At 44.1% G+C, this 141,948-nt stretch overlaps 9 protein-coding genes and 2 non-coding genes across 20 annotated transcripts in view; 6 read left to right on the forward strand and 5 right to left on the reverse strand.

The window, feature by feature from the left end:
* The window catches only part of col5a2b (collagen, type V, alpha 2b), a 42,581-nt gene extending 40,774 nt beyond the window's left edge, over window positions 1-1,807 (reverse strand). Inside the window, exon 1 of the mRNA XM_048235534.1 lies at window positions 1,627-1,807. Within this exon, the coding sequence (XP_048091491.1) occupies window positions 1,627-1,717 (91 nt within the window). The 5' untranslated portion in view covers window positions 1,718-1,807. The remainder of the gene's footprint in view (window positions 1-1,626) is intronic.
* Window positions 1,808-6,654: 4,847 nt separating this feature from the next.
* On the forward strand, window positions 6,655-9,832 carry pjvk (pejvakin). 2 transcript variants are annotated; one of them, XM_048235254.1, is made up of 6 exons: window positions 6,655-6,865; window positions 7,341-7,536; window positions 7,717-7,858; window positions 8,108-8,225; window positions 8,823-8,966; window positions 9,404-9,832. In XM_048235254.1, exons 1-6 carry the CDS (start codon window positions 6,655-6,657, stop codon window positions 9,703-9,705), a joined length of 1,113 nt encoding a protein of 370 aa, XP_048091211.1. In that variant the 3' UTR covers window positions 9,706-9,832. The 2 variants fall into 2 exon arrangements, with proteins under 2 accessions (XP_048091211.1, XP_048091212.1); XM_048235255.1 differs by lacking the exon at window positions 8,823-8,966.
* Window positions 9,833-11,670: 1,838 nt separating this feature from the next.
* On the reverse strand, window positions 11,671-25,923 carry senp2 (SUMO specific peptidase 2). Of its 5 annotated transcripts, XR_007192519.1 has the most exons (18): window positions 25,589-25,921; window positions 24,874-24,932; window positions 24,596-24,708; window positions 24,415-24,499; window positions 24,020-24,107; window positions 23,219-23,336; window positions 20,267-20,373; window positions 20,074-20,159; window positions 19,726-19,783; window positions 18,837-18,918; window positions 17,728-17,904; window positions 17,355-17,486; window positions 16,258-16,470; window positions 15,306-15,385; window positions 14,756-14,840; window positions 13,322-13,417; window positions 12,736-13,021; window positions 11,671-12,611 (listed from the first exon to the last, which is right to left on the reverse strand). XR_007192519.1 is itself a non-coding variant. In XM_048235252.1 (17 exons), the coding sequence occupies exons 1-17, from the start codon at window positions 25,753-25,755 to the stop codon at window positions 12,959-12,961; spliced, it is 1,806 nt and encodes a 601-aa protein (XP_048091209.1). In that variant the 5' UTR covers window positions 25,756-25,922; the 3' UTR covers window positions 11,671-12,958. The 5 variants fall into 5 exon arrangements, 4 of the variants coding, with proteins under 4 accessions (XP_048091209.1, XP_048091206.1, XP_048091207.1 ...); XM_048235252.1 differs by having other exon boundaries at window positions 11,671-13,021; window positions 23,219-23,333; window positions 25,589-25,922; XM_048235249.1 differs by having other exon boundaries at window positions 11,671-13,021.
* A 477-nt stretch (window positions 25,924-26,400) lies between these two features.
* Window positions 26,401-28,523, forward strand: LOC125288980 (targeting protein for Xklp2-like). The gene is made up of 5 exons (XM_048235693.1): window positions 26,401-26,539; window positions 27,354-27,455; window positions 27,544-27,655; window positions 27,966-28,132; window positions 28,404-28,523. The coding sequence occupies exons 1-5, from the start codon at window positions 26,474-26,476 to the stop codon at window positions 28,521-28,523; spliced, it is 567 nt and encodes a 188-aa protein (XP_048091650.1). The 5' UTR covers window positions 26,401-26,473.
* zgc:112416 (uncharacterized protein LOC550509 homolog) lies at window positions 28,514-32,744 on the reverse strand. Its single transcript, XM_048235223.1, is given in 9 exon segments — window positions 28,514-29,377; window positions 29,927-30,096; window positions 30,395-30,540; window positions 30,967-31,081; window positions 31,349-31,484; window positions 31,486-31,544; window positions 31,968-32,041; window positions 32,366-32,423; window positions 32,595-32,744. Coding segments are annotated over 9 exon segments (831 nt in total). The 5' UTR covers window positions 32,649-32,744; the 3' UTR covers window positions 28,514-29,358.
* Window positions 32,745-34,237: 1,493 nt separating this feature from the next.
* On the forward strand, window positions 34,238-87,558 carry pcnt (pericentrin). The gene is given in 63 exon segments (XM_048235694.1): window positions 34,238-34,460; window positions 37,688-37,867; window positions 38,447-38,632; window positions 40,326-40,475; window positions 40,817-40,960; window positions 41,233-41,482; window positions 41,485-42,146; window positions 42,148-43,485; window positions 44,738-44,833; window positions 45,045-45,188; window positions 45,620-45,877; window positions 46,539-46,616; window positions 46,715-46,928; window positions 47,177-47,277; window positions 47,464-47,575; window positions 48,033-48,279; window positions 49,176-49,254; window positions 49,744-49,960; window positions 50,707-50,948; window positions 51,593-51,972; window positions 52,288-52,705; window positions 54,210-54,407; window positions 56,934-57,131; window positions 57,507-57,659; window positions 58,354-58,551; window positions 61,717-61,877; window positions 62,817-62,919; window positions 62,921-63,020; window positions 63,375-63,583; window positions 63,792-63,936; window positions 64,750-64,941; window positions 65,948-65,977; window positions 67,183-67,415; window positions 68,033-68,149; window positions 68,680-68,700; window positions 69,584-69,820; window positions 70,921-71,088; window positions 71,917-72,069; window positions 72,686-72,853; window positions 73,270-74,376; window positions 75,413-75,583; window positions 76,017-76,188; window positions 76,190-76,548; window positions 76,550-76,651; window positions 76,962-77,046; window positions 77,247-77,419; window positions 77,572-77,760; window positions 78,047-78,220; window positions 78,702-78,897; window positions 79,109-79,289; window positions 79,514-79,616; window positions 80,074-80,514; window positions 81,633-81,894; window positions 82,007-82,023; window positions 82,179-82,541; window positions 83,286-83,453; window positions 83,725-83,862; window positions 84,147-84,388; window positions 84,517-84,614; window positions 84,765-84,909; window positions 85,170-85,300; window positions 86,054-86,197; window positions 87,053-87,558. Coding segments are annotated over 63 exon segments (13,533 nt in total). The 5' UTR covers window positions 34,238-34,412; the 3' UTR covers window positions 87,097-87,558.
* A 1,574-nt stretch (window positions 87,559-89,132) lies between these two features.
* LOC125288539 (protein transport protein Sec16B-like) lies at window positions 89,133-94,247 on the forward strand. Of its 2 annotated transcripts, none has more exons than XM_048234989.1 (13): window positions 89,133-89,434; window positions 89,684-89,748; window positions 89,831-89,969; window positions 90,205-90,336; window positions 90,867-90,961; window positions 91,088-91,169; window positions 91,494-91,608; window positions 91,722-91,827; window positions 92,161-92,263; window positions 92,469-92,606; window positions 92,764-93,537; window positions 93,635-93,722; window positions 93,818-94,247. In XM_048234989.1, exons 1-12 carry the CDS (start codon window positions 89,207-89,209, stop codon window positions 93,695-93,697), a joined length of 2,040 nt encoding a protein of 679 aa, XP_048090946.1. In that variant the 5' UTR covers window positions 89,133-89,206; the 3' UTR covers window positions 93,698-93,722; window positions 93,818-94,247. The 2 variants fall into 2 exon arrangements, with proteins under 2 accessions (XP_048090946.1, XP_048090947.1); XM_048234990.1 differs by having other exon boundaries at window positions 89,411-89,434; window positions 89,808-89,969; window positions 93,818-94,246.
* Window positions 94,248-105,626: 11,379 nt separating this feature from the next.
* trnak-uuu lies at window positions 105,627-105,699 on the reverse strand. Its single transcript has one exon. It is a non-coding gene; the product is annotated as a tRNA-Lys (tRNA).
* Window positions 105,700-106,773: 1,074 nt separating this feature from the next.
* On the reverse strand, window positions 106,774-120,679 carry atg9a (ATG9 autophagy related 9 homolog A (S. cerevisiae)). 4 transcript variants are annotated; one of them, XM_048234913.1, is made up of 15 exons: window positions 120,411-120,679; window positions 119,235-119,452; window positions 118,770-118,813; window positions 118,493-118,557; window positions 118,205-118,354; window positions 117,716-117,857; window positions 116,293-117,041; window positions 114,601-114,754; window positions 112,855-113,034; window positions 112,368-112,604; window positions 111,504-111,745; window positions 110,864-110,981; window positions 109,733-109,937; window positions 109,260-109,402; window positions 106,774-108,941 (listed from the first exon to the last, which is right to left on the reverse strand). In XM_048234913.1, exons 2-15 carry the CDS (start codon window positions 119,335-119,337, stop codon window positions 108,933-108,935), a joined length of 2,541 nt encoding a protein of 846 aa, XP_048090870.1. In that variant the 5' UTR covers window positions 119,338-119,452; window positions 120,411-120,679; the 3' UTR covers window positions 106,774-108,932. The 4 variants fall into 4 exon arrangements, with proteins under 4 accessions (XP_048090870.1, XP_048090869.1, XP_048090871.1 ...); XM_048234912.1 differs by having other exon boundaries at window positions 119,235-119,433; window positions 120,411-120,678; XM_048234914.1 differs by lacking the exon at window positions 120,411-120,679 and adding an exon at window positions 119,985-120,228 and having other exon boundaries at window positions 119,235-119,433.
* Window positions 110,564-110,636, forward strand: trnak-uuu. The gene has a single exon. It is a non-coding gene; the product is annotated as a tRNA-Lys (tRNA).
* Window positions 120,680-141,498: 20,819 nt separating the features above from the next.
* Window positions 141,499-141,948, forward strand: part of myo10l1 (myosin X, like 1) — a 96,817-nt gene continuing 96,367 nt past the window's right edge. Inside the window, 1 exon segment of the mRNA XM_048234289.1 lies at window positions 141,499-141,882. Within this exon segment, the coding sequence (XP_048090246.1) occupies window positions 141,862-141,882 (21 nt within the window). The 5' untranslated portion in view covers window positions 141,499-141,861.

The raw sequence follows: 141,948 nt of genomic DNA on the forward strand, positions 1-141,948 counted from the left end.
TTTTAGTGAGCTACTCTGTCAGACACGAGAGTGTGAGAGGTGCCATACATACAGCATCAGTCAACCTGTGCAGAACAAGCAAGTCAGGGCAAATCAGGGTGGTCGTCGTGATGGAGGTGTGTGTGGGTGTGAGCGGGTAAGGTGGGTGGTAAAAGTATTTAATTAGACCAAACTAATCTGATAACGATGTATGCCGTCTGTGTGTGTGTGTGTGTGTGTGTGTGTGTGTGTGTGAGTATGTGTGTAAGAGGGCAACTATTTAATTACACCAACCTGATCTGAAAACGAGCCCAGTGCAATGAGTGCTGTGTGCTCTGTACTGTGTGTGTTTGTGTGTGTGTGTGTGTGTGTGTGTGTGTGTGTGTGTGTGTGTGTGTGTGTTCACTCTGTTTCATCTGTGGGTGTGCCCTTAGTCTTTTTCCTGGGCAGAACTCCGACCAAAATTGGTGGCCTCGTTCTTCCCGGGTGGATGAAAAACCCAGATGATTTCATACAAGGTCTCTCTGCCACCCTTTATTCTCTGAAAGCCTCATACTGAAATAGGCCATATCGCAGGGCAAGCAGACAGCCTGCCCCAGCCTAGCACGTAAATTCACACTGAGTTGATCACTTCCAAGTCTAAATGGCTTCAAACCAACAAAAAAAAAATACATTATTGTATGGATTTCAAATTATCTACAAATAATAAAAAAAGCTTTATGCATGCCATGAGTCAACTGGAGATGTGTGTGCCATGCCAAGAAACAAGAAAAAACATTAAACTCACATTGCTCAATGTTTACAATGAACTAAAATCTTATCCAGACTGGGATACCTATTACAAGCCTGCTTAGAATAGGGATATTTGTTATCTATATTTAGGCACACAAGGAGAGTGTGGTCCATCTTACAAGTGGGCCTGGTCCAGAGATCATCTGGACTCTATCTGTGGTCTGGAGAAAAATAGATGCTATCATTAAAAAGTAGCCTAAAGCGCCAAGTTAACTTGCAATGAATGGACATTACAGGAGTTAATACAAGACCGGGCCAGACATAGAGGCCCTGATCCCATGCTAATCTGAACATCTGATGAGACAAACACATGTATGGTGCAATCAGTGGACTCCAAAGCCCCATGCAGTCTCGTCTGTCCAGAGGATGTAGGCTAACGGACACGCCAAACATCCTGTATCTGCTCAGAGCACAGGACACTAACAGCTAATACATTTAGCATGTCACAGAGCCAAATGCATGGTAAAAGTATCAGGCTTAGAAAATAAAGTAAATCTAGTAGGCCTAAGTCTAGCAACAAAAGAAATTGATGTTAAATTGCTGATTATTTTTATAACAGAAAAACTAGCCTTCAATGCGCCATGAGAATGTTAGATTGTAGGTTGTGGGTTCATTGGATAGGAAAGCGGCTCAGCACTTACGCACCTGTAACGAAATATTTTCCTCAGGCCTGGCAAAAAGCGCACACCCAATGGGTAAATGTTTATATTATCAGAACTCAGTTGTTTCAATACCGTGCTGTCAATTGGTGTTCGCATGTGGTCTAAATTCCGAAATTAATACATCTGATTAGCATTACCCATTGTATCAAAACGAGAACCTGTGAACTTACATTAAAAAAGGTAGAGAACTTACCAGGTTTGGCATCTTGGCACGTCACAAATAATACCTGCGCCAAGGAAACGGCGAGCCAAAGACAGATCCTGTGGTGCTGTGAAACAGCCATTCTTTCAACAGGACACAGTCGCACTCCTCAGGGGCGCTCCGCGGGGGTGATAGATATCCCAGTCACACCTGCACCATACAGCCTCTAGAGTTTGCCCCTCTCTCCTAGGCGCGATATTGCCAGCCTTTGCCCTGACGGTGCTTGTATGAGGACTCAGCAGCAGTTCAAGTGCAGCGCACGGCACAGAGCGCAACCAGCCAACCTCCCCCGCCTCCCCCCGCAACTTTTTTCCTCTCTGTGACTATAGCATGCTCGAGGCGCCCGCTCACTGGCCGCAGCAAGTCAAAAATAGAAATAGCTGAGGAAAAACATGGCACTTTGCGCTAAATTTAATCTTAAAATATTTTGTAAAAACACCATATTGCTCTGCATTAAAAACAAATTAAACTATTTTAGCAACAAAATAATTCGTGTTATCTTATCAAAATGTCCCTTTTTTGTTTTGTTTTTGCTAACTTGGTCATAAAGTATATAGCTGAAACATTGATATCTGACACACTGCCTGGTCACATGGAGAACTATCATGGCTCTTTTGTTTTACTAACTGGGTGTTGAAAGACTTCAAGTGTCAAGTATCACCCAAAACCCTGAATCTCAGGCCAACATTGGTCAGGTGCCTCTCCCTAACTACCTTGTTTGAGACAGCCCAATGAGCCCATGACCGGGTAAGCGAAGCCTCACTGAAACAGTTACAGCTGCGCCAAAACGGGGTAAAAGCTTTTTGAAGGAAACCTGTTTTCTCTTTTGTACACTGAACATACACAATTGCCAGGTGAAGAGGGTGTTCACTGACTGTGAGGGTCTCACGTGCCTCTTCGCAGTGAAAGTAGGGAAAACAGATGTGCGCAAGGTGATAATAGCTGAAATGGAGGAGATTTATTGCCTGTGTTGCAGTGATCCCTGAAGTAAGCAGAGAGACTACACAAGTGAGGAAAGTCAGGGTATATAAAGAAGGAAATACACAAGACTGGCATGCTATTTGTAAATCCATGCACAGAAGTGTATTCCAAAATTGGCCCACTTTCTCCTCTGAACAAGTATTCTGAAACCATCTAGCATCCAAAAATAATTTATTCTGACAATCTGTGTATGTTATGATCATCAAATACATTTAAAACAACTTCTGTTTGTTGATTACAGAGCCACAGATATAGGTCAAGTTCAACCTCAACAAAGCATAATGATTACTGTGACCCCATTATCACTATTCTGAGGGTACAAGGAGGAAAAATACAGCCACAAGACACAATTGAAACAAATCTTAGGAACCATCCTGTGCTCGTTGACTGTTTTGTGGTGATGTACTAACATTATGAATGTTAAATGATGATCATCACAACCACTAGCCTACATAAAGGCCAATAACTGTACACCAATACTTAAATAGGTTTACATGGGTTATTGTCTATAACTGTGTTTTGTTTCCAATTCTCCAAATAGCTACTAAAAAAATTGATTTCTGATGGCAGTCACCCTCTGAAGTAGTGTACACGGACCACTGTAAAATCTTCAGGAATATGCTATGCAAAGCGCCTTTCATCCACAGTAGGAAGAAATTCCAGTGTTACACTTGATGTGTAGACAACAAAGAGGTGACTGTCAGAACACTGTCCAGGCTTTCACATTTCAGGCCCGTGCCTCTATAGCGACGTCACAGTAGCCACAGTTCCCAGTCTTTGTTTACCTACACCCCTGTCACGGGAAATGTTGGGTAAAACGTGTCACATCCTTTCTCCACCCTGTTTAGACTTCTGTCTAAATGGCAGCCAGGCAGGGTAATTACAGCGGAGCTGACATGACAAGGTTGTTTCTGAGGACTTCACAACCCGTAGTGCAATGGTAGTGTCGGCGTCCCTGCCAGTAACAGGTCCAGTGCTCGTGGGGACTGAAGGTTCGAGTCCAGCCTGAGGTCACTTCCTGAACCCGCTCCCCATCCATCTCTCTCCCTCACTCATATCTTGTCATCTCCTCATTATCCTGTCCAATAAAGACCAGAAATGGGGCAGGCATGACAGAGGAGGACAGCTAGCATTGCTTCGTAAACAACCAATGGCTATCCTGATGGGGATCTGTATTATATGACACTGACAATGACAAAAAAAAAGACCTTGAGAATTGGTTTGGTGTCAGCCAGGCTGGGGCTCAGACCCAATCAGAGGTGGAGTAGGCTTGAGTGTCTTCTGCTTCTAGTTCTCTTCCTAAAAGGTAAGTTTGCATCTATGAGTGGAATACATATGGAGAGTGTTTTTTTCCCTCTCTTTTTATGGCTGTTCACTGTGCCAAAGTACCACTGTGTCACTCAATCTCCCATGTCACAGCCGTAACAGATGTCGCAGCAGAGATACATTTGGGTCCTCCATGACATTTGATGTGATGTGTAATTGAGGCAGCAGATGCTGTAGTTTAGTGAGTCTCCCTGCCCTTCCCTCACTCACTCTCCCTGTCTCTTACTGTCCTATGTCAACCCTTCTTTCCTCTGAACTCCTTTCCTCTCAACACACATCTCTCTGTGTGGACTCTAAAAACCAAAGCTCAGAGAAACAACAACAAACAGGAGAATTATTTTCATCACTCCTTGCTCTTACACCCCCCCCACACACACACACACACACACACACACACACACACACACACTCACACACACACACACACACACACACACACACACACACACACACACACACACACACACACACACACACTCCACACACACACACACACACACACACACTCACACACACACACACACACACACACACCACTCACACACACACACACACACACACACACACACACACACACACACACACACACACACACACACACACACACACACACACACTCACACACACACACACACACACACACACACACACACACACACACACACACAAGTTTTCTCTCTCCCTTCTCAACAGCCACCTCTTCTGTACACAGATGACTCAACACGCTGTTTTGGGTGAGTTTCCTACATGCCTTGCTCTATCATCAAAAATTGCCTCTGTAAGTCAGTGACCCGCGCCGCGCGCCACTCCCCTGCCACAAAGGCCCACTGTAAACGCTGACGCGCCAGGTTTACATTCTCCCAAAACTGACTTCCCAAAATGTGTTTGCTGGATAAACTCCTCTCTTTTTTTCCCTGCCGCCGTAAGTTGTTTAAGGAGTGCTCGCTCGTTCAAACAAATCGCCCCTTTTTTCTCGCCATTCTCCACCCAGCCAGGGGAAATTACAGGCGATGGAGGCAACGTGAGGTCATGGGCATTAAGTATTCAGGAACGGCTCCTGAGAGGAGAGGTGGGTAGTTGAGGTGGATAGGACCACACCAATACGGCGCTTCTCTGCGACTGGGAGGCAGCATCACCACAAACGCCACAAGAAAAGCCCTTTGAAAGAGGGAGAAAAAGGAGGCTAGTGTGTCAGTAGGAGACATGAAAGGCCAATGGACATCAGAGAAGGAAAATATGTGTTGCTTTGATTCAGTCAGAACAGCCTTCATTTTTGAAAGCAAATTAATTTACAATGATTTATTTACACTGATTCATCTGTCCAAATCTTCCATCCAATAAGATATTTGTCGATGTAGCTTGAATGTTATTCTTCATTTTGTAAGTCGCTTTGGATATGGTATATAAGCATCTGCTAATTGAATAAATGTAAAATGTGCATGTATTTGGAGGACAAATGGCTCAAGGGAGGACTAAATAAGCTCAGGGCAATAGTGGGACATTGCGGTATACTGAAAAAGAATACCATAAAAAGGCTCAAATCTGAAATGTGTGTTAGAAATTGAATGAATTACAGTTAAACAAATAATAAAAAGAATCATACAATAATGAAAATGCCACAGCCAAAATTCTAACAAGCACAGAGATAGATATAGAACGGACAGGAGACAGCAGCAAGTGTACAGCTGAACAAATTATATAAAAATAGCATGTAGCCCAAATCAAGAAGAGCAGCCAGTGTGTGATCATAGCTTCATGTTGGTCTGACATTGACTCAAATCACCTTGGTTACCACAACTAATGGCACAGGCCCCATATAATGGAAATGTAAGAATGTTGGCCTGCCCACAGTCCAGTCAGCAGCAGAAATAGTGGGGACATTAGAATGACATTTATGGGCCATTCACCACTTTACTGTTCATGTAATAGAAGAGTTTAACTCCCCCAAGCACATATGAATCTCTTCCCTAGTACACACACACACACACACACAGATATGCACGTGCATGTACACACACACACACACACACACTCTCTCTCTCTCCTCCTCTCTCTGTCCCTCTTTCTCATACACTCTCCTCCTCTCTCTGTCTCTCTCTCTCTCTCTCACACACACACACACACACACGTAACCTTTCCATCACAGTACAAATGCCCTGCTCTGAGGAAGACAACCGAAGCGAGCCACCCAGAGAACAGATGTTCCAGATGTTCCAGTGAGGCTGAACCTACTGCGAGTGTCTGTTTCATGCAGCCTTGTATTACATGTAATATATCCTTACCTGGCCTCTTTACTGATTCTGGAGTGTTTAGCAAACAGTATAATAGGAATGTTATGTGTAGAATTGTATAATATTAAATGTGTCACTGCCAGTCATCAGACATCAGACTCTTGGATAAACCAAACAATGAATGAATAATCTATATTCAAACAAATGAAGCGCATTTATTTAGGGTGGTGTGGACTACTTGGCAGGGGGTGACTATCATCTTGACACACTGCATGTGACTGTGTGTTCCCTATCACCTTTCAGGAAGCTGTATTATTCATTGGGTCAGCTTTCGACTGGAAGGCTACAACCAAACACTCGTCCTCACTATCGCTAAAAAACTCGGCCATTGAGGATCCCCTGAGCTCGGAACATTTTTACAAACGGAGGAGCCATGTTTACCGGGCAGTCGGAATCCTAAGTCTCGCCTGCGGTCTTCACCATGTTCTCCGCGGCCACCAAGAACTTTGTGAAACAGGTGGGTGACACAGGAAGGCTGATTCCTGTGCCCAGTCTCAGCGAAGCTGACCGGTATCAGCCTCTCAGCCTGGTGACCAGGAAGAGGAAGAAGCACTTTTGGAAAAAAAACAAGTATGGCTCGACCCCATTCTCACTGAAAGACATACTTGTGGGAGAAAAGGAGATCACAGCTGGTAAGAAAAAAAAAATGCCTTGTGGAAGATTAGAGGGAGACAAAAACAAAATTGTAATAAAGTGGACATCAATAGCTCATAAGAACATAACAAGACAAGCTCACTAGACTGAAACCTTGTACTTTGACTTTGAGCTGAGAACCATTAAATATTGTCACCTGGTTACTTTCAGAATATTCCTTAATATTTGATAGTATCTAATATGTATTAAATAATTTATATTTAACCGTAAATAAACATCAATATGATTTGAAATTTAGAACAGAACAAATGCAGAACAGATGCTCTAATGAAGATAAATGTCTTGAAACTGAAAGAGTTCTTTTTGATTACACCACAAAAATGGTTGAAGATCCATCCATCCAGCTTTAGAAATCCCTCAGAATCATTTGTAGTTAAGGGGGTTAATTGCAATACACAAGACAGACACATCATGAGATCAGAGTTCAGAGAGGATGCTCTCGTGTCCTGTCAGGTGTGTCCTCCTACCAGCTCCTGAACTATGAGGACAAGTCTGATGTGGCCCTGAACGGCAGGTTGGGAAACCACCTGCTCAACGACGTGGGCTTCAACATCACTGGTTCCGACTCAGTGGCCGTTAAGGCCTCCTTTGGAGTAGTGACCAAACACGAGGTGGAGGTGCCCACTCTCCTCAGAGAGCTCAACTCAAGGTTTGTTTGGGTTTTTTAATCCCATTTGTATCACAGCAAGCTTTAATTGCATTAGGAGTAAGTAAACAAAGCTAGACACCCATGATGACAACTTTCAGAGCTGCCAAATTTTATTAAAATGTCTGGATTTTCCATTAGATTTGCATGTAAATGATGATTGTCTCACCTTCTCGCCTGCAGAAAGGTCGACCTTGACCACTGTCTCATCCGCCAATCAAAAGACAGTGGGAGAACTGTGCTGTGTGTCGTCATGGAGAGCATTCGCACCACGCGCCAGTGTTCTCTTACAGTTCACGCCGGCATGCGAGGAACCACAATGAGAGTAAGCACACAGACAGAATACACACACAAACAAACATATACTCACACAGATGGAGGAAGGGAGAGAGAGAGAGACAGAAAGAGAGGGACAGAGACAGAGAGAGAGAGAGAGAGAGAGAGAGAGAGAGAGAGAGAGGCACACACAAGCATGTACAACCATACATCTTTACAAAATCTACATAATCTCTACAAAATCTTCACCAGTGGAAAAACTTTCACAATCAAACCTATCTAAATGTTTTTCAAACAGTTTCAAATAGATGATGGACGAAATCCTAAAGGTCGTGATAAAGCCATTGTGATTCCAGCTCACACAACAATTGCATTTAGTGTCTTTGATCTGTATGTGCGACTTGATGGACGCCTTGGTGAGTATGCTAATAATTTTACTGCCAATAGAAATTGACAAGAGTGCTAAGGAAATGTATGTCTGTAAAATTATAGCATACACATTAAAAAATGATAGATAGCATACATTAGTCTTTCTGATAAGTGAACTTTTAAGGATATAGTTCACCTTAGCTTATTCTGTAAAAGAGCTGATGTGTAACAAAATCTGTGGGTCCCACAGAGCCAATATCCTTATAGACCCTTTCAACAATAAAAACAAAAACAATGCTTGAACGTTCTATTTGGGCCCCAATCTACTTCCTACATATGGAATGTTAAAAAGGAAGTCTTGTGGGGCCAACTATGATGCTGATAATGGAACTCTCTTGAAAGGGTCTATAGATCTCAATCACTGGTGTGTCACAGCTGACTCATGAAGTCTCTTATGGTAACTTATCATCCTGACTGAAGTTGCTGCAAGTCAGATCTCATTGCACTCCAAAGCATAAATTATATTGGTGTGTGTGTGTGTGTGTGTGTGTGTGTGTGTGTGTGTGTGTGTGTGTGTGTGTGTGTGTGGTCACACGTGGCTGTGCCTGTGTGTGTGTGTGTGTGTGTGTGTGTGTTGTGGTCAGACATCTGCGTAGCTCCAGAGTCCTGTGGGGGCTTTGAGCAGGGGCAGATTAGAGAGCAGCTGGGCGGTTTCATTGGCCGCTTCTCCTTTGGCCGCCTCAGGAGGTTCCTTTCCGGAATAGTCTACGGAAACCCATTCAGAGCAGGTGATCTACTAACATTTTGTTCTCATACATATTTACTCTCCCACTTCACCAGAAATGTGTGTTGGAGGAACTTGTAATAGTTTTTCTTGCTAACTTGTAATTTCTTACAAACTATTACCAGTCTTTTGAACCAAAAATGAAAAAACACAATTTCATTAACCAAAAGACTATAATCACTATTCTCCTTTTTTTAACACAATTTGAATTTGTTGAACTTTAAGAACAAAACGTTCCACACAAATTCAGTCATATATCACTGTCTGCACCAGTGATAATTTAAAAAGCCTTAGCATTGAATATCATTCACCGAAGACACTACAACTCAAACCCAACTAGCATAGAATTCTCCAGCTATATATACTAGGGGCCCTAATTTCATCGGCAGTCAATGAGCAAAATGTGTCCTGCATGAACTGAATCTATCATGTGGCCCATAGATGACAGGACATTTGAGGAGCTGACCCACTCAGACACGTTCCTGGACGACGTGGCCACGGATTACTACGAGAAGGCCGCCAGCATGACTGACCTGTCCACGGCTTACCTGCGCGAGAGCAACCACACCCGCGTCAACCTGCTCAATCATAACATCCCCAAGGGTGCCTGCGCCCTGTGCGGGATGGGCCAGCAGCGGCGCGAGACTGTCTACGGCTGCCTGGAGTGCACCAGCGGCGGGCAGAAGTACGTCCGGCTCCATGCTGTGCCGTGTTTCGACCTGTGGCACAAGACACTGCGTTGACAAAGGCCAGTGGAGTGGCAGCACTTCACTTCAGAAGGAAAAAAAGTTGGAGGAAGCGTTTGGGTTTTTTTTTTTTTACATTTTCTCGGCGGATGTTCTTGCCAAATTGAAAGGGTCTTATTATTGCTGTGGTGGTTGTGCCTGGATTTTTCCCATTTGTCCTGTTTAAGAATAACAATTTTGTAAGGCTATGCTGGATGTTTCACCAACCATCACCAATCTGTGGAGGTCTGTGGAGACCTACACATTGAATGTCTTCTTCAAGGCAGTTTTGGTTTTGGCTTTGAAATCAGTACATATTTTACTAAATGGTGTATCTTTTTTTACACATCCTGTAAAGAGACATTGCATATGTGTGAGTGTGTTTAAGCTTAAATTTGGCTTATGGCTTTGACAATGGCTTTTCATTGTCAGATTAGTGCTGGTAGGTCCTGGCAGAGTTTACTGGAGAGCACATGTAATGAAGTCCCTTTAGCTCCTCCCCAATCAACTGCCCTAGCCCATCTCCATGTCACCTGCGCAGCTCAGGCACAGCAGCTGTCATGGCCAACAGACTCAAATCACCCGTCTGAATTATTCAGGGTTATTAAAAATAAACAGGAGTATCAGGTGCTCCGGGAAATGCCTGGCCAGGAACATATGACTGACAAGCCCAGTTTACCTGGTTACCATACAACTGAAGCAGACAAGTTTTGGCCGCTGTTTGAATACTGGATACGATTTTTTTTTCTGTAAAGGAAGAAGTAAAGCTCTCATCAATCAGAGACTATTAGAGACTCACACATGCTTTTCCATCAGATAGAGCCAATGCTTACAGGTGAGAAAGATAAGTCTGCACCTGTTGACCAATGTCTTTTACTTGAAAACAAAACTTACCTCACATAATGACATCATCTTATGATAGTCAAGAGGCGGTTCTATGCAATTATGGTTCATTACAGCTTTCATTTAGAGTGCAGTGTTTCCAATGTTCTTTTTTCAAAGAGTGAAGCCTTGTACAGTGATTTACACCTCTCCACGGAAAGCAAAACACTGAAGATCTAGTTACAATTCGAGGTCCAGCAGAACACACTTACACTCAGCCAGGAAAGGCAAGTCCTTAATATTAACCTAGTCTGAGCTCAGCATGTATACTATTTTTGAACTTCTGAGGTCAGGCATCAGACAGGATGACCCTTCATCATTTCCTCAGTCAGACCACCAAAGTAGAATCTCACAAGAGACCACCAATCCAGTTCTTTACCTCTTCCTCCACCTTGTCCCTTGAATGGTCCAATGGTGCCCCCTGCTGGAGCAACACGGTCTAAACAAGAATAAGATGCCGTCATGAAAGAACAGCTCATTTAATTCAATCCAAAAACTATTTAAATAGTTTGCGAGGAGTTGTTGGGTGTGCTCAATTCTAAAACGTCTTAGCCTTCACTGTTTGTTTTAGTTGGGTGTTCTTTGGTGTCAACAAACGAAGAAAGGACAGAAGAAAAAATATCCAGACAAAGGCAGTCCTTAAAGTGTTTTTTTTTTAATGGGCATGTCCTGAATGGACAGATAAAATGTCCATGTAGTCAAATTGAAATTATCTCGAAGGACTTTATAACTAAGGCAAGGGTAAGAGGGGCAAGGAAAAACTCAAGACCCTTGGGCAAATCCTCAGCTCTTGGGGTCAGCTTTGGGTCCATCCAGATAAAGTTATAGGAACAATGAAAAGTGTGATTGTAGTCTAGCGTAGCCAGACTCAAATTCTTAACAGAATATGAGTCAGGTAACATAACATTTGTATTTAGTTATAGGGCATGTTTCAACTTATAAAGGGGAAAAACATGCCTCTGTGCTGAATTGGATAGACCCAAGGTTGGAGGGAAGAGGAAAGAACCAGAAGCAGGAAGGTTCAAAACACTTCAAATGACCATTGTACACAAGATGTACAAAAATGTTAAAGCATCAATAAAGACAGATGTGACCTTGCTGTGACCTTGCTTCGTCCAGTTCTTTATTACTTTATTACAAAAATAATGAGCAACAATCTGTACAGATCTACGCAAACACAGAAGACATACTGTGCATGTTGCACCATAAATACTTAAGATCAGCCTGTAGTGTAAAGTCTCACTGCTTTAAGTTCAGCTGCATTCTACATTCATTTTATCCTCTCATCTCTACACAGAAAAAGCACACACCAGAAGCTGATTATACTATTTACAAGCCAAAGTAGAAGTAGAAGTACAAGTACAAGTAGAAATGAGGAAACATAACGGAAATAAATAACGCTTTTCTGTCTTTAAATTAAGGGCATTTCTGGGAGGATTGCAAATATATGAGAGATGGCACACGTGACACGAGGAAGAAAAAAAAGTGTAAGATTTAATTTTAGAACTGCATGCAATCCTCTCCTATCAAGTTAAGTCTGACACATTTGCATTGAGGAGCCAAGACTTTTGTGATCAAATAAGAATGCACGTAAAAAACTTAATGAAGTTACATACAACTTTTCCATCTGACTCAAGTTTACTTACAAGGTAATTTACGTGAAATTAACGACATCCATGTCACACACAGACAGACGGACATACACACATACCATGCTGTGCCGAGCAGTAGAGAGCAGGTGCACAAACACACGCTAAAACACAGTTGATGATCTCTGCAGCCAGTGCCACAGTATGTGTGGTGGACAGATACAGATGAATTTAAGGCACTTCAGTCTAAAGACACGCATTATGGGATGACATGTACATTCAGTATGTCACTAAGGGGTGTTTAACACATTTTGATTGACACCACACACAGGCCTTACCAGAGACACACACACACACACACACATTTCTGCATCATCACAGCCAGGATACCTTATGTGGTGCACAGTCCTCTACGTCCACGTCAGTACCTATACAACCTCCTTCACTGCTTGACTGACCAAGACAAGAGACAGTAACAGGACACAGACCAGACAGCAAAGTTCATCGTTCCAGTTATTCACCACGCCATACGAGTGAAATAATACAATGAATGACTGGTTTTGTGACAAATACTTACTCTGCATTATAAGTTAATGACTCAAGCTGTGCGTCTACCTCTTCTAGGGTATGGAGCTTGTGTCAGGTTTTTTATCATGTCTACTACGTAGTGAATACAGAACCTAGTAGCGCTTTATAAATATTAAAACAATGGGAAGCTCAGGGAAGCAGGGAGGTTTAGTTGGTCCTGTTTTGGTTGAATGGGGCCTGAAGATGCCAAATGATCCTCTTCTGTCTTCCTTTTACAACAAGCGCTGGTTGAGAATCTCCCAGATCATCAGCTTTCTGAACAGCGGCATATGACACTAGGATAAAAGATGAAGACACGTCCAGTTTAGCATTATAAATAGACTATAAATAGACAGCTTTTAGTCAGACTGCCATCTATTACGCAAGTAAGCCACAGATTAATATCTGTGGCTGCAGCATAAAAACAGACCCCATCACTGATACAAAGGAGCTGCCGAGACAGAATTTTGCAAAGAAGACTGAGGTGAAATGTTTATCTATTATCAATTTTACTTCAGAAAAAAAATGTTGTATGGAATGCATGCAATGATGTGTGTACTACCCAATCAACAGAATTCTTTCAAGTGGTGATATACCTGTCTGAAGGTTAAAGGTCGTCCACGGGAAATGTAGTCAGCATATTTGCAGGCAAAGACTCCACAGTCACTGCCATTCTTTTGCTGAGGGATCTCCTACACACAGATACAAATCAATAGGTGGACATATTATGAAAATGTATTTTTTTTAATTGCATGTATTCGGGTATCCGAGTTGACTACCAATGCAAAACACGGAAATTTGCTTATGGGCTGCCTAGGTCTGGACACCTGATGTGATTCAGTGAGCGATTCAGATTGATGGTCAAAGTGACATCAAGTCTGGCAGCTTGTTGAATAAAACCACTTAAATTTTACATATCTGGACCAAGTCTCCACTCAGTACTGAAGAAAAAAAATGTTACAAAAGTTTCCTTTTATCCCACAAGCTTGGGACATGTTAGCAACATGTCAAAGCAAAGCCATTGCGCAAGGAATAGGCACAAAAACGGGCCTCTCTGAACAGATATTAAGACAGAGTTGAAAAGGGAGTTGTGGTTCTTCTTCTGTAGAAATTTTATTAAATAACATTTCAATAGCCTACCTTAGAACACAAGAGGATTGCAATATAATATATCTGTATTGTTTTATATCCTGACATAAAAAGAAAGAATACTGAATGTCTGATTTTTATGACAGCACACTTTATGCAGATTAGCCTAGGCCTACTATTTCTATTACAACTCTACCTCTTTAATTCAGCTGTCTGGTTGAAGCCTGGAAATATTGTAAACAAAGTAGCATAGTTGGCTAGCTTATCATAGTCTACTGATTGGACTGTTCAGTTTCCCCATGTGTGTTTAGGTTTCAATGTAGGCCTAATACAAGTTCTCCTTGGGACAGGCCCTTTTGGGAAACATTGGTATTGAGATGATTCGTCAACTTGAATGCAAGAGTTTTAAACAAATACATGCAGCATAATAATGATGCTAAGCGGATTTAATAGTAATTTAGCTAGTCGTCTTCTATGCGTCCTTTGGATTGTGTTGGCTGAGTCGCGGTGTCCATTGAGCGGGAGAGAGTGAGGCAAAGAGAGGGGGTTTACTTCTATACTGTTTGGAAAAGTTGAACACATAGTCTACAATGAAAGCAACAAGAGGTATGGAATTATGGACAACGTAGGCTACCGGTAAGTAAAGCAGGAGATGTATATGTTGCTTGTATGATGTATGTTGCCGTGTAAGCTGCAAAGCACTGCGTGAAACACCAGAAAGGGTGTGTCGCGGTTTTGCCTTTTCACACCGCGACACAGGTTCGTGGATATGAGTGTCGCGATTTCGGTTTCGAATCGCATACCGTTACAGCCCTAATGTTTATTATAGTTGTTTTTTTCTATGATCTGATGCAGTAGTAAGGCCAGGTGAGCTATGTACAATGTCCACCTTATCTTTGTGTGGTTTGCGTGGTTGTTTGTGGTTCTTTGTCATCACTTACAGAGGCCTTCAGACTGCTGAGAGTCCACTTGGTGACATCCAGATCTTTCCCCTTCTTCACGTTCATCTCCTCCTTCAGATACAGCCTGGGATGACACACATTCAGCTTCAGTTCATCTTCAGATCAGGGATTTCACCCAGGTTAAGCCTCATACACAAAGGCTTTATTTTTTTACGTTACGCACTATAGACCCTTTCTGCATAAACAAACATGTGAATAACTTTAAGAAAAAGTTTTAAAGTTAATTTTCAAAGTTCATTTTCATTTCAACGTGTCGACCGGAAACCCTCTAGGAACAGACTGGAAGAGTCTATAATTCCATTCCCCAAGGTATCACATGCACTCATTAATTTATGCATATTCCAGTAATGAAAACTAGATAGGGTAGCTGCAGAGTTGAGAGAGAGAGAGAGAGAGAGAGAGAGAGAGAGAGAGAGAGAGAGAGAGAGAGAGAGAGAGAGAGAGAAAGAGAGAGAAAGAAAGAAAGAAAAGAAAGAAAAAAAAGATAGAAAGAAAGAGAAAAAGAACTTGAGTGAAGAACTGAGCTTACAGTATCAGGTTGCAGATGTCATCATGCCTCTGGCCCATGGAGTCATAGGATTTCACACTTTTTGCCTTCAAGTCAACAACCTTCAGCAGAAAGAAGCAAGACAATTTATCAGCAACTCATTACCCACCACACAAACACTACTTCATTTTCATTCATTTAAAAGTGGATGCTATGACTAGCCTTCCCTTTAAGTCATCTTTACACAACAGAAAGTTGTTGACAACAGAGTTGGGTACCTTCCACATTTCAACCGATATCTTTATTGGTACTGGAATTTAGCCTCTCTCCTATGTGTATATGGAAAAAAAGGAAATCTAGCTGCACATATACAAATGTGCTACTTAGAACAATGCGGTGTTCTGGCTTATTTTCAAACTGGCACCTAGCCTGGTTAGCACGCAGACCTTCTCAGTTGTAATTTGGGAGTGGGTCTGGATAAAGGTTCATTGACTTACGACATCCAGCAGGGGCGTAACTAGCAGTGAAATTAAACTTAAATTGTTGCATTAAACTCTTACCAAATCATTTCAGAAGTGTAGCAATCTTGTAAACGAAGGTTTTAAATGCAGTTGTTTACTCAATTCCAAAAAAATAACACGTCCATGCTGGATTAGAGATTGAGTTTGCGTGCCCGTGTTTTAGGGACACTGGAAATGGGCTTCAATGGCCTCTTGGCCAGACGGACCTGCAGAGCAAATCCCAAATTTGCCAAAGGTTCGTACGGGTATTCCCCAGGCTAGCTGGCACCGGTTGATTTAACAGGAATAGGTAGTATTAATGTAGTATCAATGATATTCAGTCGGTACTATTAAGGGTATAAGGTTCAGCATCCAACTATAATTGACACCAGACATAAACATATAACAGGTAACCATCTGTAGATTCACTTTATGTGTCATTCGTGTGTGTGTGTGAGTGTGTGTGTGATCCAGCAGCTGACGATTGGACTCACAGTGAGAGACCAGTGCACTCCCAGGTGGAGTGGCACCAGGATGATGTTGTAGGTGAAGAGGTCCACTGCCTTGGTCCAGCGCCTGACGGCCGCATGGCCACCACCGTGCAGCTTGGGGAAGAAAAACGTATTGAAGGAGTAGACCTTCTGCCCACCCAGCCCCTTCTGCTCCTCACTGCGACTCATCACCAGGTTCAGGTAAAAGTTGATCACCTGAGGAGGGAAAGGGATTGGAAGGGGGAGGGAAAATGTAAGCGAGAGAAAAGAGATTGGTGGCATGCTGTTACATACGACTCATTAGTATCAAGCCCTTGAGTGCGCCTCTGCTTTTTCTACTGTAATACTCAACCTTTGGAGTTCACGCACCAGGCAAAACATTACAAACTTAAGGCGCAGCCGCCGATTCGCCATTGTACCATACAGACGTACAGCTCCTGTAAGACTACAGGGCTAACAACTCATTCATAACACTAGCTCCAAAACGTCATCAGACCAAAACAATTCAGATAAGCTTTGAAGTATTTATGGCCATTTACAACTTGCTTTTATAGTTCAGTCAATGTTGTGTTGAATTTTAATGACCAGGCCATAAATATGGTAGTGCTATAAGCACAGCACGCTCAGAAGTGAAGTTTTGATCAGCTGCTGGTTGAGCTGCTGTATATACACTTGTTCATTAGGCTGACGCTTTTATCCAAAGCGACTTACTATGTCAATTGACCTGTCGCTAAGCGCCACCCTTAGAACGCTGATGAGCCAATGACAGTCCAGCCTCAATGGGACTCGGACATCAGCTCGGAAAACTCCATAGGAAACAACAGGGAGCAGGCATAAAATGACAAATTAATGGTTATTTATGGAGTTTATTGACTCAAAAAACCTGAAGCCTTGCTCATGGGCACCACGGTGGCAGCCGGGAATTGAACCCACAACTTCTCTGGCTGCTGAATACTAACCCAGCTCCTCAGCCACTATGCTACCACTGCCTGCAGGGCATGGTGTGTGTGGCATAGCTCATTTTTGAGGTGTGTGGAGCTGGTTGAGGTGTGTGTATAGGCTCTGCAGGGCGGGGTGTGTGTGTGTGTGTGTGTGCGTACCTCATCGTTGAGCCAGGAGCCCTCCTGCAGGGTGGCCAGGTCTCTCTGGGTGATGCGCAGCTTGAATGCACTGCTAAGGACCAGGTTGGGGTCCCTCTGAGCCAGAGCAGCACTCACCTCCATCTGCATTTCCTGCCAGTCCACATACACACACACACATTCATTTTTGCCCAGAGGCCCCCTAAAACATACCTGCTGTAACACACAGCATATAAACCAATGACATTCGCTGTGAAGCTAAAGGTTTCTCAATAACAGCTACAGAAACAGAATAACATGGGGTTTTTTTTTCCTGAGCCCAGATTTCCTTCTAGAAGCATCCAAATCAGGGTATGCCCCCAAAATAACTGCCCGTCAGGAGAGTTGAGCTGACCTTGGAGAGGCGGGGGAGATCCTCATCAGCCAGCCGGGAGTCTGCCTGAGAGGCGGGCCGGCTCTGGAAACCAGGAGGAACAGGAACAGGCTGAAGTGCAGGTAGAGACGGCTCCTTGTCCTTCAGGTTGAGGCGAGCTGCCACCTCGGCAGACAGGTCCACATCCACTGGCTTGGTCTGTGAAGAAAGCCACAGACCACAGAAACAGGCATTTAGTACTGATTGAAGTTTAGCGCCAACTTTCCTCTAATTGTCTCCGGTAATCTGGTAACAGGACCAATATTTCATCTTAAAGCTGCAGTCGGAAAGATTTTTTTGATCATATTCACTGAAACCGACACTATGCTTCGACAGAACAACATAAATCAGCCGGTTTTAGAAAAAAAAAAAAACCTGCACTTCTACCTCTACCTAGAGCCTGTTATTTGTTGTGGGAGATCTGACTGTCAATCACAGTCTGGTGCGCACTGACAAGCACAAATTCGATGAGAGGGTGCTCGGTGGTAGTAGGGGAGGGGCATGAGAGTTGTAAATAGTGCTGGGCGGTATACCGGTTCACATTTTCGTTATGATATGAATTTTTAATATGCCACACCAGTGTATTTTGATTACACAACGTTTGGAACGCTGCGCCGCACAACAGTGTTTCAGACGGGACTTTTTTCACACGCACGCATGGTGCGACTGCGAGGCGTAGTGAGGGTAAACACAAAACACCTTAAGAACTTCTCAACGCGAGCGGCGGGAGAAACGCGACGCAACGGACCCACAATTCAGTGCGGCATTGGATGACGTGGGCCCATGTAAAGTGAATGGGATGCGTCTCCAGCACTGCAATGCACGCAGCTGTGTGTGGAGGCCGTTACGGAATTTTGAAAAATACCGTGATATACATTTTTGGTCATACCGCCCAGCACTAGTTGTAAACATTCAAAATTTTGAAGTCCCCTCAATCTGTCAGACTTGCCAACTGCAGCTTTAACCTATTCTGCAGGTCCTCTGCATTCTTTCAGGAACAACCTATATACTTCTTAAGACAGACAGACCTGTTCAGTTCTCTGACTCCTACTCCATATAATACAGACACTGAAGATATCAGATTCCCTTACCTTCCCCTTCCATGCTGACTGCTCCTCCACTCCTGTGCTTCTGCAATCTCCAACAGGCTTACTTAGACCCATATCCACAGTCCTGACATGGAAAACAAACAACAATTTACAGAAAAGCACATGTAGTTAAAACAGCTTTAGGGTCTAGAGGACAAAAAAAAATAATTGTTCAAGGCCTAAATAATGAAATGACCACAAAAGTATTAATGGTGTGAAGCAGTCAACCAACCACCAGCTCTATCACCGAACGAACGCTGTAGACCCTTTTGCCACCCTACAGTATATTACAATCTGACCTACATCTATATGATGCATTTAACTAAAACTGACTTTGTATTGGCCATACGTGCAAGGCAATGATATTGGACATCTTTTAATGTAATGGCAGAATAAATACAAAGTCTACGGACCCTAACAAGCACAGTTACTGTGCATTACTGTAACTATAGCTATTGTGTTGCATATGGGAACATTGGGCTGACTCAATATGAAGAGTTTGGTTCCAAAATGCTATATCCACCATTTTAATGAATTTGCATAAATCATTTTTTTTTTGCTTTCCAAGTAATTTCAATAGAACAGTAATTGGATATTGTTATTTGATATATCTTTACTCAATCAAAACAACAACTCCAATTTGATTGATATTACCTGAAATATACAATTAAATAGCACAACTTTTTAATGTTTTTAAAAAACGGAGATATAGCATTTTGGAACCAAACTCTTCCTTTCCAGTTAAGGGCTTGTGCACTGTGTTACATTAGCAAATTGTTTTTGACTAGTTATTAAATTAGCTTCAATTAGCCTTAACACTTTGGCCATCATTGATATTAGGGCCCCAAGTATGTAAGACAAACTGAACTTGTTCTACTGAACCTGTTCTTACCTGTCCTTGGTTTGTTTTCCAGACGATGGGTCCCTCCACATGGACACACTGGGGTTGGCTGGCGTGGGAGGGAGAGAGAGGACCATTTAGAATACATACAGGGTTAAAACAGAGTTGCCTTTCCATAAATCTTCACTGACAAAAATCACCATGGCGAGACAGACTAAAGTCTCCCTTATGTTACCATAGCAATTGCTTTAAGATGTTTTGAGGGTCAACACAGATAAGGATGAGAAAACAACTGAATGAAACTGATCAACAACTGATGGTAAAATATCTGGTCTGTGTCTGGCCCATGTCTGTCCCTGATCAGACCGTGTCTGAGGAGAGCAGACTCTCCACTCCTACCTCTGACAGGACCTCGCTTGGGGAGGCTCGTATCACAGGTTCTGCCAAAGACTGTCTGTTTGTGTCCATCCAGCGGAAGAGAAGTCCTTTTAACAACACAAAAGAAAGAATGCATTGTCAAATTATGTTCAAACCAAAGGCAAGGGTGCAACTGGACTACATGGCTGAATAGGAAGGGGTAGAGGGAGCTCACATCAAAGGTTTCATCTGGGCAAATGGGAGAGGCTTGCTTTTGCTGTACTTCTCCGACACCATCTCCACCAGTCTTAAGTACTGCTCCCGGTCACTTTCTTTCAGGGCCTGTAACACAAAGCAGTTAATACAGGAAAACATCTGACATCATCAACAACCACAAAGCATTCCAATACATACTCTGACACAATTTCTCTTGAAAGTCTAATTATTAAGACTTTACATTATCTCTTTAGTAATCATGGCATTTACAGCATAAACTGTAGTAATCAACTGGTATAACAAAATCTTTCCTAAGGTAATTATCTCACCTCTAACAGGGCTCTACAGTGCGCCCATTTCACTCGCACATGCGAGTAAAAATGATGCCGTGCGAGTGCAAAAAAATATTTAGGCGCACTGGTGCGAATGACTTCTAACCATGTCAATGTTTGTCTACAAAATACACCGCAACATCAAGAAACATTACTGGTGCAAACCATAGAATCCGTCGCCAAATGCAGCATAAAAACTACACCTCCATCAACGTTAGCAGTTTTCGCGTTGTGACCGCTAGTAATTAAACTTCTATCAAGTCAAAGGCTGGCAGAAAAAGCGGAAAAGTTAGACTAGCCAGCCAAGATGCAAAGATGGAAGAAATTAGTTCTTCTATCCACCGAATTCATTGGATAGAGTACCACAACAATACCACAACAACTCATCTGCAAACTTGACAAACTGGGACTCAGTACCTACCTCTGCAACTGGCTACTGGACTTCCTCTGTCAGAGGCCCCAAGCAGTGCGATGTTGGCAACAATACCTCAAGCAGCATCACACTGAGCACAGGGGCCCCAAGGCCTGGAGTGCTCAGTCCGCTGCTCTTCACCCTGCTGGCGCATGACTGCACTGCAACCTACAGCAACAATCACATAGTGAAAAATTTGCTGACGACACAACTCTGGTGGGTCTCATCACCAAGAGAGCGACGAGACTCAATACAGGTTGGAGGTCGACCATCTGACCCGCGTGGTGCAGGGACAACAACCTCCTGCTGAGCGTCAGCAAGACCAAAGAGATTGTTGTTGACTTCCGGAGAGGTCACACCCAACACCTGCCACTTACCATCCGGTGCTGTGGTGGAGAGGAAGCGAGCAGCACCAAATTCCTGGGGGTGCACATCAGTGAAGACCTCTCCTGGACCACCAACACTGCATCACTGGCTAAGAGAGCTCAGGCGCCGCCTGTACTTCCTCGCGAAACTCAGGCGAGCAAGTGCTCCACCAGCCATCATGACCACATTCTACCGGGCACCATTGAGCATCCTCTCCAGCTGTATCGCTGTGTGGGGGAAGCTGCACTGAATACAACAGGAAAAGCCCTGCAGCATAGTGAACACAGCTGGAAGGATCATTGGTGCTTCACTCCCCCTCCTGAAGGACATTTACACCACCCACCTCACCATAGAAGCGACCAAAATTGTGGTGATGCAAGTCACCCGGCTCACAATCTGTTTGATCTACTGCCCTCTGGGAAGAGGTACAGAAGCCTCGCGCTCCGCACTCTGAGACTCACCAACAGCTTCATACACCAAGCTGTAAGGATGCTGAACTCTCTCCTCCTCTCCCCCCTCCACCCTCAGCTACATAACATCCTGGACATTGGACCCACAATGGCCGCCTGCACTACTCCACCTGCACACTTGAACACTTGAACACTTGTACACTTTACAACTTGGTGTTGTTGTCCTGAAAACACAACACTTCTGCTGCTCTTACATAACTTGCACCACTATGCCACTTTCTTTATTACTTAGGTCAAACAGTATTTTATAGTATTTTACAGTATTTGCACTAGTATTTTATTGACTGTCTATGCACAATTTGGACAAAATTTTGCTGCTCTTATTTTTCATTATTATATGTGCCCTCTTATTTACTTATTTACTTACTTTTTTGTTTTACTTGAATGTTATGTTTGTCTGGGACTTAAAATTGGTCAAATATGTCTTGTCTTCACCGTGGGATAGTGAGAAACGTAATTTCGATCTCTTTGTATGTCTGGAACATGTGAAGAAATTGACAATAAAGCTGACTTTGACTTTGACTTTGACTTTGATAGAGGAGGAACAGGATGAGATTCTGAGAATGCAGTGAGAGAAGGAAAGGTAACCTAACATGCCTTTTAGCCCAGTTGACGTATTGGCTGCAATATGCAATATAGCTGTAGCGAACCCGGCACAAAAAGTAGCCTCCGTAATACTCCCATTTTATTCAAAGGTAGAACGCTACTGACAACTCCAGGCTTCCACACATGCTTGTTTGTTTACACCGAATACAAGCTGAAGTGCAAAACGAAAGTAGGCCTAACATTTGCCTACTGCCCCTATCAATGCAGATATTTCAAATAAAAACTAAAAGTATAAAACATATATCCTTGATTAGCCTATGTTGGGTTTTGTGGAAGAGAAAATTGACTGTTTTAGTAGTAGTATTAGGCAGTATGCAGTCAGATAGGTCATGGGCATATTTGGTTTAGCTATAGATGGATTCACAAATAAATAAATTAGCCTACATTTGGCAGGATACTTGATATACAAGCTAAATGCAAATATGGCAATGTATTATATTATTTTACATTAACAAAATGTAGGAAAATAGAACAGACTGAAAATAAAGTAGGCACTGATCTTTAAAATCCTGTTTCCTGTAGCCTAAATGTTGTCAGTCATTCTTAATATTCTCAATTGGTGCACTGGCATGTTTTGGGCACAGAACTGACTGTGCGCCCAAATTTTTGTCTGTGCACCTACATTTTTTAACTTGGGCGCACAAGTGCTCCTGAAAAAAAATGTTAGTGTAGAGCCCTGTCTAAGATTACCTACTATAAAATGCCAACTTTTTGTCAGATATTTCCTTGGGATACAAGACATGACTACAGATGTATGGAGTGCATCAATCTGACTCCAAACTCACCTCCTCCACAGCCAGGCAGGGCTTGTGAGGCCTGCCAGCCAGGTCTGAGGCAGGCATGAGCGGCAAGGATCGTCGCTGGGTCTTGTCCTGGGCTCCCCGAAACACCATTGCTCCACTACTGTGGAAGACAGAAGAGCCACTCAAATATACCGTAATTTCAAGACTATTACCTGAGGTTTATACAATGATTTTGCTCATTTTCTTCAGCTATGAGGTTAATACATGGGAGCGGGCTATACATGGGAATATATTCTTTTCTTCATTCTTCTTGATTCTAATTTGTATGAAACACTGTCCAGTAGTTTATACACAACGCTAATACACAGGACATTACTGTTAAAACAAAGGAGACACACACTGCACATATTGTTTAAACAATGCAGTTGGAAGAATGACAAAAGGATCTTCCACTGATGGATACATTATCAAAACCAGGTCCGATATCACTGTAAGCCTAAGAAGTTAAGGGATATTTCAGCACTGCTAAAGTAGACAGCTCCCCTTAAGAACTTCTTAAGAGCAGTGCACATGCCTTCACACTACGAGCATGTTTGAGAAACAGACGGAAAAAACAAACGAACATTAAGAAAATCAATCATAGAGAAGATGTGTAAGTGCTTAGATCCATCGCTATCAGGAAACCAGCCCCGGTCATCTTTACAGTAGGAAGGTGCATATACTTTGGAATTATAAATTCAAGCCCAGTTACCTCTCAGATTGTCAATTGCTATTTTTCAAATGTCAAAGAAAAAACGACAGTTGACCAAAATGAATAGAAGCATAATGGTTGCCACTACTTACTCTTGCTTTCTGTTCAGGGGCAAGGGGCTGTTGCCAAAGGCAGACACAGTCTTCTCTTGCCCAGTGCTGCCTCCCTCTCTCAGTTTGTCTGAAAAACACAACAAACGTGTCGGCATTTACCAAAATAGATCAGCTTGCGGAGTTTGAGCAACATAATCAAGCAATCCAAAACATGTTTTTAGAAATATATCATGAATACAGCTGTGACACAGGTTCAAAAACCTAAACAGCACAAATAAGTTCATGTATATGTATGCCAAATGTATACCGGTCGCTATATATGTACTGCATGTTACTGAGGAAAAAACTAAATTAATCAAGTTACTGCATGTGTGATGTCAGCGGCTCTTCTGTTTTGACACCACTGAGAAGAATGCTTGCAGGAAGACACTTACCCATTTTAACATTCCCATTCATGATCCACATGCTCAAGTTACTGTTTGGAATTTCATCTATTCCCGCCAGCGCAACGGGCTGCAGCTGCAAAAAAGACAACCATGTCAACAAACAAGCTTACTAACTGAGGATCCATTTATGATTTCAGTGCCACATTAGAAATGGAGGTCCAAATCATACCGGGGCTTTCTTATAGGAGCGGTGGTCATTTTGAAGGCTGGGTTTGGGGTGCCTCAGACGGAGAAAGCCAGCGACTCCAGCCAGGGTTTTCTTAACGGTGCTTAAAATTACATCTAAACACAAAGGAGGAAGCAAATTTGAGCCTTATTCCACTTCAAGAATTTAAAGATCAAATTATCAAATTAAATTTTTAGAAAAAAAAAACACACACACAGGTACTTCAACAACTAAGCTATGGATTAAATAACAATGTGATTAGACAAAGCTATGACACTTAATACCTCTTCTTGGTCTTTTGATCTCCACAGGCTCTGATGTGCCCTCGGGAGAGTGGACGCTGCAACATTGAAACATGAATTCATAGTAACAAAGAAAGATACAAAGTAGCAAACGATTTCCTCACATGGTTAAGTAACCATTCAGACATCACTACAAAATGAAATGAGTGTGCGGGTCATGTTCTGCCGACTGAAGAAGACTCAGAGTCAGCTCAGGCAAAGTTAACTAGTTAGACTACAACTTTAAGGAGTGATACAAAGAAACTAGCTCGTAGGTTTAGCAGCTACGTTAAGCCAAATTCATTATGGTCTAACTATGTTCTGTGATGCTACTAGCCTTTTGACGTTAGCTAATGATCGACAAATACCAGAATAAAGACCTTTTTGTGAAAACAGTTAGATTGTGTTATCCACAGTGATGTCTACGCACAAGCCTAGTCAAATTTGAATGATTTTGACTACTGTAGCTACAGTTAATGATATTTAGCATTCACGTGCTAACTTCTTCAACACTGAACCAAGTTTATCGTTACTATACCAACTAACGTTAATTGGCTCAATAGCTAACTAGCTAGCTAGCTAGCAGGCTAACGTAACGAAAGCTAACACACTACCCATGAGCTAACTGTCACAGGGCATACACCAGAGTAATAAATGATCCAATCTAAATAAATTATCATGTTGCCGTCTATGAAGCAAGTTTACAGACACCGACCTTTGATAATTGCGTTTCGCTGGCCTGTTATTATAATTATCCTGTCTTTGCTCGTCTGGGGTCCGCGCGGCTTCTGATACACCGCCGTTCTTAGGCCAGCTCCTTGATTTCCCTCCAGAAAAAGGCACGAAGAGCGATGATATTCCGTCAACTATCCATTCATACATCCCAGACAGCCAAAGATAAATGAACAACCTTTCGTTTGTCAGTGCCAGGTCTATTCGTGATCACAAAGGCTCCTTTACCTAGCACGAAAAATAGAACTACGACACGCCAACATGAACTCCAATGTGCTCAAGTGTTACGTCACAGGTTAGCTAATACGGGGAGCTCATGCTAGTAGCTAGAGCATTTCCAGGCGTGGGCGGTATTGCGCACCCTCATTGGTTAGTAAGTTGAAGTTGGCCTCAGACAACCCCGAAAATGCAAAAGGGCCTCAGTAGCTACACTGCAAATGGATGAGCCCCAGGTATTAACCATCCTCCAACGAACTGTAGCCTATCCTATGTCCATGTCCTGGCTTTTATGGTGAAAATTATGCATGAAGGCCTACTTATGCAGTTCCCAAAATACACAGTCCACATTTAGATTTAGATTTATTGACAGAAGTAGCCTAGAGATGTTCTTGTCAACAATTTTTAAATCTATGAGTTTAAAATGGCAAAGATACAAACACACCCACCTTCAGAGAGGTGTAGCCTACATTGGCAGCAGGCTTCAATCTATAAACCCCACCTTTTTGGTCTGCAGGTTAACACAGGTGAACTTGATGACAAAGTCATACCAATACCTTTTGCCACCCCCATTTTATAGGGTAGTTCCCTTCAGAGCTTAAAGGTTAGGATTCATATAACAAGCTGTAGCACATGCCTGAAAAAAACCTAGATGGAAATGGAGGTTTTCAATTTCCATGCTAGACCTCTTCCTGCCTCAATATTAACTGGGGTGGTGGTAAGTAGGCTCTCAGAAACAACCTTTAATTGACTCAACAAAGAGTTTTAGCTGCTTGGTGTAGCCTAATGTGACATCCTGTGATCCTGCAAATGCTGTTGTTGATGGTGTAGTTTGTATTAATCTTCAATTGGACTAGGAACAGTGGTGTAGTCTATGTGATATGCAGGACTTGTATATCCACTTAAAAAGCATCACCATCTCAGTATACCCAATTAAAGGCAAGGATACATAGTAACATTTGGGGTTGACCACAGTATACCCACTACAGCTAACTACATCACAGTATACCCACTACAGCTAACTACATCACAATATATCCACTACAGCTAACTACTAGACTACACCACTGACCAGGAAGTAAACCATCTCCCATTCCCATTTGCTTAAACAATTCTGTGGTCCATCAGGGCTCTTTACAGAACAGATCTTTGTTTTAAAGAGGGGAAAAAAAATCACTTGTGCTCAGTTTCCTACCAGAATGTGTGCTTTGGGTATTCTCAGCACAGTGCAACTGCAGTATTTATTTCTGTCATTTACAATATTAAGTGAAATCCTGGAAATGTTTGTTTAATTTTATGCAAATGGGTTTATCACATATTGTGTACAAAAGATGGATATTTTGAATAAGATATTACACACTATGGAGAAGATGGAATACTAGCAGGACTCTTGGGACTCTATATAAAGGGTGGGGGGGGTCTGTTTGGTTGTCCTAACCTGTGTGTGTGTGTGTGTTGTGTGTGTGTGTGTGTGTGTGTGTGTGTGTGTGTGTGTGTGTGTGTGTGTGTGTGTCTCTAACCTTTATTCCCAGGGTGTGCCAGTGAAGAGAGTTGTGACCCCTACCACACTTCAACCCTTCAAGCTGTTAGCTGATGAACGGGTGACTATTAAAGCTGAGCGTAGAAAGCAAAAGGTGAGTCCTTTTATGTGAATTCTGATTCTTAATATGGAGTTACTTTGGCATTTATTCACCAGTCACAAAACATTTGGCATGTGTTCAGATAAAAGAGGAGAAAAAGAGATGGATGGAGGCAGTCACCTTCAAAGCCAGACCAAACACTGTTACTCACAAAGAACCCTTCAGGCCTCGGAAGGAGAATCATGCCAGTCCAAGTAAGTAATTTGATCCTTTTGCAGTTCCAAGATGCTATGAGCTGAGTTCAGTTAACAGATTTTCGACACAATTTCCACCACACATGAATTTTATTAAGTGTCAATTGAACTGCCGAATACATTTTTGTAATGCGCTTCATGTTGTTTCTGAAAGTGTGACATTGTAAATATGCCCTCGAAGATGTTTATCCTTTTAAATAACAGTTGTGCCCACATTTTCTGACAGTGTCTGATAATCCTATTCAAGTCATTCATTCATCCCTTTTAGCAGTTATTGCTGGGTCTTAAATTAGTGTCATCCATTGTGTAGCTCCAGTGGGATTCAATTTACAAACTGAACAAAGGGCCAGAGAATGGCTGATGCTGGACCAGCTGAAGAGGTCCAGGGAAGCCCTCCGAGTGGTCATGGAGCAGGAAAGACTCTGGGAGCAGGAGCAAATGGAGAAAGTGGCCGTTGCCAAACTTCGCCGAGAACAGGTGACTTTTTTTTTTGTTTTTTTTTTTTTTTCTAGATTAGGATGCTCTTCAGCACAACAGGTGACCTATAGCAGTACTAGATTAGGAGGCTTTTGAGCACAACACTGTTTTCATCAGTGGCTGATGTCTCACTAGTGGTGAAGGCAGCATAGCTCGATATGCTTGTTTTACTGCTTGATGCTAGACCTACACTGCGTCCATCAATTTCCAGCATAAACCCTCATGTTAAGCAACATTATTTCTTTTCTTGAATATCCTCTGTGGCTGTTAGGTTCACAAAGCCCAAAGTATCAGGCGCTACAAACCACTGAAGCCAAAGGCTGAGATCCCTGTGACTATCCCTCAGTCTCCCCAGTTCTCTCACAGAATACTCTTTAGGAATAGATTTTAGCAATACAACAATGTATTTATTTATTGTACTTTGCATAGTTTATATAGAGTTTATTGTTTTTATTTTTTACCCAAGTGTGCATAAACCAGTGCTTTTCTTTTTAAATCAACCTAAGCTTCTAAGGGCACACCACATGGTTAAGTGGACTTTTTATTCAACAATGGACTGTCATCCAATGTTGACACTTGATTTAATTTAACAGTATTGGCTGCCTGTTGTATATTATGAATTTGTACATACAAAATAAAGAATATTTAATAAACACTGGATTATTTAACAAATGTATGTCTCGTGTGGGTTGCTGGAACACGTGAAAAAATGTGCATCATCCAATATCTTGGTTTAAGGTTTCTCTTGAGTCATCTTTAACTGCTTTCTATACACATATTGTTCTATCTGCACACATCAAGGCTTCATTCAAAGTTCAGGTGCATGTTGCATACAATATTCAGTCCTTATGCTCTCAGTCAATGTATAAAGTGTTTCAACGTATTCTCATAGTGAACTATATAACTGAATTATATATTAAATGATTTGTTAGTAATTAAAATAAATGTAGGATAATCAGCTATTGGCAATTGCCATTAAAGTGCTTTGTTATGCAGTCCTTTGGCATTCCTTCACTGAAGCTGCGAGATTCTGTAACCAGACGCATGGAGTTTGTGTGCAGTGTCAGTTCTCACCACATTACTCCTCCCATCTGTTTTAAAATCCCAAATGGCTCTCGGCAAAGTTCAGGGTGTGGGCAAGGTGACCTCACATGATTGGGAAACAAGTGGTGTATTTTTATGAAGAATGATCTTTGCCTGTGATCCATCATTCTGCCGGAAAAGGATTAGTTCCACCTCTGGCCACTGTTATGGGAAAACAAAAGGTGTCCAAAAAGAGGCAGAGAAACCATGTTAATTATCAATTATACGATATATTTTGATAATCCTCCCCATGATAAAAATTCAACCTCATATTGTCATATTGTGATTGATAGTGGTGATATTTGTACATACAGGGTCCAAAATTAGCTGCTGTTGGCAGGTTACTGGAAGAGGCCTTTGTTTTCATTGCATTTTAGACTTTAAGTATAGCTTGAAATGTGCGAAATGGCTTACATTAACTGTTTTTTCATTGATTTTACAGGAAAAAGTGTTACCGGTACATTGTGATTCATTATGTATCATTATCAGGATATGAGCTGGCCTATATGTGTTATGAGATTTTGGTCATATCACACGTCTTACAAAACAATACTTAACGACACCTTTTTTTTTATAGCTAAGACAGGCCAAAAGCCAGGATGAAAGTGCACAGTTTATGCTGATAAAATCTCATAAGAGGAAAGGCTAGAGGCTTGTAGCAAGATCAAGGTGAGTGGATCAGGTGTAGACCCAGATCTTTTTGCCCCTTACGTGTTTAAAGGTGGGAGTGATATTGGCCCCATCACGTGTTGCACTGAGGGTTGGTGTGCCCCTCCCTGGCTGCCCCATATTGGATAGGTAATGGGAGGCAGCTGGGGGCCAGATGGGCTGTAGTGATGGTGGTGGTGGATGGCACTGCCCTTTGCTTTGGGGTACATTTCCTGGGTAACAGCAAAGGGCAGAACTGGATGACACAATCTACAGACTACAAACTCTACAGAGTTGATACTTGCTCTAAAATGAGAAAAGTATACAAGCTTTCAGCTAGGTATTTGGTCAGTTAAAGGATAATTCTGGTATTTAGCACTTTGAGTCCCTTTTCTGGTTTGCTTGGGATGAACTAGAGTGGGAAATACCGGAATTATCCTTTAACTTGAAATAAAATGTGCAGTTGTGAGACAATAAAAAAAATAATTTCAAATGAGATGGTCATAACTGTTGAAAAAAAGAATGACTGACCACTACAGAGTGTGGGGTTGAGGGGGCACTATGACCAGCTCCCATTGGTGAGTTCAGAGCCATGGGAGGGAGGGCCTTCAGCATCATGTTCTGCATGATGATCTGGTGCATCTGGGCATTCTGCATCAGCATCATTTCCACCATGTCTGTGGAAGGACAGGCACGTCCACAGTGTTGAATTGTAATTGCAATTGTTGAATTGTAATTCTTGAATGATTATTCTAACGTGAAACACATGAATCTCACCACAGTAACTCACTCACTCATGCACAACGTCACACTGTGGATATTTTTTTATTATTTAGTTTATATAGTTTTTAGTAATTTATATTTCTTATCTTCTACTCTCTCTATTGTGCAGTGGAATTTTTTATATTTATATACTTCTTTTTCTGCTGTAAGTGCATGTTGTGTGTGATGTCTGTATGCTACTGAGTCCTTGAATTTCCCCCTGGGGATCAATAAAGTATCTATCTATCTCTATCTATCTATCTCTCTCTCTCTCTCTTTCTCTCTACTCACACACTCATGCACAGACGCACACACACACAGTTTATTATTATCACTTGTACCCTCTTTGATGCTGCCAGATTTGTATGGCGGTGCCAGCTGAGGCGGAGGTATCTGTGTGATGAGTGGCTGTTGCTGAGGCAACTGTTGAATTATGGTGGCTGGTTGTTGAGGGAGCTGGGGAGAGGAGAGTAGACACAAATGAGGTGGCAAGGTGTGGCTGGCACCACATTAACAGCTCTACTCAAAATGACTTTATAAACATCATAAACCTGTAGACCTCTCTGAGAGAGTGGTAATAAGTGTAATGAGCGTAATGGTACGCCATCTAAGTCTGTAACACCTTAGAAGGTCTTGGCTACTGAATGGCAACTGAGATAGGGTTATGAGAGTTACAGTATGAGCAGAGACAACGTGAAAGACAGATCTGCTCGGATTTGTTACCATCTGCTGTATGATTCGGGGGCAGCTGGGGTGGAGGTGGTGGGGGCAGCTGGTGGACAGGGGCAGGTGGAGGTGGAGGTGGCTGGTATATGTGAATCGGAGGAGGGTTTGCTGTTGGAAAGGGATCTGGGCGACGTTGCCTGTGACTCCCTCCCCATGTATGTGGTCTTCCAAGATCCTCCAGTAACTGTTGCTCCTGTGTGACACAAACAAACAGAAAATATTCAGACTTAGATTGTTATTATTCTACTTTCTGAATTTGCGTCTCGTAGTACTGTTCTAAAAAATACAAAACACAACCCATACAATGAGAACTTCTCTAATATATAACTCAGCAAACCAAACTCAAGCTCATGAGGGTGTAAATTCATGGAGATCACCAAGAAGCCCTGCTGTCCCTGATATCACAACTTGTTGTGACATGATGCAACATGCCTTGGGGTTCACTGTCTATGTTTTCTCTATTTTGATACGGCATGTCTGCTGGTGAATCATTTCTTGGCAACTCAGACCTGGTGAGTAAATATTATTACATACCACATACCTGAACAAGGTCCTATATATGATAAAAGATGGTCAGCATCAAATTATCTCAGGCTTATATAGATACTATACATACTCTGAGCCTCTGCAGTAAACTCCGCTTCCTTCTCAGGGCACTATGTAAGGCATCCGCTTGCCCATCATAACTTCCTGCAATGAAAGAAAGAATATGGTTAAGAAAGAGTATGACCCATATTTAGGCATCCTCTGAAATGTTCTCCCAATGCAATGCCCCTCTTCAACCAGCAGAGAGCGTAAAGACCTCATAGGAAAGAGTTATGCCTTTTATCTCAAATGAGGTACTGGAAAAAACTAAGCAGAAAGAAAATATAAATTCCTCTCCACTAGTTCCTGAAACAAGAGCTTGCCACTATACATTAAACATACACGAGTACTCAGTACTCAATATACAGTATATTGCCGTGAAAACTTGTAAGCCAAATAAATAGGTTATCAATTTATGGCACAACTTACTTGTGGAAATAGCTGAATCACCCCTCTCATCATAATTGTTCCTGTCATTCTCAAGTCTCTGTAGTGAATGATACATTAGTAAATATTGTCATTAGAAGCACAGACTCAGATGATTCATTCACATACAAATACACCAACGACACAATAGAATGAATCATTCTGTTTTGTGTAAGTGATTACCTCATGCAGTGCAAACGCTCAAAGCACATTGTCTCACTCAAACACTCACCTTCTCCAGCAGCTTCAGCTTCAGCCTTGTCATCTGGTCTACCATATCATTCATATTTGCAGGTTTAGAGAGGTAAGAAAAAATAAAAAAAGTGGTTTCTCCAAACAGAATTGAATCATAGGTTTAAATCCACCTTGGAATTATAGGTCAATATACTCCATTAAGTTTGTCAGATACAAATATATACCCTACTTCTCAGTTTTGTGTATAGCATAGGTTACTTCCTCACATCAATCACCTAGTTGCCAGAAACACTATAATGATCTTTGAGTAGGCCAAGCCCTCAAGTTGCTATGCAGCAGAGATCCCTATACACAACACTAACAGTTTACTTAACTGAAACACTTAAGGGTTTTGAAGAAGCTTGTAGGGCCTACAGCAATCACCATTTCTGTTCCAATGTCTTTTTAAAATGAGATGGCTTGATAACTGGTCTGCAATTGACTGGCGATGAATAAAGACAAATAAATTACATATAGGAATATTCTGATTTTCCTCTGTCCAACACATGTGCACCTTGCTATTAGATTAGATTAGATTGGATTCAACTTTATTGTCATTGTGCAGGGTACAAGTACAAAGCCAACGAAATGCAGTTTGTCTAGTGCAAAAAAAGCAGAAAAGTGCAATGTGATGTACAAAGTATAGACAGTTGGTGCATAGGCAGGACAAGAAATATAGTGCAGTGTAGACAGGAGTATGTAGTTGGTTTTACAGAAGGTGGTTTAGAGTATTATAAATTAGATATAAATATGTGCAGTGTATTAGCAGTTACTTTATAAGAGCAGAATAAATATGGCTATGAACAATGTATGAACAACATGTACAGATATGTGCAATGTAGCAGCAGTAACAATATAATAGTAGTAAGAATAATATAGATGCAGTGTATTAACAGAATATATTATGAGAAAAACAGAATAAATATGGATATTCAGTATGAACCTAGACAGATATGTACAGTATGTGCTATTGCCAGTGTGGTAACAGTACCATTGTAGTGCAGATACAACATTATAAGAGTATTAAGAATAAGTGTATGTGCAGGATGGATGATATGAAGAGCAGTAGAATAAGGCTATGTATAAGTGTAATTACATGTATAGTTGAATTAGTAGTACAACTAAACTTGTAGTTTTAATTTGAATAAAGGTGCTGTGATTGGTACATATTGATTTTATTGGGCCTAATTAGATCACTAAACAACAAGATCACTAAACTATTCATTTCAGTATAATGAATGTTCAGATGTTCAAACTGATGTAAGGCTTTTGGGCATTGGGCCATGCGGTTGGTCCAGTTAATTCACCCGGGCTACAGACACTCCTATTTCTATTGGTGAGGAACCTGATACAGCTGTATGGGTGTTGCTTTAGGAACCAATGAAGCTGGTGCAGATGAAAGTTGGCGTTTTGAAAACAGATTTTTAAGGCTGGGTCTAAAATTCTGTAAGAACAATAACTGGTTACAAAAAGTGTCTGTTGGTATTTGTATGTCAAATGCATGTTTCTTATAGGTTGACAATGTGTCAGTTACAATTCTTGGAGTGAGTGGGCGGGAGTTAAGTAAATTGACATTAAGCACAAATCTGACTGGCCACAAAGTTGATCATGCTGATTTTGATAGGTCTCATCCATTGGATCTAACCAATAAGGGGGGAGTTTAACCAAGTTCGCGGCCATGTTGAATTTCTTTCTGACAGTTATTCTGAGGATTCCTTTCCAACTTCAAGATTGGTAGCTAAGAAATAAGAGACCCCGTCAAATTGAGTGTTGCATCGAGAAGGAACCTCTCTTATGGTTTAATTTTATTCAGGAGATGGATAAAGATGAACGGAGGAGAAAAGTCGAAGCCGGGCGAGCAAAGGTTTGTAAACTTAAATGTTAGCTGGTGAAGTCATACTACCCCCCCCCCCTGCGGATACAATAGCGGTAACGTAAGCTAGCAACCTAGCTCTAGCTTGTAGACTAACGAGCTAAACTTAAGCTTGCCGCAGTATTAACCCACTAACGCTAGTTTTCCTGACCAGTGTTGTTTGACTGCCGTAGGGTTTTGTGCTACCTTGGCTTTGCCATTAATATAATATGCTGAGAGATCCTCTGCATAGCTACAATTTGTTTGTTATTACTAGCTAGATGGCCAACTGTCGCTAGCTTAGCCATCCTAGCACAATGTTGCCGCCGTTCCTAGTTAACGTTACCCGATGCACTGGTGTTGAGAAAAAGTTTTCTGAGTTGATTAACGTTAGTCAACAGTTCGGGGTATAACACACATTATAGCAGCTCATTTCAAATCCATCTATCAAGTTGGCTTGTCTCCCAAAGGTAGAAGATTACGTTATGTTGATCATAAAACATTGCCATCATATGTTATTTTACCTTGAACGTCAGAGTGCTGCAATACTAATCTACGTTGTCTGATTTGAATGGTGCTTAACTAACGTTATATCAATTTACAGAAGTAGACTAAGCTTTTGTTACTATAACCATATGTTTATTTTTTCTGATTTGGTACCCTATTGTATGTGTTTGAATGACAACATGACGAAGAGGTTGATATTGGGCATTGTACGGCTGTGGCATACACACAGTCCTTTTGTTTAGCTCTTTTACATCAAGTGCAATCAGCTGCTGTAGGCAATGCCCCTCTGCAGTGTGGACAAAGAGAAGATTTTCAGTTGATTCTATTTAGCAACATTTCATGCTGCCATAACGAGGCTATAATGTTATTTTAGAATATAGCCCACCAGACGTTAGCGATAGCTAACTTGCCTTAAGTTCATCGTGACACTGCGAAGCTGCTCAAGAATAGAAGTAACTTATGTCTGCCAAGGGGTGGACAGAAGGTGTTGAGGTGAACAGGATGGCCTTATGTCTGAGATCGTGCAGTGACCTGGTCAGTGCACTTTACACTCATTTGCTCTTGAAGCTAATGCAGACGCAGCACCAGGCTATCATACAGTGGCGAATTGTAGTGTTTACGTGTAGACAGCCGCGGAGCAGTTGGTAGTAGATATGTGAGGGTGGGAATCTGACACAGGCCTGTCTCCGGGTAGGACCAACCCATCTCGCAGGTGGCCGAGTTAAATTTAGGACATTGTAAGCATTTACGTCAATGCATGCCGTCAGCCAGCTCAGGGTAACTAACTGGTTGAAAGCACTCTCCCTATTGATGTTAGGATGTATACTAGTTGTACTTATAGCTGTTGAGACGTAACTGCTGATTTGTTTGTTTATTTTCATGTGAAGGCTGTCGTTTTGGTCTTTTGTTTAAATTTTCAAAACTCCCCTGCTTAAGGATAGTGCGTAGCTCATGGCCATGTTGTGAGAACCAAGTGAGTTTCGCTTCCATAGTTTAATCGTTTCTTGTTTGCTCCTGTAGATGGCAGACTAATGTCACGAAATGGAAACCGAATATGTTTCATGTAAACCTCGCAAGATTTTTTTTGCGTCAAATATTTCCAATCAATGTTTGCTACTTTGAATTTGTCTGGCATTCATCCCATAGGAAATGTAATTGTATAAAGACATGCTCACTTTGTGAACTGCAACTAAGGTCTTACAATTTTATGACTGCTGAATGGAATGCATGTATTTTATGGCATTTCAAACTCATTGTCCAATCATCAAATTGTTCAACTGACTAAGTGGTTGCCAGGGACTTGTTTAATCACTATGGAACCGCCAAGCTCAGCCTTATCCCACTGAACAAAGCCTATAGGTTAATGTTTTATAAATAAACAGATTATTTTGCTGTTGCACTGGTTGCTAGTCACTAGTAACTATGACAATCATCTTATATCTTTACAGACACTTTCCAATATTATAAAAGAGAACACTTGAAATCACCTATAAATACGTGTTATGATTATTGGAGACAAGCCGCAGCTCTTTTACACTCAGTGCTCCTGCCACGATCTGTTTTTGGGTTCAGACATGGCTTCAGGCTACTTCTGATATTTGCATCTCATGTGACATGACGGCGTGAAGAGAAGATGGGGGAGATGAGGGGTAGACTGATGCGTACACACACACACACACACACACATACACACACACTGAGCTGGAGAGCGTTGAATTGCCAATGCCATCCACATTTGTTGTCTTTCGGATTATTTTGCATGCAGAACTAGGTCACTATTAACCACGTTGGCCAAGCTGGTCTAAAGGGATAGCTCCGTCATGGATTTAATCAGGTGTGTGTGTGTGTGTGTGTGTAAGAGAGGGAAAGGGTGAGATGATGTAGAGGTTTGTATTGCTACATCACTAGTTAGACAAGCTCCTCCTTAATCTCCATATCCTCACAAGACAAGCTCCACCTCTGAATGACCTCATAAGTAAATTACATTTCTTTTTGTCTGACTGACATGTTGCAAATCTCAGTTTTCTGTCCCTGGGACAGGTGTTAATGCAGTGTCTTTCACAATATTCTGTATGTAGGATGTGGATGTAGCTCCTGTTGTGTGAAGTGTGGCTGATAAAAGGTTCGTGGGTGGGTGTGTGCGCATGTACTGTATGTGTGTGTGTGGCACTTCAGTGGGCTCCTTTTGAAGCGCAGTGATCTAGCGTAAGCAGCTTTAGAAGCCACACACACACACGAGGGGAGGTGTCTGTAGAGTGATGTGGGTGAACAGCAGCCAGCCGGCTTGCCTCTGAACTCAGGAAATTCCTTCTCTCGAGTGAGTCCATCCATGGGAGACCGGAGAGCCTGTACACTTAAAGCCAGGACTGGGATTCCAAGACGGGAAGAGTCAACTGAATTCCTCCTTTTTCTCCACTTTTTTCCTTCTTCCTTTTCTCAGTTTTCCTTTCGAAGGATGCTCATGGGGTACTGTGTACCACAGCATCCCTTCCCCATTTTGGTTGCCATGCCAATGGGACAGCTTTCCGGCTGAGATCAAACGTGATGAGGGCACTTTGTTTTCCCCCCCACCTCAGAGTGGCTGCGTGAATTTTGACCCTGGATGACACCTGTAGTTCACCCCCTCCCTCCGGTCTCCAATGGCCAATAGCTGTTAGCATGCTGCTGCTCAGCTCCTGTTACCTGATTCTCACCTACCTGTCCCTCTACCTGTCCCTCAACCTCTTCCACAGCTTGCTGACTATCGACAGCGTCGTGCGAAAGGTGACGGTGGGAGCACGCAGAAAAAGACGTCGAAGAGGAAGGGCTCGGCTGTCCAGAAGAATGACAACGGCACGGCGCAAGAGCGCCACCTAGAAGCAAGCCCGACGGACGAGCCTGACCATGGACAGGACTGCAGGACCACGTCTGAGGTTTGATAACAGTTTTTCATCATTTGTGTCTCTTAGTGAGGTTTTTGTAGTATTTTTGTGGCATTTTTTTTTAAAACCTCTGCTATAAAAATGTCACGCAATCCAGATGTGTATTTGTACATTTGGCATGTACATGACTGTCTTTGTTGTTAAATAGCTGTTGGTGAATAGGTGAAATGAATGCAATTGATACCGACCTTGGTAGTCGGTAGTTTGACAAAGTCTGATGTTATTCAGGGTGTTGTGAAAAGAAAAGTAAATCAGTGCAAAGAAACATTGCAGATAAATGTATCTGTCGATGCTTTGCTCCCAGTAGTTCTTGTAATGTGCATCACCCTCACTGCCCTGATTGTATGTTTGGTGCTTGGTTTGTTTGCGTGTGTGTGTGTGTGTGTGTGTGTGTGTGCGCGTGTGTGCCCCTTACTCATTCCATAGACAAGAAATGGGTCAGCTGCCATGTGAATGCTGGAGGGGGGAATGTTGTCATGGTAACACAACCAGCAATAACGTATGCTTCCGTACGTTTCCTTCCTGTGCGTGTGTGTCCCTTTCTTTTCCTTTTTATTCACAACCATTCAGCACTCTCCAATGTCCTCTGGTGTGGACCACAGCGACCAGGAGCTCCAGCAGTGTAGCAGGCTCACAGATCATGCAGATACCCAGGTGCAGAGCTCCCTTTTGGACATGGCCGCAGCTGACCAGCCTGAGGAAATGGAGGACGTGGGGCCAATGATTGTCCCTCACACAGGCAAAGAGCAGCTCAAGGTAGCCCCCTGCCCCCACACACACACACACACACACACACACACACACACACACACACACAAACTATAATCAATGGAACTGGCTACACCAGAGGTCATACCGGCATGCATATTCAAAATTAATAAGCACAGCGCAGAAGTAGCATTTCCCTACAAGCAAGTGGAGATGTTGATCGTCATACCCCAAAAACTAAGCTTGGCAATGTGTTTGTTTATATGGATTAATTTGGGTGTACAGTAATGGAGTGCATCTGAAGCCCCCAGGCAGCACTGTACTCATCCTTAGCTGTGATTGGAGTAATTCACTTGCCCTGTGCCTTTCCTTTCCTCTCTTGAATATGACATTATGAAACCCTTCATGCATCATCTCATTTAGTCGCCACTTGTGAATGCTGTGAGTCTGATTCACAGCACAACAAACCACAAATGGAGAAGGAAAAAATAGAAAAGCTCATGCAATAGCTTGGCACATACACCACATTTTTTATTTCTGCGCTTTATGACCACCTAAGATTTTAATCCTTTGTCTTTCAACTGTAATGTGTGTACCTGGCTTTACCTTCTAGAGAGCTAAGCTTGCCACATTATTTACACATCAGTGATAATGCAAACAGTGTCTCGATGTGAGTCTATGCCAGTATGACACTTTTTAAATCACTAATGTTGCACACGCACATCAATGAATGTTTGTTTGTTTGTGGAATTTGTTGTAAGAGTCATTTGTATTGATTGTCTTGTCTGTTGTGCTTGCAGCTGTACTGTTTGTCATTAGTTTGCTTTGTTAACTGTCGGGAAAGGCCTCTGGCAACTGTAATAGATTACGGAAATGGTATTGAATTTTGAAAGACCTTGTTCATGGAAATGGTTGTCAGTAAGATTGTTCGTGTGTGTGTGTGTGTGTGTGTGTGTCCCTGATGGTTTAATTAAATTAAACAACAGTGTCGGTATAGCATCAGTGTGGGGTCAGAATAAAATTGTTTTTTGAGTATCCATGCCAAGGTAGAGGTGAACATCTCTGTGCTGTGTGTTGGGCCAGTCATCTGTAGTATACTAGCCAATACCTGTGTGTATTCTCAGTGTACCTTTGCACTTATTGCTATATTTTGTCACCATGTACACTACCAGTCAAAAGTTTGGAGACAGATTTCCATTCCACTCCATTATAGACAGAATGCCAGCTGAGATCATTTGCCTTGCTTTTTAATCAGGGCAGCAGTTTTACATTAAGATTACATTAGATTATGTTTTGTGCTTAAATAATTGCAAAAGGGTTCTTGACTAATGTAGAAAGAAATGGCTGATCTTTGATGCAATATCTACATTGCCCATTATCAGCAACCATTCATCCAATGTTGCAAAGGCACATTCTGTTTACTAATCTGATTTGAATCTAATTTTAAAAGGAACATTGGAGAACCCTTTTGCAATTATGTAAGCACATAATGTAATTTGAAAACTGCTGCCCTGAGTAAAAAAAACAATGTAAATGATCTCCGCTGGTATTCTGTCTATAATGGAGTGGAATGGACATTTTTAAGTGTCTCCAAACTTTTGACTGGTAGTGTATATCCCAATTTTTGGGCCCTCCTACCTCCTGGTCTATAACCATTTTTGTTGTCTCCACTGCAGTTCATCCTAACAGAGAGCATATGAAACCGTCTGTAAGTGAACCTTTCTTGTGTGTGGCATTATAGCAATTACAGAGTGCTGTGGAGAAGAGGAATGAGATCATCTCTCAGCTCAGCACGAACCTGCAGGCGGCACTAGAGAGCCGAGACCAAGTGCAGAGGGAGGCACTGCAGCTCACGGATCAGATACAGGCCCTCCAGCAGCAACTGCAGCAGGTACTTTTTCAGTCCATCTCCCTCTCCCTCTCCCTCTCCCTCTCCCTCCCTTCCCACCTACACACTCGCACAGCTGCTGTACAGTCAGTGTTCCGTGGCCTGAAATATTGAACTTACATAATCATACGTCATTACCTGGTGTCAGGTAGAGCATTAGAAGTTCATTTCAGTTTCACACTCACACTGCCTTTTAGTTACTATTTTCAACATCCCCCTACGACGACATATGTGGACACAATGTGGTCCTTGATGTTAAAAAACGACCCACACTCTTGAAGTGGAGCCCTGCCCTGAAAAATCTGCGGTCCTCATCTTGGAACGCATGTCTTTCTCCCACTCAGACGAAAGAGTACCTGCGGAGCAAGAGCCAGGGGTGTGCTGAGCTCAGCCAGGCTCAGCAGCATGTTGGCCCGTTGCTGCAGAACCTTCAGGACCAGGGGTCCCATGTGGACTCTCTGCTGCAGCAGCTGCAAGAGTTGGAGCAGGTAGAGTTAGAACAAGCAAATATACAAATTATCATTTGATAATATATTATATGTGATCTAATTGACAGCAAACTTATTTTTGTGTTAAACATTTCACAGTTTACAGGAACTGACATGCACACGCATGTTTATTCTTGATATTTGCGTTTTTGATTGACAGTTGCCATCTTGATATATTTTTCAAAGCCATGTGATTATGAGCTATCAAAGTGTGTATTATTGATTCCTTGTGAATAAAAAAAAAAGCATTAAAAAACAAACTTACTTTGTAGAAAACCAAAGATCAGCAGTGCCTCCTGTCCCAGAAAGATTCAGTGATCTCAGATCTCCAACAGAAGTTGGGCATCATGGAGTCGGCCTTCCCCAACCTCCAGACCTCCGTCTCCCAAAGAGCCTCATCACCTCCCAGCCTCATAGACCTCCCTTGCTCCCCGTCAGCGAAGGGCCTCATTGCACTTAGTCCAGAGAAAAGCACCGATACTGACCGCACAGACCCTCTTATTGAAAGACTGCGCGCAGAGCTAGCAGGGAGAAGGACGCTAGCCGGCAGGCAAGGGACCGCGTCGAACACTTGCAGCAGCTCGTCGACCGGATGGAAAGCGATCGGAGCAGCATGGAAGCCCAACTGGCCGAGGTCCAAGCCGAGCTCAAGAGAGCCGAGTCCCACGCGCACGAGGCTCAGCAGTACAAGGCGGAGAAGGACGAGCTGAACCGCGAGATGGCCCGGCTGCACGGCCTGGTGGATGAGCTCCAGAACCGGCTGCGCGAGGAGGAGGAGGCTGCCCGCCTGCTGCGGTCAAAGCACGAGGCGGACATCTCGAACTATGACCTCCGCCTGCAGACGCTGCAGGAGGAGAGGGAAATGGACTTGACCCAGCTGGCCGAGACACATGAGGCAGCGATCAAACGGCTACAGGGCGAGCACGACGAAGAGGTCCAGCGCATCCAGAGGCTGCTCGAGCACGTCCAAGCCCATGACGCCCATCTCGACTTCTCCCCCCACCGCGGTGCCTCGGAGGACCTTAGCGAGCGCGTCAGCCAGGTCAAGGCCTCCAAGGAGCAGCAGAATCAAGACTTGGCTAGTGAAGGTGCGACTAGAGTAGTAGACTTCTGTTTGGACGCCTCGATTTCAGACGACCAGGAGCCCCTCATGGAAATGTACCTGGCTTCCGCCGGACCGCATAAACAGCTCCTGGGCTGAGGAGAGTATGGAGCAGCACAGCTTGCTGGAGACGTCTGCACAGTTTGAGCTGACCAGAGAAGTTGTGCACACGGAGGGCGAGTTTGGTTTGCTTAACCACACAGACAACGCTGCTGACCTCACCGAAGGGGCCTTGTCTTCACCAGATGAAGGGGGTTATCCACCGCCGGAGCAAGGCGAGTCGTTCGTCGACGAGGGCATGGACGAGGGCATGGACCTGGGCAAGGAGCTTCTCATTCAGCAGTGCCAGGAACTCACTGATCAGCTGGAGCAGAGCGAGCGGCAGCTGGAGATCCTCCAGGAGGAGGTGCGGAGGTCTGCCGAGGAGGTGGAGGAGGCGCGTGACCGCTGGAGCAAAGTGTCCGAGGAGCTGGAGGCGCTGCAGCAGGAGCTTGAGACGGAGAGGGAGGCGCGAGTCCGCTGCGAGGAAATCATCAGCCAGAAGGAACACGAGCAGGACAACCTCAAGAACAAGCTCAGTTTCCTGCAGAACCTTCAGCAGGAGCCGGAGCACCGGAGGAACAGAGCCAACGGGGCGCACCAGGAGGGTAACACCCTGCGCCTCACTGGTGACTACTTGATCAAGGAGCTGAAGGAGGAGATGGGTCAGCTGGTCGTCCAGTTAAAGCTCCAGGAGCAGCTGGTCAGGGACGTCCAGGACAAGAAGCTGGCTGGGGACTCGGTGAGCAGTGAGCTCCAGGCCGTCTTTGGCCGCCAGGTCTCAGTCGTGCAGGCTCATCGGGACCAGCTGCTGGCCCAGCTGGAGAGCCAACGTGAGAAAAACCTGGCCAACTCACTGCTCCTGGAGCAGAAGAACCTAGAGGTCGACTCCATGCACAAGGAGCTCCGGCAGCTCTCTGCCCAGGTGGACGAGAGAGGGGAGAAGCTTCAGGCCTTGGAGAAAGAGAGGACTGATCTGGAGAGCAAGCTCGTTTGCCTTAAACAGAACCTGACCAACGTCGAGGAGGCACAGAGTCATGCAGTCTTGGAGAAGGCCGGTCTCGAGAGGCGCATTCAAGCACTGGAGGAGCAGGTCCAGAGCATGGAGAGTGTTTTGGAGTCGGAGCTGGAGGACTTCCAGAACCAGCTGGAGGCCAAGGACGTGGAGCTGGAGAAGGCGGAGGAGGAGCGCATGGAGAAAGAGAAGGAGAAGAGTGCCTTGATGAAGGAGCTGGATGCCTTGAGTCAGACTTACGAGGAGCTGGAGAAACGGTACAGAGAGGAGGTGCAGGCTCTCCTGCAGAAGGAGGAGGGCGTGTGCACGCAACTCAAGAGCTGCCATGAAGAAGAAATGAAACATCTGAAGGAGAAACACCAGAAAGAGGTGAGATTCAAGGGACACGTGTAATTAAAGGGGAAATCCGATTTATTTATTTTGGATTTTTTTTTTTTTTTTTTTTTTGTATGTTAGGACCCTCATTATACTACCAAAGAAGTGTCCAGCTACTTTGAGCCTCATAAATGATTTAAGGCGAGACACGGCAGGTGAAAACATCGTTTTTTTCATGCACTGGTCAATTTTGAGATTTTGAGCTAGTATGTTACCTTAGCATGTATTCTATCACACTACTACAACAAAAAAGTCAGATTTACACATTTAGGTGTTTATTTCATTATATTGTGTCTACTTGCGCCTGTATATTTCTCCTAAATTCAGCAAAAGTTAGCATTCTAACCTTGCATGCACTCCCGCGAATCGTGGTCCAAAAACATATCATGTGTACTACCGTTGGAAAGCTCTGTTTTTCCTGTATCACGCTATGTGATCCATATATGGACACTTCCTTTGTATTAGCAACCAATCTTTAAAGTTCAAAGGCGAAGTCTAGGCTGAGAACGGAATCTCATTGGCTGTCTTTCAAGGCTGTTTTCTCAAAATGAGTTTCCTCTCACACTCTGAGCTCAAAAACTCCACTTCAGAAACACGTACATACACCAAACTTTCTAGACTTATGCCTAACTATATGTCGAAGATTTCTACAGAGGGGTTTGTTGATATATTATTCCTAGCCTGACTTACATGGCATTTTATGCCTAAAAAAATGGGAAAAAATCGATTTTTTTGGGGCTAGTGACATCATTTTCTTATTTTATAGGATAACAAAAGTAGATATTCATAAATCCCTCTGTAAATGTTTCCCCATCTAATATCTGAACACAATGAAAACATAATTTTGAACCTGGCTGTATCCAATGCTCAGTTTTCGTGCCTTAAAATGTATGCAAATTAGCACAATATGCACAATTATTAAACATGATTACTCAGTGATTTTGAAACTAGCATCCTTTTTCAAAACTTAAATTTTTTACATTTTTATATTGAATTTTAGATATAATCCAACAGAAATAAAATACATGCAAAAAATAATGCACATGACAAATCAAGACAAAAGAAGAGCATTGTTAAGGAGCTGAATGTAGCAAAATAATCATTATATTTTCTGTTGTATGTTTCATAATCGTTGGAAGTAATAATCATGATTTAATTGATTAATTCAATTAACTGCATAGCCCTAGTCAAATGTTTTTGATGAAGTGGTAATTACAGTTCCCATTTCTTTTTTTTTTTTTTTCAGATTGATGACTTAAATACAAAGCATGCTGAGAGACTGTCAGAGCAAAAGGCCAACATGGAAGAGGAGCAGAGAAGGCAAATCAGCATGGTCAAACAGGTGAGCAAACGAGGGAAGTCCACGGTCATCCTGTTAAACTGGCATCAGCTTTGGCCAAATTGATGTTGATCCATGATGAATTTGATGAAACGGCATCTGCTGTAGCCATATTCAGTGTTCTTGCTAGAAAGGCTCTTCACAATATCTATTTTCACAAAAAAAAGCCAAAGTTTTCACTTAAACTCCCAACCGAACCCTCTATCCTCCGTAGGTGAATGAGCGCGAACATCAGAGAGTGCTGGCGCAGCTGTCGGCCGAGCACAGGGAGACCCTGGAGAGTCTGAGGGAGGAGATTGGCGGGGAGCAGAGGGACAGCATGGAGGAGGCGCACCAGGCAGAGATGGCACAGGCACAGGTACTGGTACAGACATTAGCCATCAGGCAGAGATGCTACAGGTACAGACATCAGGCAGAGATGGCACAGGTACTGGTACAGACATCAGGCAGAGATGGCACAGGTACTGGTACAGACATCAGGCAGAGATGGCACAGGCACTGGTACAGACATCAGGCAGAGATGCTACAGGCACAGGTACTGGTACAGACATCAGGCAGGGAACAAGAGCTCTGGTTGCTCTTCCAGGATTGGCTTTCCTATCTTGGATCTTTTGAACAAGATATGATCAGAGTAATGGTATGCCATGTCTGCCAGAATTCAGACTGGGGCTAGGCCATGTAAGATTTGAAAATATAATTCATAGATAATGAATCTCTCTTCTCTCTCTCCCTCCCTCTTTCCCTCTTTCCCTCTCTCTCCCTCTCTCTCTCTCACCTTCCCTCTCCCAGACGCAGAAGAATCTGGAGCTGGAGGCCCTGCGTCTGAGCCTGAGCAACATGCATACGGCGCAGCTGGAGCTGTCCCAGGCCAACATGCAGAAGGAGCGCGAGGCGGCGCTGAGCGAGCTGCAGGCAGCGCTGCGCGACAAGTGGGCCCAGGAGAGCGCCATGCTGCAGACGCGCCAGCAGTTTGAGCTGGAGAGGCTCCGTCAGCAGGGCCAGCAACTGGAGGAGCGGCTCCAGCAGCAGCATCAGCACCACATGGGTGAGTCCAGGCAGGGACGTGTGTGTGTGTGTGTGTGTGTGTGTGTGTGTCTGGCGTGGTGATTGGAGAGGAGGCCTGTGAAAGGGTTCACTTGGCGTGATGGACTGAGAGTTGAAGTAACCACTGTAGTGTAGATGTGTACGCACATCTATAATAATTCTACAGGTGCTGGATGGTAGTAACAGCGAGTAAGAAGGAAGAAAAGCTATCTGCACACTTCCTCTAAAGCTCCCAGTTTAATGGTAGGTTACACAACGTTTCGACCACTCAGGTCTATGCCAGGTATAACCTACAGTGGGTACTAGTTAAAAATGTGCACTTCACTCACGAAAAACGTGAGCGTACCATTAAACTGGGAACTTTAGAGGCAGTGTTCGGATATCTTTTCTTCTTTGAATTGATCACGTCATGCACCTTCCACTAGGTTGAGGTCGGAGATGGGTAAGGGGCTGGGGAAGAAGGCATACATCTTGTGGTAGATAGTGGGGTGAATGGGGAGAATTGGCTACAGTCAACCATCTGTTCCAAAAACAGCATGGTTAGTTTGATTTGATTTGTGTTGGTCTAGTAGGATGCTTTTTCTAGAAGCTTTGTTTCAGCTACAACAAGTGAGAGGAATAACAGAGTTTTCATGTTCTTTGTTGGCGGCTCTCTTGTTTTCCAGATCTCAAGACTGAGTGGGAGAAGCGACTGTCAGAAGAGAAAGCTTCTGCAGAACAGCTGCTAGCCAGTAAAATACAGGTGTGTGCTTCTGTCCCATCTTGTAATGGACTGAGGCTTGTGTCACTTTGTAGATAAGCCACTTAGCAGTCTCTCCTCCTCCTCTTCTTTCTCATCAGGAGCTGAATGCTCAGTGGACCCAGGAGTCTGACAAGGCCCAAGCGGACCTCCAGGCCCGCGTGGACGAGGCCCAGAGGAACCTGAGTGAGAGCCAGGCTGCTCTTGCCGAGGCCCAGGACAGTCTGGAGGGTCTGCAGGCCTCCCAGGACCAGGAGGTCCAGAGACTGAATCAGGAGCTGAGTCAGGCCTGTGCTGACAGAGACTCTGCTACCCGTGAGTAGTCCATACCATATACTTAAGACTATAATATTCTATATATCAATACTATATTTATATTTTGCTTCTCAGGGAAGTTTATATTCAATGCTCCACGTCATTGTTAACTAGTACTCACTTGGTTGATGTAGTGGAATCAGAGGAGAAGTGAAGTGAATATGAAGATTAATGTATTTTCTGCAAAGTTCTTCCTCATGTGAATTCTCAGATATTGTGTGTGTGTGTGTGTGTGTGTGTGTGTGTAGGTGCTATAGAGGAGCTGGTGGCCAGTCATAAGGTGGTGTTACAGGAGGAGCAGGCTCGCTCCCAACAGTTAGAGGAGAGAGAGAAGCAGCTACTACAGGAGGTGAGCAAGTTTATTCCATGTTTATCTTAATATCCCATGATGTCAAATATTTGCTGTTAATTGGAAAGAGTAATACAACTGATATTCCGCCTTAACTGTACGGCAGCACCTGTAGATGAAAGTATCTACTTCAAAGGCTGAATGAAAGTGTTCTCACACCTGTGTGTGTGTGTGTGTGAGATTCAGGTGGAGAAGCTGCAGATGGAGCAGGCTGATCTTAAGGTCAGCTCTCAGCAGGAGGTGGCACAGCTGTGGTCTCAGCTGGAGGCCATGAGGTCCAGCCGCCTGGAGCTGGGAGGTGAGCAGTCTGGAGCAGCACTGCTCAACGGCGCTGGCCACCAGCATGGGTCACTCTGGCTGCAAAGGCATTCAGAGAAAACTTTGGGGGGGATTGTTGTAAAGATGCTTATGGGGAAAAAAAGAAAATGGTCATCCCCGCGTGGAACTGAGCCAGTCTAAGCCAGTTGCTGTTTATTTAAGCCTTTGAATAATACTTCATACTATTGCATCTGTATTTGCAATGATCCATATTATTAGTGTTGTAGGATATGACGATAAGTGTCTTTTTATTATTATTTATTATTATTTATTTTCTATGGAAACCGTAACCGTTTTTATCTCATCTCATCTCAGGACTTCTGTAATATTCAATTACATGAACTGAACTTTTTTCTCATTCTCCTTTTATTTATTTAATGTCTTTCCTCTCCTCTTTCTCTCTTCCTCCCTCCCTCCCTCCCTCTCTCCATTCCCAGAGCTGAAGGAACAGCTGATGGCACGGTCCTCGCGGGTGGACGATATTGAGCGTCTGAAGTCCGAGTTCACGCAGCAGCGGCGCGATCTGCAGGAGCAGAACGAGTCGGAGCTGGAGAACCTGCGCACCTACTTTGAGCAGCGCCTGCGGTCCAGCGAGGAGAGCCACCGTGAGGAGATCGCCCTCCTGCAGCTGCGCCTCATCGAGGGGGCCCTGGAGGAATCCGTCTTCAAGACCGGAGACTCCACGTAAGCTGGAATACATTGAAATAAATTGACATTTCAAACTGGAATATCTTTATAAACCTCTACTTACGCTCAACGCAATGGTTCTTTGACTAATTACTTAAACCTGAGGCTTTTATTTATTTATTTTGAACTAAGGCACAGTCAAGCTGAAGCTGTTTGGACATATTTGGTATAACACAAGGGTCTGGGGGTTTCTCCCCTGGGAATTGTACCGGTAGTTTTTGTGATCTCGCTGATAGACATACTGCATCATAGTAGCCTGTGGTGCAGTAAATGGAAGCTCTTAATAGCGCACACCATGAAAAAAAAAATATTGATGGAAAAAAACTGGACATGTTCTAATAACATCTGAGTAGTATTGCTTGTTTATTGTTAATCTGCGATGATGTGAGCGCTAGCCAGTGGAGGGCACTTAGCCCACCATACACCCGGACAATATTGTGCGCCTCCCTTAATTCTGAACGTGGAACGTGAACACTGCTATATCAGCAATTTGGATAGCGTGTGCTTTAGCCAGTTTGGTTTTGGTGAGACCAAAAATGTAAATGAATAAAGTGCAGAATCTGTACAAAAAAGTCTACTACTGAAAATGAATATGACCATAGTTGCCCAATACCAAACCTAAGGCAAGACAGACAAACTAATGCACTGAAATTCAATGGCATAAACTGCAATTATCTTATAAACCTTAAGTTTTAGGTTTGTGGAAGATATGTGTGAATTATTGTGGCAAATTCATTTAAATGCGGATGAGGCATTAATAACTTTACCTCAGTGTTGGCTAATGGTGGACCTCCAAGCCATCCTGCACTTGCGTTCATAGGACTGCTGCTGGGCTTGCTTGTGCATCCTGCTTTTGGAAGATGTTGGTAACTGGTCTTGATGTTGTCCCCCAGTTTCCTCTCAGAAGGGAGAGCAGATGAAGAGCAGGATGAGAGGATGGCAGAGATCACCCAGCAGCTGGAGAAAAACCAGGTAACAAACAAACAACTTTATCCTTCGTCCATCTTGCTATGCTTGCATCCTGTGTCCTGCTGTTCCTTGTTAAATGTGTGGATATGTGTTTTTTTTTTTTTTTTTTTTTTTTTTTTTTTTTTTTTTTTTTTTTCCATTTTCTGTTTTGTTTGCATTCTGTACAGCATTTTGGTCAATGTAAGCTGTGTATAAATGTGCTTTATAAATACATTTTACTTATTTACTTACCTTATCCAAAGCATGATTGTAGCACATGCAGGACCACAGAACCTCTCAAAAAAAAGTGTGTGTGTGTGTAAAGTACCGGTAAAACCAGTAATGTTTGTGAGCAAACAGCCCAGCCAATGCTGTTCAGCTTTGGAGCAGGAATGCGGCCATGCCACCCTTTTTTGAAAAATGCTCTCGTGTGTTTGTGTTCTGCGTGCGTGCGTGTGTGTGTGTGTGTGTGTGTGTGTGTGTGTGTGTGTGTGTGTGTGTGTGGTGTCTCAGGAGGAGCTGTTGTCCATGCGTGTGCAGCTGGAGGAGAAGTACGAGCGGGAGCTGGAGTTGCTGCGCTCCAGCATGGCTCTGGCCCACCGCGAGGAGCTGCTGCAGGTGCGCACGGACATCACCGACCGCTACTTCAGCGAGATCCAGGAGCTCAAGAACAAACACGCGCTGGAGCTGGAGCAGCTACGAGCACGCCTGTCCGAAAGCCACGTCAAAGGTGGGTGTGAGAGCGGGAGAGGGGACGAACCATACTCTATATCTATAGACTCTATACACTACACCGTTCTACAGAGTTTATCCTCTCCTACCATATATGTTCTCCTAGAGCTTTGTTGTTAAGATGGTGAATTTTGTGTTTAACTGCCAGTACTAAACTGGTGTCTCTTTAAATTATTAGGAATATTCAAAGTGAAACGTTAAAGGAGAATTCTGGGTATTTTTTTTTTTTTCCATTTCCATTTTCTCCATTTCTTGAGGTCACAAGATAAAAAAAAAAAAAAAAACCCATTGGTTCTACCTAGCTGGACTTGCTGCTTCTAGGCAGCTACAGTGCTACACTGGGGCATTAATCTTGGACTTTTTTTTTCCGTAACGACAGTACTCGGTGACCTCGAAACAGATCTTTGTTAATATTCAGTTAACAGAGAATTCCAGTGATTTTTCAGAGTTACTGAATATAAATGCAAGTGAATTTGTGCGTAAGATGCAGTGAGTGGAGTGTTTTAGAAAGTGGGAACTTGCTGGTTTCACCCCAGAATTACAGCATTCTTTTGGCAAGAGGCTTCTCATGGGTTAAAAAGTTTGTAAGTGTGTTTACTGATCCAAGAATGTAAGCATAAGTGAAATGTCAGCGCTCATCTTCATTTGGAATAGAAAACCGATAGAATATCTTGCCACATTTGTTTATCTTTATTGCACCATCACTCACCCTAACCTTTTGCTCTCTCTCTTTCCCTCCCTCAGAGATCACTCGCCTGCGTCTGCAGGCCGCTCAGGACGTGGCGCGTCAGGTGGAGGGGGAGCTGGCGGAGCGCGGCGGGGCCCAGGAGCAGGAGCACCAGGCGCGGCTGGCCCAGCTGCAGGCCGAGGCCCAGAGGCTGCTGGAGCTGGAGGCCCGCATCGCCCAGCTGACCCAGGAGCACGTGCGCGAGCTGGAGCGCGTCGCCACGCAGCACCAGGACGAGCTGCGCCAGGCGGAGCACAAAGTAAGTCGGCATTCTCATCATGCGTAATCCCCCTCTCCCTCTCTTTCTTACTTTCTTTCTTTTATTCATTCTTTCATTCTTTCTTTTTTCTTTCCCTCTCCTGTGTATGTTTATGTTTATGTCTTGCAGAGATTTGTGTGGATGTGGCAATGAAATATTGTATTCTATTCAAGATTTTCTGCGGTTCTGTTCTTCCTGTTAGCACAGAAACGGTGTTACTCTAATTCCCATTGTCATGAGTTGACGGTGCCTGTAGCTGAAGAGCTCTACTGTTTTGACTAGATGCTTTGTATGGTCACATGTGACCCAGAGCACAATGGTTCACTATTTATATCAATATCTTGAATTTGCATAAACAAACGTAGTTTAGACTGGTGCTGCTGCCACCTAAGGCTGAAGAATGTTATACGCTGAATTGCAAACTGTGTTGAGGTACTGTTGCTAGGAGCATCTCTGAACCTCATGATGAGTCATGACTTTGCATCTGAATGCCCTCTCTGTCCTTCCCCAATGTTCCCTTTCCCCTCACTCTCACTGCCCCCCCTCTCTTCTCCCACTCCTCCTCCTCCTGTTCCTCTTCCACTCCAAATGTCATCTTCTCCCACTTCCACGGCCTTCCTCCTCTACCCCCTCTCCCTCCTCAGCTGAAGGAAGGCTTTGCGGAGGAGCTACATGCCCGTCTCGAGGAGGCGCGTAGCGAGGAGCGCGAACGCCTCTCCCAGCAGGCCCAGGAGCAACAGAGAGTCCTGCGCGAGGAGCTCCAGGTCCAGTGGCAAGCCCGACTGGACGAGCAGCGCAGCATCCTCGAAGCCGAGCTGGACGGGGAGCGGCAGCGTCTGCGGGCACTGCATGCCAGCCTGGAGGCCGGCGACACCCCGCAGCTGCTCGCCCTCCGCCAGAGGCTGCAGGCGCAGCACGAGGGCGAGCTCCGCACCGCCCGCGCCACCATGGCCGCCGAGGTCAAGGAGCTCAACACCCTGCTGCTGGAACAGAGCCAAGCTCGCCTGACGGACGTTCACGACAGGTCAGCACCCAGGGGGCAGCAGGCAGGGTCATGAGAATTTACTGATGCCAGTGATTTCAGTCAGCTGAAGTCTGTGGCTGAACCTTGGATATGAATATGCTCCTGTGGGTGTGTGATGTAGTTCAGAAAAATAATCACAAATAAAGATTGTGATTTGTACACTTAAGTCCAGACCTTTTCTATCATATATTTTCATGTCTTTTCAAAATAGAGCAGATATTTGTGCTTGATTCTTGATATTTCTTGAAAATATAATTATTTTCCTTTTTAAACATCATGCTAATGCACTATCAAATCCAATCTTCCCCTCAACAGGTTCCAGGAAGAGAAGAGGGAGCTGGAGGAGAAGCTTGCCCAGGAGAGGGACTCCGCTCTGGGGGAGCTTCAACAGAAGCACCAGGCCGAGTTGGAGGCCCAGAAAGCTGAACTGGACAAACTCACAGCTCAGATTGAGCAAGTTCAGCAGGAGCGCCAGAACCTGACAGACAAGCACCAGTCGGAGCTCGAGTCCATATCCACCAATCACGAAGCGGCCTTGCAGGCTCTGGAGGCAGAGCTTGCGGCCAGGCACAGGGCGGAGTTTGAGAAGCTAGAGGCGGTCCTCCAGGAGGCTAACGAGGCACAGCTGGAGGCCAAGGAGGTGGAACTGGAGAGGCGACACCGGCGCGCCAACGAGGAACTGGAGGCCAAGATGCTGGCCAACATGGATACGCTTGAGAACACGTACCTGCAGGTAGGGCTCTGCCATGTTACGTTACATTACATTTGTCTGACGCATAGTAGGTTTAGCTGGGAGGACCAGCAGTTCAGCTTTTGAGAGGTTTAGCTAGAGGTGGTGTGCCTTCATCCATGTAGATATGTCTGAGAGGCAATCAAAGATCTGTGCCGAGACCAAGGGGTCATCAGGAGGAAAGGACAGATGGAGCTGTGTGTCGTCTGCATAGCAGTGGTATGAGAAGCCATGCGAACGGATAATCTGTCCCAGAGAGGTGGTGTAAATAGCAAAGAGAAGAGGGCCCAGCACTGAGCCCTGGGGGACCCCTGTGGTGAGATAGTGAGGTGTGGACAGCTGTCCGAGCCATGATGCGTTAAATGAGCGTCCTATGAGGTAGGATTCAAACCAGGAGAGAGCAGAGCCAGAAATACCCATGTTTGAGAGTATAGAGAGAAGGATGCGGTGATTAAACGTGTCAAAAGCAGCTGAAAAGGGGTTGGGGTTCCGTAGTACCACATTCAGGTCCAAGTGCCCACAGGGACCCATGTTCGAATCTGACCCACAGTCATTAACCAATCCCACTCCATCTCTCCCACTTGAATAAAGGCAAACCCCCAAAAATACTAATAAAGAAACATGAAAAGAGGAAATTGTGAATACTAATGCAAAGCTCGTAGCCCAAGTACATGACCACAGGTAGGCCTGCTTTTAAAAATAGGGGGGGGGGGGAACTAAAACGAAAGTGCGATTGTGAATTTAGCTCGGCTTAATAATATGTTGTCTTGGAAAGTTATTGCTTATTCACAAGTTATTTAATTTAGCATTATATTTTCCATGTGTCGATGATGGTTAGACATAACATTCTCAGGGAGCGCAGACCCTTCCAAAGCCAAATGTAGTTATTTGCAACAAATCTGAAAGTGGACCTAACAAAATATTTTGACTTGCTCAGTGATAGGTGTTTAATTTGTTTGTTTTCTGTGTAGCATATAGATCAGACTGACATAATGCACCTATTGCTGAGACCGGCCCCTTTAGTTGGAATATGTGATCATTGCAGCCTCAGTAGACACGAGAGGAGCAGAAAGACGAACATAACATGAGGGATGGATGTATTTCTTCACAAAAATTATATCAAATAATAATGGATTGAAAATAGGTACTAACTCGAGACATTTCTTCAAGGATGGCAGGTCTGAAAATATCTTCTCCATCAAGTTATTCAATTAGGCTAAACATGGCCTTAACTCAAAACAGTTGGTAGGCCTACTGTTAGGATTGTCATTTTAATATGTAAAAGTGTCAAATACAGCCATACTTAAATTCTGCTTACAGCGCGTTTATTATGATATGATAATATTCAATATGGCAGGTCTACCTATGTGCATGTAATCGGACGAACGACAGATGTGCGAATTCACAAACACAGAGACGTTTCTGTCATTAATAGATAGATTGATCTTGCTTGAAATAAACATGTTTTTTTTTTTTTCTCCCTCGAATGGTCCACCGGTACGTGCAGGAGATCCAGACGGTGCGTGAGGAGGGCGAGGCAGCGCTGGCAGAGTTCAGGGCGGAGCTGGAGGCGCAGCACAAGGCGGAGCTGAAGCAACTGGGGGCCGAGCAGCTGTCAATTACCGAGGAGCTGAGGAAAGAGCTGGCCAAGGCTCACCTCGACAAGTTCAACGCCATGGCCACCGAGCTCAACCAAGCCCATCAGGTGTGTGTGTGTGTTTTGTTTTTTAACAAGATATAATGACCTGGCATGAAAAGACTTCTTCTATCCATTCTTCTTTAGCATTTAAGGCACACTATATACATCAGATTGTTCTCTTCAGTTGAGTAATGTGATAAAGCTCAGTTGTGTTTTTGTCATTGCTGGCTGGATTTCAGCCTCTCCGAGCATTTTGTCCTCAGTCTTAAATGGCCCCCCATTATCCTCTGAACAATTTCTACCAGAATAAAAGGCTGACTTCTATAATGGACACAGCTGTGCTTGTGTGGGAGTGTGCGTGTGTGCGTGTGTGGGAGTGTGGGAGTGTGGGAGTGTGGGAGTGTGGGAGTGTGGGAGTGTGGGAGTGTGGGAGTGTGGGAGTGTGGGAGTGTGGGAGTGTGCGTGTGTGCGTTTGTGTGCGGTTAATGAGGACTGATGGGGAAAATGGTTGATGCTACGCAACATGGAACACACACACACAGCCATACCCCAACACACTGCCCTCTATGGACACCTGCTTGGAAAGAGTCACTCCCCCTGATAATTGTGTCTTGTTTTTGAATGTGTGTGAGAGAGGGAGAGAGAGACAGTGCGGTTAGTCAGTGATGTGTGAATTTGCTGAAGAGGAAACAGACTTTCATTCCACATATAGAGTAGTTGCATTTGTAGATCTGGGGTGAGTGAAACGGTCTGAAAATGGCAATAGAAATATGTGTGTGTGTGTGTGTGTGTGTGTTTGATCTTTTTTTAAGTATGTGTAGTCATGTGGAGTCTTATCTGTGACCGTTGAAGGAGTGGGTGTGGTAACTTATTTTGACAGGTTGAGGTGTGTGTGTGTGTGTGTGTGTGTGTGTTTTTCTCAGGGTAAGCACACTAATGAACTTTGCTACCACAAGGGAAGTTGGATTTTTGAAAAACTCTTGTGTGTGCATGCATGAGTAGGGATGGTGATTGGCTGGTGAAGCAGAAGTGTTACTTCCTCAGTGCTATGTCATGTGTATTGGTCTATTTCATGTTAGCCTGCATGTTTGCCACTCACAGCTGAGCTGAATCTACAGCAGGCCTTATGTGCTCCACCTGGTAAGGTGTGTGTGTGTGTGTGTGTGTGTGTGTGTGTGTGTGTGTGTGTGTGTGTGTGTGTGTGTGTGTGTGTGTGTGTGTCCTCTTCTTGATTTGTTCAGTTTGAGCATGTCCAAAGTTGGTCCATTTTGTGTTCATTGTATGTGTGCAGTGGAGTGGTTTCAATGTGTGTGTGTACTAGGGCTGGGACAACACGTTGACGTAATCGCTGACGTCGACGCAAAATATGAGCGTCGATTCGTCAAGCATAACGTGTGCTGCTAAATATTTTTAATTTTACACCTTCAGTGTTTTCCATACGTTGACTAATCTGTGGCTAGGCACCACGAAATCAAAACCGGCCACCACACATTGATGTTCTATGTTGTAGGCCTACTATTTAAATTAAAGGCAAGATAAAATAATTATATCGAGCTGCACTTTTTACTCACACAGCCTTTCCTCGCCCCGCCTGCTCTCTCGTTACGAGCCCGCTGCTCCTCCTCATATACGCTCCTCCTCTGCATGTGCATTTAACAAAATATTCACGATTGTTGTTGCCACATAGAAGCACTGCATAGAACACAGTGGGCTAAATTGCTATTAAATCCGCTTAGCATCGTGACCATGCTGCGCTTGTTCAAAACTGCTGCGTTAAAGTAAACTCTGCAACATAGTTTAGTCTCCTCAATGTACTAAGTTAAGTTACAGTATGCAATCAAGCAGTAGCTAACGTTAGAATACTGTTTGTATGTCACGTTTAGCATGTTTACTTGCAGCTGCTTGTATTCGTTATTCATGCAGGGCTCATTTTATTGACTCTGAATGTTTGCAAAATCCCGATGTAAATGGAAAAGTGTTTATCAAGACTCAAAAGTGCTTGTCCAAAGGATAAGTACGAACCGTTATTTGAACTAACTACATTATGAATTGCATCCACACATTAACAGCCTTTTAACTGTGTTAATGTTAATTGCAAGGATTCCCACACAAACGCCTTAAAATGACAGGCACTCAATTAGACATAGGCCTACACTACTGAACTTTATTGAATGCTACCTCTGACTAAGAATGCATTACTTTGCACTTGTATAGTCTTTTATTTTGTAATCTTAAGAGCAAAAACATATATTGCAATGTTAAAGAATTCATGTTTTTTCATTCAGATATGTATGTATAATGTATAAGTTGCTATTAGTGAATTAATGGGAAGATAATCGAAATCGAATCCGACTGAAAAAATGAATCGTTAGATTAATCGATGCATCGAAAAAATCGCTAGATTAATCGTTTAAAAAATAAGTCGAACTTAAGAAATTCATTAATAGTAATCGAATTGAAAAAAGATCGAAAATTGAATCGAAATGTGACTAAATCTTCAAATTGTGACATCCCTAGTGTACATACGTGACTGTGGGTGCGCATTACTGTGCCTTCATTTCTATATATTTGTGTGTGTTTGTGTGCCCGTAGGCAGAGCTGTCGGCAGCCCTGTCCCAGGCCCAGGCGGAGCACTGCTCAGTCCTGGAGGCTCTGCAGCAGCAGGTCCTGGACATGGAGCAGCAGCATAGCGCCGCCCTGCTGGAGGTCCGAGACATGAGCAGCGCAGAGAGGCAGCAGCTGCAGCAGCAGGTTGACATGCTCCGCACCCAGCACCAGCAGCAGCTGCAGGTGTGTGTGTGTGTGTGTGTGTGTGTGTGTGTGTGTGCCCGTGCACTCACTACAGTTGGCATACACACAGTATGCTCCAAATTATGTGACCTTTTTAAAGCTTTAACAAACCACACAGACGCACTCGCTTGTTAAATGATGTTTGGAAACAGTTCCAAGGATGTGTGTGTGTGTGTTTACTGAATGAATTTGTGCCATTGCTTTTGTATAACCACTGATGCCATTTAGTTGGATTGGGGATTTATTTTTTAATCCATTGTGAAGCCGCCCTGCAGCGTTGTACTTCAACGCTCTGAAGTATCATTGAGCATTATTGACACAGTTGGGGTGGTCTAAAGAGAGGTGTCTGTCTGTCGGTGTGTGTGTGTGTGTTAGGAGCTGAACGGTGCATCTGCCCGTGAACTGGAGGCCTTGCGGCGGGAGCTTGAAGAGGAGACATCGCGCCAGCGCCAGCACTTCCTGGAAGAGGCAGAGCTTCTCAAGTGCCAATCAGAGGAGCTTCTCCAGCAGCGGATCAGCCAGCTAAAGGTAGGAAACGGCATGGGTGTGTATAAAGCCTCCTATTGGCTTAAATTGTGTTTTAGCCTCCACCCATTTCCTGAACAGTCCAATGGGAAATAAGACCACAGATTACTGTGGAGGTTAATAGGTTTTGGCTCCCAACATCTGGAGCAGAGGCAGCCCACCGCTCTCTAATACATCAGTGGGTTGACCCACTCTAATCCTCTCTCCCTCTCTCTCTCCCCCTCTCCTGCTGCCCATGGCTCTTAAGATTATGCCCCACTCTGTGTTTATTTCCCTCCCTTTCCTTCTTTTTGTCTCATCGGAGCACATTGGCTTTGAGTCCAGTGCCTGTCCTGTCGTGTCGTGACCAGAGCAGCGGCTAAGCTCCTCGGAACTAATGTAAATGAATGAATGCACTTTTGCAGAGTTAGCCGCTGTTTGGCTATTTCCCATGAGGGAGCTTTATCTCGGGCCCAAACCCCCCACACGCACTCCCCCAATAATCCTACATATGGGAGAACGTGTTGAGCCACGTGAACAAGAGCAATGAAGAGAGGGGGGAGATGGTGAAAAAGGGACTGGCACTTTAGTCATTTGTTTGATGCAGGCAGTCATTTGTGTGTATTTGGAGCCATGTTTGAGTTGATGGGAGCAGAGGTGATGGATTTGATTGCTGTGGACTACATTTCCCATGGTGCCGTGTGCTTGGACCTGACAGGAGGAGAGTGAGCGGGAGAGGAAGACCGCGGAGGAGGAGAAGCAGGCTGTGGAGGAGCTGACCCGGGAGCGGGAGGAGGCGCTGGTGGATCAGGAGGGGAGGCTGAGGCAGGAGCAACAGGAGCTGGAGAAGAGCTACAAGGACAAGATGGACCAGCTCAGCGTACAGCTGCAGCAGCTGGACACTGTGGTGGCTCAGGTAACACACACACACACACACACACTGCTCGAAATTAGCACCCGTCAAGCGCCAATGGCGGGTTATCTAGATATTTTTGCGGCTGAATTATGTACTGCGCCACTTTGGCGTGTGGAAAACAGCTGCTTATCAACTGTGAGAATAGGCTACTTCAGTCTGTCGTGTTAAATTGGCTTGCCATATCAACTCTGCTTCGCATCAGTGATCTGTTCACCCAATGGCCAGGATTTATTTTCCGATAATGACCAGTGGACAGTACATTTTATTAGGCTATACGGCTACTTGCCAAAACGAGAAAATGAAACTTCACGAATCTTAGTTATTTTACCCTTGCATGCGTCTGCTGAGAAAACGAATAGATCGCGACACAGATAGAACTTGAAAGATTCAGATGTTGCATAGAAACTTATTACTTGCTTCCTTTCACTTTCAATGATCACAAACAAACTAGGCTACTCACAGAATTATATGAAAAGTCATTCACAGCTCAACCCATTGCCACGGTCATTATATTTTTGCAGCGGTCATTATAGCAAAGATCCTTCATTACTAACCAAGATAGAGCAACGTAGCCTAATTTGTTGACTTCGCTTCAACACTCTAGGATTATAGGCTAGCAAAATTATTGGACCTCCGAACATTGGGAAGGGCCGTTCATTTAAATGGAACTTCTGCAGTGTTCTGAAGCTGTATAATAGGCAAATGATGGGCTACTTTCAAAATAGTTATGAAAAGCAGGGTTTGTGTCTGACCAATATTTTTTTTGTTTTGTTAATCTACCAGCCACATTTGCCAGTAGAACAAAAAAAAAAACATTCACACACGGGCGCATAATTATCCTGGTGCTGTATGGGACCTGTTAATGTAGTCACCCTCTAATGCAGAGTGGACTAGTGTTTGTGTGGACACACACACACACACCTTCCCCACACACACACACACACGTCACTCCAAATCCATCCAGTGTAGTCATCAGTTGTGTCAGCCAGTCGTGCTGAGTCAGTGAGGGGACTATGAGAAGAACTGGTTGCCATCGTAGACTCAATCCTCACTCTTGCTTAGCACCTTATTGCAGATGCCTGATCGGTATTTGCAATATCTTTGGTACTACATTGGTTTCGGCAGATAACGGCTTAAAACAACACAATGCACTTCTGCTAAAATAACATCTTCGAACTCATTTAGGTGCTACACTTTAGGTGACTTACAAAAGGTGGAAAATTAAGTACCTGACATCGCAAGTGTGCACCCAGAATGCTTGATATTGAACCGTGTAACAAAGTTAATTGGTATCATGACCCATTTTGGGATTTTTATTTTTTATTTTTTTTGATGAATTGTATACATGTACTCTCGTAACGCTGAATAGTGTTGAATGTTGATGCTAAGGGGCAAAAATATAAATATAAATGCCATTGTGTTGCTTTATAAATTGTATTATAAGCATCGGCTGATGTGAAGATTTCTGCGGATATTCCTGGCAGATAAATCGGCCCCACCTGTATGGTTTCAGAGGAAGCTTCATACAGATCTGTTCAAATAGCATGAGCCCTACATTTTTATTTGAAAAAGTTGTGTCAAATTGCATATTTACATCTACACCAAGTTTAAATGATTTTCTTATTTTGTGTGTCCAATAGGTCAAAATTTAATTTGAAAATCATTATCAGACAGGTGTTTAAGTTTGTATAAGGCATGGTCAGTAATTTAGGCTGGCTGAGTCTGTGTGGGTCAAAGTGGTATCTGTAATGCCATCCTGGAGATGCTTTGCTTTGTGACAGCATGGGTTAATGATCGTGTGTGTGTGTGTGTGTGTGTCACGTACCCTTTGTGATTATTCTCAGGTGAATGAGTTAGGTAGACATGCTGTTCCCACTTGGCTTGTTTGTCTGTGGGGAAAACTTGATGCACATGTAGAAGTTAATTTTAGCAGTCCCTTTTGTTGATGCTCTCATTGCACATTGCCGTAGTGATGGAAGTGAAGCCATAATGTGTGTGTTTGTTGCCATGGTTTCAGCTTTGTTAATCTTAAGATTTTGGGCTGCTCCCCCCTCAAGATTAGTGAAAGCAACGGATACACTCCATGAGTGAGGGGGGGGGGGGTTGCCTCAAATGTTTGTTTCCAAGGAAACAGATGTGTGTGTGTGTGTGTGTGTGTGTGTGTGTGTGAGAGAGAGGGAGAGTGTGCGACAGTTGGTCAGGTGCAGTCAGGAAGCAGGAGCAGCGCTTGGGGCAAGCGTGGTATTATACCCTCCGATTTACCCTTTCCCTCTTTCATCCTCTAGCTTAGTCTTTCAGGTGTGTGTTGATTATTTTTTTTCCTCTTCCCCTAATGAATCACTCTTCTCTCTCTCTCTCTCTCTCTCTCTCTCTCTCTTTCTTTCTTTCTTTCTTTCTTTCTTTCTTTCTTTTTTTCAGCCTGCTTGTCTCTTTTCTTTATCTCCGCTTCCCTTGCTCTGTTTGTTTTGTCTCCATACCCATGGTTTGTTTATCTGAGTCTCTTTCTCTTTCCTTCTCTCTCTTCTAGCAATTTCTGTCTCTCTCTCACTCCCACACAGAAGTTAGTGGCAGCATGAGAATGCTTACAGTCATGTTGGAACAGAAACACAGGCTTGGTTCTCCCTGTTAGTTTGAGCATGCATGTGGACTCACTGTCCAGGCTTTGTTGTGTGGCTGTCTCATGGCTGAGATGGTTTACTGAGGCTGTGGAGGAAGACAAACTCGACAGAACGTCAGAATGCATCCTCATCCTGGAGTGGATTTGTTGTGGTGTTTTTTTTTATTTGTCTATTTTTGGAGCTGTGTGTGTGTATAATGACTGGGTTTCTCTCTTTGGCCACAGTCCTGCTAAGGCCTAGTGTGTGTGTGTGTGTGTGTGTGTGTGTGTGTGTGTGTGTGTGTGTGTGTGTGTGTGCATGTTTTAGGTGTGTGTTGAGGTTTTTATTTTTTTTTTTTTTTTTTCCTTCCCTAATGAATCTTCTTTCTTTCTTTCTTTCTTTCTTTCTTTCTCTCTCTCTCTCTCTCTCTCTCTCTCTCTCTCTCTCTCTCTCTCTCTCTCTCTCTCTCTCTCTCTCTCTCTCTCTCTCTCTCTCTCTCTCTCTCTCTCTCTCTCTCTCTCTCTCTCTCTCTCTCTCTCTCTCTCTCTCTCTCTCTCCTGGTCTATAGTTGCGCAGTGAGGTGAGTGGCCTACAGGGGGAGCTGGCGGGGAAGAGCAGTGAGATGTCCACATTGGAGGGCCTGTTGCAGCGCCGCGAGAGGGAGGGCCAGGAGGGAGACAACCTGGTCACCATGCTCCGCGACGACCTCGCCGAGGCCAAGCAGCAGAGGTCAGAGATCACCACGATTTAAAAGAATCACCATCGGTTTTGGGTACAAAACGATGTACAGTATCTGTTGGGAGTGGAAACTAGCATTGTTGGACCTCATTGTCTAACAATGCCCCACACACACACACTCCTAGTCACGTGTGAACAAGGAATGGTCAGATGATGATAGTAAAGATATTGCTTTAAAAAGCAAGCCATTGTAACTTCAACCCAATTCAACAAAAGCACTTAAAAACATTTGTCGCTCTGTCAAACAAGGATTTAGCCGTGAATTGCTTTAATTATGCTGCGTATTAATGTTCCCTCTCCGGGGTGGCATTTCAGTCTGTTGAGTACCTCGTGGGTGTAGAGTGATGAGTGAGTAGTGAATGTCCCAGCTGGCTTTTCAGATCGTGATAGAGTGCATACTGCCGATCCTGCAGCACTTGTGTCGTGAGCAGCAGCATCAAACCATTGTGAGCATCAGCGATCGGTCTTCCTGTATAGCGTAGGACGTATTGACTTGTGTGGTTGTGTGGGAGATGAGGAAGTCTGCTGAAAGGTAGAACTCCAGGCAAAGTTCTCCGCTCCTCTGCAGTGTTCTGGAGTATTCAGAAGGCCGTAAGAAGCTGTCTTACTCGTATAAACTGCTGCACTTCAACTAAAGGCCATAGCAATAGTCTGAATTGTAAAGATCTAGGAGAGAGTTGAAGTGTGCGAGTTTTGAGCAAGCATTTTTAATATCAGGGAACCAGAGTATTGTAATATTGTGTAAAGCAAAGCTGATATTAAGCAAAACAACTTTTTGTACCTGACCCGATTGTTAGGCGTCAACACTGCTGCTCCATCACAGTGCCCAATCTGCTTTGGGCTTTGGGTATTATGGAATTTTCATGTCGCAAACTTCCTCAAAGCGGAATTCCGCATTAGTGTAACTGTAATTTGTGGTGGCGTTCCCAGGCAAAACCTGAGCGAGGCCAACGAGCGCCTGCAGCATGTGGTGCTCGAGATGCTGAAGAGCGCCATGGCGACAGAGGAGCTGGTCAGTCGCAGGATGGGTACGCGCATGTCCGCCAGCATGCCCGCCGCTCCAGGCACGGACAGTGGGCTGGAGCACACCACCTCGCGGACCCACGGGCCAGCCGGAGACGCACCTTGGGACAGGTGAGGGCATACACACTCTTACACGCACTCGTTATAACACACAAACACACACTCACTCCCAGTCTCGTGTGAACAAGGAATGGTCAGATGATACTTGATCATAGTTGATCATTTACTCATTAACTGGCTGTGTGTGTGTGTGTGTGTGTGTGTGTAATAATAAAAAAATATATATATTTTCCCCCTCCATTTCAATAATGCAAATGGGAAAGTGGATGGAAAGTGTGGTTTTTTTTATTTTTTTATTTTTTTTTCCTTCTGCGGTTGGGTTTAGTGGTCATTGTGACCGGACTCATCCTTCCTCTGTCCCTCCGTCTCCTCTCTGCCTGTCCCATTCTCACTTTCCCTCCCCAGGCTCGGAGCCGGCGGTGGACGGCGAGTGCGGCCCGGACGCCAGCCTGTGGTCGCTGAGCGACGAGGGCCTGGAGCTGTCCCAGCGGCTGTGCGAGAGCCTGTTCGTGGGGGCCGAGCTGCAGCAGGAGGAGCTGCTTCTGGGGGCCGGCGCCCGGCTGCGCTTATCCGTCGATAAGCTCCTGGAGTTGGTGGACCAGGTCACTAAACAGGTGAGGGGCTCTGTCTTTGACTGTGTAATAGCAGCGTGGGTATTACCAGTCAATGATGCGGTCACTGTGGTGTGTGTGGTCTGTGAAGGTTTTGTGTTCATGCTTAACAGGAGCCATCACAAAATAGTACATAGTGCCAACACCAATTTTGTGCCATTTTTAATCGCTTCAAGCTGTGTGTGTGTGTGTGTGTGTGTGTGTGTGTTAGGTGGAGCAGACGGAGCGTTTCAGTCAGACCACTACTGAGGAAACGGCTCAGCTGCTGCTACTGCAGCACAATCAACTCCTGGAGCAGCTGGACCAGGAGTCCAGCCAGAAGGGCCACCTCCAACTGGAGCTGCACAAGGCTGAGGGTGAGTTGTGTGTGTGTGTGTGTGGACCAGGAGGCTAGCCACGAGCCACCTTCAACTAGAAATCCTTGAGGCCGAGGTTGAGTTTTCTGTGCGTGGGTGGTGGGGGGGAGGGTCCAGGAGGCCAAGAACTGCGCAGAGATGTGTGGGCAGGTACTCTGTGTGTGTGTGTCTGCTCATGAGTGGCTCAGGAGGCCATTCAGAAGAGCCTTATCTAGCCAGAACGGCTCAAGGTTGTCTGTGGGTGGGTGGTTTTGCACTTTACTGAAAGTGACCTTTTGTATTCTTTTCATTAGTATTAGAAGTATGTGTGTATTTGTGAGAGAGAGAAAATCTCCCCTTCTGTGTGGGATGTGAGTGTGAGAGCTAGGGCTGCACGATTTGGGGAAAATATCTAATTGCGATATCTGATAGGATATTGTGATTTGCGATATGATTTTTGAATGTCAATGAATTGATTCAGTTCAGTATTACAAAATGTCTCTAATTTGTGCCACCCCTGATTGGTGAGCACGTCCAGTGCACAAAAAGCACAGCAACCCCGACTAATTGTGAAGCTCAACATCAGAATTTCTGTGCCCCTCACACACTACGCACACCCTCCAACCAGAAATGGCACATTCAAGGAGGATGAAATGAATATAAAAGTCAGAAATGTAACAAAATGAACTGTGCGTGATTATGTGATTATAGCTTTTGTGATTAGGTAATTGCGTTGGTTCATATTGCGATTGCAATAATTATTTAGCCCTAGTGTGAGCATATCACTCTAGGTGTGTGTGTGTTAATTAATCACCACCTCCTCTCTACCCCCAGGTCTGCTGGAGGGCTACGTGTGTGAGAAGGCCTCGCTGGAGGAGAGTCTGCAGCAGAAGGAGTCGCGGGAGCAGCGTCTGGTTCAGCAGCTGGAGGAGGCGCGCGAGCAGCTGCAACAGCTTAGCGAGGAGCACACCCTCCTGCTCCGCCAGAGGGACGCGCTCAGCGCCGGCCTCGGGGATGCCGAGAAGGGTGAGATAGGACGGGACGGAACTGGAGGAGGGCACAGGGCCATGGGGCTGGACAGGGATGGGATGGGGACACAGGGATGGGAAGGAGATAGTGGACAGAGGAAGTTGGGGACATTAGGGGAAATGTTCTGACTGCCAGCCCAAATTCATTTTATTTTTTGGCATGTCCATATGGTGTCCAAGTTTGTATAGCAAGAAGCCATTCTAAATCAGATTTTTGCTAAGCAAATCTAAAACAAATTTGGTAGTAACGTTAAGTGTCTCGGAGTCCAGACACCGCTGCTGCTTAATTCAGTTTCGAATAGAGCATCTCTCTCATCCCATCAGGATGACTGAAGTGCTGGAACTCATGCTGCTGCTAGGTCTAAAGTAGTTACATTGTTTGATTTAACGCCTACATCACCACAGCAACTCATGCAGATAGGCTGGCGATGCCTGGGCGTACACATCCGATCTGATTACTTGCACATAACAGTGCAGAGAAAATATCTGATTTTAGGTAACCAATCCAATTTGCCTGGAGTCTGAACATGGCCTCAATGTAGTGTCCTTACAACACCAGTCATATCATGGGACCAATCCCCAAGGACCAGAGATACAGTACGATCACATGCCCGCCTGTCCTGCACTGGAAAAGGCTTTGGATAAAAACACGTCAGACAAATAAATCAGAACATGATGAGGTGGTTGGAAAAATAGGTAGACTGAAAAATAGGTAGATGTTATTGTTATGTATCATTTTCATCTTATTTGGTGCATTCTGTGAATATTTTGAGCATGAGGTGTTCTGTCGATTTTATAATGTTAGTCATGTTTTGTCCTGAGTATACAAAGTATGTGGGAAATCATTGCATGCACAGAATATGCAGTGTGTGCGCGTGTCCATTATTTGCTAGGTGTTTTCTGTAGGTTGTGATTGTTATCAGTACTGTAACAGATGTACAGTAGTTGCCGTGGTTTATGTGAGGTGTTGAGGATGCTGAGCTGTGTGTTCTCCTGCTCTGTAGGCTGTGAGCAGAACCCTGTCGGGGATCCAGGTTTGTTTTGTGCTCTCTGTGTGTGTGTGTGTGTGTGTGTGTGTGTGTTTGTTCTGGGCTTGAAGTGACATGTCGGTCTTCATCCCCATCAGCTTTTTTTGTCATGGATTGACTAACTGCCCTCATGCAAGATCCGGTCATGGTTTTTATTTGAGACCTGATGTTTGCGTTGTTCCAAATGCAGTGATAAACCCCAAATGTTTGAATTGCAGTCTAACTTATTTTCTTTGAGTGATTACCCTGCGTGTGTTGCTGTTCCTATATGCTGCATCAGTATCCTTAGTAAGCAAGTGGAGGTGGATGGTGTCCCCTGTAGGCAAACATCAGCATTTCTGTTGTTCCTGTGGTCTGCAGAGTTTGTGCTTGCATGCATCTCTGTGTGCAGTGAGCTGAACGGTTATGTTTTAAATGTGATTCCCTTAGTGTGTGTGTGTGTCTGTGTGTGTGTGTGTGTGTGTGTGTGTGTGTGTGTGTGTTTTGTGTGCATCTTCTGTCCTCTGCATCTCTCTAAATGTGTGGTCTTGAGAATAGCTCCTCTGTCTTTTTAACCTCAAAAAGTCTCTTTGACTGTACCCCTTCTTCAGTGCAGACCTGATAAAAGTCTTGACTGATTAACAAACGACAAATTTACTGAAACCCTTTCTTGGTTTGGTGCGGACAAACTTCAATGCTAGTGTAGAGACTCCGGGTGTAATGTAAAAGGAACAGTGAATGAAATGCTGTTTATATAAGACCTCGGGAACCGTTGTGCAGTTGAGGTGTATTCTGTGTATTAGCCTTGCTCACCCGGCGGCCAGAACAAGGCTAGATGGTACACTTGCCATCACACTTCAGTCCAGCAGATGGTGGTAATGCACTCTGTTTGCAAACTGCCAAAAAAAAAGCTCACAGGAAAAAGAAGGGTTCGCTGGCCTGCCAAAGTAACCTTCAGTGAGTTTTGCAGGACAAACGGAGTGCATTACCACCATCTGCTGGACTGAAGTGATGGCAAGTATACCCTGTAGCTCCCTCTGACCGCCGGGTGAATAAAGGGAATTGATAATGGTCCACTTTTCCATTCTTGTCTTCCTGTGGAACAGTTTAGTGAAAATTGTAGCTTTCCTATCCTATAAAAAGAACAGCTTTTTTTCTAGTTTTACATGATGTGGGTGTCTGACCATGCATCTGACCACTGACCTGTCCACCTCTGGTCTGGTGGTGTGCAGGTCTGCTGGAGGAGACCCAGCGTCTGGCACAGGAGCGCCTGGACGTGCAGCGTCAGGCGGAGAAGGACCGCAGCGGGCTGGGCTCGCGGCTGCGCGTGCTGGAGGCCACGCTGGAGGAACAGGAGACCCGCGAGGCCGAGCTGGAGCTGCAGCGGCGCGCCCACACCGAGGACCTGCAGCAGCACATCCACGCCCTGGAGAAGCAGCTGAAGCACCACCGCCACTTCATAGACGTCAGTGAACACACACACACACACACACACACAACCTGCAGCAGCACATCCACGCCCTGGAGAAGCAGCTCAAGCACCACCGCCAGTTCATAGACGGGCAGCCGTGGCCCACTGGTTAGCACTCTGGACTTGTAACCGGAGGGTTACCGGTTCGAGCCCCGACCAGTGGGCTGCGGCTGAAGTGCCCTTGAGCAAGGCACCTAATCCCTCACTGCTCCCCCTCTCTCTCACACACACACACACACACACACACAACCTGCAGCAGCACATCCACACAACCTGCAGCAGCACATCCACACAACCTGCAGCAGCACATCCACCCCCTGGAGAAGCAGCTCAAGCACTACCGCCAGTTCATAGACGTCAGTGAACACATGCACATTCGATCATGCCAACCTGTTCATAGACATCAGAACGAACGCACACACAGGAATAGACTTGCATACATACACTATATTTTCTATGTAGCAAAGCATGAGATTATCCATTATACCTTGCATCCTATTGTTTTTGGTAATATTATGTATTTCAAACGCATGCGTTTTGTCTCTGTTTTTTCCTGTTTTTTTATTTTGAAATGAGAGTCCTTTGTGACCTGTGTTTGTATTGTGCTGCAGGAGCAAGCAGTGGAGCGTGAGCACGAGAGAGACGAGTTTCAGCAGGAGATCAAGAACCTGGAGGCCCAACTGAAGCTGCCCGCCAAAGGGGGCGCCACAGACAACAAGGGCCAAAGAGTACGGGTTACCCTCTATCTCACACACACACACTCTTACTCTCTCTCTCACTCTCACTCTCAGAACAAGCAGTTAGTCTCACACACACACACACACACACACACACACACACACCGAACAAGCAGTTAGACACCCACACACACACTCTCACTCACTCTCTCACTCTCACACAGAACAAGCAGTTAGTCACACGCACACACCGAACAAGCAGTTAGACACACACACACACCGAACAAGCAGTTAGTCACACACACTCTTTCAGGCAACAAAGCTGGATTGGCAGGTATTGGTTATGGATGGTAGTAAATAAAGCATGTAGATCAGTGCATTGAATTCAACTTGATTATTAACCCAACATGGTTAAACCATGATATGGTCATGCTTGCTTCCCAAGTTTTACCATTTATTTAATGCTTGATTTTCTATTTTTCCCAGTATGTTTTGTCCTTTGTCCTTGGTATTTGATTCCTCCATGTCTAAGATGTTTTGTTTGTCATGTCTCTACCCCCATCCTTAACCGAATGTTCTAGATAGAGGAGTTGCTTGCTCAGGTATGGTATACTCAGTTCATCCTCCCCTGATCCTCTATACGCTTCTGCATGACCCTCTGCTGTAGTGTTCCTCTCATCCTGATCTCTTACACACACACACACACACACACACACACACACTGTTTGTTCTTTGATTCATAGTAATAAGGAATGGTTTGACTAACCTGTCGGCTGGTGTTGTCGGTCTGTCTCTTTAGTTGTTGTGTCTGAAGTAGACCCTGTCTTGTCTATTTAAACTGTATAGAGTAGTTATGGTCGCCCATAGCGTGTTGGCATTGCTCCTTAGCATGGCTGTAGCCCACAGTGTTTGTGCAGTTGTGTCTGAAACTGATGCCACTTCTTACAGCTTTGGAATCACAGTTTGACTTTGAGAATCACAACTTTTATTCAGCTTGGCCCTATGATGTTCTCGCAACCATAATATCTGTATATAGTATATATCTGTATATAATTTATTTTTCAAATCACCTTTTGCATGTCAACCTTGTCAAATTTGCCATTTCCAAAGCTGCATAAGACTAAAAATGTTTCCATAATTCCTAATTAATCGTCTGAATAAATGTTATGAATGGAACTGGCTTGTAAACAACATGGCTGCAGCCTGGTGTATCACCTCCAAAGATCCTCTAAAAAGGGAGATTCCAATCTTTGGGTGATAACGGCCAACTAGCTTTAGTCACAGTATCCCATAGGATTCAATGTTCAAACAAACAAAACAAAATGTTCAAACAAAACAGATTTTGGTCCCCCTGCCAAGACTGGGCAACTGTTTTTGTTTGAGTGGAATCTAAAGCTAGTTAGCCGTTATGTGTTTGTCAATGGAAAAAAATGGCTAAGACTGCCATCTCCGCCAATTAGAACATCTCTGCTCTCACCTCCTCAGGCGGAGAGCCTGCAGGCCATCATCCGTGACAAGATGGAAGACTACAGCGTGCTGCAGCTGGCCAAAGAGCAGGCCCAGCGCGACGTGGACGAGCGCAACGAGGAGATCGACAAGCTGACGGGCCGCATCCGGGAGCTGGAGCAGGCTCTACTGGCCAGCGCTGAGGCCAGCCGAGCAGTCACGCAGCTGGAGCAGGAGCTGCAGCGCGCCCGCAAGAACCACCAGGACCTCATACAGGTGAGGGGACACACACACACACACACACACACACACACACAGAGAGAGAGCTTGGAGCAGGAGATGCAAAGGGTCACACATACACAAAATACAAACACTCACAGCTGCAGAACTAATGTCTGTGTGGATAATTTGCATGTATTTGTGTGGGATTTGTGTCTGTAGCCCGGTTTTCGTGTTTGTGTGTGTGTGTGCGCGTGCCCACAAAGTTTGGACAGGGGCTGCTGTATACTACTGAAAGTAAACACCTTACAAAATCTTGCAATGTGGAGTTTGGCAAAGTACAAACATTTAAGAGTTGTACAGTATCCATGAACTTGTGTGTGTGTGTGTGTGTACACACAAACACACACGGCAGAAGTGGGAGTTGTAGAGAGCTGGGAACAGCCTGTGATGGCCAAAAATACCTGCTGAGAGTGGCATGAAGTGCCCTCTCCCACACAGCAGCGCGCGCTTTGTGTTCGTGTGCAGTGGAGGCGCTGCCTGCGTACCTGTTACCAGAGCAGGAGAGAGCAGCCTGAAGTGTCCCTCCCACACTCCAAGCCCATCACGTCCATGACCTTGCTGACCTTATCCCTGCTGCCAATGACAAGCTCACTTTATCTCTCCGCATTACCACTCCCTCTCTTCCTCCCTCTTTCTCTCACCCTCTTTCTTTTTTCCTTTTTTTTTCCTTTCTCTCTTGCTCTCTCGTGCTCTCTCTCTTCTCTCTCTCTCTCTCTCTCTCTCTCTCTCTCTCTCTCTCTTTCTCTCTCTCTCTCTCTCTCTCTCACACACTCACACACTGTGGAGATCAAACTCAAGCTTACTGGTATGACTGATGTAAAAGTATTCCCATTGCTACAGAGAACAAAGGTAGAGAGGAACAAAGGGGGTGGAGAATCGATATGTACAGTAACAAAACACTGCCTCAGAACACTCCATGCACCAGAAACCTACCTCAGTAACAGGCTTTAAGGCTCAGCAGGGCCTCTAGTGTCCTACACTGAGTGTAAATATCTCTTCAGATGTATATCTGTGTGTGCATTTGTGTATATGCACATGTGAATGTCTGCGTTTATGCACTGGTGTGAGTAAAAACTGTGTGTGTTGTTTCCCAGGACAAGGAGGCCCTTCAGCAGCAGCAGTATGCCAACAAGCTGCAGATATCTGCCCTGCAGTCGAAGCTGGACGAGACCAAACACCGTCTGCCCGACAACACAGCTGACCACGAACTGCGCCAGGAACTTGACATCGCCATACAGGAGCTAGAGAACAAAGACCAACAGGTGTGTGTGTGTGTGTGTGCGCGTGTGTGTGTGTGCGCGCGCGCGCGCGTGTGTGTGTCAGCAGCAGAGAATGTATTGATTTTTCTAGAAGTTTCACCACACACCTTACTTCACCTTTTTGCATTTCTGTTGTGAACTAAACATCTCTCTTCAGTTTCACACAAAGCACATTAAGTCAAGTAACACAAATAAACCACTAATTATTTGTACCCCACTTTTCTTTTACTAACTGTAATTGATGTCTTCGTGAAGTGATTCTCCATTTATAGGAAATAAAAAATTACTCTATTTATATGATGTATTATCTGCTGACTACATCAACACCAAATATCAACAGATTAAGTACAGTTATCTATACTTTAGTGTGTGTTCATTGTTGAGCTTTCCAAATGCACTACAGGATAGTGAGAACGCTCATACAGTGATGCAGAGGCAACTGGCACAGAGTTAAATCAGAACCGTATATAGACCCTATCTCTGTCTCCATCTGTGGCTCAGAGTTGAATAGGCTGCTTGTGCCATCTAGTGGTCAGGATGTGCAAACCCTTATCCCAGTAGTTCTTCAAGCCTGTGAAGTGTCATTTAGACCCAGCAAGTACTTACACACTGCGGTTGTTAGCTTCATTAGTCTGGGCTGACGCCCACATATACTAAGCCTAGTGATTTGCAGTGCTGGGAAAGGGCTTACTTGAGAAGAGGTGTGAATCTTAAGTCATTCAGGGCTGCCTGGGTGAATATTAAGAGGGTAGCTGTACTTGAAATATTAGCTACACTTTTGTGTGTGTGTGTGTGATGTCATTTATGTATGTGTGTGTGTGTGTCTGTCAGGTGGAGGACCTGCTGGCCCGTGTGGAGGATGTCCAGGCGGAGCTGGAACTCCGGCAGGAGGAGGTGCAGCAGCTGAGTCTGCAGCTGGAGCTCAACACCAGAGAGCACCAGGCCCGCGAACAGCAACTGCAGGACGCACTCACTGAGCTACAGGTGTGTGTGTGTGTGTGTGTGTGTATCTGTTTGAAGATGCTGATGTCATACCTATCCATAACCATCACTACTGTACTGATAATGGAAGAATAATGCAAAGCATTCTGTGTGTGGTCATATCTGAACAAACCTGCAAATAAGCTTAAGTAACTAAGTATAATATACTCTTTTGGTCCCGTGAGGGAAATTTGGTCTCTACATTTATCCCAATCCGTGAATTGGTGAAACACACTCAGCACACAGTGAACACACAATGAGGTGAAGCACACACTAATCCCGACATAGTAAGCTGCCTGCTACAGCGGCGCTCGGGAAGCAATGAGGGGTTACTCAAGGGCACTTTAGCCGTTCCTGCTGGTAGGGGTTCGAACTGGCAACCCTCTGGTTCAAGTCAGAAAGCACTAACCAGTAGGCCACGGCTGCCCCAAATTTGCTTCCTCAAATGTTTAAAATCCTGTGTTAAGATCCTAATAAAGACATTTGAGTGGCAGGAGAGCTGTGTGTAGCTGTGTGTACAGTATGTGTGTTTGTTTGTTTGTGTCTGGAGTTTTGATTTGTGCACAAGCTGTGGAATGTATTGTACAGCATTAATCGTCTGTATTTGCTCTGTGGTCAGGACATGGTGAGCGATCTGCGTAGGCAGCAGAAGGAGCAGGAGGAGCAGCAAGACGAGGCGCTACAACTTCCCGCTGCACTCCTGGAGGAGAAGAACCAGGAGATCGACCACCTCAACCAGCAGCTGCTCCATCTTCAGCAAGAGCTGGACCTCACCAGAGACAACAGGGTAAGGGAGAGCACATTAATCAATATTCATTCAATGTCAATAAATCAACCAACCAATTTTATCTGCTCATCATCCCAGATGTGGGTCAGTTCACGTATGGGCATGTTTGGCTGATAGTTTTAGATAAGTAGGTGTTCATTGCATGGTATTTTTGCATTGTTATTGCATGTTATATTGCAATACGATATATTTCATATTTCTTGTTTGACCTTTTATTAAGTAACTACTTCTTGTGTTTTATTTTTCTTTCTCTTGTATTATGCTCCTTTCGCATGCTATGAGACATAGTTTGAAGTGTATATTGCATATGTTAATGTATTGCACTGCACAGTGCATTGTACACTCTATTGCTGTGTATTGATCGTCCTTTATGACTGGGTCCTCTGTCTGACGCTGTGGCCGCTTCCGCCCCTCAGGCGGCCGAGGAGAAGCAGGCGGAGATCGAGGAGCTGCAGGCTCAGGTGGAGCGTCTCCACGGCGACCAGGAGCGTGTGCGCGAGGCCCAGGAGCAGGAGGTGGAGCAGTTGCATGAGGTCATCCAGCGGCTGCAGTCGGAGCTGGCTCAGCTCGCCCCCGACGCCCACGAGCTCAGCGACCCGCAGGCCGAGAGCAGCGAGCCCGAAAGCGCCGGCTCTGGGTCCGGTACTGCCGCCGGTGCCAGCCCCGAGTCCACCGACCTCTCGTGGCACGCGGGGCCAAGGGTCAAGGGTCGCCGCGCTCACGCCAGAATCCTCGCCATGGGTCAAGAGGAGAGCCTGTGCCACGAACTGGCCAGCCACAGCCTGCAGGCGTCGCGCCAGCGCCTCCGCAAGCTCCGTCAGGACCTGGAGGAGGCGGCCGCCGAGAAAGAGGCGCTGCAGAGGCTACTCCTCAGCCAGGAGGAGGAGTACGGCCAGCAGGTGCAGACGCTGGGCGCCAGCCTGAAGGAGGAGCGCCGGCGGCTAGCCAAGGGTCAGAGAGAGGCCCTGGAGCTCCGCAGGCAGCTGGAGGAGAGGGAGGCTCAGGTGGAGCGGTTGGAGGCCCGGGCGAGGGAGCTGGAGGACGGAGAGAGGGAGCGCGTGGCCTCCCTGGCCCAGATGGAGGTCAGGGTGAAGGAGGCTGAGCGGAGGAGAGACGAGGCCCTGAGGGAGCTGGAGGATGTTGGCGGAGAGGCCCAGCAGCGGCGAGGGCAAGCCCAGGATGTGAGCTCTCCAATAGGTGGGAAGGAGGAGCTGAAAGCCCTGGTGCTGGAGCTCCAGAAGAGCGAGCAGGAGAGTAGGACCGCCGCCGAGAAGCTGAGGGCAAAGGTCGCTGAGCTGGAGGAGCAGGTCCAGGAGGGAAGGTCAAAGGTCTTCACCCTAGAGACGAGCAAGAAGGAGCTTAACGTGGAGCGTCAGGCCCTGAGACGGCGCGAGGGGCGGCTCCAAGAGGAAATCGAGAATCTCCGAGAGGAAGTGATGTCAAAGAGCTGCCTGGTGGAGGAGCTGAGCGACCAGCTGGAGGAGCGGGTCAGCCAGAACGAGGATAGCCAGAAAGAAGTGCTGGTGAGATGCCCCGTACGCACACATGAGCTCAGCAGGCAGCGGCACCCTTCAAGTCTGAGCTTTGAAATAACTTTGATACATTTTTTTTGTTATCAAGTGATTCAAAGTTAATTGAAACCCTTCCCTCAGCAATATCTTTTGAGATATATAAATCATTAATTTTTATTAGTCTTTAGTTTATTTAGTTATTCATTTGTTTATTTATGTGGACCAAGAAAGATGTTATAACTGCACTCTGGCTGCCTCCCCACTGTGGTCTGTGCTGAGCCATCTGTGGTCTAATTGCCTGCAGACGGCAGCACACGGCGTTTTCACCGACGAAACGCCCCACTGACAGAAGAGAAGAAAGAAAGAGCGAGTGAGGGAAGAGAGGGAGAGAGAGAGAGGGGCAGGAAAAAAGCAAACTGCTAGAGTAGAAGGTGTGGTCAGAGCAGACGCCCGTGAGCTGGCAGACTGCTCGAGTCTGACTCACACAGGAACCAAACTACTCCTCAAAGAGGAACAACTCAAGTTTGTACTTTGCAAAACTCTGCCACTCCTGACTTTCGGGTTTGTTTTGCTACAAATGTTCTTTGACTTTATGAAACTTTTCCTGTGCCTAGGAGTGACGATTGAAGGTGGTCTATTTTAGTCTTCCAACAGGGTTGTGCAATATGTGAATTGAAGGAATGAAAACGCTCAGAGCTGCTTTTAATTAGAGCTTTAGTGCAAAATATCTGTCGAGGCTTTAAACCGATCTCAACTGCCTTTTTTTCTATGTGGAAAAGGCCCGACCTTAACTAAAAATAAACAGAGAAGCTTAGAGGCGACCCATTTCAGAATCTTCTGGACCAGGACTGTAGCCCAGGCTGCTATTATTACAAGCTTGATCAGAGGAGACTGCACAAAATAACTGGGAATAACGGTGTTAGCTGCTAGGAGTAACAGGAGCCTTTCTTAACTTCTGATTCTGGATCAGTTCTCCGTGTGTGTGTGTGTGTGTGTGAAGAGACCGTAAAATAGGTGCCCTGATCCCTGAACTGTTTTCTCCTTGCAGACGTGCGCGGAGGAGACTCTGGCGAAGGCGGACGCAGCCCTGAGGGAACGAGAGCGTCAGCTCAACCAGTTGAGGGCTGAGCACGATGCCCTCAGGGCAGAGCTCGCAGCCGTAAAGGAGGGACTTAGCTCCAGCACCGAGCGCGCCGAGAAGCTACAGGAGGAAGGACAGGTGTGTGTGTTTGTTTACACATGTTAGTGAAGTGGGTGTGTCAAGGCAGTGGCTTCAGTGGTATATTAATATCCTGTATGGGCATGTGTTTAGAGAGTGTATTGCACATATGGGGTTAACTGAGTTTCAAGTACCTGCTCTGCTTAACGTCTAAAAGCGTTTTTACATCGGAATTCTTAATTAAAGGGGATTTTCAAAACGTATTCAGCATATTATGACAATACTGAATAATGGTTGGAATGGCTTGTGGAATTCCCCTTAGTTGGGTTTTGTATTAAGTTTAGCATTTAGACTTCCATTTTCTCTCTCCTCACTTTCCTCCTTTCTTTCTTTCTCACTTTCCTCCTTTCTTTCTTTCTTTCTTTCTTTCTTTCTTTCTCTCTCTCTCTCTCTCTCTCTCTCTCTCGCTCTGCTCTTGTCTCTGGGCTCTCAGACAAAGGACCGTGCGCTAGCGGACCTCGAGGTGTACAACTCTCGGCTGAAGGCCGAGCTGCGGAGCTTGCAGGAGGACCTGGCCGTGCAGGAGGAGGAGCTGGCCTTCCAGCAGCGTGAGCTGGAGCAGCTCCGTCAGCGCTGCAGCCCCCCCGAGCGCCCTCGTCCACCCCCCCAGCTCGTCTCTTCAACCACCTCCCCCGTCCGCCACCCCCCACCACCACCAGCAGCAGCAGCAGCACCAACACCAGCGGCCGAGCTTCGTCTCCTCCGTGGACGCCTCGTCCCTCTGCTCTCCAGAGCTGCTCCGCCGGCCGGACGCCAGCATGGACGAGCGTGGCGCCGTGCACCTGCACGCCATCTCCCACCTGTCGGAGCTTAGCGGCCTGCAGCCGGGTGCCTCGCGCCTCGACCTGCTGCACGGCGGAGGCCGTGGAGGAGGTGGTGGTGGGTGGTGGTGGTGGTGGTGGCGGCGGAGGCTCCAGCTGCTCGTCGCCCTCACATTCCATCAGCATGCCTGCGGAGCCGGATGCTGAGGCTGAACGGCGAGTGGCCAGCAACAGTAGTCTCCGCTCTCCCACCTCGCTCTGCGCCTCCGATAACCTCTCTATGCTCGACTCACTGGACGCAGACAAGGTGAGGGGGGGGATTCATAGAGTGGACACAGTCAGGCCAGGGTCACAATCACCACATATGACAAGACTTGTACAGTTGTTATTACAAGGACACATTACACTATGTTTACTGTATATAGAGCTCAATCTAGATACCCCAAGGGCTTTACATTTCGATTCAAAAGCGAGAATGAAAGCTCCTGATGTTAACCTTTTGGATTGTCGTCCACTCATTTTGCCCTACCACTAGTTTCACTGCTGTGTCAGGTGTCTTGTAGATCATTGTTCTGCAATACATTACAATTTAACTGAAGGTCATTTCTGTGTTGCAGCTGGACCATCTGTCCCTGACCCCGTCCATGCGCTCCACGTCCCCCGGCTCTGCTCCAGAGTGGGTCAGCGACGGCTACGGCAGCAGTGAGTGCGACTACTAATGGCTTTCACATTAGATCAGACACTGAGGTGTTGGTGCTGACTCTCACTAGGTTATTGTTAACCAAATGAACACTGGTATTCACTTGTACAACATTGTCTCCTGTTGGATAATGGTATTGAGTTGGTGATTTGTGGCAGACTATGTTTCTAACTTTTTCCCTCGTGTGTGTGTGTGTGTGTAGATGTGAGTTCGGACCTGGGCGCTCGGCTCAAGTTGGAGCTGGAGAACACTGAACGTTTGGATGCCCAGTTTGTGGAGTACCTGCGTTACCGTGGCATCACTCCTGCAGATAATGCTGACAGTGCAGCTGGAAGCATGAACCATAACGATGAGCTGCTGTCACCTGAACTACAGGTAACACACACACCAATACAAGAATATGGAACACTGTGACCATGTTTTTATTTGTAGTGTTGTGGATTGTTCTGGAAATAGACCAGAATTAGTCTTGGGCAGTTCCTTTCTCTCACCATTAACCGTGTGTGTCTGTCTGTCTGTGGTTGCAGACACTACTGAAGAGAGTGTATCAGGAGAGCTGCCGGGTACTCTCCCTCTCCCGACGCCCCGCCCCATCCGGCCAGACGGCTTCTGATTCGTCCCCACCACCGTCATGGCAGCAGGAGAGGCGGGCCTTGCAGGAGACTGTTCTGTCACTCCGAGAACTGCTTTGTAGGATGGCCGACAGGGAGCCAAAGGTGAGTGACAGCCCGAGGAACCATTCAACACTCTTCTAAACCACATTCCAGCCAAAATATGTAGTATTGTGTTGCATGACGGTACTCCTATACCTCATGAAGTCTTTTAGCCATTCCTCAATGAAGCACTTTCTCCTCATGAAGGCTAGCAAATCCTAGTGAAATTAGCAGGCTAACATTTCTTCCTGTTTCCCTATTTGGTCATGTTGAGATACTACCATTGTACATTTGAATCTTTTACGGGTAGCACGTGTTTGCATATGCTTATTGTGTGTGTGTGTTGCAGTCGACGGGCAGCGATGCAGACTGGCGTCAGGAGCTGCTGCAGGCCGTGAGGAGTGTGTTTGACGGCGAGAGGGTGTGGCTGCACACGGAGCTGCAGGCACTGCTCTCCCACTCACACACACCCCACGACCACACACCCCTCATCAGCCACATGGAGAAGCTGCTCAGCAAACAGGTGAGACACACAAACATGCGCGGGACACCAGCAAACGGCTTTTTAAGACCCTTTCTACAGAAAGACAGATGGATACTTAGCCTTATTGTCTTTTATTTTACCTACTTTCCACTTTCCTTCCGTTTTTTTTTTTTTTTTACACTTGTGTTACTATTTTTTCTCTTTTCTCTTTTGCCGTATATTTTTCTGTACATGTATACACACCTGCCCTGGCCCCAGTATAAAAATAAAGTGAGTGGAATTTATCAATTTATAAGTGACTGGGCGACCATTTTTGTTTTTTGTCATTTGTGTTTTATGCAAGTTAAAAAAACGAAACCATATTAATACCATATCAACTGCCCTCGTGTATTAACTTTATGGCTGAAGAAATTTTGCAAAATCAAATGTATAAACCTCGGCTAATAGTTGGGAAATGACGGTAATACCTAATTCTCTCACTGCCCCCTCCCCCTGTCCTGTGCCGTGCCCACTCTCTCAGGAGGAGCAGCAGAAGCGTTCTCTGGAGCAGTTGCTGGGTGCTGACCGGCGCAGCCTGCAGTCGGAGGTGCAGAGGCTGCAGGCGCAGTTGCAGACCTGCAGCCGCCAGAGCCAGGAGCAGCTGCAGCAGCTGCAGGCCACGCTCACAACCACACAGGAGGAGGGAATGCAGAGACAGCAACACCTGCGCAAACAAGGTGAGAGGCACACACACACACACACACACACACACACACACACGCACAGACATGCACATACAGACGCACACAGACACATGCATGCACATACAGACACACACATACACACAGACTGTCATGCTGGAGAAGGGCACACTGCAAACAGCTAATGAACTCATAATGCAAATCATAAGCATGCATTAAATGACTGTGTTTGTTTGTGTGTGTGCAGTGGAACAGCTTGAGGTGCAGCTGCAGCAAGCGCAGGCACTGTGTGAAGACCTGCGCAGGCAACTGCAGCGCGAACAGGAAGTGACCTCACAGCTGCGGGCCGACCTGGAGGAAACCAGCCTGCAGCTCCACAGTGCCACCAAGAGCCAGGAGGAGCTCCAGACAGAGCTCGGAGTGCTCAGGTACACACACACACACACAAAAACACATACACTTCATATATACACAACACCCTGCCATGGCCATACTGATAGAATTATCAGACGCTCCAGACACACTGACTGACTATTTAATAAGTATATAATATTGAGGAAAAAAGGGAATCCAGGGCACTATTCTGTAGAAAATTGTATTCATATTTAATATGTAATGTTCATATGACACGTTGCCTGTGTGTGTGTTTCAGGCTGCGGTTGGTGTCTGAGGAGGAGGAGCATAAATCCTGTAAGGAGGCTGTGGAGCGTGAGCAGGCTAGAGCCCAGGAGTTCCAGAAACAGCTACAGCGAGAGGTACACAACACACACACACACATGCACACACACACACACACACACGTGCACATACAGATATGCACACACCGCACACACACAAATATACATACACCTTTGTACACACACCGTGCACTTACACACAGCACACACACCTATACACAGCTATACATATACATACAGATGGCATACACACACAGCACACACTCCTTTATACACACAGAGATATACACAAACACATTCCTACACGCAGGCTAAAGACCAAGTGATGGTGACCTGCATATTTGTAACTCCTGCTGCTTTCCTCTCTCTCTCTCCCTCCTCCCTCTCTCTCTCTCCCTCCCTCTCTCTCTCTCCCTCCCCTCCCTCTCTCTCCCTCTCCCTCTCTCCCTCTCCCTCTCCTCTCCCTCTCCCTCTCCCTCTCCCTCTCCCTCTCCTCTCCCTCTCCCTCCCCTCTCCCTCTCCCTCTCTGTCACAGTCTCTGCGCTCCACGGTAGAGGAGCAGTCCTCCCGCCTCACCCAGCTGAGTGCCAGTCTGGAGCAGGAGCGCGCCACCGCCTCCAACCTGCGGGGGGAGCTGCGCATCGAGCGCTCCCGCTGCGAGGCCCTGCTGGCCCAGGAGTGCCAGCGGACGCAGCAGGCGACGCGCCGGGCCGACGAGGAGCGCGCACGGGCCACTGGTCTGGCCGAGGCTCTGTCCCGGCAGGGTCAGGAGCACGCACGGCGCCTGGAGGAGGAGGCGCGCAGGCAGGAGGCGGCGTCAGCACACGACCGGGCGTTCATTGCCAAGCTGCGCGTCCAGCTGCAGCAGGAGCGGAGCCGCCAACAGCAGATGGAGGAGGAGGTGGCGGCAGCGACTGTGGCGGCACACAGGAGGGTGGAGGAGGAGCACACACACACGCTGGAGAAGCAACAACAGGTGTGTGTTTAGAAAGTGAGGAGGGGCAGGTTCAGGCATGTGGATATGGAGAATGAATGGATTGGAGTTGATTAAAGTCCTGACGTGAATTTAATTACAGCTCTAGAGTCGTATGTGGTAGAAAGGTAGGCTGGTAAACCAAACTCATTCACTAAGTGAATAGTCTGGTCACCTCACAATTAGGATTCCTTTCCAACACTCGCACTGCGACAGGCTTTTAAATCATTGGTCCAGCCTAATCAATCACATTGATCAGGGATTCATAACGTTACTTAAGCCTATTTTATGCTTCTGCGTCGAATCGACGACGTACCCCCGCAGACCCCTCTGCGTCGTCGCAAACCCCTCTCCGACCACTCCGCTGTAGCTTGAAACCTCCCAAAAATATTAATTTCTCGGACTGTGATTGGTCAACTCATCCTGTGTGTTGATAGTCGGTGTTTCAAGCTATGGTTTCAAGCAGCCTGTGGGGATTAGCAACATGCTAGTTCACTAACATAAGCTTTGCAAATAAACTCAGACATATTTTGGTTACAATGACGGGGTTATCCATTTTTAGAGTGTTTATGTCAGTAACGTTTTGAAATTAGCACTTCGCCAGCAAGCAGTACTTTGTGGGCAGTTGTGCTAAAGTTTGCCTGCTAACATAACTTAAACTGGCTGGTAGACACCTCGCAAATAACCTCAGACTTATTTGCTGGTTTACTGTGTTTATTTCTTGATACTTTGTACAAAATCTAAGCAAGAAAAGGCCAAACAAATAAGATTAATATTTTGGCACGACAGTCTATAGGGTTTGCCATTCTGAGTAGCACAGTCCGTTTACATTCTCTGTGAGTAGGCTACTGTTTCGGTCATAGGCTACAGTCTTGTTTCGGTGGTGGGCGATGCAAATACAGGCGACACCGAGCGTTATGACGGTGAAATGCCCCGCAATGCAAAGCAACCCGACGCAGAACCATGGTCACGACGCCGTAGGAGTGCCGGCGTAGCTACGTCGTGGAGTTGACGCAGAAGCATGTTGAGCCCTTTGGCTCTCCTCCCTAATGAAAACCACTGAATTTTTTGATCCAAAACTTGTCGGTGCTGCTCAGTAAGTGTGTGTGTGTGTTCTGCAGCGTAACAGCGAGGAGTGTGTGCGTCTGCGTGGGGAGCTGCATCAGCTGCAGGCCCAGCGGGAGGAGGTGAGCGCTGCTCCTCCAGGAGGAACGTGGCCGGGCGCGGACGATGCAGCAGGAGCTGGAGGAGCTGAGGGCTCAGGTGAGCGCCCTGAAGGAGAGGGAGGTGCAGCGGGAGGAGCAGTGGGAGCGCCAGAGGAGCAGGGATCGCCAGGAGCAGGCCGACCGGGAGCGCCGCCACGAGAGGAACAGCCAGAAACTGGTCAGCACTGGGGTTTTTTTTGTTTGTTTGTGTATCTGTATGTGCGTGCGTGTGTGGCTGTCTGTTTCTGGTTGTGTGTGTGTAAATGTGTGATATGTAATTTTTATATCAGATCTGTTTTTATTAACAGTATTGTATAACAGTATTGTTTTTATCCCTTTATTATTTACCCTTTCAGTGAGAAAGTTTCAGCCTTAATGATGGTGATCAGGAGGGTGTGCTTTAGCTAGGAAGAGAAGATAGATAATGGCCATAGAATCTTATGTGTGTGTGTGGTGTGTTAGTTGGAGCTGGAGCTGCTGAGGCAGCGGGACCAGCAGCGCTTGCAGGAGCTGCAGCACACCCTGGCCGACCTGGAGGAACAGGAGAAGCAGCTGACGGCCGAACACCTTCAGAGGAGCTCCGAGCTGGGCACACACGCCTCCTCATCGCAGGCCAACGCACACGCCGCCGCCACCTCTTCATCGCAGGCCAACACACACACCGCCGCCACCACCTCCTCTTCATCGCAGGCCAACACGCACGCCTCCCATACCACCACATTCAGCTCCCACACAAACACACACACCACACACACAAACACGCACAGCCTGCACGCCAGCAGACGTGCCACAGAGCAGCCCAGCCAGTCTGCTAACCACAGCCAGGTGAGTGGGACCACGCACGCACACACGCACACACACACACACACACACACACGCCAGCCTTGTGGCCCAGGCAGTCTGAGTAGCTGAGTTTCCATCCCACTTTTAATGCACACTAGTGCAGTGCCAGTGCTAGTGCGTTCAGACATGCTATTCCTGTAGAAAACCCGTAGCCCAATTACATGCCCGTATCCGTATGTACACCCACTTTACAAATAGGATGATTGGTAAAACATCATTCCAGCTAAGCATTCAATAATGAATACTAAATATTATATTATAATACATTAGCCTATAGTTAATGTGCAGTAAGCATAATTTAGGGATAGCTGCATTTAGGCATTTTGTAGAATAAAGCATCATCATATGAATATCATATGTTCATCATATGAAAATCATATGTGTTTGTTGGCGTGTTTTTGCAAAATCCGCGGAATCATTTCATGCAATCGGACCGTCGGTTCGAGATATGTGAGAATAACATGCACACACGCACGGACGTCCGTTTGATTTGAAACTTACCAGGTATCTTGCTATGGGCACGAGTAAGTGCACTGCCAAGTTTGACGTACATACGTTCCTGCAATTTATAGATAGATTTCAACTAATCTAATTAACTGAAGAAATTCTAACCGGAAACACTTGAAATGTGGATCCATATTTGTTGTGTGTACTACTGTCTGATGCAATTTAAAAGTGTGTCATGAGGAAGTACTCACTAAGTGTGTGTGTGTGTCTTTGTCTCAGAACACGTCGTCTTCGTCCTCCTCCTCCTCGGGCATGCTGGAGCGTCTCCTGAGGGAGAACTCTGAGCTGTCGGAGCGCCTCACCCAGTTGAGCGAGGAGCGCGTCTCCCTCAAACACACTCTCAGCTGTCTGGAGCGGGAGCTGCACACGCACAAACGCAACGAGCAGGTACAGTAGACGCCAGCCTGCGCATGAATGAAGTGCAAGAGTTAAGAGATGCATACTATTGTAGTAATGGAATGGCTTACATGACTCTGTGTGAGGTCTGTTTACAACCTGATTGTAAATTATTTATTTTCCATTCACTGTGAATTGTCATAGCCTGAGAAACATTTACTGCGGCGTGTATGTCATGCAATATACAGTATATAGAGGTGTGTGTGTGTGTGTGTGTGTTATACAGTTAACAGTGTACCCCGGTGCTGTGTTTGATGTGCAGGTGAGGTCATCAAGCGAGGTCGCATGGCAAAAGGAACGCGCCGGTTTGCAGATGGCCGTCCGCTCCGCTCAGAGCCAACTGGCCAAACTCACCGCAGAGATCGAGAACAGACCGCTACCTGAGCCCTCACACAGCAAGGTCAGACACACACACACACACACACACACACACGCTCTCACACTCTGTACTCACGTGTAAGTGGCCACTCTTGTGGATCCTGTAGGAAATTAATGATATAAGATTATACTAATTATTATAATGAATGGAGGGTGGGGTACATTGTACAATAATGATGTGACCAAAAAAAATCAGTTACTTTGAACAAACCTTACACGGTTGGTTTCCTTTGTAATTAACAGTTTAGCCAGACTAATTAGTCAATCTAACATGCTCTTCTTTTCACCTGGTCTTTCACCCCTCAGCTGCAGCGCCTGTACGAGAAGTACCTGCGTGCGGAGAGCTTCCGGAAGTCTCTGGCCTACCAGAAGCGCTACCTGCTGCTGGTGCTGGGTGGATTCCAGGAGTGCGAGCAGGTGACCCTGGCACTCATTGCCCGCATGGGAGCTTACCCGTCCCGAAGCGACCTGCAGACCGCCGCCCAGCTCCGCTCCCGGCCAATCAACCGCTTCCGCACTGCTGTGCGCGTCGTCATCGCCATCGCCAGGTCAGAGACGGGAGGGGTCACATGGAACACTTGCAGGGGGTGCTGTGGGATGGCATTGTTCTTGTCAGGTTGAATCTTAAAATACCTTAGAGATTAAGGGCTTAATCATACTGCTTTTTCACCACCAGGCTCAAGTTCCTAACCAGGAAGTGGCAGAGAGCCATCAAAAGGACTGGAACGAGCTCTACGCAGATCAACGGATATCGATCCACAGGGACCAGCGCCGGTAGGTGTCCTCGTTTTAGTAGATGTGAGACAGCGATGTGAGTGTGTTTGTTTGTGTGTAGCCATGTGTGTGTGTGTGTGAGTGATCGATAAATCCTGTAGTGTGTACAGTATGTGTGTGTTTTAAGACTCTCTGTTCTGCCACCCCCAGTGTCCACTTTGAGGTCTGACGTCCTGAGGCCACAGCATCCGAGCTCAGCCTTCAACTCTCCTCCCACCAAGGAACCGCCTACACAAAAGGGTGTGGCCGCTCCTCTGGTGCCGCCAATCAAATCTCAGCTAATAACGCAGAACAGGTGAAGATACTTACCAGCTGATTTATAGCAACATCATGAATGAGCCTGTTTTAAGAACCTCCAGATGGCCTCTCTCTCTTATGGAATTATGAAGTTGTTCTTTATTTATACACTACCAATGATCATGCTTTATTAATGCACTTCCAGTTTGCTTTAGTTTATCTAAATGTGTGGTATGGATAAAAATGGTTTCACTGGTAACTGATTATAAAAAAAAAAGTGATTTTATTTTGTGTTTGTGTGTTTGTCTCTGTCCCCAGGATGCACGCGAGCCCGGTGTTGTTGCAGACAGAGCGCTCCATCTCTGCATCCCAGGATGCCGAGCGGTCACTCACGGAGTACATTCAGCACCTGGAGACCATCCAGCAGCGGCTCGGAGCCGTCCGTCCGGGTGAGACAGAAAAGGGGGGCGCTCTGGTGTGGGGGGGGGGTCAAGTATGGGGCAGTCCCTCCAGGAGCGTGCAGGGCTCTGTTGTGGTTGTTGTTACGGCCAAAAGTAACTGAATTTGCAAGGGGAAATTCTCAAAAATGGTAGCTAGCGAGCGAGCGATCGATCGATCAATCAATCACAAATTCTGTGACTTCTTCAATGAATTATTGAATTAGTGTTTATTTGTAAAAAAAATCATGATCGCAAAATCCTGGAGGGATTGTTTGGGAATGGGGTGCGTGCGTGCGGTTGGTTTTGGTGCTTTGAAAGTGTGTACTGATGGATCATAGCAGCATACCACACTGTTGAGGAAACCTCACAGAAGTCACCCCATAACATCACTACACAGGTGTGAATCAGTTTTGGTGGCACACTACATGCACCATATTACCCACAACCCCCTTCTTCTTTGCACATTTTTGGGAAGCCTGTCTGTGTAATCAGGCACTGTTTCTCCTGTAAAAACACCCACTCAGAAACACTACGCAGACTACTTTCATGTTCCGCAAACAGCATAAGTAATACCAAACAAGTGAAACCAAACAAGTGGTTAACATGATACAATGGTGACTGATTACACAAGATGGCGCGAACCCAACAATCCCCATCTCATATCGGCCCTCTTAACACTTGGGGATACCCAGTCATTAGATACCCCCCCCCCCCCCCCTCCTTAGTTGCTGATTGGTTGATTGCCTGTGACTGGTGTTGCAGTCAGCCCGTTAGGTGCGGGCGAGAGCGGGAGACATGGCCACGGCAGCCTGGCCCACATGATGGGCCAGAGGCAGAAGTGGCTGAGTGAGAACAGGAGCTGGCACTATCTCAGCTGCCTGACACCCGCTTACATGCTGCCGCCCGGTGAGTCCCCCTCGGCCACGCAGACCAACTCCAGACATCCGGTTAACTCAGTCATTCGCTCGCTCGCTCTCGCCACTCGGACTGTTACTCCAGACATCCAGCTATTCACTGACTCAATCTCGGACACTTAGACTGACATTTATTCATTAATTTCCGCCACTCAGTGACTCCAGGCAGACAGCCATGTATTCATGATTTTTTTTCATTGATTCATTCATTCATTCATTTGACCTCTGTTCAGCCACTAGTTGACTCACTCAGTTCAATTGTGTTCTTCTGTCACCTGACTACTGAATAGAACTTGAGCATGGAACAGAATGTTGAGCTCTTTCTGCGAGTCTTTGTAGCATTCAGTTGGCAATGTTCAGTATCTTGTGTAATCAGTCATCCCAAGTTCACTTTGCTGGTCTTTTTGCTCTGTCAGTTACATGTTTGTGTTAAAAGTAATTCATTGGTTGTGGTCACAATTTAAACTAATTTACTATGACTAGTAGGCTAACTTGCATTCCAGGGTAATGTCTTGTGGTGGATAATGTCTGCTTGTTTGAATTAAATAGAATTTCTCTCACAATTGACTTCCGATGATTATGAAAACGGAATCGAAATACAAATATTTTGATGTATTCTATTTTTTGAATAATTATCTCTTTACTCGAGTTTACAACCCTTTGCTTTTATAGTGGTAACTGTTGCATGATTTTTTTTTAATTCCTTAAATTTTTTGTAAGTGGATGGTTTTCTCAATATTAACCATCATGATTATGATTTTTGCCATAATCAAGCAGCCGTAAATCACTGTCCTAATGTGATATTTGTCTTCGGTCACTGACTTTCCTGCTCTTTCATTTCTTTTAGGGTCCCCCTCGCTGCTTTCATATCCGAGGAAATCCGACCGCTGAAGGAATGTTAAAACCGCACTTGTGCCAGTGTGTTTTGTCATGTTCCGTTTTTTTGTACTGGAATCGCCACCATTTCCATATTTTAATAAGAACTTTTAGGACTCATTTTTTAATTGCCTAAATTATTTTTGTAATCATTGCAGTTGTGTGCTTTTTGTTTTTTGTACAGTCATCACAAAATCAATTAATACACTGGTGTCTATTGAATGTGCTTCAAATAGTGGTCACTATTTTTTAAAATAAAGTTTTTATATACGTTTCTATCTTGTTCTGTACAAATGTTGCATATTGCTATTCCTTATATTTGTAATGCTATGTACATTTAAGAAAGTTGCACTGAAATCGTACACAAAAAGGGTGAAGTTCTGATTTAACTTTTTGTAAAAATGTTTTTTTTATTTACCAACATTTCTACAAAAAACAAACATCAATAAATATTTTATTCCAAATCATTACCACAAATATTTTCTGTTTTTTTTTTTTTTTTTTTTTTTTTTTTTTTTTTTTTCGCAAAAATCACCTTACAAATGATAACAAACAGGGTATAAAAATATTTTTATATATATATATATATATATATATATATATATATATATATATATATATATATATATATATATATATATATATATATTATATATATATTTATCAGAACATATACATAGTTCTGTCAGATTTTCAGCTGTTGAGTCCAATAAGTGTCCATGTAGAATTTGACTTCATTTTTGAAGGCTGCGAAACATTTACGTTTATGAATATGAAATGTTCCCAATAACAAGAGCAAATGTATCGTAAAGACACTATTTCTATTTATGTCTGCATTCTCATAAAAAAATATAACATTCTTTTTTTTGAAAAGTAACATTGCACAACCACACAGCACTACACATTTTCTAATTATATCCAAAAAAAAAAACCTTGTAGATACATTCGTAGAATAAATGACAGTTTCAAGCGATATTTTCTGTTATTGTCATGTGTCAGCTTAGCCCTAATGAATCACTATATAGGCTACACAAGTATTTCATGACTAACATTTTGTTGAATTAAGAAACTACTATGAAACAGTAGCCTACCCCGGTGCATTATAATGCAAGTCGCTTTGCATAGAAAGGTCTAAGTAGGCTACCAATCAAAAGAATCATAGGCGACTGACTTCCTTGATAGCAGGGACATTTTTTTAACACGAGGAATTGCCGTCGGTATGTTGACTCGCCAACGATTAGACCTTTCATTTTGTAGGCTAGGCCTATTCTACCACCTTTGCGTCCACTCCTCTTTCACGAAAGAAAACGAATGCTGTAGTTCAGATGACAAAACTGAAAGGTGAAAGGTTCATTTTAAAAGCGTCTTGGTGACACGACACCAATTAAGAAGAAATCGCGCTCTTTGGAACAAAGCTCAGGCTACTAAAACCGACTTGATAACTGATAATTTACAGAACCACCGTTTCCCAAATAACGTTTGTTACATTACGATTCGTAGTAGGCCTAAACTAGTTCGTTTAATTCCACCTAAGCCTATACAGATCTGTCTTCTGAACATCTGGCCCTAATTGAGTTATCAGGCCTTAGCACCACTAGCCTACCAAATTTCCAGTCAGTGCTGGTCCTCAGTTATTAGCCTAGGCCTACTTTAAAAATAAAAGACTAAATAACATTTGTATTGATATATTTCTAATTGCGGGGTTGGATGGCCTAGGGGCTGATTTGGATGCCGAAATTATTCATTTAATTTGATAACATGCTTTCTAGCGTGGCCACATTTTGTGAGATGCTTTAGGCAACTACTCCGTGTGCTGTCCGAAACTTTATAAATAGCACAAATAAGCCACAAGTGTTAGCTGAATAAAGAGTTCATCCAGCTGAACAAGAACGACTATCATCACATTCTGCAAACATTCTATTTGATCAACAGTTGGTTGTTTTGCCATGCATTGTGACGTTGCATTACACATAGGCTACGTCATAATGCCTCCAGGGTATATAAACCAGGATCCATATAAAAGTTTTAATTTGGGAATGTATTGGTAAAGAGAGTGCCACGTATCTTTATTGATCAGGAAATTAACTCATAGCCTATCAGAACACTGTTGGTGGGGAGTAGCAGGATGCACCGCATCGATTCTTTGGATCTGGCGGGATGCCACAAACGTCATCTCAAGCCTTCAAAACTGTTCAAAGCCATAAGAAAACAAGGACTTCTGCCCAAGCAGGTACAGAATTTAAGGACTTGCGATTATGTGGATCCTTCCCGTGACCAGGGGCTTGGAGATGCCCCTAGCCGCGTCTTCAAGACTCCACCTGAGACGCTGCAGAGATCTGTGAAGCAAGACCAGGTAAATTAGTAATTCAACTGATGATAAGAAAATATATAAGCCAGTAAGTAAATAATAAATAGACACAATATAATGACAATTATCACATATGATATTGCACTGACCTACTAAATCCATCTGTATGTCTGTCTAACTAACTATCTATCTATTCTCTGCCACATTGGGCCTAGGTCATCATTATTTGTCTATGCATTTGTGCTTGTGCCAATCTTCACTAAAATAAAAACTTACATTATGGACCCTTCTTAGGTTCTGCCTATTCAGCATTTCGCTTACAAGACTGACTGGAAGGATTACCTTGGGCCTTTTGACATGTAAGTTCTGTACACAACAGAGCACAATCAGATTCAATGCATACTTAATTATAGAGCAGCTTCAATTTGTTTCCTGTTCTAGGGGGGTGACTTATACTGTTAGCATTTATAAATTTGCCATGAAAAAATGGCAGAGATGCCTGAGAACCACGTGGTTGATGGACAAGGAGGCGGCTGGCCTTGTCTGGGGACTCCTGGCACTTGTGTGCCGAGAGACCAGAGTAAGTGTTGCTCTCCACCAGAAATGGCTGGAATCGAGTGAGTATGTGTGTGTCTGTGTCTTATAATATCTATGAAGGTAAGACGTTGCAAATTCCAGTTTTATCTGAAAAACAAAGCTTAAGGCAAAGTGTGTGTGAGTGAGAGAGAGAGAGAACATTGCATTGCACATTACAGTCTCTTTTAGAAATGTGTTAAAGATTGTGCATTAACCTCTTCCTCAAAATATGTTCTCAGAGAGTGATGGGTCAGCATATTGCCAAATTGCTCATATCAAACCCACTGGCCTTTGAGAAGGATGAGAATCTTCTGTCCTCTGGCGAAGGACACCAGGCCCTTGTCAACCTCATTATCTTTGGCAAAAAAGAAGTAAGACTTGCTGTGAGACCCACAGCTGTGATTGATGGTAGTACAGACGTGAATTAGATCTGGGTTTGCTATTTCAGTATGAACAAACAAACAAACAAACAAACAAAACAGTTCCATGGATTGTGTATATTGATGAATGAATGAAACCTTTATTGCCCCAAGGGAAATTTGTCTTGCACTTATGAGCCATACATTACAAAGAGCAAAACAACACTTACATGCAGACTCGTACATTGATGCAAAGAATGACAAACTAATAAAAAAATACTATATAGTATGTGCATATATATAAAGCATATGCTATATATAAAGCATATGCATACTTTAGGATGGTGCACTTTTAATGCACCAATTCAATTCAGGCATATGCAACCTGTCTGAATTCAACTTGTTTAGCAACTGAACTGAACTGAACTGAACTGCTCCTTGGCACAAAAGATGTAATAGCTATTGGATTGGGTGTAATTGCATGTGTAATGTTTTTGAAAGTGCATGTCAAGATGTGGAAAACTATCTGCCCTCTGATATAGGAAGCTGAGCAATTAGCCAAGAGGGATGCTCTGTGGGACCATTGGGTCATCCTGAAGGGCTTTGCCAAAGGCTCATGTGATGCAATTGTTCTGAGGTAAGAATGCTGATGCTTTTAAGAGAGCTCCGACCATGAATAATAGAAATTAAGCAAAAAGCCTGTTGCCAGTTATACAAACCTGCCTTAACATGGTGTCTTTGTTACATCCATTTATTCCATTAGGCTTATTGAACACCTAAAAGCAAATGACCCCATGAAGACCTATTTTCAAATCTTGATGGGAAAAGTTCCAGCAGCAGCTTGTGTAAGTGTTGCTCGTGTGTTTGTGTGTGTGTGTGTGTGTGTGAGTTGCGGGCAAATATTGTGAATAGATAGTCACCACCTGACAATCGGTTGACCTAGGTTTGATTTGTTAAGCCACAGCTTCAAGTCATCGAAGTGTCTGCTAAAGTTAGCTCAACTTAAACTTTACTAGGACCAGACAACTGGCAAAATTGTGCTGTATCTGGCTGCCTTGCTATGTGGTTTAGACAGTATTCTCTGTACCCACACATTTGTGAATTTAGCATTTTGACATGAGAGATGATGATACAATCAGAATTGGAAATTTAAATACCCCTTTTTACAGGAGTGGGGCAAGAACAGCTGGGGTGATTGGCGCCCCCATCTGGCCATGGTTCTTTGTTATATGAACCAAAATATCCTGAAGAAGGATATCATGGAAACAATGGCAGAGACCTTGGGTAATATGACACAAATCAAAGATAATTATATCATGACCACTGTCAGAACCCTTAAAACCTTATTCCAAAACAGGTTAAATTCATATTGTTTACCTTTTCCATGCCAACTACAGCATCACATGGAAAGCCCAACTCTGCATATCTCTGTGATATAATAATGCATTTGCATTGTGGCATATTTCTGGAATGGTCTAAATTGCGCATTAGGGGAATCAGGAGGTAAGACAAATGCAAGAAACAAACACTGTAAAATCAAATGGTGAAACAAATATACGTATGTGATACACAGCCATAACCAAACGCTTTGAATTGAGAATCAAGAGTTAAGACATTATCCATGAAACGCGCACGCACACACACACACACACACACACACACACACACACACACACACACACATTCTTTCTTACTTTACCCAAAGTAAGTAAACAAAATAGCATAGTATCTCAAAAATCAAGAGGTAAGACAAACCTAAATCCACTTTATCCGAAATAACTATAATAAAACTATGTAGATATAAATATTTCTTGTATGGCCATGTAATCACCATAGCAGACCATTCCTGAGATCGACCAGGGCAGCAGTCGAGAGGATGGAGGTCTATGATTATGTGCTGGGCCTAAGAACAGACCAGCCGTTCATCTCAGAGTATCAGGTTTGTTTTTCTTTCTCATGAAATAAATGTCTCTTTTGCAATCATATCATGCATACATCCTGAAGTTGTCTTTGGCAATTTACCAGGCAAAATGACAAACTTAATGCTCAATTAGGGACAATTCTTTCATGTGTTGGAAAATGTCCTAAACAATAATACAGATGAAGGAAGTGGCCCAGGTTCACCTTCTCTCACTGTTCTCCAGCATTATAGAACACTGTACTCCAGGATGCTGTTGCGAGCTGGCTACATCCAGCAAGCGCTGCATTTCTGTGAGTCAGTGGGAACAACGCTGATATACTCAGCAGATGTCAACCGTCGATTTCTGGCGGACTTTGTGAAGGTAAGGGTGTGCTGTCTTTTCTAATCATTGCGCTTTTATGAGCAGGCCATCTGTGTACAGAGGCCTGCACTTGTGTATTGCCTGTCTCTGGTGTTGTTTGTGGTGTTTTAATATTGTCACTGGAGTTGTCATGGGTTTGTGTGTGAATGTGTTGCAGCTCTGTTCAGAATTCCATGTCAGCCAGCGGGACTTTATTGCGCCGAGGTGGATGTACATCCTCAGGGACATGGCAGAGAGGATTATTTTGAACAAAGAACACAGGAGTGCTGCCATCAAGGCACCTGAGGACGTCAAGGTTGTAGAGGCTGAAGTGGCCCCAGAGAAGCCTGGCACTGCCACCACCTCTCCTGACCATCAGTCTGGCCCTGGCACTGCTACCACCTCTCCTGATCATCAGCCTGACACTGCCACCACCTCTCCTGATAATCAGCCTGACACTGCCACCACCTCTCCTGGCCATCAGTCTGGCCCTGGCACCATCACTCCGGACCACCAGTTTGACCCTGGCACTTCCACTTCGGCCCATCAGTCTGGCTCTGGCTCTGCCACCACCTCTCATGCCCATCAGTCTGGCTCTGGCTCTGCCACCACCTCTTCTGGCTCTGCCACCACCTCTCATGCCCATCAGTCTGGCTCTGGCTCTGCCACCACCTCTTCTGGCTCTGCCACCAACTATCATGCCCATCAGTCTGGCCCTGGCACTGCCACTCCGGACCACCAGTCTGGCACTGCCACCACTTCTCCTGGTCACCAGCCTGGCACTGCCACCACTTCTCCTGGTCACCAGTCTATCACTGCCACCACTTCTCCTGGTCACCAGTCTGGCCCTGCCATTTCCTCTCCTGACCAACAGTCTGGCCCTGCCATTTCCTCTCCTGACCAGCAGTCTTGCTCAACCACCACAGAAAAAACAAAAAAAAAGAAGAACAAGGTATGCATTTCTCACAGAAACACTGACTGTGGACATGTTTGAAATTGTCTGGCGTCTTGTCTGACTATATTAATCTTGGACATTTATTTGACCTCAGGGATGCTTCGGGTGGCTCAGCTGCTTTAGATGCTTCTGCTTCCGCAGAAAAAAGATGCATTAGCACCCATATGATGAAACACACACAGGTAAGAATCTTTTGAATAATTTTACATCAACACAAATACATAATATAGTGAGCTTTATTACAGAATTAATGTTCTGCCATTACTCATTCACACAGGCTGAGAGAGAGCAGGGACAAAGAAAGGCTAGAGATCATCTTCTACCAGCAGCTGAGATACTCATATCAGACACATCATTAAATCAGAAAAAGATCAGAGTGTGGTGTTTTATGTCCTGATGCTAATAAGGATTCATTCAGAATTGGTTGTACCCTTCTAAAATACTTTGTTAACATTACATGAGGCATACACTGTTTGTTCAATCTCCAATACACTCTTATGTGTTTTTAAGTATATTCTTTCAGTCACTTGCCTTCATTTTGATAGGACAGTGAGAAGTGACAGGAAGTAAGTGGAAAAGAGATGGGGTGGGATTGGGAAATGACTGTGGGTTGAATTTGAACCCGGTCCCTCTAGGCCCTGGGACAAGAATGTGGTACGAATGCTGTACAGTTGCCCCTCAGTCATGTGTGTTAACAACTTCATCACATCAGTGTGTTAACACAAAGGAGTTAAGATAATGTTTTCTGTATCTCTGATATGATTAATCCATCATATGAATCATGTTCATGATTATCATAAGTCTTGTGATCCCATCAGAAAAAAACGTCTGGTAGCCCTAACAAAAATAATTAAAATACTTCAATTGTTAAAACTGCAGTTTTCTGCAACCTTTTGGCTTCTGTATTCATATTTATCTGGCCATAGACTCTCTACATATGATGATTTCGGGTGATGGCCTGATGTTCTTGTCATTAGTTAGATATTTGGCTTTCTCTGCTTTATTGCCACCTGCTGGTAAATACTGCTCACTCCACAAGCAGGGACAGCAGCGGTGAATTCGCCTTATTCATGCGACGGACATTTTAAGCCAAAACAAGGCTACTGGGTACACAAACCTTGGGATTGTTGTGTTCTATTCATTCGCCAGTGAAACGCATTAATGATATAGTCAGTGTACTGTACACCCACCCTCCTTTTGGTTACACAATGGCCGTCGCGTGAATAACGTCACTTAGCCTTCAGGAAGCACACATGTCAGATTTCTCCAAATGTCCAAATGCACTAACATGCATTACTAGCACTAACTGACAACATATATCGAATATCAAATCTAACCAACAACCAATATCAACCAACATCTATGTTCCGCTCACCCTCCTCTCGTTGTCCTCTCGGTGACCCAAGTGCTAGTGAATCTGAGCTTTCACTGGTCTCTGACTTGCAGTTGAACTCTCACATAAAACAGATACACCATATTTGATATTCAACCATAATGACCATTTTTTCTTTAAATGTTTTTAATGTTTTGTTGAGTTGCTGGAAGGGCCCTTGATACTGCATACTATCTGAGGCAGCCATGAGCTTGGCCCTCAGTGATGGAAGATCACACTCTGGAGACAACTGGTGGATTTGAAATCTTTACAATCATGAGTGTAGCACTATAGCTGCCTGGCTCATCTAGCTGTTGGTTACAGCAACTCGAGCTTAAGTTGGCAAAAGTTTGATCAACTAGCCAACTAGCTCCACTGGTGGGAAAACGCATGGGACTCATGAGTTGTAGCGCTACCCTATTGTGTGCAGAGGGAATTTGAAAGACAGCTGTTTAACCTGCCCCTCGGATTGAGCACTGCCAATGGTGAGTTCCCAGACCCTACATCTTGATGTGGGTCTGGCTCGTCAGGCTAGTGAATCTGAGCGATGAGTCAAAAATCAGAAAACCCCAATCTTGTTAAGCTTGGTCTAAAGGTGAAATATACCGAATTTCGTAGGAATCTGAACAGCGGTCTAGGAGAAGATAGATTAGTTTCACTTTTGAGTTTTGTGACAATGGCGGGAAAATGTGAATGATTTAAATGAGTGTGGCTGGATTCCTTAGATGCCTGAACTCTAAAGGAACAAGTGGAAAGAATAATTTGTCCAACATTTCATATGGTTCTGGATATGAGCAAAAATGTAAATTTGCGTATTATAGCGCCCCCTACAGTTAGAAATTGGTCTTTTTTGTTTTGTGAGATCATGCATTGATTGGGGACCTATGGTGAAATTTGGTGAAAATGTGGTGTCTGTACCTATTACGGTTATGGCTGCAGACACCGTTTTTGTGTGGTGGCTGTAACACCCCCCATGGACAGAATTTCATGAAATTTGGTGGGCATCAAAACAATGTCATATTGATTGTCTGTACCAAGTTTGGATAAGATCGGATATACTGGAGATATAGACTGCGCCCCCTGTGGACAGAATTTCACAAAAGCAGCTTCGCTGCTTGGACCTCTAATAATCATAAAAAATAATAGTAAGGTCTAAAAATAAAATGTAAGGGTTCCTTGAAGAACCTTTCATAGAAGTTCCCTTAAGAAACTCTCTGACCTGAAAAGGTTCCTCCACAGTGGCAATGGTGAAGAACTCCAAAAGGATCTTCAAGGCTCTTCTACTTCTTAGAGTGACCGCAGCAACTTGCTGCATTAGCCTCAAAATGTATTATTATTATTTTCTTCTTTATTATTGTGCTAAATGTTTCAAATATAAAGCAATTTGAGCTGCTTTTATTATTATTATTATTATTATTATTATTATTATACAGATAAATCAAATACGAAAACAAATGTGTGACTAAAGTGTATATAACGGAAAAAGAAAATTTGTTAAAATTATTAAATCCAAAGTAAGGAGGCAGCCCTTTTATTCTGGACACCTGCACACAGTTGCAGCTTGTTAGCTGTCACACCTGAAAACAACTAGACAAATGGACAAACGAGTAGACGGCCTAGCGACCCGTCACACCCACCACTGTATAAATAACGCTCTCATACTCAGGTACATACACAGGTAACCCACTCCAAACTATAAGGCACCATGAAGACTGTGACATCCATTTTACTCCTCTCTGTGTGTGTCATGAGTTCTGCTGCAGGTAAGAACATTTTCACACATCATTTCAGCATTTGTAAATGAGGGCTAATCATCATTGTAACAGAATAATAAAACACTCATCTCTACCACTGTTTTTATTGTATACCATGTTGCATAGGCTACGTAAAAACTCCAACCAAAGAATAAGAAATAAGTTATATGATTACAATACTGGGAGTGTTGGCAGGTATGCGCTATGTGCATATAATCAAAGTCCGTCCTTCTAGGCAAGTCCCTTCACTCTGTGGCCATCTTTGTGACGCCTTCAGGCAGCTATTTGGTATTACCAAGATCAGGCTCCGCTGTGCACCAATCAAGGTTCTTGCTGTGAAGAGATGTCAGCTCTCCCGAGACGCACTCAACACCTCACAGGGGCACAGGTCTGCCAAGATCTGCACACTTGATTTCCAGCTCGAGTCCTCCTTTCTGTATGGAGCATAAATAAAAACAATGGAAAGTACATATACATTTGGCTACCCCAACCACTAAACATGCACAATTAAACACTGAGACATGGTATAACCTTGTATACTGTTACATTTTTGTAAGTGAACTAGCCACAAATTATTTTCTTACAGCTGTGTCACAATGTTCACTGTGAGTCAGAAGCATTGTGCAGTCTTATACCAAGCTCACTTATCCGAGATCCCGCTCCCAGCACACACAGCTTTCCAGAAATCTCTTCTTTCTGTGAAGAAAGAGAGAAAAAAAGAATTTCACTTAAGTTGGCAAAAGTTTGATCAACTAGCCAACTAGCTCTGCTGGTGGGAAAACACCTGGGACTCATGAGTTGTAGCTCTATCCTATTGCGTGCAGAGGGAATTTGAAAGACTGCCGTTTAACCCGCCCCTCGGTGATATCAGCTAAGTTGGGCCACTTTTTGGTAAATCGCTTGGAACAATAATGCAATACCATATATGTCTTTTCCATGTCTTTTTATTAATAATGACTGTTTTTGATAATTTTGTGTTGAAATTATGTAATAAAATATAATTATTTAAGCTCTACAGTTCTTGAAACATCAGCTGTGCCAACTTTTTTTGCATAGACAGTTTCAGGTAAAATAGGCCAGCTGGTTCAGGTATGAGCCAGTCAAACTGCAAATTGCAATATTTTTTAAACACAGTTGCTTATACAGCCACATAACATTTAAACTGCATTAAACAAACATATTCATATGTGCCATTAAAAAGAAACACATTTTGGATGCAAACCCACATATTCAAAAGTAAATTTTGGAACAGCATAGATCAGTGACGTGATGTCAGTGGTGTGTGTGTGTGTACAACACATTTAGAATGAAATGTGCAAATTACAAAAATGCACATTCAAAATTGATAACTGATGTGTGCGTGTGTGATGAGAACGTTTTTCAAACACAGCCTTTGCAAATAAAACCATCGTCATCACAGATATACCCACAGCTCTCATGAAACCAGGCAGAACATGGGTCACATTTTACCCATTCCTCAGTAGCCTTAAGGTCATTTGGGTCACCATAGTGGGTGTTGCAGACTTTGCAAGGTGATTTACTTCTCTTGCCCTGCTTTTTTCACCCTTTTGGTTGCTTGCTGCCCAGGTACTTCGGGCTTGCTTGGCTGGTTGCTTGCTGGATTACTTTTTTGTTTTAATATATTTAATGTGTTGCTCACTTGTGAGGTTACAGTATATGATGGTGGCTTCGCTCTCTTTCTGATGGCCCTCTCCCTTTGCAGCACTGAGATCAAGTCAGAGAATGCGGCCAATCTCACAGACTGAACAGAAAGAAAATAACAAAAAGAGCCTATGTTATTGCAAGAAATAGAATAGATATTTGGTGTACATTTTATATGATTAGGGACTAAATTGTGTGTGTGTGTGTGTGTGTGTGCGTGCATGAATGTGCATGCGTATGTTTGCGTGAGCATGCATGTGTAACACGTCATGTAGCCTAAGGTTGAAAGTAGTATAAAATATCACTTACTGTGGAGGTGGAAGCTCCCTGGGAGTGGGTTTCTTCCTGTGGTGTGAACTGATTGAAGAGGTCATAATCTTCTTCTGGTACGTCCTCCAACACAACCTCTTCTAACACCACCTTCTCATCTTCTGGGAAAAAGTACAGTGGTTCCACAGGTAGCAGGGGTGTCAGGGAAGCAGAGGACTGAGGTCTGGCTGGCGGGTGGGAGGGCTGATGTCCAGAGAGCAGGGCTGATGGCTGGCGGGCAGAGTGGGTCAAGGTCAGCAGGGGCGACCATGGTCCGATGGGCGGGGGTGGGAGAGACTGTGGTCTTGTGGGCAGCGATGGTAGAGTGGATGGTAGCACTCTATTTCGGTGGTCTTGCTGGGGGGCAAAAGCAGTCTCAGGGAGAATATCTTTATTGAGAGGGAACATCCCTGTCCCCCTGAACCCTGCCTGGGCATTTTCAATAGTGGCAGCCTTTGCCCAAGACCTGCTGAACACCCCAAGGAACTCCATCCTTGACAGCGTCTGCCCAGCCATCATCCTTGTCCACTTCCTCCCTTCCTGGTCCCAGTGGTGTTTTAGACTCTTAAAGAGGGCCTTGTCTGCCGGTTGCAGCGCATGGGTTGTGTGGTCAGGGTAGCACATGATGTGCACATTCTTGTTCTTCAGTAGCTTAATAAACTCCAGGTTATAGACATGGCTTCTTTGGCCGTCAAGGAGGAGAAGGTGCGGCCTGGGGTCATCCTTAGGGAGGGACTGAATGAACATTTGACCCCACTCCAGAAAGAGGTCAGAGGTAATCCAGCCATTGTCTGGACACCTTACGCTGGTATTCTCTGGGCATCCCTGCAGCCACTCAGAATGAACACGCTTCCCCTTAAAAATAATCATGGTTCGGCTGTATGTGCCTTCTGCATTGAACGCTGCCAGACAAGTTGTCGTCTCCCCCTTCTCTCCGGCACACACCTCCACACGTGGCTGGCCAACCTGTCCAACGACCTTTGTGGAATTGAACTGGTCCTGAAGCCCAGACTCATCACAGTTCCATATATGTGACGGTGTGCCCTCAATACCCAGCTCAACCAAAAGGCTCTCGTACTGGTCCCAGAGCCACCCAGAGATAGGCCCCAAAGACATTTACGGTCTTGACCTGGCTCAAGGGCTTAAGTGCTTGTAAAACCTAGCAATCTTACTAGTCTGTTGACCTAGAATCATTCCATTTACAATCTCCGCTCCGTTAACACTCTGGCTCTAAATATCCCACGTATAACAACTGAATTTGGTAAGACTGCTTTTAGCTATGCGTGCCCCCTCGGATTTTTCCTCCCTGATATTTTTTTGATCATAACTTTGTTCCTATTATGCTCAATAATAAGCCAGAGCCTATAACGACTCATGTATTCTTCTGGATGTGTAATAAACCGTATCAAAGTAGCTGAAGACGGGTCAACATCAGCCCTTTTCCTAAAATTGGTGTCTGTTCCCGTAACAACTCACACGCGCATTGAGCTCGCAATGTTTTGCTTGTGTTAAACTGTTACAGTTAACTTTAGGCTACAGTTTAGTTGAACAGTTACAGTTTGAACAGATACAGTCAATGGTGTTGAAGTGGTAAGTAGACTAGGCTAAGCAATAAAAAGTAGTGGAATTATTTGTGGTTAGGGTGATCACCTGCTAATAAGCCCAAGGGGGGACAAGGGTATGTTTCTGAGGGAGAGGAAGAGGTGCATGCGTGATGGCTAGTGTTATGGTTGAATAGTTTAAAGGGGAACTTGGCAACTATTTCAACGTAATAAACCCGTTTAGAAATCATTTGGATGGTTAAATGACCTGTTCCGGTGAAAATGGTGACTTTTCCCGCTGCCCCTAGCGTCCCCAGGCGGAAAACCAACCTTGCAACATTGAGACTACCGTCCCGAAAAGATAGGTGAGAAACAAGAAACTAGTTTTAAATCGTGTTTCTTACCTTGTAACATCCACATTGTCTGCCAAACTTATGCTAACCGTTTTGCTAGCTTGTAAACAAATCCATGTGCTTTATCTTACCTTTGTCCACAGTTTGAAATAGCATAATGCACAATTTCTCCAGCAGAGGGGGAAATCCTGCCAAGTTTCCCTTTAACAAAACAGTTTTAAAATAGTCCTTAGGCTATTTAAGCATGCAATTTGTGTCCATGTGTAGGCTGTAAGCTACACTTTTGTACGACGGAGTATTAGGGCCACACATGAAGAGAAAAAATATTTTTGCCATGGCGAGATTAAACTCGACATGTTGACTTTAAAGTCGACATGTCGACATTAAACTCGACATTTCGAGAATAAAGTTGAAATATCATATCTACTTTAATCTCGACGTGTGCTGACATTAAACTCGCAATAGGCCCTACTGTTTAAACATAGCCTACACAGTTTAAGCTATGTAGCCTACACTAATACACAATATATTACATGAAAAATGGGCTTCAAATAGGTGTTATTTCAGATAGATTGCAGATATTTAGATAGATTGCGTCTTGTCTGTTAACTATCATTGCCGTCATCGTGAAGTGCTGTCTCGGGTTTATGGAAATACTATGCCGTTTAGGCTAAATAGCTAGAAAAATATATGTATCCAATGATATAATTTTTCTATACAAAATGTTATTTCACTCTGTTTTACGTGGTTAAGGCTACTGCACATCCAAATAACTGCCCTTCATGACCCACGGGCGTCACTCTCCATAGGATAACATGGCAAAACTAATTTTTCTAAAACTGCTTTTCCATGTCTCACCTGCAATACGTAGCCTATAGGAGGCTAGAAACACAGGTATAGCCTAAGCATATATACTATTTTAATCCCGTGAGAGAATATGTGTCCATGCACTTTATTTATGCACTTTGTGTGCATATGTGTGCAAGTAGGCTACTAGCCTACATGGGGTGGTCGGGAGGACAGCTTCATTCGTCCCTCCATAGACATTCAGCAATGGGCTGTTTTGCATCCATTACAAACAAGCAACGTGAAAGTCTAGGATTGGGGAGAGCGCCTAGTATGCCTCTAGTGCATAAGCATGAAGTTGAACATTTAGATGCAACAACTAAATGTTTAGAACAACACTTAAATAATAGGCCTACAATAAATAAATAAACCGCTATGACGTTTAGGCTACTTTTGACCATCGCATTTATCGCCTGTAACTCCGTGATAAGGACCTAACAGCAAAGTATTTGGCTGAGCAACGTAGGTTAATATGTTCTATGTTTTGTCCACATGATATAGGCCTATGTCTAATCATTGTTGCACTTGTTGCATTGTTTCATTCGTCCTCCCTTTCAATCGTCCCGAGCGGTCGTTCTCTCTCCAAACTAACTTTATTCTCAAAATGTTGAGTTTAATGTCGACACGTCGAGATTAAAGTCGACATGATATTTCAACTTTATTCTCGAAATGTTGAGTTTAATGTCGACATGGCGACATTAAAGTCGATACGTCAAGATTAAAGTCGATATTACATTTCAACTTTATTCTCGAAATGTCGAGTTTAATGTTGACATGGCGACTTTAAAGTCGACATGTCGAGTTTAATCTCGTCATGGCAAAAATATTTTTTTCCTTCATGTGTGGCCCTAATACTCCGTCGTACTTTTGAGAGCCTAAAAGGCACGTTAATAGCCAGCAGGACGCGATTTATTTCAGGTCGGATTAAATTACGGTTGGCCCTGGGTGCATGTAGTCTTTTCTGACCGTCCGTTTCAAAAAGGAGCAATTAGACTTTTTGACGTTCGCTATCGCATAATTTAGGACTTGTCTGTAGCCTACTATGTCCGCCGAGGTGTCCCGTTATTCACAATTAACGAACGAGGCGGGGGCAGAGAACTCCCGACGCGCAGCACCCGAGTTTGTAGGCTAATAGTAAACAGCATCAGTAACGTGCATCAATCGGGAATTCGCTAAATGAAGGAAGTGGGTGCTTTACTTTACTGGATCAAAGAGACAATAGCTTACAAAGTGGTGTTTTTGTAACTTCAGTGTAGATGATTGTGATTCATTGCAACTTCAGCAATGTAGGCTACCTTCCTTACCTTCGAAAAATAGCACCGTACAGCTGAAGCCTAGTCTACTGCCTCAGTGAGAATCCTAAACTTTGTCTGTGTTTAGTTTTCGATCCTGATTTGCTGCATTCGTGCTAACTAACAAATCAGACGGTGTAGTGGGCGGGACAATGCTCTCGACCACAGAGTAGCAAATGCAGGGAGTGAGAGACGCTTTACAGACAAAGTAGCGCGTTTCATTCTTTATCCATTTCAATATCGGTGGAAAAAATTACTGATACCGATTATTATAAAAATGCTAAATATCGGCCCTAATAATCGGCCAGGCCGATAATTGGTCGACCCCTAATTGGAAGTGACTGCTTTTCAATCCATAGCCACTATGCTTATTCTGGCTATGACAAGATAGAGTATATTAAATAAAATATATTTGAATTGGGTAGTTAATGTTTGCCTATATGATTAGCCTACAGAAGAGGAGAAAAGCAAACAGGCGTTTTGTATCCCTTTAAAGGGCCATCAAAAATATAAAAATGTACAAAAAAAAAAGTAAGTAAGTAATTTATTAACAAAGTACTTTTTTACTTTTACTTGAGCAGATTTCTCAGTTGGGAATATTTACTTTTACTCAAGTAATTTTTGAAGGGAGTAATTGTACTTTTACTTGAGTATAGATTTTCAGTACTCTACCCACCCTGGCCTGTATTACAACCCACCCTAAGCACCAGGCTAGGACATTTCTGCTTGCTAATTAGGGTTTTCTGCTGTTGCTTCACCCACAGTCCTTGGTGGCCCTGTCAGCTGATTTGTAAAATGTTGCATTAAGACCACAAAAAGTCTAAACGAAATAAATGTGAGCAAATGAGCTTTCATTCCCAAACAGTCACTAGACTACGTGCAGTGCCAAGTGTGACGTTGTTTGGATTAGTAAGCCTAATGCATGTATTGTTAAATATATCAGTAAAAGCAGCATACATTGGCTTTCTTCGCTCTACTACCCCCCTTACACAGCACAGCACGTGGGACCAGAGACTGAGGGGGTAGCGGAGTTTTGGCAGCACTGAAAAATGCAAGATGTTTGGATGATTATCATGTCCGACATCAATAGTTAAGGCTCCCTGTATGCAGTTTGCTTGCATAAAAAGATTCCGCGGATTTTGCAACAACACGCCAACAATGGGTATGCCGTGTCTATTCAAAACAACGAAAAAAGGATGAGCAATAAACTGACAATTGGAATAGCCCAGGCTATTTTGGACTTGAGATTTTGAAGCACACTGGCACGCACACACACACAGGCACACACGCACACACGCACATGCAAGCATACACAAAAGTTGCAAGAGTAGGGGGTGGAAGAGAAGATGGAGACAAATTGACAAGTGTGACAAGCGGAGAGTATGAACAGGACTGAGCGGCGGTCATATATCTTTATTGTTTGGTCATGTCATGTTTGTTGTTATTGTTTCTTTTGGAGCATATTGTGCTTGTCGCATGAAATGTGCTATATAAATAAAGTTGACTTGACTTAACACTAATAGCTTTGAGACAGGGCAACACAGATAAGGAGTCATTTAGGACAGGCTCGTTCATGCCAACTCTTTATGTACTTCTCTCTGAGATTAAGAGAAGGTAGTCCAGTCAGACTTTACTTTGCCGTTGTGGTATTTAGTAAATTAGCTATAATTACATTATGCCCTGTTTGCCCATGTTAACAAACAATTTCAAAAAACTTATAATACATTTTTTGTTTGTCTTGATGTAAGTTATCAAAATTTTCATGTTGATATGTGAAGGTTAATTTTTGTCCCCCCTATTTGCATGAGAGAAATCAGTTAAGTTTTCTTCTGTTGCAATTTGTTCAACGTTGACCCCTATTTTGGCTTAAAATGACTGGACTAAAAGAGAACTTTTCATATTCTAACTCCTCAATATGGAAATTGTGTTGTGAGGCAAAGGGAATTGAGTTTTTTCCCCTCACAAAACGTAGGACTACCAGGACTCCAGAACTGTGTCCCTTCAATTATTACAATCCCTTTTAAAGGAACACGCCAACTTTTTGGGACTTTAAGATGATCAAGACTGTCTTGAAAAATACAATGAGTGACGACCAATTGAGCAATTTGGGGGTGTTACGTGTAGAGTCAAGAAGGGCAAGAGCTATAAATCTTGATGATTTTGTGGATCTGTTTGCTAAGACACAGCAGCAAGAAAATAAAACTGTATGGAAAAAACTGTGGCCTAATACAGAATTGGTTGGTAGTAAGTAGGCTACATTAAAATGTACATTGTCTATGTTAACGCATGTTGTTTAACTTGGGGGTTTTACGTGTAGAATTAAAGAAGGGCCATAAATCCTGATGATTTTGTGGATGTGTTTTGCAAAAAGACACCGCAGCAGGAGAATAAAACTGTATGGAAAAGATTGTGACCTAATAGAATTTGTTGGTTGTGAGTAGGCTAGTATACAACATACTACATTGATCTAGTTTTTTGTGTATAATGTAAAAACAGAATGACTGAAATTCAGTTGTTTTTTGTTTTGTTTTAGTGTGCCACACGTTACTACATTGATGATGAGCCCATAACAACGGAGACAAAGAAGTCAGGACATCATTGGCCTGGTGCAACAAGGGAGGCCTCAGTGTTGGACAGAACCGATTTCGATATTTGACGATTTCAGGGATCGATAACCGATATCACCAGTGGTGTAGTGTAGTTAGCTGTAGCAGGTATACTGTGGTGTAGTCTTGTTAGCTGTAGTGGGTAGCCTATATACTGTGATCAACAACACATGTTAATATATATCCTTGCCTATTTTAAGTGGGTATACTGAGATGGTGATGCTTTTTAAGTGGGTATACGTCGTAGATCGAATAAGCCCATGTGAAGTCTTATATTTTTCACAATGCATTATTTCTTACAGTGAGAGCAGGCCTTGCAGTTTTCTGTAGGGCCGATCAGGAAAATCATACCGCCCGAACAGGGACTTGAACCCTGGACCCTCAGATTAAAAGTCTGATGCTCTACCGACTGAGCTATCCGGGCTCTGCGAGCGCTAGGTGGTCACATGACTTATCTCGAACATCCTGGGTTGAATGCCTGTTGTACATCTCGTTATTCTTCTCTGTTAAACCAACTTAGGCTACTGGCTTCAGGAATTCATCGTAAACAAGATGTTGATTTATCCTGAAATAATCCAAAGAAGCAAAATAAATACTCTAAGAATTGCTTCCAACTCACGGCAGTGCATTTATTCCCTCGTATTGTAGTAGGATATGCTGCTCGCCTTGGGTAGTTGGTGCTTCGGCTACGTGCTCAGAGCAGAGTTCGGCAAACTAGTGAATCGAATGGGCGCCATGTTGGGGACCAATCTTTCTGTAAGGGCCTTTTACATATTGACAAACGTTGATTATAACAGTTATGCCTGTTACTTGTGATAAATAAGCGATTTATTTCAACATAGCATATTCCCCCCATAGGGTTAGAAGTTGGTATCCAACATGGCGACTGTTGGCCAAACTCTCTCTACGTCTCTGTAGGCTACGTGCTGAGGTAACAGCGACACGATGTGGACACTGGTAGCTTACCCCCGGTGACACGGAGTCAGAGACTATTATCAGGTTAAAAAAACAATGTGCCTCTCACACTTCACACACACATTCGATAGGACTATATTATTTTATTTGGACTGAGACACTCACTCAAGCACCAACAATCAATCTAAACACTGCACAAGACAAGAGAATGTCTTGCATTTGACAATGCTTGCTCCTGTCTATACACAAGGTATAGCCTAGGCCAATTAGTAAGTAAGTAAGTAAGTAAATTTAATTTATAGAGCACATTTAAAACAGTTTCCACTGACCAAAGTGCTGTATTACATCTATAATACACAATCATTTGATTTAAAACAAACAAAAACATATTTTTATTTGATGTATGTCTAAGAAAATAAGCAGATGTGTAACTAGACTTTAAAGTAGCTATCAAGCTTCCTTTAGCATTTGAATAAGTAGTAGGTCAGTTCACTTATGCATTCAAATGGTTGGATCTCACGGGATCTGTTTATCAAAAATCAATGTCCAGTTTTGACACAATTAAAAGAAATACCACAAGTCCTTTAACGATTTACGAAATACAATTTATTGATGAATTTACAACTGTACAAAATGTCATACTGAAAAATCTGTAAAGAAAAACTAAAATGAACCAAAATCAACACAAAATGCAGGGAAAAAAACATTCTTAAATAAAATCTTACAGATTGATTTCATCTGGTCTGCGTTTATTGGGTGACATACTATTGATAATCTCTTCTACAGTCTAAGAACAAATGGTCATGCACGGCCACTAGAAACATTCTGCTGTGATAGAGCGGTGGCCGGTCTGTAATAAGGAACTGTCTAGTGGTCTGTACATGACATGACAGTATTTTTGTTTCCTTTTTTTAGTAAGCTGTACATAAAATAATTCTACATGAATTCTGAGGAGGATGGGGACAAACACACAAGTCCTACACGTAACTAGCCAGCAACCTCCAAACTTACTGTAATTCCTGTTGTAATCCTTTATAGGCCCCTGCTCTCCACATTATGTGCAATTGTCTGCTTGAATTGAAAGGTTTCTTTCTTGCCTGAAATGAGCTCAAATGATTTCCCTCAAACACGACCCTGTCCCCCACCCACACGTCATCACTGTCTGTTTATGTGCTTTCTACATCCTGAGCCTACGCAAATAAAAGGAAATTCCAAGTACTTGGTTTAGAGATAAACCTGAGTATATTAAATCAGAGTTTAGTAGTAAACTTCCTAAAGAAAAACCTTCTGGCTTTGTTTTGGTAGGGGAGTGAAGTCATAGGGCTCTTCGGTTTACCAAATACTCAGAGTTAAATTACTCAGGTTTGTCACTAAACTGCATACTTTGAAATAGTTCCCTGGATGACACACACACACACACACACACACACTTCTATTCAACCTGATTAAAAAAAAACTAAAACTGAATGAACAAATTAAGGAGACAATAAACCTATGAGTAATTGACTCAAATGTCCTTTGGATTGAGAAACCTTTTAAAGTGCAATCTCTTTAAAAGTGTGCAAACAGTAAGTCAGAGAAAAGCATGCATGTTGGGTGGCACAATCATCTAGTGCCATGCTGGGGTGTATGTTATTGTCTAATCTGACAGCCTTTAGCTTACCTCTGATCTCAGGTCAATGTTATGTTGTGCTTAAGCTAAGCATGGCACACTTGTGGACATTCCTGTCAATGTATTTTTGCCAGCAAACAAATCAGGCACATTCCAACTAGATTAAATGAATATTTCTTTTAAAAAAAAACACACTTTGCTTTAATCATGTTTACATTGTTTAGCCCCATAATCACAAGAACCTGAACACTCATTTTAAACCACTAGGACACCGGGATGAATATATACAATGTAGAATCTTTCTCCTTGTATGTCATTTGGTGATTGACTCCCAAAACATACCTGAGCAAAATCCTGTTAGGATAAAGTTAACAAGCTTTCCTCTCAGCTTTGCATTCCTTATGTTTATAATGTAAAGATGCATGTAAATCAATTATCTTAAATCTATCCCTGTTCCCAAATCTATAGTGCAAAACACTATTTCCTTCACTGATAGATTTCTGCCAATGTCCTTTAATGGTAGGGGATTTCAAATGCTATAAATTTCAAAATGTTAGAATAACTTCAGGGTAAGGAATTTCTGCCAATCTTTATGCCAGCATAAGTATCAACTGAAAGCAGTTAACAAAGCAGGGGCTCAACTGAAAATAGCTTTATGTTGAGAGTAATTGTGTTGTCTAGTTAGCAGGGCCTTGAGTATTTATGATCATACTGTTCTCAGCTGAGATGCTGATGAAGATTTCAAGTTCTTTTCAAATGTTTCATCTTGGATAGCATAGAAATGACACCAACACTTTCCTGCTACAGTGTGATGCATATTCCTGTCAGTTGTTCATATGTGAAGTCCAGTTCAGTTTCTAGATGAAGATTCAGTGGCTTGTGTATGAAATGGAGAAGGCTGTGTGCAGGTCTACTAGTTTCTCCTCTCAGCTTTGCTAATGTCAGCCATCTTCTCACCCATGTCAATTGTAATGTGAGCAGAGATGGCACAGCGTGGCTAGTGATAAATATGCACGATAATTGTGAGATAAATATTTCATCCTTCTGAGAAATAGAAATCCAAGTCAGTGTGAATCTGGTGTCAGTGTAGTTCCCTTTTATGTCTTCAGATACCAATGATGGCCCACAGGTTATGTCACCTATGAGAGAAGAGAAGATTTGTGATGTACAAAACATTATTAACACAGACAAGCGGATTACTGCCATATGTTTGTGAAAAAGATTTACAAAACGGTCAAACCAAGCCCAGAGGTTTAATGGCTGCTCAAATGGTTTTGTAACTACATTACAACAATATAACTGTTCCTCCAGGACTCAGGGTGCTTTCCAGCAATCAATGGTTGTACGTCATAGAAGTAACCAAAGCAAACAGCAATGCAAAATGCTTCTTTGTTCAAAACCATGAGTGGTTGATGCTAGATCAGAGGATTAGCAACGTTCCAAGCTATTTCTGGCACCTTGTGGATCTGTGGTGGTAGTTCATCCTCAGAACCCTCCTCGGGTACTGGTTCGTGGTGCCGACCTGGCTGGATCTCCTCTACCCAGCCTCCCATGGCCACGCGAGCTGACCGCTGGCTCCTGCTAGCTCCGCTCAACGCATCTAGAGAGGGCAGCACAAAGACACAGAGTGAGCTCCTGTAAGTCAGAGCAATGTGTCAACAACACAACCAAGCCAGCCTAACTGGCAGAGTTCAATACCCAAAGGCACAAGATAGGTATCTCTATACTCTACACTGTATATTCCTTTGTATACATTATATTAATTATATAGATAGATAGATAGATAGATACTTTATTGATCCCCAGGGGAAATTCAAGAAATATATTACATATATTATATTATATATGTAATTATATTATATATTTATATGTGAAGGCTTGTTAGACAACCCTAACCAGTGCTTAGAGGCTGTGCGGTCAGCTTCCGTACCTGTGGTTCCCCCGTAGCGCCTCTGACCACTGCTCTGCAGTGCTGCCCCCTCCTGGTGTGGAGTGGCAGTGCAGGGGAAGGTGTTGGAGCGTGGCATGTTGCGCGGGGCCTCGACATCGTCGATAACACTCTCGCTGCTCTCGTCGCTTTCCTGTCGGTGCCACGTGTGGCGAGAGAGCTCACCGCGAGACTGCTGCTTGTGGAGCTGAGAGACAACACATGACACACATATCAACCTTCACTGGCTTGCACACACACACACACACACACACACACACACACACACACACACACACACACACACACACACACACACACACACACACACACACACACACACACACACACACACACCAGCTCACAGAAGAGACTGTCTCTGGAATTGATCTAGTACAGCTCTGCCTGACCTAATCCAGAGACAAATTTAAAATCAGAATACTGGGGCCAAATCCTGTGAGAAAGACCTATCCTCTAACAGAGATCTATCCTTCAGTCCTTTTCTGATGTCACCTAACTCAACTGAACTCCTCAAAGTATATGTTTGTATTTAGTATGTGTTTTTGAAAACATGGTGTAGAGAAAGGGTTGGTGTTAAACTGATCCCATCACCACAGGCCTCTCACTAGTACCACTACGGGCCATGTGGAGGCGCTGTAATCACAGTTGATGCCTAATGGAAAGTCATAAACTTAAGAACAAGAAGCCTTATAGGGCTTTATTTTTTGGCAATGGCAAAACAGGTCAAATTTGAAACTACTCAAAAATACTTGATGAAAACCAAGCATGTGATTTGCCTGTACGTAAGTCATGTGACAACATCACTCTATCAGAGCCCGGATAGCTCAGTCGGTAGAGCATCAGACTTTTAATCTGAGGGTCCAGGGTTCAAGTCCCTGTTCGGGCGATATCACTTTTCTGACTGGGCTTTGCCTTGCTGTGTATATGACAGAAAGTTATTCCCTGTGGTGTTTCTCTTCTACAATCATACCATAAATGCAATAATATGGCTTTGAAAAAGTGATAAAATAAAAATGAAAAACACAGAGTTCATCTGTAATGAAACTTTCATGTTGGCCTGCTTTCTACCTCTGTGTGTGAGTGTGTGTGTCTCTGTCTGCACATGTGTATTACCTCATGCATATAGAGGGCATGGATGCTCATCTCCGTGGAGGCGTACTCTGATAGGACCATACTGGTCACCTGACCCTCCCAAGCGCTGCTTCCAGAGCTGACTGTGCGAGCATCAGTACTGACAGAGAGAGACAGAGAGATAGAAGTAAAAACACAATGAAAACCAAATATTGAAGAAACAAATCATGGCATACTGATCATTTTCTACAAATTAGTTATATGTAAGATTCTAAAATGTTCAAACTGCATTGTCAAAACAAATGCAGAGGAAGCAATATAATAATGATATAGATGGGATTTACATGTGATACAATTTTGTAAATGACCAATATATTGAGGCCAAAAACACCTGTGCTTTCTCCTAATTCATTTCGATGTGAGCTGAAAATAATGTAAGGTGTGTAATGCAATAACAACCAGCAAACTGACTGAACTTTTAACAGTACCTTCTTACCACACAACAATACTACTATTATACTACTATATATATATATATATATAAGTGGCATTATATCCATGCTTAAATATGCTCCCCTAACCCTAACTAATTGACACACACACACACACACACACACACACACACACACACACACACACACAGTATGTATGGTGCACATTGCTCCAAGCTCCATGTGCTCACCCTGATCCGGCCATAGCGCGGCTGGTGGACACGGCGGGGTGGTCAGGGCGGGGCAGGCGGGACGACGGGTAGCTGCCTCGCATGTGGAGGCTCCCGCTGAGTGGCGAGAGCGAGCACAGTGTCGGTGCTCCCCTGTCGCTAAGGCCGACCGACACGTGATTGGCCAATGAGCCATCTCGGCCCAGGTGCAGGGAGGCGAGAGGAGGCGGCCCTGACAGCAGGTTAGCGATGAGACTGCGGGGCTAGCGGGGTGAAAGATGGAAAAGGTTATTAAGATCTTCAAATAGAATAAAAGAATTCCATACCCAAAATTCTTTAGTAATAACAATGCCATTAAGGAAATAAAATTTCACCATACTGTGATAACTGTACTGTGTATGTGAGAAATCAACACAGGCTACAGTTTTGTACATTGTAGCTGTTTAACATAAAGACAGCTGGGTCACTCTCACTTGTACAGATAGAGATCTGGATAATAATAATAATGTCCAGTGTTTCCCACAGAATTAAATTCTATTTGTGGTGGTAGGTTTGCAGAATTAACTTGAACGTAACAGTTTTTAACAAATTAGCACAGCGTTGTTATGATGCTAACCAGATTTACGCACAATTTAGCACAACCTGGAAAATCATTGTGTGGTGGTCAATGTTGATATTGTGGTGGGCCGCCACAAATAAGTCAATGTATGGGAAACACTGATGTCTATATTCTCAGGTCACGGTCTTACATGCCTGCAGACTAAATTCTACAAAAGGCATGTACTAATCACTTTACAGGATCAGACAGAAACAACTACTAAGACTGACCATGCACACACACGCACACACACACACACGCACGCACACACGCACACACGCACGCACCTCCTCTGACTGGAGCGAGTGGATGGAGGTGAAGGCATGGCTGTCGCCTACTGCCCCCTGGTGGCTGACGGTGGCTTCACGGTGCACCTTCTCCTTGAGCTGGCTGATGAAGTGGGTGCTCTCGCGCGGGGGCTGCCAGTGTGGGTTGGTGATGGCGAAGTGCATGAGCGACAGCTCAGTCTTCCCGTCCTCCGCCTGCTGGTAGATGGACGCCTCCGTCTTGCCCGCTGACATCCACTAAAAAATGGACCAATGAGGGAGAGCTTCAGTCAGGAGTCCAAACAATGATATCAAGTCATGATTATTCAATATCAAATGGGTTTGGCACCAAAAAAGGGCTAGCCAAAACATTTTTGATCAGTAACAACTCTGTTGTTTTAAATGTGCTATACAAATAAAATGACAATTGATTGTAATCTGAAAACGGCAAAACAAAAATCTTGCACAAAACCGTAAACTTTGATGACCCCATGCTGTGTGCCCTCACCGCAGGATGCCCGTGTTGGCGCACGTCCATCTGGGCGAAAGAGCAGGTGTCTCCGACTCCCACCACCTCCACGGTGAAGTTTCGGAAGAAGTCGATGATCTCCAGGGACTTGCGGCGCAGGCAAAAGATGAGGATGAACGGAGTGATGACTGGACTCAGCAGCTCCTCCAGGATGAACACCTAAGACAGGTAAGGCAACAGGTAAGACTCACATCAAACTTGAGCTCCTCCATTAGCTGAGACAGGTAAGGCAAGACCAAAAATGTATATCACGGTATTTTTCAAAATTCTTACGGTTTCACTGTATATGACGGTATTTTTTTTCCATGCATAATCAGATGTTCACAGCATTTTCTACAAGTTGGGAGAGGAATCGCTGCAGTACATTGAGTAAGGATATTTTACTGTCATGATGTAGAATAACTCCACACTGACTAGTGGTAATGCAGTTTTGCATGGCCCCAGAAAATGATGCTGTTTACAAAGAGCCACTCATGATTCTAATGAAGAATCTAATCAGAATGCAAAGACAATTGCAGTCAAAATACAGAACTTTTAACAGAACTGTGCAAATTTCACAAACATTTTGTATAAAACCAATACAAAAAGTAGTGCAACTTGCATAATTATACTTTTTTGAAAATTATACAATTTAAAATAAAACCTCTCTGCTAATATGCTTACTCTGTCAAATAGGCCTATTAGAAACATGCCTTATTGTTATTGTGTGGTTTAGATGACGTTAGTGGTAGGCTAACGTTAACTTCATGTGGATGTCTTGTTAGCCTGCCATGAGCTTCGGTTCGCTAGGCAAAACATTAACAAAAAAGTTTGTTTGGGTTCACTGATGACAGTCAGGATCATTTCTAACTAGCCAGCTAGTATTGCTCAGTGCATGTCTATAACATGCTTTACTTGCTACCTGGATAATTTCAGCGAATATTCTTAAGGTGAGATGAATGATAAGAACATTAAACTTCACCGTGTTCGGTGGGTTGCTCACTAACATCACCTACTACCAGCTAGTTACAGCTGTTAAACAATCTCAATAGAATCGTAGAATACGGTAAATCCAAAGATCCTTGATTACTAGCTTTAACCCTCTCTGGTAAATCCCTTTCAATGCAGTATCCCTTAACGTTTTTTCTTAACTAAAGAAACAATTTAAGGTATTCTGTGCAACACCCTTAAATAAACCCCCTACCTAAGGAGAAATTAAGCCTTAAGGGTCATACTTCAGGGAAAAAACTTAAAGTGTTTTGTGTTTACCCTCACTATGCCTCGCATTGGCACCATGCGTGCGTGTGAAGAAAGTCCTGTCTGAAACACTGTCGCGCGGCGCAGCGTTCCAAACGTTGTGTAAGCAAATACACCGGTATGGCGGTATATTAAAAATTCATATCATAACGAAAATATACACCGGTATGCGGTGTGAACCGGTATACCGCCCAGCACTAACTCACATCAAACTTGAGCTCCTCCATTACCTGAGACAGGTAAGGCAACAGGTAACAAACCACTACACCTCAGACAAGCCACAGAATATTGAAAACAAATAGAAAGAGTAAGATCAGGGGGCCAGGAAAAAGTTAAGAAAGATATGCCAGTAGAGCTTTCTTCAATTGAGAGAGAGAGAGGACAGGGTGGTCCTGTGAAAAGGTCAGAAGCATGGCAGTGTGTCCAATACACACACACACGCACAAAGAACAGAAAGAGTCATTTTTCCTTATTTCCTATTGGACTCACCGCCTTGTACTGGAATAGCTGGGAGAACTCGTCACGGGTCTCGTAGCGGTGGGCATTGCCCTGCCAGTGGTCTGGCATGTAGTGGATGTGGGCAAGAATCACCTTCAGCAGTTGCTCTGGGCAGAACACCATGTGCTTGTCTGGAATGAAAGACCTGGGCACACAAACATCGTACAATAACATTAGTCCAGCAGCACCCCAGGGGGATGACTAAGGGGTTCTTTCAAGTGAAACAGACAAGTCATCTACCCCAATATTACTCAGATGCTGCCGTGGTGATCTAACACTGACATGACATACAGTGCGTGTTTGATTGTAGAACCTACTCGATTACTGTTGTTGAAGAATTTTCACCCACTTTCTCCAAATATAGACATTTTTTAGACTTTATGTCTAAAAAAACTTTCACAAAAATATACCTTTATAGCCTTAAAATGGCTTAAACAAAACTTTACACTTCCTCTTTTCAGGAATTGGGATCTATCTGGCACTTCACAGGTTGCTGCAGCTGAAACATTAGCTTGCTTGTTCGCGTCCTTATGAAGAATTGTCCCACCCCAGGTACTCAGGATTGGTTCTGTACTATTATGACGCACCACTGGACTGATGCCGAAATTGGCCCATCTGGGCTGTGATTGGTTGAAACACAGATCCATAGCAGAAATCCTCAGCAATGGCATTGACTGCTGAGTCATATAAAACATAGCAGATATTCTACGAACATGTTAACAAGGTTAAAAAACACACACACAACCTCAATATTTCTCCCTCCTTTTTACTAATCCAGTATTACAATTAAAATGCCCTTAAGTGTTTCCAAATGGGGACTGATTAGTCATGGAAGACTTACCCCCTCACTCACACATACGCACGCACGCACACACACACACACACACACACACACACACACACACACACACACACACACACACACACACACACACACAGGCGTCTCATGTTATCCGTACCCTTCAGGAAGCCCTGCTCAGCGTTTCAGTAACTAACTGCACAACAGGACACCACAGATGGACCACTGTTTCATTTACATGCATGGCTATTAAACATGCAAGGAACCATGGGAAATTTTCTTCTGTGGGGATCCATGAAAATCCAATGAGGTCAGATTAATTTGGCCTCACGACACTCTGACAGCCAAGAACATATTGCCAAACTGTCATGTGAGTATCAGCACAGCTACCTCTCTTCTGCGTTGATCTCAAGACGCAGACATTGGCTCATAATACAAGAATTAACCATAAACGTATACTATGATCAGTTATTGTTCTGTTTAACAATGATAGCGCTTCCTTTCATTCATAGAGTTTCTTCTGTAATGTTCTCTATGTAACAATTCTGCTGTGGAACTCATCTAGTGAACACAGCACAATGCTTTGAAAATAGCACCAGTCCTTTAGTAACAGTCTCATGTACGGTAATATGACTTTACATGTGAATGTGATTGCTGCACAAGGCTTGAGTACAAACTCACATGACTCAAGCACAAAGCTTGAGTACAAACTCACATGACTCAAGCACAAAGCTTGAGTACAAACTCACATGACTCAAGCACAAAGCTTGAGTGCAAACAAAAACGACACTTGCATCTATGGGAACGGATAGACAGAATAGACAGCAAGCATAGACATACTAATAAACACATGGATAAGGGTGTGTGCGTGTGTGTGTGTGTACCTGCAGACGGTGACGCAGACGCCCAGCAGGGTGATGCTGCTGAGCACGTGCTCGACGGCGAGTACGTCCTCGTCATAGATGGTGAGCGCGATAAGCACGGCCAGCAGAGAGCCCGCGAAGAACGCCACGTTCTTGGCCACCACCGTGAATAGTGGCGACATGAAGCAGTTCATGTACTTGGACGAGGCCTTGTAGCCTTTACAGAGGCGCGACATTAGCTCGTGGTCCAGCTCGTTGAAGTGGCGCAGGTAGCAGCGGCCGTACAGCGACCAGCAGCGCGCGCCTAGGCTGCCCGGCTCGCGCTTGATCACCTCCGTGTAGCTAAAAAAGGCGTAGAGGATCTGCCACACCAGGATGACCGGACACAACAGCAGGTTGGCGATGCCGATCCAGAGGATGCGCGAGCTCAGCCGGTCGGCCAGCTCCAAGCGGTTCCCGCCGCGCTTATACTCCGTCTTCAGGCTCCACTCGTTTTCGAAGAGCGAGCCGGGGCCCCAGAAGAAGATGAGCTCAAAGTTGTACTTGAGGCCGCGCGTGTAGAACACCCAATTGCCCAGCATGGGCAGGTGGAAGCGCACGGGCAGCAGTGACTTGTTGACCATCGCCACCATGTAGTTCTTGAAGCGCAGGATGCGGTGGTAGATGTCCAGCTCGGTCAGCTCCTTCTTGTGGATGCAGATCTGGTGCTCCTTCTGGATCTCCACGATGCGCGCCTGCACCTCCTGCCAGGTAAAGTAAGGGAGGTCCGCCTGAGAGTAGGGGAGAGTAGGGAGAAGGAGGAGCGCAGTGTCAACCAAGGTGATAAGGAACCTGCACATGTAAACCTAGGACATGGTAGGAGGACGTGCTAGCAAGAAGGCTGAAACAAAAAACAGTTGCTAGCGTCTGTCATTAGCACGACTGACATCTCTTAATGTGTGGAGAAGTGAGGTTAACTCACTGCACACAGCACTGTGCCTGCTGGCTACAGCGCAAGTCTCCAGAGGAAACCGGGAGGAGAGAGAACTACGATGAACACTGACTTTCCTGGAAAGATCCAAGTATAATGTACCTTGTAAAAGCTTTGGAAAAAAAAGCTGAATTTAGTCCTGCCACAACATAGTTTCTGCGCCAGATACACATGTTTATGTGTATGTTTGTCCTAAAAACAGTTTAATTAAATCATGTAAACCCTTTCCCCTTTGTCTAATACAATGGGTAAGGGTTTAAATGAGGGACTGCAAAATCATATTCAGGGACTGCAAAATCATATTGAGGGTTATTCTTAACTGCTTATGTCAATAACCAAAAATAGTCATGAGTTACACAAGAGTTGGATTGAGCAATTCCCATTAATAGCTGGTACTGCTACTTCCTCCTCTAGTTCCCTCCATCAGAAAGATCTGTGTGTAGCAGTGTCCTAGAGGACAACACACAGACTTACCATGGACATCTTGAGGGCATTGTTGTAGAAGGAGCGGATCTCCCAATAGCAACAGATGTTGTAAATAAATTTGGTGAGCCGGTGGATCCAGAATACTCCAGAAATTACCAGGATGAAGATGGCGGCCACATTGTCACGGATTCTGTAAGGGTCATAGAGGAGTGTGTTAGCTAATGTCTATTGGGACGTACTGTACACAATGACGCTTATGGCCTCGTCCAAAAATCATACGCTTCAAACTCTAAAACCAGTTAGTTCAAACACTTTACAAACCTTGTTATGAACACAAGGTTAAACTTGACCCCTGAACAGCAATCATGTGAATAAGGCATTTGTGTCAACTGGTTATAGTGTGTGTGTGTGTGTGTGTGTGTGTGTATTTGCTACCCACTGATGGGTGACAAGCAAAAGGTCAATTCCTGTGTATGAATCACTAAAACACTATTCACATTCAATTTGTACAAGCAAATGTTACAGTGAGGTTCTTACCGAGCACTGCACACATCTACTGGTAAAAAGGCATCAGGTAGCGTGACCTTTGCTGAATCTGTGTGGTTCACAAACTTGTTCGCAAACAGGATGTCATAGTCCACACAGTTGGCTAAGAACACAGTGAATGCCACAACAAACACCAGTTGCCTGAAAAACAAAAAACAGAAATGAGTCTGTTGAGTTCTTATCAGTGAGGCTGGGTAATATATTGTGCAAGGTCTAAGAGTAAAATTAAAAAAAAAAAAAAAAAATTTATATATAGAAAGATATATATAGTTGACTTACACAAGCTCAAATATTTCTCCCATCAGCATACATGTGAATCCATTCTTTTGGTGCATATTGTAGATGTATGATGGTGTTCAGGAAAGCCAGTCAAACATTGAGCCATTCATTTTCTAAACATTCTAGAGCCCTACCATTTCTATGAGAACTTGAATTTAACATGCATCATTTTAGTCATTACCAACACAGAAATTCATAACCGGTCAACCTTATAGTCCTAATGGTCTACCTATATGCCACTATTGATGGTACTATGTCTCCTTGTCAGAAAGGATATTCTCTGGAAGAACAGGTCCAGGTTCTCTATATGATGCCATTGTGCTGTTTGAAGAAAAGACAAAAAGATGAGTATACATCTCACACTACTAATGTCCATACACAATGAGCTTCAGTTACTTATGATCGTGTAGTCTGGTGTCAGGTGACACTTCTGATGTAAAAAATCGATTTATATCGATTTATATTTTTACATTATAAGCAAATAAGATACCAGTAAAACTGAAAAATATTTCTAAAGGAGGCTTGTGTCTGAGGATCATCTACAGAACTACTGGATGAATAATCTGACCATTCCTACTACAGGCCTGAGGTTTGGGCCTTGATAGTGATGGACTTTTCCATTCACATAACATGAAGTGGCAAGAGCTATGGATCATGACCGCCAACCAATTTGGTTCACCGCAACAAATTTCAGTCAAGTCTTATCTGAATGTGTTTTCTAAAATGCTCCCTCCTAACTTACGTTTCGTACCCTCCGGAACGTGGACAAGCAGATTCTCCTCGCCGGGAGGGGAGTCGTTATATGACGTCTCCAGACGCTGGTACTCCGTGTCGAAGTGGGCCATGGTGCAGTCGTCCAGAAGATCCCTCGTCACACTAGATCAATGCTAACGATTCTCTGTGTGTTCACATCATATTCTAGTTCAGTGGGTCTTCCTCTCCTGTTAAAAAAGATGAGAACTGCCCTTGTTTAAGTATGTCTTGCTTTCATCTAGCCTTCACAAAATAAAGCATCACAGTCATTTTAAGTTGCGTTGCCGACTATGGGCTATTCACATCATATTGTATTATTCTGATTCTGACTAGATTGGACATGTTCTAATCCACTGTCAAATTAAAACACAAAATAATGGTTAGTGTAGAAATGATGAGTCTATCAGAATTATCAAAACATCTCAGATTAATCTTTTGACACAAGTTATTGCGCGTTAGCAGTAGGCTAGGCCGCAGCCAGTCTAGTGACATGCGTATAATTTCGTCATATCTCCAGACAACCTCAAGGCAAGTCAACCCCAAACTGTGACGTTAACTGACCTTTTACCACGAATTACACTGTCCAGTCTGCCTAACCTTGTGTATTCAAAGTATCAATGGGCATTAGGTTGCAGATTACCAATGCTAGGTTGTAAACCAGGCCGTGTACACCATTTACTCAGAGAGACGCGCGGAACATTGATTAGGCTACATGTGTTGCAGTCGAGATACTAGTTACCTTATCAAAAGCTGTCAACGCGTTGGGGAATAACACCAAAGCAAACATCAGCTGTTCGGGAAAAATGAGAAGCGCAACGCCTAGCCTTAATCAGTCCGACCAGGCCACTCACGGTCCTCTTCCACGTTACACTAGACTACGAAATAATCAAGACTGTGCGACAGTTAACATGAACTGTCGCCAAACGCCACATTAGTTGTTATTGCTTGCGATATTGCTCAAGACGGTTGCTTGCTTGCTTGCTGCATAATCCAAATGTCATCCCCCATCCCCTATGCAATAGCCTAGCCTAGCTTACATGATGAACATTACACAGAGTTTAAATAACAGTATCCAATCCCATTTGTCAGAATACTTGTTATATTATCCTCCAGTGACTCAGCAAGTATGGGTATGGTTCAAAAGCAAAACTGAAGTTGTACTCACGCCATGTTTCTTTCTTTAGGAGAACCACCAGCACGAAAACAACAATCCCAAATTCGATTGTCTGGAAACCTGGACGGGCGCGTCAAAGGAGCAGTGAGACTCCCGTGAGCTCTTTCACCAACATTCTTTTATCAATGACGATTAGTAAGTATGCCTACAATGGCAGACATTAAGATAACCTTTCGTTTTTCCTTTCCATATTACTGCTTGCTTTCGTTTCTCAACATACATTCCTAGACTGTCAATCAGATATCAACGACAAACATTTCATCCAATCAAGTGTGAGATATTTCCAAAACAGCCAATACCAGAAAGAGGCGGGTTTAATGCATGCCGTAAGAAAAAACAACTGAACAACAGTCGTCTCAACTGTTCCGTCTGGGCTGTATTAGACACGCCCTGGCAGACGCAAGAACAGTTGAACCAAATATCGTGATAGGCGCCCGTGGGCACACTCATACACACACTTATTAAGCAATTCATAATACTGGCAAACGATTGTTTAAAACGCAGGGATTGGTACAATTTCTTTTTTTTAACGAGGTGAAAAAACGCAAATCCTTGAGTGCTGGGCAGCTTCCTTTTAGGCAGGTAGCCTACATTTGTGATAGTACTTTGCTGCCATCTTCTGGATATATGGTTGTATTACAAAAACATTGTTCATTTGAATGCATTTAAGTGAATAGGCAGTTGATAAACAACCAGTTGTAAATTCTATCTCACTATGAAATCTGTATGAAATCTTGATAGGATTCATGGACAATCGATTCAGATGCAGTTTTTCAGACAGTGCTTCCACCCTGTGGACATTCCAGAAAGTGCCGTTTGAATGCATTGTTTCAGTAAGTTACTGCTTCCCTCAGTACAGAATGGGGTGGGGGCTCATAGGTAGAGGTTTACTGTAGCGAAGAGCTCTTTTCCAAAATGCTATATACTCCATTTTAATGCATTTTCAAAATTATTTTTTTAATTTTGTTTCCAAGTAATTTCAGTGGAATTGTAATTAGGTTATTTTTATGTGATTTATCTTTACTCAATCAAAACAACACAACTGCACTCTTATTGATATTACCTGAAATACACAATTAAATAAAATGGCTTATTAATGTTTTCAAAAATGGATTTTAAGCGTTTCGGAAAAGAGCTCTTCATATCCTCTCAAACACATAATCCCTCAGAATTTGCAGAAATGTCTCAACATGAACATTCTTCTCAGTTCTCTTGCATCGAGATTCTCTATACTCTAGATCAGTGGTTCTCAAAGTGTGGTGCGGGTCCCACTAGTGGGGAATAGAGACATGACAGGTAGGGTGCAATGAACAAGAAGATTTTTTATTTTCTTTTTTGACAAAGAGGATCATAGTTTCAAAACAAAATAGACACACACAAACATAGGTTTCATAAACAGACTAACATGAATTGAAACAACACCAGATCCAGACCGAGACGGTAAATGAAACGTGGAACCAAAATGCAAAAATAACTTTTTAATGTTACCATTTTGCCGTGATGATGGGCTCAGGTGGGGCTTGAAAATTCCCAACCTCCAAAGTGGGGAATGACAGAAAAAGTTTGAGAACCACTGCTCTAGATCCTCATGGTTTTTAACCCTGTCCAGTCATGACAAGTTAAAGTGTCTTGTTTGTTATGGTCCAGTGGTGGTTCTCTCACAAGCATGAATATTCATGGGCACACACTGTACACACACACACACACACATGCCTTGGCGGCAGATGGCTTTTTTTGTGTTAAATGTGCTCTAAAATTGCTCCTCACAGAGCTGACACAGAATAGTGTTAATTTTATCACCTATTTTTAATTTAGTCTTAGTCTTAGTCTTGTGACGAAATGTCCTTTTTAGTCTTTGTCATATTTAGTCATTCAAATATCATTTTTGTTAGTCAAGTTTTAGCTCTACTAAAAGTCTCGCCATTTTAGTGTAGTTTTAGTCAAAAGAAAACTAAAGGTATCTTAGTCTTAGTCAGTTTTAGTCAACACATTTTAGTCTTTTTTATAACAAATTATTTCTGATTACCATTTGAGTCAAATAGTGTTTCACACATCTCAACGAGGGCTACTCGCCTGTTATAATTACTCATTCTGATTTTTTGTCAGTCAGTATGTTTACATGCACAGGTAAGTCAAGCTACAGTTATAGCTCGGCTGGGATTTGACCATAGACAGTAAAAGATTTGACTGGACCACTGTCATATTCGTAGACCAGTGTTTCTCCGTGTGGTCCGGGGATCACTGGTGGTCTGCAAGCTATCCCAAGTGGTCCGCGAGCAGACGTGGTAAAATATAATATAGATGAGTTGTTTGCAATATAACTTGTATGTAAATCCAAACAGTTCTGCAACACTGTCTATGTAAGATATGCCAATTTAAATCATACAGTATGAATCCTCTGACACAATAAGCAAAGTGCAAAAGTCAATAAGCAAGGTGGTTCAGTGAGTATGCCTATTGTGTAGACTAATTATAGGCTACTGTTGAAGTAGGTCTAATCTTTTTTTTTTTTAGCTAGGGTTAGTTAAGTGGTCCTGAAACTGAAAAAAGTTTGAGAATGTTTTACTCCCGCTAGATGGCTTATATGCTAAACACAACACATTCCCCAAACAGACTCTCCATCTTAGCCATAGCTAACCTGCTAGCTTAACTTTCCATATTAGCTTACTTGCTTGCAAACTTTGCATCATCAGTCTAACTAGATGAATAGTTGACATTACATGCTGAACATTTTCGTATGGACATTCTGGGGATGTTAATTTGTATGAGAGAAGCTTCAACTTCTGGGTATGTAGCATTGTGGCATAAAGCTTAGGTAGTTAGCTTGCTAACTCTGGCAGAAATCTCCAGTGTTCTTGTTCCATGTAGTTTCGTGTTGCAGCCACAGGGTTGCAGCAGCAGCACGAGGACTAGCCTACAGGAAAGCTGTTGCTATTTACTCATTCGAATATTTTGAAAACATAATAGCTAGATATTCTGTCTTCTCATTTTGTAGACTAACATGAAGGGAGATTTTATCTTAGTTTTTATTTCATGGAAAACATTTTAGTCTCGCTCTTTTTTTAGGCAACAATAATGCATCTTAAGATAGTCTTAGTCAGTGTTTCAGGACATTACTGCCGTCTCGTCATCGTCTCGTCTTAGTCATGAAAAAAAAGGTCGTTGACGAACATATTTCCTCTTGTCTCGTCTGACGAAATTAACACTAACACAGAATCAGAAAACCTTGCATTGTACTTGCGTTATATGTGCACTTGTGAACTGACTTCTCAGTCTTTTGTTGTTGTTTTTTATATTTTGGGATCTTTTATCTTTATTTGGACAGGACAGTGAAGAGTGATGGGAAGTGAGAGGGAGAGAGAGATGGGGTAGGATCGGAAAATGACAGCGGGTCAGATTCAAACCCAGGTCTCCATGTGCACTTGGACCCAAATGTGGTACGGACACAGCAGTCACCTGTGCCACGGCCCCTCAGTCTTTTGTTGCTTTTCTCATCTTTTAAATAAAAGGCTTTCATAACTGGCCATCTAATCAAATAGTTAAAATTAGTTATTAGGGAGGGGCAATGTGGCGCAGCTGGCTACAGTGCCCATACCATAATAATCAGGTTTACGTCTCCATGGGGACACAGGTTCGAGTCAGACCCAGGTCATTTCCCGATCCCACCCCATCTCTCTCTCCTACTTGTTTTCTGTCACTCTCCACTGTCCTATCGGATTAAAGACATACAAGCCCACAAAAAAAATGTTATTAGACAAATTGATTACAAACAATGTCAGAGTATGTCAACCCCCCTCCCCCCATAAAAACAAAAACACACACAAATATGTATTCACACACACACACACACACACACACACACACACACACAGAGAGAGAGAGAGAGAGATGATGATGATTTATACTGTGTCAACCAGTCCTTGACCAAGACTGTACTCAGCTAATATAATGAAATTTGCCTACCATCTGTGCATTAAGTCGCCCAGCTCTGTCTCCCTTTGTGCGCCACACAAAGGAAGATTCGCCATTTTGATTTCTGTTCCTGATGTGTTCTCTCAACTTGCCAACATCTCCCTGTACTCCTCTTCTCTCCAGTTCTCTCAATTCAGTTCAGTTCAATTTTATGTTCAGTTTATTGAGGAGGTGCCATAATATGAATTTGTCTCAAGGTGCGTTACGGAGTCCAGCTTGAACATGAACCCCCTAGAATAAGCACCAATGCAACTGGGGCAAGACTCATCCAAGAAGAAAAATCACCTGGGCTGAGTCTCAAACTGCATACTTCCGTCAGTCCACTGCTAGTGTGCACTGAGCGCTTACTTGCGTTGTGCCCACTTTTCAATGGTTAATACTGTCCCAATATCTGCACTATACTTAAAGGTACTCTAAGCGACGTTTGGTAACGCCACTTCTGTTGACGTTCAAACAAAACAGAGAGCTAGCTCGCCCCTCCCTCCCCTTCCCTCCCATGCAACTGAAACTATCCTGAATGTGCATCTCGTCGGTGAATGGCTGGAAAAGTTTGTTATGTTTCATGGTCCAGGCTGCACCAGGCTGTTTTTGTTTCCATTTTTGGAGCCTGGGCTGTCTACAGAGACCACAATTTGTTACAATGTATTCAGGGGACAGGCAGCTAGAGGATTGTGAGGAGAGTTTTGCTGAATGTGACAAAATGTTTTAGCTTAGAAACCACATGACATCGCTTAGAGCACCTTTGAGACACAGCCCTGCTCTCCCCTCCTCATTCTTCTCCACTCCACTCCCATACTCTTCATGTCCTCTCGTTCTTTTCTTTTCATCCTTTGCTTTTTAAATAAATAACATGGTGGAAAGATGTCACATCTGGAGGCTATATCACAACACAGTGATGATACCCTGTGATTAATAAATCCCAAATTCCATTACAAAAAATCCCAAATTCCAATCTGAAGTGTGAGTGACATGACACTCATACAGCAGCAAATACAGCTCTCCTAATCCTGTTATTCAAGTAATCTGGGTAATTTAAATCCCAAAGGATCACTATTTGGTCTTATTTGGGCTAATCTAGGCAAAGAAGTATACTAATTAGGCCACTAAGTCAAAGATCCCTGTCTCTGTAGTCCAGGCCACTTCACAAATCACTGCAAAGTGGGTTTCCACCACAGAAGAAAATCAAGAAGTAATTTCCTGCTAAGCTCATGCTTTCAACTTGCATTTGGATCACAGAATTTTCCAGCACATATCTGCAATATTTGTCTCCTATTCTTGTTCTTAGTTGTTCCTAAATATCTCTCTGGATGAAGTATCTATCTATCTATCTATCTATCTATCTATCTATCTATCTATCTATCTATCTATCTATCAAGCTACATGTCCTGTGGTGGTAACATGCACTTACCATTCACTTCCCTTCTTCCTTCCTGCTACCTCAACCTCCTTCGAAACACTTGACAAGTACTTCTACACTCTCATCCTCCTGCAGTAGTATTTATTGTTGTAGTATTTGTGACCTAAGGTCTCCCTTGCACAGTAGTATTACTTGTAGTAGTTATTGTGACCTATGGTCTCCCTTGCACAGTAGTATTACTTGTAGTAGTTATTGTGACCTAAGGTCTCCCTTGCACAGTAGTATTACTTGTAGTAGTTATTGTGACCTATGGTCTCCCCTGCACAGCAGTATTACTTGTAGTAGTTATTGTGACCTATGGTCTCCCCTGCACAGTAGTATTACTTGTAGTAGTTATTGTGACCTATGGTCTCCCCTGCACAGTAGTATTACTTGTAGTAGTTATTGTGACCTATGGTCTCCCCTGCACAGTAGTATTACTTGTAGTAGTTATTGTGACCTATGGTCTCCCTTGCACAGTAGTATTACTTGTAGTAGTTATTGTGACCTAAGGTCTCCCTTGCACAGTAGTATTACTTGTAGTAGTTATTGTGACCTATGGTCTCCCTTGCACAGTAGTATTACTTGTAGTAGTTATTGTGAGCTATGGTCTCTTCTGCATTGTAGCTTGAATGTTATTTCTCATTTTGTAAGTCGCTTTGGATAAAAGCATCTGCTAACTGTGAAATGTAAATTAGGAACAGCTCCAAAGCCCTTACAGTAGCCCCATTATCATGGCCACCTATAGTTGTTGAGGGGATAGCATAACAATGGCCTAACTGATTTCCTCAGGCTTCCTGCTCTGCAAGCGCTGTGTCGTCCAGGCAGCTAATTTGGTCAGATGAGACGCTGTCATCGCAGTGATGGAGAGGGAATGGAAGTGAGGGGGGGGGGGGGGACCCCCTTGGGGTGGAATAGGGGGAAGAGGGTGGACTGGTGTGTGTGTATAGAAGGGGGGCAGTGGGGTGAATGGGGATGAAGTCATCTCTCCTGGGATGTCTAATTAAATCGAACGCAACTCACTCTCCTACAAGCTGCTGAACATCGACCCCCACCCACCACTACTCATTATAAGCAGACACAGGCAGACACAGAGAGAGAGGGAGAGAGAGAGAGGGAGAGAGAGAGAGGGATATCACCCTGCAGGCTAAAAGAACAGATACCTCTGTGATCTTCCTCAGTGGCCTTTTTCTGCTGTCTGTCTGCGTAGTGGATGAATGACAGCGTAGACTGAGAATGACATGCCAACACACAAGAAGATACACACACACATGATAGAGATTCATGAACACATGTACATACACACAGAAAAAATGTAGAGCATTTCTCATTTCTCATATCATTTTACAGTCAATCAAGTGCACACACAGAAGATAAAAGATGCAGAAAAACACTGCATGAACAAATGAAATACATCTACTGAATATTCTTATTCAAACACACACACACACACACATACACACAATCACAAACACGCAGGCAACCACTGCTGAAAGTCTTGGCAAGAGCAGGTTCATAAATAAATTTCCTGCTGTAAACCCTTGAGTCCTAAATCATCCTCCATAGTGGTGTGTGTGTGTGTGTGTGTGTATATGTGTGTGTGTGTGTGTGTCTATACATATGTGCGTGTATGTTCCTAACAGCAGGGTTGCGAGGGGCTTAAGTGTCGCGCTCTGAACATTTTCATATCTGTGTATTGCTCGGAATCAAGGTGAACACGGACATGTAGGTCAATACATCTATTATTCCACTGAAAGTGTGCTAATCCTCTTCACAGCAAACAGACACGGCATATGCTGGGAGCTTATTCTTCCTGTGAGGCACCATGGGAATGTATTAGCAAAGTGGCTACATATGATAGCATTTATGCATGCCTGGGCATCTCAGAGAATTGCATGGTGGTGAACCAGAGTTCCTCTTAAAGGTGCAGTCTAGAGTTAGCCATCACCAACACAAAATGTAGTTCAGGAACTGTACTGTTATTTTAGTTCAGAGGCTTTTTTATTTGACCAATAAATATTATATAATAACATTTTTTCTTTTAAATTATTATATAATGTGAATATATAACATATAAGAAAATACTTATTTATATATTTTCTTTTAAAGTCTCCCCAAAACCAACCCACCTTTTCTCTCCTCACACACACACCCTTCCCATGACTTCACATACTCATACACTCTTCCTCAAAGCATCATAGTATAGTAGTAGTAGTATAGTATATACTCTTTTGATCCCATGAGGGAAATTTGGTCTCTGCATTTATCCCAATGCATTTCCTGTGATTGCCATGTTGCACAGACCTACATAATCCTCTTGATCCTCACCTGATTTAAGTGTATTGGGACAAAAGACAGATAGTGTTGAATCACCTTGCCTACACCCACTGAACTTGGAAGCATCGTTGGCGTACAGATGTTTTTCTTTAGCACGCATCTCCAAGTTCCCACATGGCAGTGGGGTCCCTGTGCTCCTAACTAAGCCTGGCCTTCCTGTGGCTTTGCTGGGCTTCAGCGCAAGATGGCCTGGTGTTGTTGCAGGAGGGCTCCAGGGACCCAGCAGGAGAACAGCAGGGATCTCCAGGTTTGGCCCTGCATCAGAGCTCTGTGGTGGGGGAGAGAGTTTCCCAGGCCTGGGGAGGCCAGTATGGACCAACTCACCTCTACCTAAGCCCTGTGACTGAGTTCTAGCTATGGGAAGGGACCCTGTGCTCCCAAAGCTGTGTGGTAGTAAGAGTTATGAGAACATCCTCTCTCCTGTGAATGCTTCAGGGGTTGCAGATTTGGCCATTTTTCAAAAGGTTTAAGTTTTAATAGGAGGTAAGTTAAGTTTTAATAGAAAAAATATTTTCATTGGAATGGTTTTCATTTGTTGTGTGAATGTTGGATAGGTAAGCTCTCAACATGGAACACACAAACACATATGCAAACACAGGCACACACACACACACACACACACACACACACACACACACACACACACACACACACACACACACACACACACACACACACACACATATACTGTACACACACCCACACACACACACACAACAGGCACACACACACACACACACACACACAGAGGCACACATAGTGGCACACTAGAAAATACATGATGCAGGCACACAAACATGCACACACACACATGAAGACACACTCAAACATACACGCTGACACAAACACAAATATTGCTAGCTCAAAGCCATGTTGTTTATTATGGGATGGCTTGAGCGGGAAAGTGGGTCAGGCTGATGCTGCAGGTACGATGGCCCTCTGACGACCCAGTGAGTATACAGGCTGGAGGTTGATCATAATCTCTGCATTCATCTGTTCGCACTCTCTCTCTCACTTTCTCTCTCTGTATCTATCTATCTCTCTCTCTCTCTCATCTATGCCCTCTCAAATTGTTGTTACAGTAATGTATGTCACTCTCTCCCAGTAGTTCACTTTCACTCAGGATCTCTCTCTGTTCAAACCCCTTATCATGCGGTGGTGATGTATGAATGCATAAAGGGCTCTTTATATGAGAAGCGACACCCACTATTATTCAATTAATTTTCAATGAGAAGCGGGTGAGCAAAGCCGGCAAGCAGGCATTTTGAGTGTCGGTACGGCGGGTCCCGACATTCTTGCTGTTTGCATGCATGAATCGAGAACACGCCTACCTGCCTTCAGCAAACATTCATCTTTTGAGGTGGCGGGCTGCAGGCACAGTTTTGAGTGGTCTTTCAGATGACAGGCAGGCTGGGAGGACGCAAGGCAGAGAACAAGGGCCGTTTTCCATCTGAAAAGCCCTTAGTAGTAATTTTGCCAAGCTACGCATGTTCCTTGTACATCAATACCTGGTATGCTGTATTTGGCTTTTAATTACAAGGCCTTGCCTTTTGCCGTATTGTCTTTATCTTCCTCTTGTCATAATAAGCCGACCGATTCCTCAAAGGCATGCATGATACTTCTCAATTCTCTCACTGGTCTGCTGCACTAATCCATGTGCCATTAACTCTGTTTCCTCCAGACACAACAGACAGTGTAAATGGATAGGTAAAATGCCTACTAGCTGTGTGTCTGGGGGGACTGAATGAGGAGTATTGATTCATCAGGAATCAATGCTGAGATTGAGAGATAAAGCATGTGCATTCGCCTGTCACGACGCGACGTCTGATGCATAGTGACACACTAACTGGTGTGGTAATGGATTTATGGGATGGGGCAGAACTCTCAGGGGCTGTAAAAGCTCTACACTGAGTGCCGAAAAGTACTTTAGGGTTTTTTTTAAAGAGAGATTGGACTCATTTGGATCCCCATTAATCTTTTTATGTAGAGGATTTCTGCTATAGCAAAACTAGATTCTAGATTTTTTTTATCAGACATTTTTAGTTGTAATGAAGTTTTGAAGTGTGCTCTCTCTCTCTCTCTCTCTCTCTCTCTCTCTCTCTTTTCTCTCTGCCCCCCCACACATATACTCAGAGTCTCACTTTCTGGTGGTTAAATTGTTGTTTTGTGTACAGACCTGGTGATATGATCTGATGTGTGTATCTGAGTCTGCTAGTGGCAGCATGTGTGTATGTGTGTGTGTGCTCTGGATTCCACCCTCATCACATCCAGCTGGGGCCTCAGGCAGTGGGGATCTCTCTCTCTATCTGCTGGTGTAAACAGGGAGCTTTCTCCTCATCATGTCTAATCCGCCCTGTTCTCCTCCACTCTCCACCCTGTTCTCCTTCACTACTCCACCCTGTTCTCCTCCACTCTCCACCCTGTTCTCCTCATCATGTCTACTCCACCCTGTTCTCCTCCACTATTCCTTGTCTGTCTGTTGACCTCTGATCGCACTTGTTTTTGGCCTCCTCTCAGTTCACACACATCTTGTTGTCCAATACATACACACACACACACACACACACACACACACACACTACCCCTATATACCCTTCATCTCTTGCTCTCTCTCCCTTTTTTCACCCTATCTGTCACTTCCTCCACAGAACTCTTCCCTTCTCTCTAATCTCTCTCTATCCCTTTCTCCTCATTTCTCTGGAGAGCTTCCACCCCATCCTCACATGCTGAAGGGGTGAACTTGATCCCTCTCTCTTCTCTATAGTGAGCTAGTCAGTGAATTCTGCACTGGTCACCCCCTCCTCATGAAGCAAGCATGCCTGTAGATGACCTATATAGAACTGACAGCCTGTTTCATAAATAATTTCTTCATCTTTCTGTGTCAAATAATTGTATTGAGTCAGGACATGCATGTGGGATATGTGTATGCATTACTGTAAAAAGAGTGAATGATTCTACTGTAAAATAGAGAGAATGAGGGAGAGAGAGAGAAGGAGGGATAGAACATGTGGGTGCTCTTTTTCTTTCCCTATGATGGCTGTATGGTAACAATTTGAAGACCTACTGTACAGGAGATCAAATGGCTAAAATGATTCAAATGTTCTGTGTGTTTTATGTTGCATTCTAAGTGCCTGGGGTTACTTTGCTTTCAGTTGTGTGCACTGTAAGATGTTTGTGTGTGTGTGTGTTTCAGTGTGTGTGAGTTAATGTGTCAGTGTGTAACAGTATACGTCATCAAAAAATATGATGCAATACTGACCAGCATCCTGGCCTCTATGATAGTGCCAAAGGGCTTTAGAGAATTCTGTATGAATATCACTCACACACACACACACAGAAATCACAGACACCCTACACCATCCAGGCATGTATGAGTCATAGCTTAACCTTGCATTCTCAATACTGTCTGTCAAACATCCTTGTGCAAGTGCATCATGGGTAATGTGGTCCTGCAGTGGCACACACACACACACACATACACACACACATTCTTTTATGTCCCCGTTTGTCTCCCTTGTTTGATTTTATGTTTGTGTTTGTTGGCTGTTTAATTTGTCTAGAGAGTGTGTGGTTATATTGACTGACTGAGATCTATTGATCTAACCTGCGGTTGCTGCATTTGCTGGCTAATTGCATCTCCACCTATTGGTATTTTATTCACATCATTGGTCCTTTATAGATGCTGTGTGTGTGCATATGTGTGTGTGTGTGTGTGTGTGTGTGAGAGAGAGAGAGAGAAAGAAGGGGGGGGTGTAGAAGGTGTTTGTGTGTCTGGAATGGACAGTAGAGGAGAAAGAGAGGAGTGGCAATTGGTGATGAGAGAGACAGAGAGAGAGATTCAAATGAATAGAGAAAGCGATAGACAGATGAGTGGGAGTGATAGAATATAAGAAAGAGAGAGGGAAGGAGTGTGAGTGTGTGAGTGACGGGAGACTTTAAGAGGGGCTTTAAATGAGATTTAGTGCACAGACAGTCCTAGACACAGACAATGGCAGTGCCGTGAATGATGAGATGATCCTCACGTGTCGGTCGTCTCGCCGCACTGCTGGAGGACAGAGGAGAATGCATGTCACCAACTCACACGGCCACGGCTAGAGATTGTGGGCTCACTACATTTAATCTAAATCTAAAACAATCTATCCTCTAAGAGGATGTTTCAGTGGTCCTTTCCAGGTCTCAATAGGATTGAGGTTTGTCCCCAACCCTGTAATTTCTCTAGGACTTTTCCCTAACTGCACTGCGCCTGTGGTCTGAGTAACTGGATCTCAATGCATAGACCCCATTGACACTTGGTATTAAGATCGGATCTTGTCCGACCGTTTCACACCTCTAATGCCATGCGTTCTGACTCGAACGGAGTCCAAATCTGGCACAGATTTAAGAAATCCACATCCAGTCAGTTGCTGCTTTGGACAGTTGTAATGCACACTGTAATGAACAATGTTAAACTAAACTAAAGCTAAACTAATAGACTATTTATACACTAATAAAGAGTCCAACGGCTCACAAGCCCATATCGAAGTACTCAAGATTCATCAAACTTTTCTTTGTATTATATAATAATATGTGCTGAGTGCCATATGTGCTGTCCTGCTTGCCTGCTGTCATTTGCTTGGTTGGTTGGTTGGTTGGTTGATTGATGGACGGACTCTTTCGATTAACTTTTGTTCCATCAGAAGTTTGGTAGATTTTTTTTTCAAGTTTTTGAACTGGCTTGTGGTGGTGTGGAGGGAATCTGTCTCTTATGTAACACTCAGCTACATTGGCAGTGTTATGGCAAGAACAGCCCCTCCATTCATTACATCCTCACCCTCCACACCACACACACACTTCCTTATCTCTTTATCATCTGTACACAACAGGGGGCCCTGCCACCTCCGTCCAAAGTAAGTAAGTATACTTCTATTATGTAGTTTGCCTGTTTGTATCTGTCATACCTCTCTGCCTGTGTATGTTTGTCTCTGATAGTGTGTGTATCTTTGGGTATTGTTGCGTAACAGCATGTGTAGGTGTATGTGTGCGTGTCCATGTCTGTAACTTTGTGTGTGTGTGTGTGTGTGTGTGTTTGTGTGTGTGTATGGGTATTATGTGTGTGTGTACAAGTGTGTTTGTGAAGTTTGTGTGCTGTCAATGCGTGTGTGAGAGGCCAAGTGTGTGTGTGTGTGTGTGTGTGTGTGTGTGTGTGTGTGTGTGTGTGTATCTGGCAGAGTGGCGGTCATTATCTCACAGATTGCTGTAGCGTGGGCCGGCCGTGGCGTTTGAGGCCCATCAGCAGCTCTGACTCCAGTTGAGTTGTTTGTCTGCTGTCAGTGGCGAGTGAATGAAACAAGCCCATTAGGACAAGAGCTCGTTCGTTCCCTCATTCGTTCGCTCGTTTTCCCATCAGCCCAGAGGGATTTATGGGTATTAGCCCTGGCCAGAGGCCCCGATCAGCTGTAATCTGTGGAGCCTCCCAAGCAAGAGAAGCACAGCAGTATTGATGACCACACATGACCGCACATGTAGATGCACGCCCTCTCAACGGCACCAGGCTGACCAGTAGCAACACTCAGACAAGAGACAAAAGCAGGCTGTAAAGATGTCACACGCAGGACAAAGGAGAGGTGGTGTGTTCACACAGACATCTTCAATTAAAAGACACATTCACTTGTAGAGGCTTGAGTGTCAATAAAAGTTGATTCATTTTCTATGGACATCCATGGCAGTCAATCAATGGAATATCTAATAGAGAGTGTTAGGACATAGATTATAACAGAGAGGACAAGATAGGAGAGTGAGCAGGAATGGGAATGAGAGATTAAAGAGATACAGGACTGAGGGAAATAAATTAGAAAAAAGAGGAATTATTGGAGAGGTTGTGTCTGTGTCTGTGTGTGTGTAGGAATGTGTGTGATGTGTGTCTGTGTGTGTGTGTGTGTGTGTGTGTGTCTGTGTGTGTGTGTGTGTGTGTGTGTGTGTGTGTGTGTTATAATTTGTGCTATGATTCATGGCTGCTTTGGATGCAACTGTCTGCTACATGAATGAGGGTCAGCATGGGGAAGGACACAGAGAAATGCTGCCACATATGAATGAGAGAGACAGAGAGAGAGATAGAGAGATGGAGAGAGACAGAGAGAGAGACACAGAGAGGGAAAGAGAGAGTCACGAAAAAAGAGTGGAATGAGAGACAGCAATATAAAGAAAGAGACTGTGACCCATTGCCCCTCTGGGCAGGTTTTGTCCCAGAATGCCACAGTGGGTCAGTCGATGATGGCCACGTGCCCTCCTGGCACTTCGCTCCACTCCACCGTGGCTCGATGGCTTTTACGTAACCGCCAGTAACCATCTACTGACCAGTGGGCCCACTGGGTGATCTGGTAAATTCACACACATACACACACATGCGCTTGTGCACACACGCATGCACGCACACATGCACACCTACACACATACAGACAGACACACACGCACACACATACAAACACGCACACATATGGATGGGCACGCGCGCGTATGCACACACACACACACACACACACACACACACACACACGCACACGCACACGCACACGCACACACACACACAGACACACACACACAGAGGGTAATCTCATCATCAGCATTACATGATGTTTCACCATTGCTCTTCAGACCTAATGAATTGTTCCATCAAAGTGATTATTCCTGCAGAAATACAATAATAGTCCAGCCTAACTGGCTCTAACTCGGCTCATTAGGGGGTTAATCATATTTGTCTCCCTCAGTCATGAATCTGAACTTGGGGTGTTGGATCACAGTACTCTGAATAGCCATTCATTCGCCATTACCTATTCCAGTGTGATACAGAACTGATTACAATTATTGTCAGGACATTCAATGTATTCAATTTTCATGTGATCAACTTGTGATTTTCATGTGATCAATACAAATGGTTCTCAATATACACTATGCTACAGTGGGCTACTACATACATACTGTGGGCTACTACTGCTATACAGACCTGTGCAAAAATGTCACAATGTTCTTACAGTGTTTTTTCCAGTATTTCCTTAGTACTGTGTATCTCTCTTAGATAATACGTCATAAGAGGAAAGATGAACATTGCAGTCTTTCATAGAACTAAACAGTGAGGATTTAGTTGCAGTACTGCTGTCACTGTCATGGTAACGGATCTGAAGATGACACAGCGGATTATTCGTGCTCTGTTGCCTAGACATTGGGATGTGTTCTCTCTAGAATGTTCCATGATCGAAAGTAAGATTATATTTCCAGGGATGGATTACTGAACGGGCCTACTGGGCCCAGGCCCAGGGGCCCAAGGGGTCAGGGGGCCCTGAAGCCCAAGCCTTTGCATGGAATCATTGCCTCAATATCAACAAATCAGGATGTAGGCTATGAATCTGATTGAATTTAGTATTGGCCATCTCCAAAATGCACCAGAATACAGGAAATCACATCAAACAAATTAAAAATTTTCTGGGAGAGGACCCCAAACCCCCCTCCCACATATACGACAATAAGTGGGGGGCCCTTAATACATCTGGGCCCAGGGGCCCGAAATTCATAATCCGCCCATGTATATTTCACTTTAATGGGGAAAGCTGTTCTATGCATTTTTCGAACGTGCGGATCAATCTGAATTGACAGCCCCCATATGTCTTCACACCAGACTAATCATGGCATCTGATACCTCAAAACGCTTCATCAATTCAGGCCTTTTTTCACTCTCACTCTTCACTTCTTCACTCTCTCAACCCTTCAGCCCTGACCGCTGCTGCTTCCTTATTTCCAGTGTGATCCTAAATGTTTCCACCTTACTGGTGTTTTGCATGTGTTGTGTTGGTGTCACGTGTAATGGCTGTCAGAGTGATATTCCGCTTCTCTTCTGGTGTGTGTGTGTGTGCTTGTCTGTGTGTGTGTGTGTGTGTGTGCATGCATGTGTGTAAATGTTTTATTAGGGCTGTTTGCATATGAATAAGTGTTTGTGCTTGTCTGTCTGTCTGTCTGTGTGTGTGTGTGTGTGTGTGTGTGTGTGTGTGTGTGTGTGTGTGTGTGTGTGTGTGTGTGTGTGTGTGTGTGTGTGCATTGTTTAATTGCATCGGAGATGCAGCAGACTGACTGCTATTAAACCTGAAGCATCAGTTGATTCATTAGGCCCTGGCTCTTCCTCCTGCTTTGTGCATCCCAGCAGGAGATGGATGAGCGCAGAGGGGTAACATGTGGCACCCCCCTCTTTCCTTTTGCCCCCCTCCTGCCCAAAGTAAAAACCCCAACCCCTCCCTCTCAACAAAAGAGACCCATTCAGAGGCACGGGGCAATAAGGGGGGGTGGCAGTGTGGGAGGATCTCTATTCAGAGAGGGGCTCTGTTTCATGGTGGCGACCTCAGTCTGTGTTAGGGTCGCAACACACACACACACTCACACACAAGGGCCGACACAATGCTATTGGTTGGCAGAGCCACAAAGCCGGCTGCACGGGTCCACACTTGATGTGCTGGGAGGCTCACAGACATACGCAGGAGTACACACACAAACACACACACACACATACACATACACATGCACACACACAGACACACAGACACACACACACACACACACACACACACATACAGACACATACACATGCGCACACACACATTTACATGCACACACACACACACACACACACACACACACACACACACACACACACACACACAGACACATGCACACACACTCACACAGACAAGCTAACAAACAATTCACTTCAGCTACACTCTGTTCCAAGGCCCCCCAACAAACCTCCAGGGCCTGCGTTGACAGGCCTGCAACACACAATGGTGAGGCCCAGGTTGGGGCTCCTCAGATGGGCTTCTGTCAGCAGCACCTGGGCCTCCTCCCTGGAGCCTCATGGAGCCCTGCTGGGTGAGCGTTCTGACAGGGCCCCTTGAGTGATGATGATAAAAGGAGGCCATTTTCTGCTCAGTCTTAATGTCCTCTGCCATCACTCTGTCTGGACCCACACAGGCTAATCTGTCCATTCCGGGATGTAATAATACAGTTATAAATATGCCTCCAAATACAAGTTCATCTTTCAGGTAACAATTATAGTAAATGATTGATTTGATGTCTTTTAGGGTGTTAGAAGGACAAATTATGGGTTATGTTTTATACTAAAATTGACTGTGTGTATGTGTGTAGTTTGTCTGTGTGAGCACGAGAGAGATTGTGTGTATGCATCTCTCTTTCTCTGTGTGTGTGTGTGTGTGTGTGTGTAACGCGAGAGTGGCTTTGATCGGTCCTCCCTGTGATGGCAGGCTACTGGTTTCAGTCCTATCCCGTTTCTGCCCACAGGGAATCTCTCCTGCATGCTTCTCCATTAGCTCTCACAAGGCAGTGGGAGATGAGGCTTTGGTGATGATCACACAGAAATATTTACTCTCCCTGTGTGTGTGCGTATGTCTATGAGTCTTAAACAAAAAGAAATGAGGTAAGTCTCATATGTACTGTGTCTTCTAATGTTTGTATGTGTCCGGTATGTATTTGTACTTGTAGTATGTGTGTGTGTGTGTGTTTATGTATGTGTATATGTCTGTGTGTGTGTATATGTCTGTGTGTGTGTGTGTGTGTGTGCGTGCGTGCGGGCATGCGTGTATGCGTGTGTGTGTGTTTTTGTATGTATGTGTCTGTGTGTTTGTGTGTTTGTATATATATGTGTGTGTGTGTGTGTGTGTAAGTGCGTGTGTGTGTGTGTGTGTGTGTGTGTGTTGTATACACACGCTCTCGGGTGTGACGTGATCTCTCATTAGGCCCAGTGAAAGAGTGATCTGAGGGACATGAGAGAGTTGTTTGGACAGCTTCTGTCTGCCAGCTGATATAGTCATCCATCTCCTCTCCTCCCTACTCTGAGTCACAGCCACACAGTCTGGCCACAGCAACCAATCAGCACCTAAAACACACGCCGAGGTGTCAGTTATTACCATATTCACAACTCATAAATTATGATGAAAGTGCATTTAAAAATTAAGCTTTTTCTCTTCTTTTTTCACATTTTTGGAACAATGGTCTTTTTCTGATACTACCCAGTAATACTAGCCTGGCTCCACCCGTCTACGTACTTCCGCTCAATTTCATTTTCCTTCAGCACTCTTTGCCGAAGAGAAGCGTAGCGAAACGTAGTAAGAGTATCGTTTACGAGGCTACAGTAATACACTAATGGTTCAAAAACGTGTTAATCTTAACTTTTAAATCTGTATTCAAACATTGAGTAATAGGAAATATAATATTAAAAATCTATATAAAATATATAAAATCTCTTTTAGCTTGGATGTGTAACAGTCTACGTGGATTACGCCTTGATTTCATATCACTATAGAGATATGTAGGCTACTATATTGTATGTATGAATTTATTCCATTAACTCCAATAGGAAACCGCTTTCCTTTTTTTAAGCGTTCAGACGGTAGCTCTGACATAGATGAACACGAAACAAAAGCCAACTTGAGGCGGCAGCCTCTCTTCCTCCAGAGGGAGAGAAGAAAACATAGCAAAAAAACAAAACAAACAGTAAAAATTCCCCCCTCACTGAGACTCACAGAACGGATGTCCGCACTGCAGGCCTGATTGTCGTGGGCTAAATTTGGGTGTGGAACCTGTTCCTGTTCTGCCCTCCACGATAGCCCAGACCGCATTCCAGCAATTCCAAGATATATCTTTATATAGAACCTAGAATTCTTGCTCTCTTAGAACTTTTCTCTCTCTCTAGGATTCTTTCTTTTGATCGCTTTGTAGTGACATGAATTCATTTCACACTGAAATGCAGTCAGACATATTTCTGTTGCAATCAGGGGCAAACACACAAAGTTCAGCAGAGAGAGAGATAGGACAATAGAGAACAAGAGAAGTGAGAGAGAAAGAGAGAGAGGAGTGAACAGGCAGGAGAGAGAGAGAGGATGAAAGAGGAAGCAAAGACAATAAGACAGATATACCCAGATGGGGAAGAGACATAGAGAGGGAGGGAGGGAGGAAGGGCAGTTGTTTTAAGCAGAAAAGCCAGCGGGTGCCTCCATCTCTCCTGCGTGATTTAGTCTTTTATGAGCGCATTCATCTGCCTTTCTAAGATGGACAGATCTGTCACAGGCCTCTGAGAAAGGAACACTAATGGAGGCAGAGAGGCAGAGAGTGTTCAAAGACCAGCCCCATACCCATACATGTAATTACCCAGTAATGACTCATCTACGGTGGCTGAGAAGGCTCAGTTTTTGCTGTGCCAGCAGCTTTGCATGCTTGCTTAAGTGCCTAGGCTCCACGGAAGCTCTGCTCCACAACTCACTGTGGTCCACTGAGGTTATCTTCTCGTCATCCTTCCCTTCAGAGGAAACCTTTACCCGGGACTTTTCTCTGCCTCCAAAAAGCCTGCAAAGAATGGGGGGGGGAGAGAGAAAATAAAGAGATAGATGGAGAGGAAGAGGGAGGAAGAGAGATAGAGAAAGAGATACACAGAGAGGGGGGAAGAAAGAGAGAGAAAAAGAAATAGGAGGGAGAGTCCTGAGAGAGAGAGGGAAAAGAGAGAGAGAGGGAGGGAGGGAGGGAGAGAGAGGTTCAATCCCTGAGACAGACTGAAGCAGATGGGAGCTGACTGCTTCTCCCCAATCCTAATTCAATTAAAGCTGTTGCCTCCCAATGATCTGCTTAGCGGTGCTTTTGAAAGCAGACCTAAACGTCTCAGAGGTACCGTGCCCCTCACAGCTCAGCATCCTGTACCTCCAGGAAAGTGGCAACGTTTCCCAGAATCCACGCCAAGACAGACCTGCCCCCAACCTGTCTTCTGATCTGCATGCTAGATCAGAAGTGATTGAAATAAGATGAAATGATTTGGTTTGGTTTTGAGAGGAGAAGTTGTTATTGTTGTAAATATGAACGAAATGTGAGATAGAAACGTAAATATTGTTGTAAATGTGAACATTGTTGTGAGATAGAAATAAAAAGTAAATGTGAGATAGAAACACACTGGCATATTCTTTATGGGACAAATAAATTATGTTTAAACAAGAAAAGTCCTGTTTTTATTAGTTGTATAGAACCTGCTTATTTATAACAGCTTACAAGACTTTCTTTAGTGCACAGAGGGGCTTCAGTGAGGAGAAAGGAACAGAGGATGAAGCCACCCTGTCAGTCCCTCAAACAAGGTGAAGGCAAGACAAGACAAATCTGAGGGTTGACCCTCATAGATCACAGATCTGGTCCATGTGCCAGCTCTTCAGAACTGTTTTCCTTAGAGCAGCCTTTGATGTGGTTTGTGTGTGTGACCAAAACCGTATGTGTGAATGATCCTACACAACTCCTCGCTTTCAAAATGGCTCAGCTCTCCACACCAAAGTGTGCATCTGCTCAGTCTCTGTACAGGTATCAGCTTAATCTCATGACAGTTTCAGGCTTTTAGTGCAGAACATTTTAACAGAGCTGTTTTTCAGGCTCAGGTGGATTTCATATTATAAACATACAGTCAAAGTACTCCCACCCCTGTTCTGTCTCTACACAGCTATTTCATAGAGTCCTCAAAGTGAGTCAAGTCTCCTACACATACCTGTTGTGGGCCCTCTATTCCTCCCTGCTGCTTTAGTGCACGCAAATCCTCCATATTTTTCTTGTCAGCGCACCAAGGCTCCTCTCATTATTTCGAATAGCATTCTCACTGAAGTGGTCTCCAGACAGCCAGGAAGAGACGTGCCCACACACCCCCTCGAAGATCCCCTCAGTACATGTGGTTTGGGTAGAATCTTTCATGAAAGATCAACGGTGCGCGGAGTTCAGTCAGTTATTTGTTCTATTCAAGTGAAATGGCATCTAGAACTCTTTTCCACCATCGAGCGCTCAATGAGTGTGACAGGACGCTCTTTAGAAAACAAATGCGTCCAGTCTCATTTACCTTTAGGCCCTACTTGACTAATTAATGTTCAACTGTAAGAAGCCTGCGGTGCTGCTATGGCAACGACTTTAGCTACCTACCACTCACAGATGGAGAATGACTCTCACATGAAAAGCCACTATCCATAGCGGAGGTAGACATGGAAGGACACATAGGCCTAGATTATAGCAATAGCTTCAGTAACCGGAGCAGCAGATAACATCGGTTTCAGCACAACAAGAACACAGTGAGACAGAGGTGAAGCGACACTTTTATTGCGCTATAAAATCGAAAATTCTTGACTCCTGTGCTTTTATGATTAATTAACAGTTGCACAACCAGAAGATATCCCCGCTAATTATTTAGGTCATACAGATGTGTATTATTTATTTATTCGCATTGGATGGGTAGGGGTGTGAACGAGGGGCAGGATTTCCCTACCGAGCGCCGCCTCTCTGGAGCAGCAATCATCGGAGCTCGGTCATTCATCCTGGAGTTGGGGCTCGCTGGCACGGCGCGGAGGTTTAGGTGCACTACGCCAACAAGTCCACGACGGACAGCGTGCCGCTGAAAGCACCCATTGCGGGGTTGTGACGAATAGACCCAGTTACCCTACATCCATTTCTCCAGCCGGGTTGCCTGATTTAGAAAGGCAGGCGACGGGGAGGTGTTATTTTCCCTCTGCACACTGCGTCTCGCGGTGGACCCGGGAATGACGGTCACGGGCGCCTCGTCTCCACTGAGCTCGTGAATGGAAAGCGCGTACAGCCCGGACCACTACCTCTCCATCCATACGAGACTCCGTGTTTTGTGATTAGGCGTGTGGTCACCAGAACCGTTGCCGCTGGGACGCACACGTTTAGTGGAAGATGGAAGCGTTCTTTGCTGAGGTGAGTGATGTATGCCTTTAGTATGCTGGCGTTTATGCCATAAATCTCATATGGATTCGGCTGTAA

This window comes from Alosa alosa, chromosome 23, assembly GCF_017589495.1.
Source record: "Alosa alosa isolate M-15738 ecotype Scorff River chromosome 23, AALO_Geno_1.1, whole genome shotgun sequence".
NCBI lineage: Eukaryota > Metazoa > Chordata > Actinopteri > Clupeiformes > Clupeidae > Alosa > Alosa alosa.

What these genes read in the sequence shown, in the direction of transcription:
- senp2 (XM_048235249.1), bottom strand. Translation starts at nt 25,755, where the DNA reads ATGTATGAATGGATAGTTGACGGAATATCATCGCTCTTCGTGCCTTTT. An exon ending in GAGTGCACTGGTCTCTCACT is followed by an intron (nt 15,386 to 16,257) that starts GTGAGTCCAATC and finishes TTTCTGCTGAAG; the next exon opens with GTTGTTGACTTGAAGGCAAA. An exon ending in TCAGCAGTCTGAAGGCCTCT is followed by an intron (nt 13,418 to 14,755) that starts GTAAGTGATGAC and finishes ATCTGTGTGTAG; the next exon opens with GAGATCCCTCAGCAAAAGAA.
- atg9a (XM_048234913.1), bottom strand. Translation starts at nt 119,337, where the DNA reads ATGGCCCACTTCGACACGGAGTACCAGCGTCTGGAGACGTCATATAAC. An exon ending in GTAGATGTGTGCAGTGCTCG is followed by an intron (nt 117,858 to 118,204) that starts GTAAGAACCTCA and finishes TGACCCTTACAG; the next exon opens with AATCCGTGACAATGTGGCCG. An exon ending in GCCAACACGGGCATCCTGCG is followed by an intron (nt 112,605 to 112,854) that starts GTGAGGGCACAC and finishes TCCATTTTTTAG; the next exon opens with TGGATGTCAGCGGGCAAGAC.
- LOC125288539 (XM_048234989.1), top strand. Translation starts at nt 89,207, where the DNA reads ATGCACCGCATCGATTCTTTGGATCTGGCGGGATGCCACAAACGTCAT. An exon ending in TACCTTGGGCCTTTTGACAT is followed by an intron (nt 89,749 to 89,830) that starts GTAAGTTCTGTA and finishes TTCCTGTTCTAG; the next exon opens with GGGGGTGACTTATACTGTTA. An exon ending in TTGTGTGCCGAGAGACCAGA is followed by an intron (nt 89,970 to 90,204) that starts GTAAGTGTTGCT and finishes ATATGTTCTCAG; the next exon opens with AGAGTGATGGGTCAGCATAT.
- LOC125288980 (XM_048235693.1), top strand. Translation starts at nt 26,474, where the DNA reads ATGGAAATGGAGGTTTTCAATTTCCATGCTAGACCTCTTCCTGCCTCA. An exon ending in GGAGAATCATGCCAGTCCAA is followed by an intron (nt 27,656 to 27,965) that starts GTAAGTAATTTG and finishes TCCATTGTGTAG; the next exon opens with CTCCAGTGGGATTCAATTTA. An exon ending in CCAAACTTCGCCGAGAACAG is followed by an intron (nt 28,133 to 28,403) that starts GTGACTTTTTTT and finishes TGTGGCTGTTAG; the next exon opens with GTTCACAAAGCCCAAAGTAT.
- pjvk (XM_048235254.1), top strand. Translation starts at nt 6,655, where the DNA reads ATGTTCTCCGCGGCCACCAAGAACTTTGTGAAACAGGTGGGTGACACA. An exon ending in CTCAGAGAGCTCAACTCAAG is followed by an intron (nt 7,537 to 7,716) that starts GTTTGTTTGGGT and finishes TCTCGCCTGCAG; the next exon opens with AAAGGTCGACCTTGACCACT. An exon ending in GCGACTTGATGGACGCCTTG is followed by an intron (nt 8,226 to 8,822) that starts GTGAGTATGCTA and finishes TGTTGTGGTCAG; the next exon opens with ACATCTGCGTAGCTCCAGAG.